The 144,179-nt window shown below is 43.2% G+C and overlaps 3 protein-coding genes across 5 annotated transcripts in view; 2 read left to right on the top strand and 1 right to left on the bottom strand.

Annotated features, from left to right (window-relative positions):
* The first annotated feature begins 14,577 nt into the window (after positions 1-14,577).
* Positions 14,578-83,590, top strand: BNC1 (basonuclin zinc finger protein 1). Of its 2 annotated transcripts, none has more exons than XM_081964729.1 (5): positions 14,578-14,924; positions 72,089-72,191; positions 73,432-73,667; positions 78,864-80,719; positions 81,815-83,590. In XM_081964729.1, the coding sequence occupies exons 1-5, from the start codon at positions 14,688-14,690 to the stop codon at positions 82,494-82,496; spliced, it is 3,114 nt and encodes a 1,037-aa protein (XP_081820855.1). In that variant the 5' UTR covers positions 14,578-14,687; the 3' UTR covers positions 82,497-83,590. The 2 variants fall into 2 exon arrangements, with proteins under 2 accessions (XP_081820855.1, XP_081820856.1); XM_081964730.1 differs by lacking the exon at positions 14,578-14,924 and adding an exon at positions 56,505-56,643.
* An 11,274-nt stretch (positions 83,591-94,864) lies between these two features.
* Positions 94,865-134,216, top strand: HDGFL3 (HDGF like 3). Of its 2 annotated transcripts, none has more exons than XM_081964753.1 (6): positions 94,865-96,027; positions 121,441-121,517; positions 127,954-128,092; positions 129,385-129,543; positions 130,164-130,310; positions 131,746-132,416. In XM_081964753.1, the coding sequence occupies exons 1-6, from the start codon at positions 95,944-95,946 to the stop codon at positions 131,785-131,787; spliced, it is 648 nt and encodes a 215-aa protein (XP_081820879.1). In that variant the 5' UTR covers positions 94,865-95,943; the 3' UTR covers positions 131,788-132,416. The 2 variants fall into 2 exon arrangements, with proteins under 2 accessions (XP_081820879.1, XP_081820880.1); XM_081964754.1 differs by lacking the exon at positions 131,746-132,416 and adding an exon at positions 132,424-134,216 and having other exon boundaries at positions 94,871-96,027.
* Positions 134,217-136,161: 1,945 nt separating this feature from the next.
* Positions 136,162-144,179, bottom strand: part of TM6SF1 (transmembrane 6 superfamily member 1) — a 23,774-nt gene continuing 15,756 nt past the window's right edge. Inside the window, exons 7-10 of the mRNA XM_081964741.1 lie at positions 142,770-142,874; positions 141,795-141,887; positions 140,125-140,244; positions 136,162-136,448 (exon numbers count right to left, since the gene is read on the bottom strand). Of these exons, the coding sequence (XP_081820867.1) occupies positions 136,257-136,448; positions 140,125-140,244; positions 141,795-141,887; positions 142,770-142,874 (510 nt within the window). The 3' untranslated portion in view covers positions 136,162-136,256. The remainder of the gene's footprint in view (positions 136,449-140,124; positions 140,245-141,794; positions 141,888-142,769; positions 142,875-144,179) is intronic.

A 144,179-nucleotide genomic window follows, 5' to 3' on the forward strand; every position in this document is an offset into this window, starting at 1 on the left:
TTCTTGGATGAGAAGCGAAATGTTTTCAAAGAAAAAGAAGGAAGTGTTAAATTGCCTCTTGGAGAAAAAGCACCTTTGGGATTGTTGCTTGAACTGTTAGGGTTTCTCCTGCTTTTAATCCTTCCATTGAATTAGTTCTAATCTACAATGCTCATCTCCATTTCAAGCAGCCCCCATTAAATTACTTAAAAGCCTTCAGGTGGTAAATAAAAAGCAGTAAGCCACAGTAGCTATGACTCTTAGTAATAAGCATCCACGGGATGGCATGTTAATTCGTGTAACAGCTGAAACAACAAACTGCCATTTTTGCCAGCAGAGGGAAATAACCTCTCTATCACAATTTCTGCAGCCAAATCTTATGTACTATGCCTCTAGGTCAGGAGAAGGCTACCGTAAATTAAATAAACATGTTCTTGGAGTATGCATAAGTTTTCAACTGCAAAACCCGCTAGTAACCATCAAGTGAAATGCTCCCACCATGTGCATTTGGCTGCATAAATCTAGTCTTCTTTGCAAGGAAGTGATGCTGATGCTGTTTCACTTAACAATGGAAATTTGGGGCTCAGTGGCGGTTGTAAGTCAAGGACTACCTGTATCTTCCTTGGGCCAATGAAAATTTAGAGAATAAAGTTTTTTTTTTCAGTTTCCAAGATTGGTTGTGCATTGGGTAAAGGTAAAGTTTCCCCTCGCACATATGTGCCAGTCGTTCCCGACTCTAGGGGGCAGTGCTCATGTCTGTTTCAAAGCCAAAGAGCCAGCGCTGTCCAAAGACGTCTCCGTGGTCCTGTGGCCAGCATGACTAAATGCCGAAGGTGCACGGAACACTGTTACCTTCCCGCCAAAGGTGGTCCCTATTTTTCTACTTGCATTTTTACATCCTTTCGAACTGCTAGGTTGGCAGAAGCTGGGACAAGTCACGGGAGCTCACTCTGTTATGCGACGCTAGGGATTCGAACCGCCGAACTGCTGATCTTTCTGATTTGACAAGCTCAGCGTCTTAGCCATTGAGCCACCGCGTTCCTTGTGCATTTGGTAGCTGTAGCTAAAAATTCAGGAGGGGAACAGAGAGAAAGTAAACACCACCATTGTTTGAGTTGTGTTTGCACCAGTCTCTGTTTTAAATGAGTTATGGAAGAAACAGTGTAGAATACAGACATTAAGATCTATCATATTTCATCTTGATCATATGATGATTATGATCATGATTTATCACTTATATCTCTTATGTACACTGAGAGCTTATGCACCCAAGACAAATTCCTTGTGTGTCCAATCACACTTGGCCAATAAAGAATTCTATTCTATTCTATTCCATCCCATCCTATTCTATTCTATTCTACACTGGAGACAAATTCCTTTTGTGTCCAATCACACTTGCCCAATAAAGAATTATGTTCTATTCTATTCTATTATTCTATTCTATTATTCTATTCTATTCTATTCTATTATTCTATTCTATTCACCTATAATTCTCTACTCTCATCTAGGGAGCTCAACCAATTGCAGAACTCACAAATCAGCCCCGTTTATCAAACATAAGATTGTATTAAGGGAATGATTCGTTTAATTGGATTCAGAAACACAGCAATAGGAAAGCTACTGACTTTGGCTTATGCCACAAAATGCCTGGGATCACAGGTCCTTCAGCCAGTCGCAACAAGTGCCTTAAAACCAGAATACGACGCTTGTCCAAATGGTGGAATTTGCCGACATGTTTCACACTTGAGAGTTTATGTAATTTGTTGTGTGGTGGAGGCAAACATTTCTCAGTGGCTGACCGCATTCGTCAGTGATATATTTCAGGAATTCAAGAAAGAGTTTCAAAGCTTCTAAATACTTTCCACGAATTGTCACAACAGTGTTCTTACAGCCAGCATCTGAATATTTTAACCAACGAAAGGAGCATGAAATAAGTCGGAGTGTAAATTCTGCAGCTGGGCAAACTGGTTTCTCTTTACATGACACACTAAAGAAGAAACCTTTGAGAAGCGAGCACCGCTGTGCCGTTTATAATCCAGCCACCCACCCGCTCCGTTTTGCTTTAATTTATCCCCTTATATGGAAAATGTATGTTCCCAAAAGTACGAAGCCGACTCCTCGTCCCGATAAAACCTCTTTTCTTTAGGTTAAAGGGAATTCCTCTCCAGCAAAGTCCCCGCCAACAGTCTTTCAAGAGATTTCACATCTACAGACCTTAATCAGGCTTGGAGAGCTGCCAGGCTAATATCTTCCAATGCCACTCTGTAGCAGACAATACTTGGCAAGAAGTCAGGAACAGATCTTCACCCTAATGAATTGAATTAATTGTCTCCTGCAAACTCCACTCCCCTTTTGCTCCTCTTTATTCCCTATGGGAGGAGCCATTTTCACCGTCCACCTGTGGCTTTATTCCCAAATCAACCCTTGTTCCTTAGCTGTTACCTTCTCCTGGCAGCTCTGTACATGCGCACACTGGGAACATGTTCCAGCTGTTCTTCTGTCCCGTTGATCTCCGACTTTGAAGTAACGGGAATTCACTCCATTACGTGGCACTAGGAATTTGAACCACCGAACTGCTGACCTTTCTGATTAACAAGCTCGGTGTCTTAACAATCAACCATGTAAAATGTTTATGCCTCTGTTTTTATTTGCAATTGTTATTTCTAGGAGTAGTAATTTCAGTCTCAAGCATCAAGCCAGCATGGATTTTTATTTATTTTTTTGCAATAATCTTTGCCAATGTTGTAAGTATTTGACTAAGAAGGGCCAAGATACTACTTGCTTTCAGAGAAACTTGGAAGGGACTTTCAGGAATGGCATAAATCCTGCACCTGGGAACCATCAGATATATCTGTTGATGAGGCAAGAGGAAAGTTTTGATGACTCATAGATGTTAAATATGGAGCTGAGCTCCCAAAAAAGTTTGGTTAACAGAGGTCCATAAAAAGAATTTTGAAAGAAGCAAAGCAAACACTGAGGCAGAATAGGATGATCAGTCAAAATTATGTAGAGCTAACTTTCTTTAAATATGCCCATAATTAATCTTTGGTGTTTATGCACAAATTCACCCAGCTTCTGAACAAGACACACTGCTTAAAAGAAATTTTAAGGTGGTAAGATTCAGCAAAACCAAGAATGAAATAGAAATTGAGGGAAATGCTTGGAAAATCTGAAAGGAAAGTTTATAGAGTTTCTTTCAATATACCAGAACAGATTTTTAGGGCAATGAGTTTATATACCACCAATTAGAGTAAAAAGAATGAGTAACCGGTGTTTGGCTACTTGCTTTTGACATTAATAGTGTTATCATGACATTTAATGGACATAGTCTTTGACATAAAAATGGAGTCATTGACAGACCTTGTAGCTGGTTCATCAAATGTAAATTCCTTAATTTTAATGAAATCACGTTCTGCAGCCTAATCTTAGTCACCTTATGCCTCGTTAACCATTTTGAATTCTGTATTTTTGTACATTTGTATCCTGACTTTCCTCTAGAGATGCTGAAGACAGTAAAGATGGTTCCTTCATCCTGTCTTTCCCCTTATAACAACTTTTTCAAGCAGAACAAGTTAACTGCTACGTAGCACTCATATGTCACTTTCAGCTGCGACTTAAAAGTGCTGATTGAGTTTGCAAAACTCCCTCTGACTTAGTGGGTTGTAAAGACCCTTACCATATTTCAGTTCACGGATATCTTTGATTTCTACCATGTACTCCTCAGTCCTAGCCCAGTACTTTTACTGCTACATTATACTAAATTCATGCCACAAAACACAATTGATTTGCTTATGGCTTAGCATATGGTGTGACCCAAGCAGACAGCCAGTTTTATCTAGTGCAGTGATGGATAACTTTTTCCAGACCAAGTGCCCAAAGCGTGTATGTACATGTGTGAATGCACGCATGCCCGAACCCCCAAATGCAATGCGCGCGCAGCTCCTGCACATGTGCCGCACCTCCTGCACATGCATGGCAGAGACCTGAAGACAAGCTGGCTGATGGGAGGTGCGCGCACATGCACGGCGGAGATGAACCGGGGCAACGGCTCGCGTGCCATAGGTTGTCCATCACGGATCTAGTGGTTTAGGCACCAGGCTAGAAACTGGGAGACGGTGAGTTCTAGTCCCAGTTTAGAAGTGAAAGCCAATAGTTTGTCTTTGAGCCAAACTTTCTTATTCCAACATGTTTCACAAAGTGGTTGTTGTGGGGGAGAAATAGGAGGAGGGTGAAATTGTAGGTGTGTTAGACACCTTATTTATCAAAAAAAAGGCAGGAAATAAGGGGAAAAAAACAAAGGAAAAATATAGTTTGTAATCCATTGTTTATAGCCTATTATAATGCGGGAATCAGATTCTGTTTTAGTGTGATATGTGCCCTTAGCTGTATTAAATACACCAGGGTCCTAGGTCATATTCAGAATTTTTTAAAAAATGAACAGGACTGTTTCTAAGCAACTACATATACATTGGGTTACAAGCTTCATCCTTTCTTTACACTATTTTATTCTTTTCTTTTCGTTGTGATTCTGGTTGTAGACTCCAGGTGGCAGTGACTTTCTATAATTATTTAGAGGCAGATTCTCAACTTTTTGGATCCTCAAGAGGATATTGAATGAAACACTAGTTCTGTGGTACACACCAAAAAGTATTAATACACATTTTTAAATGTGTCAGACGTGGTTTCATGGGATGTTATACAATTTTATTAAGTTATACACTTAGAATTTCATGAATAAGACAAAAATCCTCATGGCACACTAAGCACAAGCGCTCTGGTTGAAAACCACTGCTTTGAAGGCAAATACAGTAAATACTTCAGAATTACTATAAAAGTCATGAAGGAGACTCACTCTTACAACAGCAGACAGCTGCCGCTCACCGAATCTTATGTCTTTTAATAAAAAGTATTAGTCAGAAAAGCTCTTATCAGATGCTTGATTTCGTGGCCCAGTAGACTAGCATGGTTTTCCTCCTACAGTGTCTACAACAAGCATAAAAGTCACTGTGGTTTATTTAAAAAAAAGATTCCAGTTTCAGAAGTGTAGGATTGAGAATGAAGCAGAATGTTGTTACATACTCATTAACTAATATCGTCATTCTCTCTTTGTTGTTTTTTAAAGAACAGGACACACCTTAACAGTTGCTCAAGGGAGCAGCAGTTGCAACCTTGAGCCATCTTTAAGCAGTTGTATGTTGTGTGTTATCTTGGTCATTGATCAAAATAAACATGATCATCCTGGAAAACACCATATGGCTGGGTTCACACATTGCAACTAAATTTTAAGCTGATCAACTTGCCTTGATATGTTGAACCCAGCATATCTCTGTTCTCATTTTGTAAACTGTGGTTAAGCACAATAAGGCTTAGCATAATGGGTTGCCCCAATCTCTTTGAATAATTGTTCTGGCATGATTTAAAGAAGAACTTTTTTTGCAATATAACTTAAGTTTAAGGTGTCGTTGTCTTTTACGTAACCTGGATTCAAGATTTGCTTTTTAGTCCTGCTGTCCTTATCATTAAATTCAGATGCCTTCAGAGCCAATATTATTTTAAAAATAATAATCCACAATTGGCTACATTCTCATAACATGTTAAACCCATAAACCATGCTTTAAAAACGGCAGTGGTTGAGCTGAAGTCATCCAATACCCTAAGCTAAGGAGTAGCTAATCACATAATTGTTGAGCATCAATGTAAGATAAAGGTAAAGGTTCCCCTCACACATATTTGCTAGTTGTTCCCGACTCTAGGGGGTAGTGCTCATCTCCTTTTCAAAGCCGAAGAGCCAGCACTGTCCGAAGACTTCTCCGTGGTCATGTGGATGGTATGATTAAACACCGAAGAGGTACGGAACGCTGTTACCTTCCCACCAAAGGTGGTCCCTATTTTTCTACTTGCATTTTTACGTGCTTTCGAACTGCTAGGTTGGCAGAAGCTGGGACAAGTAACAGGAGCTCACTCTGTTACGTGGCACTAGGAATTCGAACCGCCGAACTGCCAACCTTTCTGATCGACAAGCTCAGCATCTTAGCCACTGAGCCACCACATCCCTAATTGAGCATCAATGTATAAACCTAAAATAAATCGTACTGAATACCAATTGTATAAACTTGCAATACTGCTTCAAACACAGAATGTAGGGCAATACATGAAGGCTGACCTAGTGTAGAAACTGAGCCAGCTCAAGTTAAATTCAGGTTGAGTGATGTTTAGGAGCATATTTATAGAGATTAGGAATAGTGCTGAACAGCCAGAAATGCAGATTTCACTCCTTCATTGAAGTCAAGTTGAATGTTTCTTGAAATATGACTCAGATCCATAAATCAAACGGCAGCTAACTTTGATGGCAAAACAGTTTGTTAGCCAATAAACAGATGTTTTTCTGAGCATTATGAAGACGATAAGAGCAGCTTGTGATCGTTGGACTGCTGCTTGCAAACGTTCTGAAAAATGGGCACCAATTGGTCCTTTCAAGATATTTGAGATTTTCTGCCTTGTTCAACAAGGCAAAATGGGATGTGTGTAAGGAGTTTCAACCATTGGTTGAAAGGGCATTTGGAATCATGGAGCTGTTTTGGGGACACAATGGAAAAGACAACATAGAGGTTTTGTGCGTATTTTACCTCCAAATTGGCCAACCCCACATTATAAGATTGCAGCGCCTTTAAGCAGACCCACAAAAATTCCCTCTTGTCTAGCACAGCCTTCCTTCACTTACTGCACAGAGGAGACAAGGGAGTCCAGCTCCCATAATCCTCAGCAAGACCGGCTGGTCTGGCCGAGAACGATGGGAATTGAGATCCCATACTTTTGACAAGGTTGACCGAAACCACCTCCTTCCCCCTGTAACCTGATGTAATGCGAGGTGACTCGTAATTTAGCTCCCTTTACGGCTGGAGAAAAGGCAAGCTCGCTTCAGATATTCTAGACGTAACCAGTTTGATCTTGCAGATGCTCGACCGGCTCCCCACGGCTAAGCCGATGCCTGGCTCAGCACCCCGAGAATAATCCGATCCTATCACTTTTGAAAACGCCACACTGGGAACACTCGGCTTGACAGTTACGGAAGACTGCCAGTAATCTGCCCTTGCGTTAAAGCCCGATGCTCCTGCTTCACGCTCTCTTCACATGCTCACCAGAGCTCTGTGCTTGGCATTTGCTCCCGGCCTGGCGTGTCAGAGTCTATCAGAGTTTCCTGAAACCATTCAACATCAGGATGACATTCGAAAACTAGCCAGTTTAACTACAACACTTTACACTTCACATGCTTCCACGGTACGAAGACTTGGAGTTGCAGGGCTCAGGGGGGAGAGAAGGCGAAGGACGCAGAGGGAATATATAGAGAGAGAACGTGGAAGTGTTTGGGAACGACAGCAACTCAGCCACAAAGTGGTAGACCACGTAAACCGATCCAACATCATTGTGTGACCTCACAAATGCGCTTCTGGAAGAATGGTCAAAAATTCCCATAAACACACTCCTGAATCTTGTGGACAGCCTTCCCAGAAGAGTTGAAGCTGTTATAGCTGCAAAGGGTGAACCGACTTCAGAGGTGTCCCCAATTCCTCATAAAAAGCGGTGGTAGCGAGTGGTTCTCTTCCTAAAAAGACAAGGGTACGTTCAGGGCCGGATTTAGATGAAAAGAGGCCCTAGGCTATTCCACTTATGGGGCCCTTTCACCTCCCATTTTTAAGTTTGTAAATTACATGAGAGTTAATAAAATACATCATTACTGTGATATATATCAATATATTAAATGAAACATGTTGTAATTGGTACTAACCTTTATAAAAAAATGTGGCATGGATAATAAATAAAAATAAAAGGCCCCTCTTGATCTTGAGGCCCTAGGCTGAAGCCTAGTTAGCCTATAGGAAAATCCGGCCCTGGGTACGTTGCATTTATATTTACACTGAGACTTTATCAGTAGTAGGGGTTCCTCAGCAGGAGGAAAGGATATATTGCACTGATGTAAAATATTTGACATTTTTCAACATTTAACATAGAGCTTTCAAACGGAAACAATAAGAAAAACAGCTTGAAAACAGGGAAGCGTAGAACAAACGAGATCGTCCCGACGATGCTTCCCCCCCCCCAAAAAAATACAACAACAACTGGGTTTTCTTGGGGTGTTTTTTCGCAGTTCAGAACTGAAGAAGCTTCTTGGATGAGAAGCGAAATGTTTTCAAAGAAAAAACCCAAGAAAGGCCCATTTCCTTTTGGAAAAAGCACCTTTGGGACAACCATGACCTGGATGATTGAGATTCTCCAGAGACAACAAATGAGAAAAAAAATCAGAGATGGCAATCATGTCAGTTAAAATAGTAGCCAAATACAGGTAGTTAAAGGTCAACTTAAGACCCTTTGTTTAGCAACTGTTTGAAGCTACAGTGGAAGCTGAAAAATTAACTTATGACCAAGTTAGGCAGGGGGTTGGACTAGAAGACCTCCAAGGTCCCTTCCAACTCTACTATTGTATTGTAACTCCAGTTAGAACAACGGGCGTATTTCACACATAATGTTAGACCATTAACCGTCCTTTCCAAACCAAATGGATGGAGCTAATGAATCACCTTAAGCCAAAACCAAAATCAATCGACATTCCAATGGAGCATGAACTCAACTTATGCCCTTGGAGGAAATATATATATATATATATATATATATATATATAATTTAATTATTACGGGAATCTCAAGGCTGACTTCTAAAGTCAGAGTTAAAAACATCCACGTGGACCCAGGCTGAGTGTCTTAAATCCATTCCTTCCACCTGACCTGCAGGAGCACACAGCTGCTGTTTGTTAGCCTTCCTCTGGCTTTTGATAGCGAGCCATACTTAGCGTCCTCATCATTTTGATTAAAGCTAAAAGATTTGGTCCGAGTGTCATGTACAGTATATCAGAGGAGATCAGTAACCGGTCAGAAAGTCAGATGACAAAGAAAATAACCAGAACATGCCCAGTTAAGCAGTGTTCCAGAATGAGACAAGGCTCATGTAATGAGATATAATTTTGAAGAAAATATCCATGAGGCCGCTTGAACCACGCGGCTTACATCTGAAAAGGTTTTAGAATTAATTAAAGCTTGGCAGGCCAATTTCTAATCACAAGAGAACTGTTCGTCTTAGACCAGGGTCCTAATTAAAGTACAAATTGGGGGATCTCGGGTAATCGACCAATATAACTTACAGATTTGAAGCTTTGGAAGGGGTAAAATCAGAACATTTGGCAACAATGGTTTGCTCAACGGTGCCTTAATAATCTAAGATTAGGAAGCCATGTTCTTAATTCCTTTAATCACTGTCTCCATGAAAGGATACACATCTTCAACTTGTATAGTTAAACAATGCCCGTATTTGGATGGTTGCATGAAAAACGCACTGTTTCGACAGTTATAATAACGTCAGCAATTATGGAATTATGCCTTTGCTACTGATCAGATTTCTTTCAGTGATTATAGCTTTAGAGCTGTAGTTTTTTTAGGGGGAAAAGCAACCTTAATTGCTGTCATATCCACAAAGGAGAACATATTTTAAAAGAAAGGATCTTCCAGAGTTGGTGAACTAATCAAATTTTAATGTTTTGTTGTTAGTTGTGAAGTCGTGTCGACCCATCGCAACCCCATGGACAACGTTCCACGAGCCTTCCTGTCTACCATCCCCTGGAGTCCATTTAAGCTCATACCAACTGCTTCGGTGACTCCATCCAGCCACCCCATTCTCCCATTCTTCTTTTGCCCTCAATATTTCCCAGCATGAGGCTCTTCTCCAGGGAGTCCTTCCTTTTCATTAGGTGGCCAAAGTATATGAGTTTCCTTTTCAGGATCTGGCCTTCTAAAGAGCAATCAGGGTTGATCTACTCTTGGACTGACTGGTTGGATCCCCTTGCAGTCCGAGGGACTCGCAGGAGTCTTCTCCAGCACCAGAGTTCAAAGGCCTCCATTCTTTGGCTCTCAGCCATTCTTATGGTCCAACTTTCACAGCCCTCCATTGCAACTGGAAAAACCATCGCCTTGACTATACACACTTTTGTTGGCAGGGTGGTGTTTCTGCTTTTTAGTATGCTTATCTAGATTTGCCATAGCTTTCCTCCCCAGGAACAAGCTACAAGCTTCATTTTGTCTTTTACCTTGAAACAGTTCATGGACTTCCCAAAGTAAATCATTATTCATTTAAATTATGGCTTTGCGTGTTGTACCCCAAATCCCTAGCCAAGTTGGAAAAGGATGGGGGTTTGTTTTTGCTTTAAAATGGCAGGGCTTCTATCCTTGTATTTGCAGTTTGCTCAAAGTCACTGTTTCTTTTTTTTACTAAGGTTCAGACAGAACTGCTCAAGCATTGTTAGTAATGCCCCCGTTCTGTATCTAAGGCTGTGATGCAGCTCTCAGAGCTGATGTGATCCGAAAGAGATCCTTTGCTCAAGGAAATACAATTTCCCTTGCCCGGAAGTCACTTCCATTTGCATTTTATCAGTTGCCTTTACCCAAGGCAGATATTAGTCTACCTGATGGGAAATGTGTGGCCCATATGTTTCAGTCATTGAAGGATAGGCCAAGGAGGTTCCAAAGGGGTGATAAAACCACGTAGAATCAAGAACAAAAGCGTTCCAGCTGTTGAAATTAAAAACCACTGTAAACAACATGCAGCAACATGATGTTTGTCCATCCCAGTGGTGAATTTCAAATGTTTTTACTACCGGTTCTGTGGGCGTGGCTTGGTGGGCATGGTGTGGCTTGGTGGGCATGGCTAGGATACTGCAAAATCTCCCCTACCCCACTCTGGGGCCAGCCAGAGGGAGCATTTGCCACTTCTCTGAACTACTCAAAATTTCTGCTACCAGTTCTCCAGAACCTGCTGGATTTCACCCCTGGCCCATCCTGTTCAAAGAGAACCTTGACATCTAATTGAGGGGACATCAAGATTTGCACATAAATTAGATTAGAGTGAGGGAGAGGTGCGCAGAGTCAGCCTCACTCTCTCTTCCCAGATTCCATCTTGCTCCAGTAGCAGGATAATTGGAGATGGGCTGGGCGCAGGGGTTGACCAGGGCATCTTCCGTGTCTTGCCGTGCTCTTAGCGTCCCACATCATTTGCAGAGACCGCCTTCATGACCGCCGTCCTATTCTAGTAGGTTTTATCCGCTCGATCCCCTGGAATCTGTCTTCACATGCTCGGGATAGACAAGTCCCTATCTCACCGAAGGTCAATGACAGAACGGCTACTCTCAACCTGGTTTGGCCAACTGGTCGAAGCTGTTACCCGAGGTGTGGCTGCTGCGCGTGCTACAGCTACTAGGAGCCACAGGTGAGAGCTGGGTGACAGGTGGGGACCAAAGGTGGACGACCTGCCCTAAAAGATGCCATAAATGAGCTGCCCTCAAAGGACACGACATGCCCCTACACCAGAGGTGCTACCCCTCCCTGAACACCCCAGACACCCCAACAACAATAGCAGTGAAGTCTTTTTCATTAGTAGGGTTTTAGCCATTTAATCCTGTTGTGCAGTATCTGCAGCGCTATAGGGAAAATGTTGTAGCAACCGACTTGGTTAAATTTTGCCCAGGATGCTACTTCACGGTGACCTTAGAAGCTGGGAGATTTCCACAATCTAGGTTTGTACATTGCAGGAAGACATGGTTTATTTTAATCATTCATGCTTTATTAAATAAGCCCACAGCCTCACATATGCTAAACCAAGAATAGGCCACCTTTTGAGCTTTGAAGGCACACTCACAAAATGGTCACCATCGTCATTGAGAAAATGTCTTCCAAATATTGGCTGCATCATAAAATAGCAGTTTCTCAGAAGGTCTCTGCTGTGCCATGGAAAACTTTGCTGAGTCCAAGATATTGTTTGGTTTTTTGGGGGTTAAAGTTTTTATTTTTAGATAAACACAAACAAAGATAATGTCCAAGATATTGTTGTTGTTAGTTGCAAAGTCGTGTCCCACCCATCATGATCCCATGGACAATGTTCCTCCAGGCCTTCCTGTCCTCTACCATCCTCTGGAGTCCATCTAAGTTCACACCGACTGCTTCCGTGACTCCATCCAGCCACCTCGTTCTCTGTTGTCCGTTTCTTCTTTTGCCCTCAATCGTTCCCAGCGTGAGGCTCTTCTCCAGTGAGTCCTTCCTTCTCATTAGGTGGCCATTAAGTACTTGAGTTTCCTCTTCAGAATCTGGCCTCCTAAAGAGCAGTCAGGGTTGATCTCCTCTAGGACTGACCGGTTGAATCGCCTTGCAGTCCAAGGGACTCGCAGGAGTCTTCCAAGATATTACTGCCAACAAATATGGTATTAAAGACTGCTAACAACTTGTAACAACCTGCAATTGTAACAACTTCCTCTTTAATTATCTTTGTTGAAAAAAGGCCAGAACATAAAAAGGGATGGGACCCAGTAAAAAGCCCGCAGGTCCTGTATTGTCCACCTCTGTCCTAAGCCATGATGTATATAATCACATGTTTAAGTATAAATAAATCAAACAAAGTCAATGGTAAAATTGGGTTGGGGGACCTTGGCTCCAGATAAAGTCTAGGTAATGTTGAACGGATAACATACATTGGAGGTCCCTGGATCAGCAATGGAAAAGCCAGAGTCTAGTTCAGATAAATCATTGGAGAGGATGAGTTCGGAGTCATTCATTTGATTAGTGTCAGTCAAAGGAGCATTAATCTGATTCTGGGCAATTAATAAATTGAGTATGAGATGGGGAAAGCAGGTTTTAATTACTGGGTGGGAAAGTTTCAGCAGCAAGTCAAAGGGAATGTAAATTAATTTATTTATTCTCTTCCAAGTAAAACCAGGAAGCATTTACCGCTGTAGTAGGGAGCAGGCATAGCTATGAAAGGTCGAGAAAACATGATTGATGACTTTTATGTTAGCATAGAGGAAGTCAGCATGGAAAAGGTTGGGGAAAATGGCTTTTGTGAGTGAGTTCACTCATAAACGAAGCCTGATATGCATCGCTTTGATTAACTGTCATTGATTTTATTCAATAAAATAAGCTACAATTAGGAAGGACAGGTTACAGAAGCTCAAATACTTTGGCCACCAAATGAGAAGAGAGGACTTGTTGGAACAGAGTCCGGTATTGGGATTCAAAAGTTTTTACTACCGGTTCTGTGGGCGTGGCTTTGTGGGCGTGGCTTTGTGGGTATGGCAGGGGAAGGATACTGCAAAATCCTCATTCCCTCCCCACCCCACTAACCTACTTTCCAGCTCCATTCTCCTGTTCAGGGCAACAAAAGAAGATCATGCTTGGCTTTTTTTTTTGTAATGCAGAGGGTGGGACTGAAAATCACTTTGCCTTATATAATGCCAGTATCGTGCATCATCCAGAAATGGGGCAGGGAATACTCAGGTACATCAAAGGCCCAACGCATTTGTCAACAAATCCCTCCAAGCTATTTTACATATTGTGTTAGCAAGAAAGCTCTCAGGTGTAATAAAGTTCTACCATGAAAAGTTGCACAAACAGCTGGCTGGAGCAATCGTAGGAAAAGAACAAGGCTGGACTAGACTTGTCCCTGAAGAGAGGGACACGAATGATCTTAAGAGCAAAAGAGCAAAAGGATCGAACAGTGGCTGGACAAAACAGAATTCAGTCCTACTTTTTGACAAGGTGGAGGACACATACAAACCAAAGATGAATTTGTATCACTAGTGCCCAGTTCTACAAGGAGAAATTTCAAAGATGAAAAGAGAAGGGACCTAGCTTAAATTAAGCCTGTTTTCCCGCATTGCCAAATATATTTCTCAAATTAACAATAAATTGAGGATTTGGGAAACGGGAGAAAAAGGATTTTATTTAGCCCTATGCAGAGTTGTCCATTTTTTTTCTAGTTCCTTGGTGTGGGGAAATTGCAAATCGCTTTTAGTCTTTCTTACAACGACATCTAAATTTCTGGGGATGTCTGGAGGGAAAAGGCACAATTGCACATCTTTAAAGCTTTAAGTGTTTGTTTATAGATAAGAGAGAGGGTGTGGGAAGAAGATATCATTTCTTGTGCTTTAAGACAAAGGTGATAAGTTACTAACATTGTTTATACTTGTAATGAAGTGGGAAATCATTTTATCTATTTTTCTCTTTTTTCTTAGGTTTTTTATTCTATTTTTGTGCACATTCTCTTTTCTCTTTTCATTCTTTTTAGTTTGCACTAGTTCTCTTAAAAATTCCAATTGGAAGATTAAAAACTAACAGAAGAGATGTGTCATGGGAGCAATTCAAAAAAACAGGCATTGTACAGTTAAGATTTTAAAATATTGGAAAACAACTGGGGACGTACATTTGAGGTTGCTGTTAGCCTTTCCCAACAGAAGAATGACTCTGATAGTAAGAAGGACTCTGATATGAGCCAGCCGTGTGCTGCAGCTGCCAAAAAAGCCAACACAGTTCTAGGCTGCATAAACAGAGGGATAGAATCAAGATTACATGAAGTGTTAATAGTTGCCATCATTGTTTCTCAGTCTCCTAAAGTTCCAACTAGCTAGGAATTTGGAAGCCATAGTCCCAAAGTGGATTGATCTTTGGTCTTTCCAACAGAAGCTGGCCCGGGAACCAAAGAGAGAGGGATGGGGGGGGGGAGGGAAGGAAGGAGAGGTATTCCAGCTGAAGCCAAAACATTTTAACAGTTGTTTCTTTTACATCCAAGGTGTGGGTCTGGAGTTGTTTGGTTTCCCACTCTCTCCCTCCCTCCTGGAAGGCATGTGCTCCAAAAAGAGCACAGGTGAGATAAGAGGGGACTGCCTTTTTCACACCTGCCTGGGGGAAGTGACAAGCATACAGGTGACAACCAAGATGTCCTCCTTACTCCTGAGAAGGCCCCAAACAGAAGTGTTAACACCGCGAGCTCCTGCATGCTATTCTCTGCCCGGCGTTGGTGCTTTTTGCCAAAACAGAAACCCAGATCTCTTCTGGATGGCTTTTCCAGCAAAATATGTTGTAAGTATTCTCTGATTTAGCTGATTCCAGCTGCAAGACTCAGAGCACATGACTGGGGTCTCCCCTGGCACTAAGCCACAAATGTAGGTTTTGTTTGTTGGTGGGTTACAGGCTGTGCTCCTTGGCTCCTGGTGAAACCAAGTTATCCAAACTTATTGCAGCTTCACAAATTGTGCCACGGGTCCCTCTGTGGTTAGTATTTGAGAGGGAGTATTGGGTGGAGGCTAGGAAAATGAAGCTAATTGAATAAACTGTCATGGACTTAATCCAGGGTATACGCACCACGTGAATGTAAAACCCAGCTTGGATTTGGCAAGCATGGTTCACCCTTCAGTTTGTTCAAGTTGTGTGAAGTTTTGTTGCCTTGCAAAGGGAAGTTGGGAGATTGGTTTGGGGAAGGATTTGCATTGCCGTTGGAGAGAGGAGGATGAAAAAATGTCTAGTACTCTTAGCGGCTTTACTCATTTCAGTCTTGTTGGGAAAAGCAATCCAGTGTCTTTGCACAGAATGTCAGTCTGGGGGTGTGGGGGGGTCTGCATTAGTTGGGAATGCCTTGCAGGTGTTACCCAAATCCAGGCTGTTGTGCTAATTTAATCAAGAATGACTCATGTTAAGAAGGGGTGATGCGCTGTGTTAAGAGTCATTGTTTTCTTGCTTTCTTCACTGATTCTAGGGGGGAAAAGAGATAAGACAAATATTTGGTTGGCTTTCCTGTTCCTCCCACCCCGTTAAAAACATTACGTCTGATCTCAAGGGAGAGAAGCAAAAATTCAAAGGATTTTTTTTAACCTCCAAATATATATATTGGGTGTGAATCTCGATTTGTATGTAGGCTCGATTCCTTTACCTATTGATTTTCCCTGTCGATAAAAAAAATAGTGAGGTGCACACAAAGATGGCATAATAAGGAATATTTCAGTCAAAAGCACCTTGAGTTGTGCAGAGACTGTTTGATCCTTCTTCTTGTGCTCTTCACTGGAGCTGTTTCAAAGCCAACGACGGAACATGCTTTCCAACGATTGCGCTACCTTCATTGCTGTGGGCTGCAATCGGTGACTTTCCTATTTGCTTCCAAAAGTAGACTTCAATTAGAACATGTTTGGAAATGTTTGGATCTTGGGTGGGGCATCTTTTTTTCCTTCTTCTGAGCTTTGTTGTCTCCTTCCTCCTGTTATTGTCTTGGAAAACAGGGATCCTTTTCATAACATAGTTGGATACATGATATTATGTATAACTGTAGGGTATAGACTTTTTCCCCAGTCTATCAATCTTCTGCCAGACCTCTTTTGGGAAAGGGTTCTGATTCCCTTGCAGTCAATGCCTTGACAGTATTTTAGGGGACACCTCTGGTTTTATAGTCATAGCACTTAGACTTACCGTATTTTTATGGCACCTTCGCAAAGCTTGCTTCTTAGTTGTTGGTTTCTAAATCGCAAACCATAGTGTATGAACCTTTAATGGTTATGCTAAAACCAAATAGCTGCATTTTGTCTTAGTGCTGTTGAACCAAACCATTAATATTGAAGTCTGCTTGTTTGCCTAATTTAGCCCAACATGTGGTTTCACCCAGTAGTGGGATTCAGGTTCTTTTACTACTGGTTTTGTGGGCATGACTTGGTGGGCGTGGCTTGGCAGCCATGGTGTGACTTGGTGGGCAATGTGTGACATGGTTTGTTGGGCATGGCGTGGTTTGTTGGGCATGGCGTGGCAGGGGAAGGTTACTGCAAAATCCCTATTCCCTCCGCACCCCACTAACCTGCTTTCCAGCTCCGTTTCCCTGTTCAGGGCAACAAAAGAAGATCAGCTGGGATTCGGGAGGCAGAGAATAGATGGGGACAGGACCAGTCAGAGGTGGTATTTACCGGTTCTCTAAACTACTCAAAATTTCCGCTATCGGTTCTCCGGAACTGACCCGAACCTGTTGAATAACACCTCTGATTACCCCCAGTAAGAGCATAAAACTTGACCTTTTATTTATTTACGCTTCTGAACATGCTTATAAATCAATAGTGCCCAACCAATTCAGTTTACTTTAAAGTTGCATCCAGAAGATTCTCTCTCACACACACACACACTCGCCCGCAAAAGACCACTGGACTTTGTTTTTCCTTTGAAGACATTTAGCTTCTTATCCAAGAAGTTTTTTTTTTCAGTTCAGCTTCTTTGGGACAACCACAACCTGGATGACTGAGAATCCCCATAGACGTTCAAAATCCTACCATTGTAGGGGGCTTTTTAAAAAAAATCTGGATAGTGTATTCTTAGTGCAGTTAGTACTTCCAAGAAAGCATGCTTAGGATTTCAACCTGTAATTGTTTTGATTTATAAGTGTTTTCCAAAGAAAGGAGCTAGTACTGCCATTACCCATGTCAAGCAGATAACAGGCTTCTGAGTGTTTACTTAGCAAAAACCTTGGCCCTAAGCAGAATTTCCCTGTTTGAGAAGGGGTTAACCTTGCACAGACCTCTTGCAAACATCTGGCAAAGCTGTGGGTGTTGGTTGTGGCAGTATCCCAGATCTCTACCAGTCTCTACAAGGGAGTTGTCGTGGCTCTGATTTATACCCTTTCCTTCCTCCCATCCTCATGTCACGAAGTACAGGATGTTGAAACCGCCGCTGCTCCGAGAAGAAATTACAGAAGAAATTTACCGAAAACACAACCATTATAATTTAGTGTCGAGGGAGGCCAAGAATGTTGGCTTTTAGTTAGGAACTGTTGAAGGTAGAGTTGCTGTTTTTTTTTAAAAAAAATTATATGATAATCATCCGGATATTGATGAGGGGGGAGGAGGTGTGGTTGGCAACCTTGAGAGTTTCATAAATATTCTCAAGCGATGACTGATTAAGTCAAAGGCATGTTCTGAGCTTTAAATACATTTTGGAGACGGCGGCAGTAGGGGGAAAAACGTTCATGGATTTGCATCGTTTCCGAATGCCAGACACTAGTTTTCAACTTGGGGAGGGAGGGGGGGAGTTTTTTAAAATAACTGAAACCACACATGATATTTTGGCCTTCAGGACAGAAATGTCAATGGATGGATGTCAACTGGTGCCATTGCGGACATGATGGTTTAGATAACAAATCATGGCTGAAGAAACCATAGGTCAGCAACATTTCCAGGAGCCACAAATGGGGGGGGGATGAATGAAAGGAAATACACATATCTTTAATAGATTAACAGAGTTGGAAGAGACCTTGTAGGTCATCTAGTCCAACCCCCCCCCCTCAAGCAGGAGACCCTACACCATTTCTGACAAATGGCAGTCCAATATCTTCATGAAAGTCTCAAGTGATAAAGCTCCCACAACTTCTGAAGGCAACTTCTGTTCCATGGGTTGATTAACTGTCAGGAAGTTCCTCCTTGTTTCTAGGTTGAATCTCTCCTTGCTCAGTTTCCATCCATTATTCCTTGTCTGGCCTTCAGGTGCTTTGGAAAATAGCTTGACCCCTTCCTCTCTGTGGCAGCCCCTCAAATATTGGAAGACTACTAGCATGTCTTCCCTGGTCCTTCTCTTCACTAGATTAGCCATGCCCAGTTCCTGTAACCGTTCTTCATATGATTTAGACTCCAGTCCCCTAATCACCCTGGTTGCTCTTCTCTTCACTTTTTCTAGAGTCTCAACATCTTGTTTATGGTGTGGTGGACAAAACTGGATGCAGTACTTTAGGTGTGGTCAACAGGATAATGTTGCAGGATCCAACCTGGGTCGGTTGCCAGAGGTTTTGTCATTTGAGTTTTCGGACTTGTGCTGGAGCCCACTCTCAGGAAACCTCCCCCCCTACCAGAATATGAGGATGGGCTCCAGCATGAGTCTGAAAACTCAGGAGGCTAAATGTCTGGTCTCGGTGATCAACCCAGACTATATCCTGCATTATTGAAATTACTGAAATTTCACAAAATTGCTGGATTCTTACCCCAGGAGTTTTAAAAGATTTTCATATTCAAACCAGAAAAATCATGACTTTTTTAAATTAAAAAAAACTGTTTTGTGTGTTTTATTGAATGATGGGCACCATCTTTGAGGTTTGTGTTGTTACTAGCATGCTTGGTTATTCTGGAGCTAAGCCTCTGATTTAGCCAATATCCAAACACTCTTTGATCCAGCAACTTGTTTGCAAGAAGCTCTCCAAGGTACTGCAAGTGACATTAGCGTGCAAGTTATTGGAACAAGTCACCCCTCGTGGCCATCATGAAGTTCTAAAGAGCTTTTGAAAGATCCTTGGTGCTTTCTGTGTTTGGTCGTTTTCTTGCAGATGTTTCATTACCCAAATTAGGTAACATCATCGGTGCTAGAAGGGAGTGGGGTTTAAGGAGTGGGGGCGGAGGACTGTGGGGTCCTTAGTGCTTTCTGAGCCTGGTAGTTTTCTTGCAGACATTTCATTACCCAAATTAGGTAACATCATCAGTGCTAGCACTAGTAATGAAATATTTGCAAAAAAACAACTAAGCTCAGAGAGCATCAAGGCTCTTTCTTTCAACCCTGAGCTTCAAATATTCTTTATTGACCAACAGCTTTTGAATAAATGTCGATTTACAAGCTGAAAAACGTGTAGAACCAAAATTTGGACCTCAAGTTGATACTGAAAATTCCACCACTCCAAAATTGCTGATGACAAGCGTTTGAAGATGTCCTCAGCTGTACCAGTCACGTCTCCGTTATTAAAAGAACAAGTGTGTCTTTTTAGCTGAACATCTGATCATAAAAGTTTCTTTTATGAAGTTGTTTTGGAACGACTCAGGTTGTGTGGTTTGCTTCCAGTGTAACTGAAAGAGAAAGGTAGATAGTTATGGATTCAAGTGCACAGCTGCATCCTAATATTTCAAGCCTTCTGAATCCGAGAGAACAAAAGCAACAAAAATTCTCAAGACTGTTGAAACTTTAATGCAAACAGCCAGAGTAATGGTTTATATGCTGCTGCTATATAAGTCCGAGCTGGAGTCTTATTGATTTTCCTTTCCGCTGTTTTCAAAAGGCTTCTGTAACATCGCGGCTGTGGCAATGCCTGCTTTTGGGGGGGGGCAGGGGTGTTGAAAAGAAGAGAAGGAATGCATGTGAGAAGGTTTCATACAAGTTCCAGCTGGATCATATGGTTGCAGTTTAGTGTCTGGCTTGTCACATCTCTCTAAGCTATACTGTGGTTTGCTTGGTTTGGACGCTCAGCATATTATGTGATTCCCAGCCCTTGCAGTTTGCAAATGGTGTGGTGTCGTCTGCTGTTTAAATGCACCCTGTGGTTATTTAGCAAGCCATGAGCAAGCAAATTATAATTGGCATTTTGTGATCAAGTCCCAGATTTCTGGCCAGTATGGCTACATCTGGTTAATACTTGCCTTTTGAGTTTATATCACATGCTTACCCATATTTAATTGAAGCGAGTCCTGGGAAGATCTTGAGGATATGATATGTTTTCAGCCTGGTCCTTTTAAGAAAATGTTATGCCTATTTTATCCTGTCATTACTTAGGATAGGGTTTACAGATTAACAGAACTGGAAGGGATCTTGTAGGTCATCTAATGACCTACAAGAAGGTCATTCAATGAGCTACAAATAGGAGGTCCCAAGTAGGAGACCATACACCATTTCTGACAAATGGCAGTCCAATCTCTTCTTGAAAGCCTCCAGTGATGAAGCTTCCACAACTTCCGAAGGCAACTTCTGTTCCATGGGTTGATTGCTCTCACTGTCAGAAAATTTCTCCTTATTTCCAGGTTGAATCTCTCCTTGTTCAGCTTCCATCCATTGTTCCTTGTCTGGCCTTCAGGTGCTTTGGAATATAGCTTGACCCCCTCCTCTCTGTGGCAGCTCCTCAGATATTGGAAGACTGCTATCATAACTCCCCTGCTAAGTATATTTGGGGTTGCGAGTCTAAAAGTAATACCTGTCTAAAGGTGGCAGCACAGTCATAATTTTTTTAGTCTCTGTGGCTGTGTTCACACAATACGCTTAGCCAAACAACAAGCCTTGTGGCTGCATTTCCACACTGTAGGAAGTTTTTTAAAAAAAACTCATTTTGGAAGGCAGGAGTTTTAAGTGAGTGGCATGGACTCAGCTCATGGGGTGAGTTCATGGCTTACAATAAGTGGGGCATTCATAAACCAGGTTAAAAGTAGAGTGTGAATCCAAAAGTTATTGTGTAAATACAAGCTACCCTGTTTCCCTGAAAATAAGACCCCCATGGATAATAAGCCCAATTGGGCTTTTGAGCGTATGCAGTAAAATAAACACTCCCCTGAAAATAAAATAAACCCTCTCCCAAAATATTGCAACACAGCAGCAGCCATGAGGTGACCACGCTCGCCGCCTCCTGCACCTCAAAAATAATAAGACCTCCTCAAAAATAAGGCCAAGGGCTTATTTCAGGGGGGGGGTCAAAAGAAAATAAGACCCTGTCTTATTTTCAGGAAAACACAGTATATGGAACTTTGCCAATGCAGTGTAGAGGTTTAAATCCCACATTACCGTAGGGTTTGGAAGATTTAGAATTGATTCATAATGTATCCCCGAAACTCAGATGGTGATTCTCCAGCAGCTGTCTTTTGGTTATTGATAAAAACAGCAGTATTGTCTAAGTACAATACTGCTGTGTTGTATAGGGACACGGTGGCTCAGTGGCTAAGATGCTGAGCTTGTCGATCAGGAAGGTTGGCAGTTTGGCGGTTCAAATCCCTAGCACCACGTAACGGAATGAGCTCCCGTTACTTGTCCCAGCTTCTGCCAACCTAGCAGTTCGAAAGCAACTAAAAATACAAATAGAAAAATAGGAACCACCTTTGGTGGGGAGGTAACAGCGTTCCGTGCGCCTTCAGCTTTTAGTCATGCCCGCCACATGACCACGGAGATGACTACAGACAGTGCTGCCTCTTCGGTTTTGAAACGGAGATGAGCACCGCCCCCTAGAGTCAGGAACAACTAGCCTATATATACGAGGAGAACCTTTACCGTATTGTCTAGGTGAATTTCTTCTTTTTCTTTCTTTCTTACACAATCCACCCATAAACTTTGTGCAAGTAAAAGTCTGTCCTATCAAGGGTCAAGGTTACAGGTCAGCACTTTCCCTTTTGGACTAGCTTATCCTTGGAAGAAAACTTCATTGTTTATTCAGTCTGGTGGCCATTAAATCATAGGGCTCTTTCTCCCTCTTCTACAGATGATTTTTTTTTTCCAGGACAAAGTTAACCATGTGGCTTTAATCAACATATATCCCCTCTCTGGTAGATGAGAATATCAGACTTCAACTTTGGGTATCCAGGACTAGCAAACTTCAGTCCAGTTTTTCCTTATTTTAGGCCACTTTGCAAAATTGTTCTGAGAGTAAAAACGGAGACGGGAGAGAGAGAACGACTTACAGGTAATCCTCAACTTGCAACTATTCATTTAGTGACTGTTCAAAGTTGCAATGGCACTGAAAAGAGCGAACGTATGACTGTTGATCACAAATGGGGTTACCACAAAGAAGAGGAGCTCCAAAGCACCCGAGAGCAGGACAAGAAGCAATGGATGGAAACTAATCAAGGAGAGAAGCAACCTAGAACCATGATGGCACTCTCACCGGATGTGGCATGCAGAGCCATCTCTCCGGGCATGCCAGCCGTCACCCATTGCTCTTCCGGCATGCACATGCGTGCCGGCCAGTTGGTCTTTGCGTGCACATGTGTGCCAGAAACTGGAAGACCAGGTGACCGGCCTGCATGTGCATGCCGGAAACTGGAATCTCAGCTTCCCAGTGTGCAAATGCGCACCAGGGAACTATTCTTCCAGTTTCCATGCACACAGGGAAGCTGCTCTTCCAGTTTCCCCCACGCACCTGTGCACATGGTGCCAAAAATGTTCGCCAACACTGACCTAAAACTAAGGAGAAATTTCCTGGCAGTGAGAACAATTCATCAGTGGAACAACTTGCCTCTAGAAGTTGTGAATGCTCCAACACTGGATGTTTTTAAGAAGAGGTTGGATAACCATTTGTCTGAAGTGGTGTAGGGTTTCCTAAGCAGGGGGTTAGACTAGAAGACCTCAAAGGTCCCTTCCAACTCTGTTATTCTGCATTCTGTTGTTTATGACCATTGTAGCATTCCCCCATGGTCACATGATCAAAATTCAGATGCTGGGCAACTGACCTGTCTTTATGACTGTTATAACGAATGGTTGTATGTTGAGGATTAAATCATACTTATTAGTTCTGCGGTCACTGCTTAGTGCAGTCTTACAACCAAGCTAATCACTTAGGGAATAAACCTTGTTAAGCCTGGTTAAACTGTATATAAGAAAACAAATAATACCAGCGTGTTTTCTAAGACTATTTCTAAGGCCTTCTGAGCTTTGTTAGCTGGTAGCATGGCAGGGAAATTGGATCCAGAATTGCTTTTTTTCCTGGCTCCCATTTCTGGGTGTTTCACCCTTTTGGTGTTCAGATCATGTCGGATGTTTTGTAACTCCATTGGTAAGTTCCAACGGCATTTTCATTACAGCAACACCCAAATATTACTATGGGCATTTTCTTACGAAAGTCCATGTGAGCTGAAACAAGTCAGGGCATTTAAATATATCCTGGGGACAAGGTACAGGCTTGGCTTAGTGTGTGTGTGTGTGTGTTTGTGTGTGTGTGTGTGCACGCATGTGTGTGTTTTTAAAGAAAGAACTACACGGTTTTAGTATAAGCTCACAAAACAGGAAATTAATAAAGTGATAAAGAACGTAGACTGGCACGTCGGCATGCCAAAAAACGAAACAAAAAACCTTAAAGGTAAAGGTTCCCCTCGCACATCTGTGCTAGTTGTTCCCGACTCTAGGGGGCGGTGCTCATCTCTGTCTCAAAGCAAAGAGCCAGCACTGTCCGAAGACGTCTCCGTGGTCATATGGCCGGCATGACTAAATGCTGAAGGCGCACGGAAAGCTGTTACCTTCCCACCAAAGGTGGTCCCTATTTTTCTACTTGCATTTTTACTTGCTTTCGAACTGCTATGTTGGCAGAAGCCGGGACAAATAACGGGAGCTCCCTCTGTTATGCAGTGCTAGGGATTCAGGCTGCTGCAAAGATTATAACTGAAAATGGCTCATATTTTTCAGTGCCGTTGTAACCTTGAACGGTCACTAAAGGAACTGTTGTAAGTCGGGGACTACCGGTACTTTCTTAGCGTGTTTCAGCAGCCCCAAAGCACTTCAGGTAGTCCTCCACTTAACAACAGTTAACGTGATCAAAATTCAGATGCTTGACATTTGGTTCCTACGGATGACCGCTGCAGTATCCCAGGGTCCCTTTTTGCGACCTTCTGATACGCAAACTCAATGTGGAATCCAGATTCACTTAACAGCCGGCTTCATAACGTATCGACTGCAGTGGTTCACTTAACAACTGTGGCAAGCCTGGTGGGAAAATGGGGCAAAACTCATTGGACAAATGTCTCACTTAACAACCTAAATTTTGGGCTCAACTGTGGGCATAAGTAGAGGACTACCATACCTGTACTGTATCTACCTTAACTGTTAATCATCAGTCAACATGGGAGCAACGGGGCAGAAAAATGATGGGGCTGTATTATCTTCTCTCAATTCAACTACTCTTTATCTGGTTCTTCTCTCTCTCTCTCTCTCTCTCTCTCTCTCTCTCTCTCTCTCTCTCTCTCTCTCTCTCTCTCTGTGTGTGTGTGTGTGTGTGTGGATGGATGGATAGATGGATGGATGGATGGATGGATGGATGGACATCCATAGCAGCAGGATCTGGATTTCTACTGTGGAATAACTGTCCAAATTGTTCAGTTGGTTTATAAATACAATTTTGATGATGCAATTTTCTCTCTCTTTTTCAACTCCGACTAATGCCAGGTGGCTTTGTGGTTTTTAAGAAGATCTTGTCTATGGGAAAATAACACCAGGGAACATATATTGTACTCCTCAAGTCTTGACAAGCTTGCTTAACACCCATGCAATTAAAAATACTAAGATCATAGAGATCAGAATCTGTTTTATCCCTTCGATGCTGCTTTGTGATCTATCTTCCCCTCTCTTTCTCTTCTCAGCAGGCCACAAAAGATTAAAAGACTATAAAGATAAATATCAAGACACCAAATATGACTAGTTTTATAGGATCGCATAACACTCCTAAACTGTAAGCGCAAAACGATTGCGTAGTAACGCGGGCATCATTTACACATCGTTGCCCATCAAATGAAATCAATAAGGTGACTAAGATAGCAAATTGCTTTATACTTGCCGGTCATTAGGCAATTGGAAACTTGTGAATTGATTAGTTAGGAAAGGTGTAACCCATTCCATGTGTGGGCTTGAAGTTATGATTAATTGATTCATTTATGTATTGTCCATTTCCCAAGACTTTTATTTGTTTCACTATAACAAACGTCGTAGTGAAACGAACAAAAATAAGAATATCCCTATAGAAGAAAATGTGTAGCTGTAACATCTTTACAGATTATCAGAGTTGGAAGGGACCTTGTAGGTCATCTAGTTCAACTCCCGCCCAAGCAGGAGACCCTATACCATTTCTGACAAATGTCAGTCCAGTCTCTTCTTGAAAGCCTCCAGGGATGAAGCTCCCACAACTTCCAAAGGCAACTTCTGTTCCACTGGTTGATTGTTCTCACTGTCAGAAAATGTCTCCTTATTTCCAGGTTGAATCTCTCCTTTTTTCAGTTTTCATCCACTATTCCTTGTCTGGCCTTCAGTTGCTTTGGAAAATAGCTTAACCCCTTCCTCTCTGTGGCAGCCCCTCAAATATTGGAACACTGCAACCATGTCTCCCCTGGTCCTTCTCTTCACTAGTCTAGCCAAATCTAAAAGGCGTAGAGAACTTGATTATCATATGGCTTTTCAGATGCTGTCTTGGACACCTGATTCAGCCATCTGGATCAACTCACCTTGGTCTTCTAGCACCATATTCCTATACAGGTTGTCCTCAAACTTACAACGGTTTGTGTAGTGACCTCCATGTGTCCCATCAGTGGTGGGTTTCTACCAGTTCAAACCAGTTCGGCCAAACCGGTAGTGGTTCGGTGGCCTGGGTCGCTGGAACTGGCAGCAACCCAGTCCCAGTTCCCTGAGTGGTGCCATAGGTGCCGCCATCTTTTTTTTTCCAGTTCTTCACATGTGCAGAACAATTTTAATTGCGCTTCACATGCGCGCACCTCATTCGATTCGATTTCGATTTATTTCGATTTTTATACCGCCCCCTCTCCCCAAAGGGACTCGGGGCGGTGTACAGTCAAATAAAAAATTAAATTGAAAATACAAACATAAAAACATAAAAACATAGAAACATAGAAGAGGAGGCAATACGACACTGTACAAAGTAAAGTAGATAAAAACAATATTTCAACAATCCTAAAAATACCCAATTAAAATTACCCAGTTAAAATATATCTGCCAGGAGGTATAATAAGGTTATGAATGGTCCAGGCCGGCTAAACGGAACAGGTGAGTCTTCAGTTTTCGTCGAAAGGAGGGGAAGTCGGTGGTGGTTCTGATATCGGGGGGGGGGGGAGGTCATTCCAGAGGGTTGGGCCCATCACAGAGAAGGCTCTACTCCTCGGTGCCGCCCGTTGGCATTGCTTAGTGGACGGCACCCGGAGGAGTCCTTCCCTGTGAGAGCGAATCGGTCGCAGGGAAGTGTGTGGTAGGATGCGATCCCGCAAGTACCTAGGTCCTGAGCCATGGAGCGCTTTAAAGATGGTAATTAACATCATGTATCAAGCACAGCGCACACATGAGCAAACTGGCAGCCCGGCTCCACATGCCCTGTTTTTTGTTTCTGCACATTCCTTTTTTGGCCCGTTCCAGACAGTGGTGAAAACAGGGCACTCAAAGACCAAAATCAGGAGGGAAATAGGATTAGAATTAACACAGCGTAGGAGGCTGAAGCCTTCATTAAAAAGCATCTCTCCCTCCTAGAGGACAAACACAGCGAAGGTAGTAAAAAGGACAGCAAGGTATACAAGACAAGAAGGAGAGGGGGGGCTGAGGCTCCCTCTGGGGACAGGGAGGAAGGAGCAATATCGAAAAGGCTCAGGTCACAAAAATAAAAGTTTATTTTATTTATTTATTTATTTATTTATTTCAATTTATCAGTCGCCCCCTCTCCGCAAAGGGACTCGGGGCGACGTACAATTAAATCAAAATACAAATGTGGCATGGAGGAGGTAACACCAATATTTAACAGTCAAGTTCAAATAAATAACAATAAATTAAAACAATTAAAACAGTTAAAAACCCCAAAATTTACGTATAAAATATTAAAATATTAAAATTGCCAGGGAGGTTAGAAAGTTCTAGTTAAGCCAGGCCGGCTAGTTGGAACAGGTGGGTCTTGAGTTTCGTGCGGAAGGAGCGGAGATCGGTCGTTGTCCTGATATCTGGGGGGAGGTCATTCCAAAGGGCTGGGCCCATCACAGAGAAGGCCCTATTCCTGTTATTTGAAATAACAGTCATTGTTGACATTCTAGAAAGTGACAAAGGAAAATGAACGAACACATGGTTGACAATATAGAATAAGACTTTGTTTTCTGCTTATCTTTTATCTTTTGTTTTTAAGATTGTAAAAATTGTGAGTTTTGGATGGATTTCTATCACTAGTGTGGGAGCTGCCAAAAAATTTTATATATCCCCCTACCTTTCCCCATAAATGTATAAAAACCAATACAATTTTTTGGGGGGAAAAAGACCAAAATCAGGGCACAAGGAGGCCGAAAATGGCTGAAGGGTGGGGCTGGCAGGGCTTTGGCGACATTTGCTCTATAAGACACACAGACATTTTCACTCACTTTTTGTGTGGGAGGGGGGGAGTGCATCTTATAGTGCGAAAAACACAGTAAATATGAATAATGTCAACCCTGAGATGATGGCTTTATTTTATGCATTATTTTTATGCATTGCTTATTAGTCAGTAAGCCACAGTTAAGCAAATTATGGTTTAGTATGATGTGGTGAAGCGCAATGCCAAAAATAACATTGCTGCTGAGTTCGGAATTCTTCGGCGTGATTCATGACACATGTTTGTTCCACACCCACCAATGCCATCAAATGATGCAGAGAGGATGGCCTAGAAACGTACATCTTAATAATATCTTGTCACATACCTGAGAGGCAAAGATGTAAGGGCCTGTTGCTTAGGGGAGGGCAATAGCTTTCTCCTTTCCCAGAACACAGGATTAAGGTTTACAAGCATTGAAGGATCTGCTCGAACTTGAGAAGGAACTTCTTGATGGATCCAATCAGCACGCTTCTTTCAAATAAACTGGACAATCATTTATCAGGAATGCTGCGGCTTTGCAAAATTTATATCCATCTGGAGGACTGAATTAAGCAGGACTGGCCCAAGAAATATGGATGTCGGATGGGAAGGGCAAAAATCGCTTATTCAAGTTCTGTATATAAAGAGGCAAATTGGATGTGGGTTGAATTCAGGACCATCAATAGAATTGTCAATTGGGGTTAGAGTACTGCAGGAGAAAAGCAGGCAGAACTGGGGGAGGTGGGGTCAAATGTGTCATCAGGTTGGCGTTATTGCGTTCCCACGAGCAATCCAAGTCCAACGCCTCCTGAATTACGTTGACTCCTACCTGAGCCAATTTAGTGTTGAACTTGGCCAAATTCTTGTGTAGAGGCTGGAATAAATCTTCCTCCTCCTCCTCCTCCTCCTCCTCCTCCTCCTCCTCCTCCTCCTCCTCCTCCTCCTCCTCCTCCTCCTCCTCCTCTTCCTCTTCTTCCTCCTCCTCCTCCTCCTCCTCCTCCTCCTCCTCTTCTTCTTCTTCTTCTTCTTCTTCTTCTTCTTCTTCTTCCATATCCATCATCGAACGTCGGCAATCATGTTGGCTCCTTCTATGCTGCAACCTAGCCAGTAGACCTGATTCTTTGCACCTGATAAATAGTTGATTGAGGAAAGCTGCTATTGGTAGAGTTGATTTCCGCTGGGACTGGCCGGGCTGATGAAGCAGAGGCCATCTAGGTTACTGTAAATGGAGTTTTTCAAATTTAAAAGGCATCTCCCATGTATCACCTCTGATACCATAAGTAAAGATGGCTTGAAATCAAGCTCAGGTCCTAGTGATGCCATGCAGTTTTCTTGGCCACCAAATGAAATTGATTTACCATAACCTTTTGGGAGATGTTTTTCAGCTTCTTAGTTTAGCTGTGTATCCACTGATTTTCCCATCCTAAATCTTAACCAGTCCTAAGGTTTATTTAGTTTTTGAATTCAGACATACACAACGTGTTGTTATTACCTGTTTAGATGTTGGCCACAAAAGGCAACCATGAAACATGTATAATTGTACTTGTAAAGTTGAGGGCATATACCTATCCAGTCTCTGTGTTCCATTGGTTAGATGACTTAGACATTGGTATCTGAACATAGATCTTTTTAACATTCATATTTTAGGGGGGGGTGGGAGGAAGGAGAGGAACAAAACTGAGAACGTGTAGAATTCAGTAGTCAAAAGTCCCAGTTCTGCGATGGGTGAGTTGCTTTTTGTAGCTTATTACTTAGTTATGCAGACAACCAGACAATCAATTATTCTCACAATCTTTCTACTGTGAATTGTCTATTAATTATAGCAGCTTCCCACATTGCCCTTACCCTGTTCCAAAAATCACCTCCGGTTGCTCAGCAGAGACAGTTTGTGTGTTTCCGTTCTTTTGACAAGCATAAGGGCTGGAAACTTTTTTTTTTAAAAAAAAAAGTCTACAGCTGGGAATTTGGAATGAGGCGGATTATAAATTCAACACAAGGCCCCTACACTTCTTTTTTCCTTTCAAAAATGAATTCTGCTATTTTCAGCATGCTGGCTTTTGCTCTCCGTGTTCAGTGGTGGGTTTCAAAACTTTTCAGAACCTCTTCTGTAGGTGTGGCCTGCTTTGTGGGAGTGGCTTGCCAGCCATGTGACTGAGTGGGAGTGGCTTGCCAGCCATGTGACCGAATGGGAATGGCTTGGCGGTCATGTGACTGGGTGGGCGTGGCCAACTTGTAAAATGTGGTGAAACTCACTTAACAACGCTCTTGCTTAGCAACCAAAATGTTGGCTCAGAAACTCTGGCATTTGAAGCACGCAAGTCTTAAAGCTGTCAAGTTACAAGACCCTTGCACCCCTAACTCTGGCATTTGAAGCACGCAAGTCTTAAAGCTGTCAAGTTACAAGACCCTTGCACCCCTAACCCTGGCATTTGAAGCACGCAAGTCTTAAAGCTGTCAAGTTACAAGACCCTCGCACCCCTAACCCTTTAGAAAAAAAACCCAGGGGTGTTCAAACTTGACAGCTTTAAGACTTGTGGACTTCAACTCCCAGAATTCCTCCTCTCGCTCTTCATCTTGATGATGTGAGGATGGGCGGGGGGAGGGAGCTGGAGCCAGTTCTAAATGGCACTATAGATTTGTGGAACCTCTTCTATAGAAGAGGTTAAAACTGGCAGGAGCCCACCCCTGCCCGTGTTCCTATTTTGGGTGTGAAATTGAGTTGGGCACACAATTTGTCCAGGGCTACCATTTCCATGTCTTTGCCTCTCAAATCTCTACAAAAAGCATATTTTATCTAGGCGAGGGGAAACATCTGAAAACATCTCAATCCCTAAATCCCCAGGTTTCTTGTGCGTTATCCACTAGGTCATTTTGGCTCATGGCTATTATCTTGGTTTGACTAGCGGTAACCTTCAGGGGTACAATGCTGTTATTAACACATTGTCCATCACTAAATGTTTACTCCCCAAGTGACAGCTTGCACATCTGGACATTATGCAGTGTTTGATCTGAGATGCCAGATGCAGCCTTCTGGGAACAGTGGCAACCCCAGGATCTGGCTGGACAGTTCAAAGGATGGGTTTTTAAAGGCTCTTCTGATATCTTAATTAAAGATCTTTCTTTCTCTCTCTCTTTCTTTCATTTCTTTCTTTCCTTCCTTTTACTTTCTTTCCTTCCTTCCACTATCTTTCTTTTTCTTCTTTCTTTTCCTTCTTCCTTCCCTTCCTTCCTTCCCTTCCTGTCTCTCCTCTCCACTCCTCTCTTCCTTTCTCTCCCTTTTCTCCTCTGTGTGTTTCCTTTCTTTTCTCATTTCTTTTCCTTTCCTTCTCTTTGCTTTGCTTCCCTTCCTTTCTTCCTTCCCTTCCTTTTCTTTTTTTCCTCCTTTCCTTTCTGTCCTTCCTTTACTTTCTTCCTTTACTTCCCTTCTTCCCTTCCCTTCCCTTCCCTCTTGAAAAAGAAATGCCCTAGCAAAATCTCCCTCAGGTCACTGTCACAGTTATTCATAGAAAAAAAGAGTATATACTTTGACAGTATACACTTTGATCTGGATAAATGAGAGATTCTGTTGATTTCAGTCTGGTTGGCTCCCCTTTTCTCTAGTGTTTATATTTTCATGTACATTTGGAGGAAGGTGGTCCCTCAATCAAGAATAACAACCAACTAATAACAATAAGAACAACAACAGCCAGGATACCAGTTGGATAAGCAGCAACTGAGAATGGGCAAGGAATGTGGGGGTGGCAAACATCTCAGAAGGAACCCTCTCCACTTTCTTAGGCTGTAAAGTGGGGGGCGGGGGAAATGTAGTTTCATGCTTGCAAGGTCCTGTTAATCATGTCACGTGACATGATTCTACTTCATGGCAAGCAAGGTTACATTAACACAGTGTGATTTGTGACATGGGGTGACATGACAGCAGGGTTCCAATATTTGAAGGGCCTGCCATGAAGAAGAAGAGGGGGTTAACCTATTTTCCAAAGCACCCGAAGGCAGGACAAGAAGCAATGGGTGGAAACTAACTAACCAAGGAGAGAAGAAACCTGGAACTAAGGAGAAACTTCCTAACAGTGAGAACAGTTAACTAGTGGGACTGCTTTACCTTCAGATATTGTGGGTGATCCAACACTCGAGGTGTTTAAGAAGACAGCCACTTGTCTGGAATGATGCAGGGGGTTGGACCTCCAAGGTCCCTTCCCTCTCTGTTATTCTGTTAGAATTAAGTGGGCATGTTTCCCGACTGGCCTACTTTGCAAAGCTGACAAAGCTCTATCGTCACTCCGTTGCTGAATATTTTCTCCATTCATTTTTCTCCCTTTACTGTCAAAGACGGTGAGCTTTAAATATTGTGCCATTGGTTTTAGAGGGAGAGGACAGGAAGTCGCTCTTGGCTGCAAAAAATGCCTCCACCCACCCACCCCAATCCCCTAACTATGACAAGGACAAAGATTTCAGATGATAAGTGTGAAGGAAAATAAACCTGCCTTTTATCGCTCTCAAAGATAGAATATCACTTTCTAAATAGAAGAAGTGATGCATTTGCTAAGGGCCAGAGCTGCAAAAGGCTGTTTTGGTGCATAAGAGAGACTCATCTCTGCCATCAATATTCTTTTCCAGACCATGGTGCTTTTAACAGATGAGGACTCTTAGAGCAACAGTAGACTTGCCCTGAATGGATTTCAGATTTAATGGAGAGGAGGGGGTTTCCTTTTATAGCGATGCATTTGCCCCAGGAATGCTGCTTGTGACATCTTTATCAATTAGACCCAAGCATTTCAAAAGGCATGGTGGTAGAGTGAACAGGCACCGTTTGTTCTTGAGTGCTAAAAAGCTTAGGTATTCTATTCTATTTTATTTTAAAAAAGAAGTTGTATGACATCTATGGCAAATTTGCTATGGCAAATTATAAGCATACTAAGAAGCAGAGACATCACCCTGCCAACAAAAGTGTGCATAGTCAAGGCGATGGCTTTCCCAGTTGCAATGGATGGCTGTGAAGGTTGGACCATAAGGAAGGCTGAGCTCCAAAGAATGGAGGCCTTTGAACTCTGGTGCTGGAGAAGACTCCTGCGAGTCCTTTGGACTGCAAGGGGATCCAATCGGTCAGTCCCAGAGGAGATCAACCCTGACTGCTCTTTAGAAGGCCAGATCCTGAAGAGGAAACTCAAATACTTTGGCCACCTAATGAGAAGGAAGGACTCCCTGGAGAAGAGCCTCATGCTGGGAACGATGGAGGGCAAAAGAAGAAGAAGGGGACAACAGAGAATGAAGTGGCTGAATGGAGTCACCGAAGCAGTAGGCGTGAGCTTAAATGGACTCCAGAGGATGGTAGAGGACAGGAAGGCCTGGAAGAACGTTGTGCATGGGGTCGTGATGGGTCAGACGCAACTTCGCAACTACAACAAATTAAATCTATTTTTCTGAATTTGCCAGAAAGGAGATGTGTCAGTTTCCAGGACAGCCCAGAAAAGAGGTAAATGCGTGCAGGTGTGTAAGTGAGAGTGTGCACTGCATCCCTCCATCCCTCCCTCCATCTATAGTTTGGACAACACATGATCAATTAAATGATAAATGGAAATCTAAGTGGGAACTCCCAGAGAAACTATAATTGGCTCATATTTTCCACCTGACGACTCCCACAGGGGAGTCATACCAAGCACCTGATGGTACCATGCTCATAAATATTCGGTACAGGCTATTTTGGGGGACGCTACTCTTCGCTTCCAAAATCAAGTGGATAAAACACACCCACGCACTGGAGACTCTGAAATGATAAACAATTATCTTTGCACATGAAGCATTCAAAGCGGTGCAAAAATTCAGAGATTGGATTCAAAGGCAGTTCTGCCAAATCACCATGCTGAATGTCCCTTTTTGCACAGAATCAGTTTATAGAACATAAAAATAACAGAGTTGGAAGGGACCTTGGAGATCTTCCAGACCAACCTCCTGCTCGAGCAGGAGACACCTATAACCATTTCAGACAAGTGTCTCTTCTTCAAAAGCCTCCAGTGATGAAGCACCCACAACAAGGGACGGCAAGCTGTTCCATCGGTTAATTGTTTCTATCGTTAGGAAATTTCTCCTTAGTTCTACGTTGGTTCCTTCCTTGTTTAGTTTCCATCCGTGGTTTCTTGCCTTGCCTTTTGGTACTTTGGAAAATACCCTGCTTCCCTAAAAATAAGACCCCCCCGGATAATAAGCCCAATCGGGCTTTTGAGAACAGGCGTTAAAATAAGCCCTCGCTCGAAAATAAGCCCTACCTGAAAATATTGCAACGCAGCAGCAGCCATGAGGTGACCACGCTCGCCGCCTCCTGCACCTCGAAAATAATAAGACCTCCCTGAAAATATTGCAACACAGCAGCAGCCATGAGGTGACCACGCTCGCCGCCTCTTGCACCTCAAAAATAATAAGACCTCCCTGAAAATAAGGCCAAGTGCTTATTTCGGAGCTCAAAAGAAAGTAAGACCCTGTCTTATTTTCGGGGAAATACGGTAGTTGAGCCCCTGTTCTTTGTGATATCCCCTCATATATTGGAACACTGCTATCATGTCTCCCCTAGTCCTTTTTTTTCACTAGATTAGACATACCCAATTCCTCCATATTTATAGTTCAGTATTTCAATTCCCGAATCTCTATTCTTGTCTTCTATTACCCTTCTCTCCTTAGGAAGTTCGATCAATAAACGATGCTTTTGTGTAGAAGTCGTTCTTTGATTTAATGGATGTCCTGGACCAAACCTCCCCTACAGGCACAGGTAGCTAGGGAGAGGGGTTATGGGAGATGTAGTTCCAGAGGGCATCAGTTTGGAGAAAGGCTGGTTTCTATTAATTGCAGATGACTTAATCTTGTTAAATGCCAAATGAAACCTGGCCTCGGGGTGGCATGGGAGGAAGAAATGAATTACGGGCTGTAAGTCTGAAGCGTTTCTTAGTAAGGAGCCTACACAACTGTGTTTTGGGTTTGTGAAAAAAATAAAAGCTATTTAATTTGGGTTTGTTTTTCTTTTAACTAGTTGTGCCTTAGTTATGAAAGCCAGCTGGGTGACTTTGGGCCAATCACTGGGAGATAGTGAATTCTAGTTGCACTATAGCCACGAAAGCCAGCTAAGTGACGTTGGGCCATACACTGGGAGACAGTGAGTTCTAGTTGCACCATAGCTGTGAAAGCCAGCTGGGTGACTTTGGGCCAATCACTGGGACATAGTGAGTTCTAGTTGCACCATAGCTGTGAAAGCCAGCTGGGTGACTTTGGGCCAATCACTGGGCGATAGTGAGTTCTAGTCCTGCCTTAGGCATGAAAGCCAGCTGGGCAACCTACAACCAGTCCCTCTTTCTCAGCCCAACTCACCTCAACTATTGTCTTGTTGTGGGGACAATAGGAGGAGGAAGGTGTTCGCCACCTTGACTTACCTGTAAAAATAATAAAGGTGGGATTACAAACAGACAAAACAAAATAAATATGTGATTGAAGACCTTTCCTTCTACCCCAATCAACCTCTCCCAGCATTGCAACTGCACCCCCCCCCAAAAAAAAAACCCATCGTCCTTGTTCCGTTCTTGCCGTGTCTGCTTTAGGTCACTGGAGTTTTCTCCCTCCTTCCCTTTTAAATGGTTTCCCAACCAGCCCTGACTTGTGTAGCAGTGACACACACACATCTGCTGACTGGATGGATCGACGATGCATTAAGCTCCGGGCAGACTGGTGGTCTATGGCGGAAAGCTTTCTGGCATCTGCCAGTGCCTGCATTTTTCACCCGTGACTGAAAGCAGATGCTGGAGGTACAATCGAGACTCTGTGAGCGTGTGTGGGTCCCAGGCAGCTTGGTGGAACATCTGGCATGGGCTGGTCCCCCTCCTTCCCCCTCCCCCTCCCAGGTGACTCATCTCTCCCCTAGGAGGGTGGCTCGAGCCCTTTGGCATCTGCAAAGGGGCAGGAAGTGTCTGCCTTCATCGGAGACCGATCTTTATCTCTGCGTGCTTTCCCAATTTCATCACGGCCCTCCATGCAATGTGTGTGCCTGGGTGACAGGATAAAACCTGTCAAAGGAGAAAAAGAGAGAGGGACTGGTATATCCGAGTCTCTCTCTGTCTCTCCTGCTCCTCTCTGACGATTTAGAAGAAGCAACCGAACGACTCAAACACCTTCCTTAGGAGAGCAGAAGGCTTCGTTTGGGGTGAGGAAGGAAGGGCAAGCCACAGATCAGACACAATCACGAGCTGCCACAAAGAGGAGTGGGGTCAACCTATTCTCCAACCAAAGCACCTGAGGGAAGGACAAGAAGCAGTGGATGGAAACTAATCAAGGAGGGGAGCAACCTAGAAATAAGGATAAATTTCCTAACATTGAGAACAATGCACCGGTAGACCAGCTTGTGAGTCCTCCATCACTGCAGGGTTTTTAAAGAAAGGATTGGACAACTGTCTGAAAGGCTTTAGGGCTTCCTGCTTGAGTAGCAGGTTGGGCTGGAAGGCCTCCAAGGTCCCTTCCAACTCTGTTTTTCTGTGATGGTTAAAAACCAGGTATGGCATGGCGAAAGTGATTAAAACCACAACTGTGATCAATTGGAAGGAGGTTTAGGGCAGGTAAAAGAATATACCTGTTCACACAGCACTTAATTAACCTATGGAATGTACTATTGTACTGTTTTGCTGTGATGCTAGCCGCCATTTCAGGTGGCTTTTAAAAAGCCTTGGGTAAATTCATGATAGGAACTTGATGGCTCAGGGGCTAAGACGCTGAGCTTGTCGATCAGAAAGGTCGGCATTTCGGCGGTTCGAATCCCTAGCGCCGCGTAATGGAGTGAGCTCTCGTTACTGGTCCCAGCTTCTGCCAACCTAGCAGTTCAAAAGCATGAAAAAAAAATGCAAGTAGAAAAATAGGGACCACCTTCGGTGGGAAGGGAACAGCATTCTGTGCGCCTTCGGCATTTAGTCATGCTGGCCACATGACCACGGAGACGTCTTCAGACAGTGCTGGCTCTTCAGCTTTGAAACGGAGGTGAGCACCGCCCCTTAGAGTCGGGAACGACTAGCACATATGTGCGAGGGGAACCTTTACCTAAATTCATGATTGGACAAAAACTGCCCTATATCATTACACTGAATTGCCCGTGGTATCTAATCAGAATGATTCCATATAGAAATGTGACTTTTTGTTCTATAGAAATGTACATATAAAGTATAAGATGTGATCTTAGAGAAAGTTATGCACAACACATGCAGATTCTATTGTCAGGGTTCCAAGTAATACACCCACAGAGAACAAAAGTCCAAGGGGTTTTTATTGCTCTGGGGTTTTCAATTTAACTCGTGGGGGAAAATAAAAAAGGAGACCGAGGGGACTACTGTAATATTTGAATGCCATGTTGACACAGATGTCATTTTATATCGATCTGGGCATATCTTGTGAAGGGCTATCTAACATCTGGCTGGCCACTCTTGGAGGGCAGAATCCTTGGTTAGATAAACTGCAGTGAAAGGGAATCCTGGTTTCTGGATCTGCTGACAACATACAAGAACCTTTGCCAGACATTTCGAAATAGGAGCTACTGTGTGCTGGGGTGTGTGAGGAGAGAAACATGTTTCGTAGCCGTTTGTTTACGGTAACCCCCATTGTTCAGGGGTTGCTGATAGGAGTTGTTATTTCAGCAGCTGTGAAGCCCCCAGCTTGGAGGCCCACCACCTGGGAAGACCTGGGTTCAAGGACTTAGAGAAAGAGTTGGGAGAGGGGGGTTGGAAATCAAGAGGAGACAAGAAGAGAAAGTTGTAGCATCTGACCTGGTACAACTGTTTGCATTTTGTCAAGATGAAACAGCATGGTTGGGCAGGCTAATTATACAGTGTGATGAGCTGGAAGAGAAGATGGTGTGACATGTTCTCTTTGCCCAAACGTGCCCCATCCCCACCCAGATTAATACGTGTGTGTATGTGTGTGTGTGTGTGTGTTTAAATAACTCTAAACTGCATTCCTGGGCAACATGTATAAGTGGCCTTAAGCACATGAAGTGATTGTCAACACTGGCTCTCTTTCGCTAGCCTGACTCACAAATCACTTGATGGCGCTTCCCCCAGATTTTATCATGTCGCACTGCGATGGAACAGTGGTGCTGGATTAGTCAGATCCCCCCGAATGGAGCGTTTGAGATCTTCCAAAGGACAGAAGAGCCCAATCCGACTTCCCACCACTAACTGAAGCCCTTAGTAACTGGAGAATAGATGTAGGAGATGACCAGGCTGAACCTGAGGATGGGGTCAAACATGACAACAGTTTGGAGTTGCTATGCTCCCATGAGAGTCTTCACTCCCATCTACCCTGTGAATTCCACAGCAATGATTCTCAACCTTGGCATCTTTTAAGATGCGTAGACTTCAACCCCCAGGATTCTGAGTATGGGGAAATACGAGGAGTTGAACTCCACATGTCTTAAAGTTGCCAAGATTGAGAAACACCGAACTACTAGAGACACGAGGGAATATATTTTGCCCTTGACACTTGGGTAGGATCTCTATCTTGGATTGTGTCCACCTGATAGGATATATAGAGGTTGGGTTTTGTTTATCTACCAGCCTACCTTATTCAACGGTTCAACCAGATTACTCATTAAAAGGGCTCCACTGGGAGATGGAGCGATCTTGACTCTTGTCTACACTCATAGATGGAGAAAAAGGATCAATTTTCCAAATTGTTTCAGATGTCCAGATGAGTTTTAGACACATCATTTGAACTGGACCTGATTCAAGTCAGGCACAGAAAATGTCCAGGTTGACCTGCATCAGTGTGGAAGGCTGAACATTGGGAGTAAGACATCAAACGCCATTGTAAAAGTATGGGGTATCTATAGAGAATTAATGGCGTTAGATAAATTATTAGTGGGGACTGATGACAAATTGATAAGGTTAATATATAAATATTTACAGGACTACAAAATGGAGGAAGAACAAGTTAAGAAAACAATGGTCATATGAGCTAAAAACTTTTGATACAACATTGATTTGGGCAATAGGCAAAAATTTTGGGAAAGAAATTGGAAATTGACATTAGCCGCATCATATAAAGAGAATTTTTATAAAATATTCTACAGATGGCATTCCCCCCCCCCCCCCCCCGGCAAGATTGGCTAAAGTGTTTAGCAACACATCCCCAAAATGTTCGATATACTTATATGTTAATAATAAAAATATTTTTTTTAAAAAAAAGAGATGGTGGGGAATAGCAATCCACCACCGATAAGCATCCATTTTTTTCTTTCTCTTTTGATGGCAAAGCTGGCTGGCTGGTTGTCTTGTCTCTGTGCTCCTGGCTTGCTCGTCTGCCAAAGAAGATGCTTCCTTGCAGCTGACATAATTTAGAGTGGAACAGTCTGAGTTGGGACATGTTAAAGACTGTAGTTGGCATTTTTTTTTTGCCCGGCTCTGAACAGCCGTTGCTGTAAAATGGAGGGGGGGGGTGGCAGCCCAAGAGAGAGCAGAGCTCTGGGGCCAAGAGACAGCCTGAGCAGTGAAACAGGGATGGGGCTGCAAAGTTGCTTTTCTGAACAAAGTAAGGAGTATATCAAAGTTGGAAGAGACCTTGGAGGTCTTCTAGTCCAACCCCCCCCCCACTCAGGCAGGAAAGCCTATACCCATAATGGCAAACCTATGGCATCCGTGCCAGAGGTGGCATGCAGCAACCTCTCTGATGGCACGCGAGCTGTCACCCCAGTTCAGCTCTCCCGTGCATGTGCGCACACACCACACACCGGCCAGCTGGTCTTTTGGTCTCTGCCGCATATGCGTGGGGGTGGGGCGTATGCAGGAAGTGTCATCCAGCCATGTGGAGGGGCGGGGCCTGAGTGGGGTCACGCACGCATGTGTGGGGGACAGGGCACATGCACGTGTGTTTGTGTGCGTGCACCAGTGGTGGGTTTCAAAACTTTTTAGAACCTCTTCTGTAGGTGTGGCCTGCTTTGTGGTAGAGGCTTGCCGGCCATGTGACTGGGTGGGAGTGGCTTGCCAGCCATGTGACTGGGTGAGCGTTGCCAACTTGTGAAATGTGGTGAAACTCACTTAACAACGCTGTTGCTTAGCAACCAAAATGTTGGCTCAGAAACTCTGGCATTTGAAGCACGGAAGTCTTAAAGCTGTCAAGTTACAAGACCCTTGCACCCCTAACCCTTTAGAAAAACAACAACCCAGGGGTGTTCAAACTTGACAGCTTTAAGACTTGTGGACTTCAACTCCCAGAATTCCTCCTCTCACTCTTCATCTTAATGATGTGTGGACAGGAAGGGGACGGGAGCTGGAACCGGTTCTAAACGGCACTGTAGATTTGTGGAACCTCTTCTATAGAAGAGATTAGAACTGGCAGGAATCCACCCCTGTGGTGTGCACATTGCATTTTGGAGGTTCGGGCACGCACTTGCACACGCACCCACACACTTTGGGCACTCGGACCGAAAAAGGTTAGCCATCATTGCCCTACACCAGTTCAGACAGATAGTTGCCCAATCTCTTCTTAAGAATTGCCAGTGTTGGAGCATTCACAACTTCTGGAGGCAAGTCGTTCCCCTGATGAATTGTTCTCACCGTCAGGAAATTCCGCCTTGGGGAAATTTCCTATGTTGCTTCTCTCCTTGATGAGTTTCCATCCATTGCTTCTTGTCCTTTAAAACAAAACAACAGTACAGATGACTGGTCACTTGCAATCTAGATTCTTGTAGGGACGTGCCTTTTATTTTTTTGTCATGGCCAACAAATTAGCATGGGATTATTGTAGTTACTGAAAGGAAGGCTAAAGGTTGTTTCCCCCGACTTGCTTATTTTGAAAATGGGTGAATCATTGTAGATTAGCCCAAAATATGGCAGTGGAGACTGCTGAGTTTTCTTTTTTTTTTTGTATGGGAAAGGTGTGGTGTGGAGAGACTTGTCTTCAATTAAAGAGTCATCTTCCTTTCGGGTAAATTGGTAGCCATCTAGCCATGATTTGATACTAGGAGTCGAGGTTAGAATGATGACTTGGGATGACTTGAACAGAAAGGGTAATTGTGCGTCTCTGTCTATGGGCCTGTGTAATTCAAGTGAAGACAGGAGATCACACTTCTTGCTATAATTCACTTCTGGGTCGAGACAAAATATGGTGGCAGGAACAAGGAGCAGAGATGGGGAAGAATCCAAAATGCCAAGATTCTTCTCCCCAAGATTATTTGCATTTATTAGTTTGTCCAACACGTACAAGATATCAGGTATAAATGCGTATAAACATGGACACGAATGAAATAAATGAATAGAAATAGATGGGGACAGTAGGACAGGGGCAGTAGGCACGCTAGTGCGCTTATGCATGCCCCCTTTACGGACCTCTTAGGAATGGGGTGAGGTCCACGGTAAACAATTTGAGGTTAAAGTTCTGGATGGAGCCTCCCGCCACTGCCACTACCAGTTTGGCCAAACTGGGCTGAACTGGGAGCAACCCACATCTGGGTTTGTGGAGATGAAGGGAGGAGGAGGAGGAGGACTGAGGCAGAGGACTAAGGCATCTTTGGTGCTCTCTGAGCTTGGTGGTTTTCATGCAGACATTTCATTGCCCAACTAGGTAACACAATCAGTTAACCTAATTTGGCCAGAAAACTACAGGCTCTGAGAGCACCAAGTCCCCCATAAGTGTACCCTACTATTGCTGGGCTACAACAGAAGCAGAGCTGAGTGAGGGTCAGTGGGTTAAGATGAATGGAGCCCTTTCAGAGATTCCTTGTACCCTTGTGGACTTCCAGATTGCAAAATCCGCTGCTCTTGCACAGGGGAAGAGAAAGGCGATGAAATCAGCTCAGTGACCACCTCATTCTCCGTGCCCGTGTGCAATGTCTTAGGCATGCCTCCTCCAGCCTCATGGGCGAATAAACACGGGCACTTGAAAGGAGGAGAGTGTTTGGACAATTGCTCTCGAGTTGAACACTTGGAATCCGGATCGAGTCGACTGCTGAAGCCGGCAGCGTGAGGGGCTTTGCTTGTTTATGATTTGTTTCTTTTATTTCTAAAAGCGATTCGGAGTGGGCATCCAGCAAACAAATAAAAAGCACACACACAAGCATCGTTCTTATGAAAATAAGGGCGGGGTGGGGGTTATCATTTAAAAGAAAATATGATTAGAAATGATCACAACTTGGTTTATTTCAAAGAGGTTTTCTTTGAAGGACCGATATTTCCATCGTTTTGCATGCCAGGGTAATGAGGCAAAAACCTACACTGGTATCAGCCAACGCAGGACATCGCAACCCCTCCTAGAATCTCGGCCCCGAAAGGCATTCTTGCTTTAAAACCCCGTGCTTGTCTCTGCTCTGGTGTGACACATTCCAGAACCCAAGTATTTCTAGAGGCAAATTGGGCCCTCGTTTTGGTTTGGGTGACCCTTCTTAACCTGTACCAGCCAGCAGGCTAGCACAAATGTCAGCCTTGTTTACTTGGACAAGACTGATAGCATCCAGGTGGAATTTCCAGGCTCTTCTTGGACTCTTCTTTCTTTCTTTCTTTCTCCCCCCCCCCACCCCACCCCTTTCCTTTTCTCTACTAAGATGATGGGGTTTGCAAAGCCAGCAGAAAATCTTCGGCAGTAAAAAAAAAAAGGTCTGTTGCTTTGAGCTTTGTCATCATTCCAGTTTCTGAAGGTTAGTAAATGTCCCACTGGATCAGACCAGGGATGTGCACACTATTGCTGCCATTACTCCTCCTCCTCCTCCTCCTCCTACTACTACTACTACTACTACTACTACTACTACTATTACTACTACTACCACCTCACCTCTTCTTCTCCTCCTCCTTTCCTTCTCCCCTTCTTCTTTTCCTTCTTCTCCTTCTTTTTCTTCTTTTCTTCCACCTCCACCTCCCCTCTTCTTCTTCTTCTTCTTCTTCATCATCATCTTCTTCAACATCATCATCTCCTCCTCTTCCTCTTCTTTTTACTCCTCCCCCTCCTCCTCCTCTTCTTCTTCTCTTTCTTCTCCTCTTCTTCCTCTTCTTTTTCCTCCTCCTCCCCTCCTCTATTCTCCTCCTCCTCCTCTTCTTCTTCTTCTTCTTCCTCCCCCTCCTCTTCTCCTCCTCCTCTTCGTCTTCCTCTTCTTCCTTCTTTCTCCTCCTCCTCTTCATCTTCCTCTTCTTCTTCCTCCTCCTCCCCCTCCTTCCACAAAAAGCCCACCATTTCGAAGGACCCCAAATCAAAATCAACCCAAAAATATAAAAAACTTCACACCCCTCTAAAATCAGCAGCCACGAAGGAATGTAAAAAGGTGAAGGTGAAAATATATGTCCATTTTTAATACTCAAAGAGGAGGAAGCTTGAAAGTCTCCCTTGCCATATCTGAAACTTTTTCAAAAGTTGCTGCTCCCCAGCTGTGATGTCTATTCTGGCCCAAAGGGGGGAAACGATAAGATGCCTAACGAATCATCCTGATAATGTAAAAGTAAAGATTTATTGCTCTTAAGCTAATGGGAGTTCGAAGACAGATAGGAGAGGTCTAGATAGTCTTACAGGCTCTCCATACATGCTGTTAAGGTGGGTTTATTGGAAGGGGAGCTCTCATCTGAACTCCCTAATCTGTCCTCGATTCACTATTTCTGGTCCACTGCTTCCAAAGACAATCAAAATAGAGAGATAACATTTATTTTTGAAGATGCGATCTGGCAGCTCTGGTCTAACTTCATTCCTGACATTCCACAGCTTCAGCTTAAGAGGATAGTTCTTTTTTTTTAAAAAAAAAAAAAGGAGTATCAATGCCAGAGGCTCTTGCTGGATCAGTTTTGAAGAAACAAAGAACACTGATGGGATGTCCTGTATGATTTCTAGGCCTGCATCCTGATAATGGGACACCGTCCTGGCTCACCTCTTCCTTGGCCATGCCAAGTCAGGCAGCAGATAGATAGATAAATAGATAGATAGATGATAGATAGATAGATAGATAGATAGATAGATAGATAGATAGATAGATAGATATGTAGATAGATAGATATATAGATGTAGATAGAGATATACATATAGATATACAATTTTGTGACCAAAAGTGGATACAGTCTTCTAAATGTGGTCTTACAAAGGCTTTAGAAAGCGGTACTAGTATTTCATGTGATCTTGATTCCTTCCCTCTGTTAATACAAGCTAGGGTTGCATTGGCTTCTGTACAAATAAAAATAAAAATGGGAAAGGTATACACCATTGGGGATCCAAACTTGGTCAATATCCTTTTGCAAACAAATTCCTTTAAAAAAAATTGTGCAGAGCACCAGTTTTTAAAGTAAGAGAGAGGAGGTGACTTTTGCAAACTTTTCACATGAACCTTATTACTGCTGAATGCTGCAGAGAAGGTGATGTTTGCACATAGGTGTGTGTGTGTGTGTGTGTGTGAGAGAGAGAGAGAGAGAGAGAGAGACAGAGACAGAGACAGAGACAGAGACAGAGACAGAGAGACAGAGAGAGAGACAGAGACAGAGCTAAATAAGCAACTGCACAACCCCACTGGAGGAAAATGTTATCATTTAACACTGTTTTAATCTAATTAGCAAGTACCATACACGGAGGCTCTGTTTGCAGAGGAATGGGTAGGTAGTTCTTACGTAGCAATTAAGGAGTTACATCACGACTAGCCAGTCACAATTAGGAAAACAGGCACAGCCGACAGCAATTTCTACATGACATCAGTAGCAAATCAGCAGAGTTGAAATTTGTGTTTATCATGGAATTCTGCACCTCCCAAGTTACTAATGACTACACGCAGGACTCTCAAATTACATGTGGCCTCCGTGTTGTGTATTACAGGTTCAGAATGCTCTAAAATGTGATGAGACAATTAAAAAAAACAGTTTTAGACATAGGAGAGTAGCAGTTTTCAAAAAGAAAAACGAAAAAAAGAAATAGCCCTTTCAACTAACCCAGTGGTGTCAAACTCGTAGCGTCACGGCGGTGTCACGTGACGTATTGGACCGTTTTCCCCCTTTGCTAAACCGGGCGTGGCCATGTCCAGCATGTGACACATCCAGCCCGCAAGCTGAGAGTTTGACAGCCCGGCTCTAACACACACACCCCAGTTGGTTCTCCTTAAGTAATCTAAAGTGACCATCTGTGGTGACAGAAGGTTGAGCGTATCCATAAAGGGGAATATTTGTAGGTCAGGGTTGAAATGAGGGGTCCACGGTGCTCTCTGAGCTGGGCTGTTGTCTTGCAGACGTTTCACTACCCAACTAGGGAACATCATCAATGCTAGAAGGGAATTGGGGTTTTGTGGAGTGGCGAAGGAGGACAGTTGGGTGCTTTGGTGCTCCCTGAAGTTGCTTGTTTTCTTGCAGATGTTTCTTTACCTTAACTAGCTAACATCATCAGTGCTAGAAGGAAGTGGGGTTTGTGGAGAGGAGGAGAAGGAGGACCATGGGTCTTGCTGACGTTTCATTACCCAACTAGGGAACACGATCAGTGCTGAGCATGTGGAGGCCCTTTTGCTGATGGTTTCCTCTTGTGACATCATAGAAGCTTAACCAATCCCTGCCAGAAGATGTATTCCCCTTGTTACCAGTATTGCAAAAACTCGGATCTCTTGATGTCCTAAGAACAGGGGTGAAATCCTCCCGGTTCGGCCCGGTTCAGTTGAACCGGTAGGGACAATTGTCCCTGGTTCTGTGAACGGTAGTAAAAAACAACGCTTCCAAGGATTGCACGGCTCAGCTGTGAGCCATGCGATCGTGGGAAGCTTCCCCCCCCCCCCGCTTTTTAAAGCACTTTTTTACTGTTGGTTCAGGCGAATAGACAGGAAAAAAAAATGCTTTCAAAAGTGAAAAAAAGTTGGCCACGCCTATCCAGTCACATGACAATCCCCCCCCCAAGCCATGCCCACAGAACCGGTGGGCAAAAAAAATTAGATTTCACCACTGCCTAAGAATTTACTCAAAGTTCATGGGGAGAGGGTTTGGAGGCTGAGAGGATTTTGAGGCTACCCAGAGAGATAGCTTTTCAAAACAACATTTTAAAAATAGTGGACATTTTAATAACACAAGAGAGTGACTCGAAAGGTTGGGAGGAAGGGAGAGAGAGAGAGAGAGAGGCAGAGAGAGAGAGAGAAAGGCTGTTCCAGGCACGGAGAATGTCAGTTCTTGGAGTCCAAAGGCCAAGAATGGGAGTGAACGTCAGGATAAAACTTAATCTTCAGGCAGCTTTCCAATCCAGTCCTTGGGAAAGACATTATTCTGAATGACATTCATTGCCCGGTCAGCTTGTAGCAAAAGGCAGAAAAGTGGGGAAGGGGATGGCCTGCCCAGAGTAGAGGAAGAACAGCTGTGCTCATACCTGGCTTCCTCCATTTTAGTTCCAAGAAGACTTCAAGGTACAGGTAGCCCTTGATTTATGAAAACAACTGAGACCAGAATTTCTAAACATGGCAGTTGTTAAGTGAGTTGGGTTCAATTTTATTGTTGTTGTTGTTAGTTGTGTCTGACCCAACGTGACCCCCATGGACAACGTTCTTCCAGGCCTTCCTGTCCCCTACCATCCTCTGGAGTCTATTTAAGCTCAGGCCTACTGCTTCAGTGACTCCATCCAGCCACCTCATGCTCTGTCTTCCCCTTCTTCTTTTGCCCTCCATCGTTCCCAGCATGAGGCTCTTCTCCAGGGAGTCTTTCTTCCTTCTCATTAGGTGGCCAAAGGATTTGAGTTTCCTCTTCAGGATCTGGCCTTCTAAAGAGCAGTCAGGGTTGATCTCCTCTAGGACTGACCGGTTGGATCGCAAGGGACTCAATGCAGGAGTCTTCTCCAGCACCATAGTTCAAAGGCCTCCATTCTTTGGCGCTCAGCCTTCCTTATGGTCCAACTTTCACAGCCATCCATTGCAACTGGGAAAATCATAGCCTTGACCATGCTCACTTTTGTTGACAGCGTGATGTCTTGCATTTTACAAATGGCATTATTTTCCTAACAAAGGACACTCCTTCGTTTAATCCTTTACTCGGGTCAATTCTGTCTGAGCACGTCTACAAGAAAATAAAACAAGAGTTCACTTTCCTGGCCATCTACAAAGAGCACCAGAGCTGCTTAGCTAGGTAAAAACTATGATTGTCTGAGATGGCAAAGAGGGTATTTGTCTGAAACGGTATAGGGTTTCCTGCCTAGGCAGGGGGTTGGACTAGAAGACCTCCAAGGTCCCTTCCAACTCTACTATTGTATTGTATTGTATTGTATTGTATCTGCAAAATGTACTTTTGAGGGTGTAAACGAGTTACACTACAGCCTCTGTCATGCATCACAGGCAAAGCACCACAGTTGGCTTTTAATACAATTTTTTTTTAAATAAATTGAATAGCTACAGTATGGTTACAGTTCCCATTATAAGAAGGATGAGTCAGAAACTAAATTTGATCTATTTTTAATTTCAGCCTTAAAGGTAAAAGTTCCCCTCGCACATATGTGCTAGTCGTTCCCGACTCTAGGGGGCAATGATCATCTCCGTTCCAAAGCTGAAGCACCGGCGCTGTCTGAAGATGTCTCCGTGGTCATGTGGCCGGCATGACTAAATGCCAAAGGCGCACAGAACACTGTTACCTTCCCACCAAAAGTGGTTCTATTTTTCTACTTGCATTTTTATGTGCTTTTGAACTGCTAGGTTGACAGGAGCTGGGACAAGTAACGGGAGCTCACTCCGTTAAGCGGCGCTAGGGATTTGAACTATACTTTATAATGTGTGGTTAATAAACAGAATTCATTGTCATTAGCTATGGTGATTAACATGAATTGTTTTCAGAATTTATTAGACAAATTCATGGAGAAAAAACAATGGCTATGGTTGATAAGCTTCCTAGCATCAGTATACTAAGCTACAATTTGGTTGTTTTGACATGGGCGAGCAAATTCAGCTAACCATGGTTTGTTGCTATAAGTTAGTTCTTACTAATTACTTACTAATGAATGAATACTGCATTTGTGTTCTACTCCTGGGCTTTCTATCGGTACTTAAGATAAGGGTTGAAAGTACAAGAGAGTGGAATCTAGCTATTTAAGATAATGCCTGTTACATTTATTTATTTATTTATTTATTTATTTATTTACTAGCGGATAACCCGGCATTGCCCAGGTATTTATTTATAGGGGGGAAATGTCTGGACCAAATGTAATTTCTAATGTTGGATTTTCCCCCTTACCAAAGGGAGCCCCCTTATGGAGTACTGTGAAGCCATTACCATGGAAACTCCACTGCACTGTACAGTAGAAGCCATTTTACGACAGTATGGTAGAAGCCATTTGAAGGCACAACAGGCTGTATCTTAACAGAACACACACACACAAACTGAGTGGTGTTAGGGGAGTCTTACCCCCCACAGTATTTGTTTCCAGAGAGTAAGTCATCTGTGTACCAAGTTTGGTTGAAATTGCTCAAGGCATTCCAGAGTTAGGCTGGAAAACACACACACACACACAGAGCCATATATGTATGTATGTATTTAGTATACTGTCTTACTCTGAAGTGACTCCTCTCAAGAAAGTGACTTGAGATCTGTCTGATCTAGAATCCCATTTTCCATTGTGACCATCCAAGGAACTTGAAAATAACAAGCTGGACAGAAGTGTCGGTCAAGAGACATTTGTCTGTGTCCAAGCTTAATATTTGCTCTTTACTGATGAGAAGGTATATATACATTTAAACTATGCAAACTTCAGGAAGACATCTGATTTGCAGACTTTAAAAAGAAAGAAAATGGGAAGGAGGGAATTGTAGAATGTATTGTTCTTTATAAATTGCACCTAGAATATTGCACCCAGAAGAGAACAGATTGGAGAGGGGGATCAGCCAACAACATAAATAAAATAGAAAACACCAGGTCTATGGTGGGTAGGTGTGTCTAAGAGCTGGTACCATTCTGGTCCAACCAGTTTAATGTACATTGCTTTGAAGGCTGATTGAGCCAGAGAATGTTGTTGAAATAATTAATCACACTTCTAAAGGAGAAACACAAGGGGATAGCCGTCGGCTCGCTTTTAGCAGCTGTCCTGGTAAAGGTGCATTCAGTCTCGTTTAATCCGACATCTTCAGCATAGGTGCTGTTTATAGAGAAGACAGATCTTTACAGATACCAAAATTTATCAGTGTGTATTTCCACTCTAAGGAAAATGAAGAAAAAAAAGAAAGGCAGTCTCTTCTGACGTCAGGTGAAAGTTGCTCTCACTCTTAGCAATCAAGGCAGAATTCTTTGCAAAATAATTTTTTAAGTGTACCATTTTGAATCCAGGCAGACTCTCTGTTTTCTGTGTCTCTTCTTCCATTTATTTGATGTGGAGACTCTAGAAAGAGTGCAGAGAAGAGCAACAAAGATAATTTAGGGATGGGAGGCTAAACCATATGAAGAACGGTTGCTGGAATTGGATATGTCTAGTTTAATGAAAAGATGACCAGGGGAGACATGATAGCAGTCTTCCAATATCTCAGGGGTTGCCACAAAGAAGAGGGAGTTAAGCTATTCTCCAAAGCACCTGAGGATGGGACAAGAAGCAATGGGTGGAAACTAATCAAGGAGAGAAGCAAGTTAGAACTGAGGAGAAATTTCCTGACAGTTAGAACAATTAATGAATGGAACAAGTATTCCTAATGGCAATGCCTATTTATCAGTAAATCCATAAATATTTCTTTATTATGTCACCTCTCTGAAATCAGCCTAATTAAAACAAGACTTTCTACAAGGTTGCATAACTGAATTTGGGTTTCTCCAAACTAAATAGCAATTAGAGACAATATATATATATATATATATATATATATATATATATATAAACCCTTCCATTGTGAATTCCTCTTAATTTACCAGCCTGAACTGAGTTACTTTGGGTCAAAGTGATTGAAGTATCATAAAATCTTTTCAATGTATACATTACATACAGAGATAACATGCATTTAAAGTTAAAGGTTTCTCTCGCACAGATCTGCTAGTCGTTCCTGACTCTAGAGGGCAATGCTCATCTCCGTTTCAAAGCCAAAGAGCCAGCGCTGTCTGAAGACGTCTCCATGGTCATGTGGCCGGCATGACTAAACACCAAAAGCGCACAGAATGCTGTTACCTTCCCACCAAAGATGGTTCTTATTTTTCTACTTGCATTTTTATGTGCTTTTGAACTGCTATGTTGGCAGAAGCTGGGACAAGTAACAGGAGCTCACTCCGTTACACGGTACTAGGGATTTGAACCGCCAAATTGCCAACCTTTCTGATCAACAAGCTCAGTGTCTTAACCACTGAGCCACCACATCCCTCTAACATACATAGGCAGCATAAATAACATTGTGGAACGAATTGAGATAAGTTTTTGAGAATATATATTTAAATCCCTTCTTTGTGTTTCCATATTTTCTCTCCTACATTTTATGTGCAAGGAGGCACCGGATTTTTTTGCTTTTTTAATAACAGTGATTCGTTTTATGATGTGCCAAAGGATTCCACAAACACACCCTGCTCTTTGTGTCAGCTTGCCAATGTCACTGATACACCTTTAGTCACTGGGGCAATCGTCTTAAAAACGGATCCGGAAGACAAAAGAGAAATTGTCACTTCATGCTGATAAATGATTACTCATTGAAATTGTTATGGCACCAGGGTGAATTAACTTCCGAACTGCAAACTTTGCCATAAAAAGCATGAAACCCCCAGGAAATGCCACGGAAAGTGAACAACTGAAAAAACCCCAAACCAAGTTACTCCTGGTGATACATCTTGCTGCTCTAATATTGCAACTGGATCTGTGCCACTTTGTTTGACTCTTGCTAAATTTCTCGGCATGTCTCATATCAAATTCATGCAGCCAGTCAATCCATATTGGCTTATCCAAATGGTCAAGCTCTCCCAAGTATTAAGCATCGGAGACTGAACTGTCTTTTAGTTGGATTAGTTTCTTTCTATTTAAATAAGAAAAAGTTCAGAACCCAAATATATTGTAATTTCTACACATTACCTGTGTCCAGTTATCTCCTTTGGTTCACAGCGATAGATATCTACAGAACTGATAAGGTGAACAAATACATTTCCTTAGGCCAGGGTTTTGTTCTGTTTTTTAATATTAGCAACTTTAAGTTGGGTGGACTTCAATGACCAGATTTCCTCAGCCAGCCTTCTGTAAACTTTGTGGAATTCCTGGAGTTGAAGTCCACCCAGCTTAGGGCAGAGGAGAATACAATGGAAGCCTCCAGCCCACAGAAGAGTGGTTGAGTCTCGTTTCAGCACTATCTATTGGACAGCACCTTTCTAAGGTCAGTAGGTTATCTTCTGCAATAAAGGCCATCCCTTGAGTTTGCAGACTAGACTCTTCATCCAACATTTTGCCACTGATCTCCATTGGCCATCGCCTTTGATCTCCAGAGGCGGCTGCATTCCACTTACTTCAGGAGCATGGCCATCTTCTGCAGTAGAAGCTGTATGTGAAATCAGATTTTATTTTATAAGGTCATTCCATGTCAAATGGTTTGGGGCTCCCTGTTCAACCTTCACGGATTTCGATGAAATTTTATGTGTACATGCACAACAGGTCTCCAATGAACATTGGTAAAGTGTTACAGGTGCCGATGCAATACTTGCCGAGATATAGTCATTGGTTTGACCCTATATTGCAGCTTTCTACAGTATGACCCTGAGGCTTCACCAACTTTGAGACATAATACTATTCTATTCGCAGGCAAATATTCAGTGAAGCTTCCCCACTGAGTTCTATAACATCTAGCATTTTCCATATAGGAAGAATTCAATATAATATATTTACCCAAATCACAGGATTTTATAATTCTGACTATTGGATAAACAGAAGGGAAAACAGAGAGTGCTCCTTTCGTAAACAAGCTTCCTTAAATGCAGTTGATGTTGCCCAATAACTGGGCAAATGTCATTTAATTTTAAGCCTATTTATTTCACATACATTTCATATAAAATGTATCTAAAATAAATACGATTAAAACTGAATGACATTCAAGCTTCATTGACAGCATTTAAGGAAGGTTGTTTGGCCCTTTTGTTGTGGCCCGCCAGCAGCCAGTGGAGCTGGTAGCAGACTCAGACAGTGAGGAAATTGGGGAGGAACATGGGCCATTCCTGGAGTCTGGGGAAAGCTCTGACGAATGCTCTGTGTTGGAGGCAGAGATGGGGCCAGGGCCGTCCGACAGTTATCAGCTGCCTTCAGAGTTGAAGATCAGTGGAGCAGAAGAACAGCTGTAGCCTGTTCCCAATGTCTGCATGTGCAGAGCTGCAAGGGAACAGCTAAGGAACAAGGGTCAACTCAGGAGTAAAGGCACAGGCGGACGGTGAACGGCCCCTTCCATAGGGAATGAAGAGGAGCAAAAGGGGAGGGGAGTTTGCAGGAGACAATTGGTTCAATTCATTAGGATGAAGATCTGTTCCTGACTTCTTGCCAAGTAATTTCTGCTACAGCGTGGCGTTTGGAAGATATCGGCCTGGCAACTCTCCAAGCCTGTTAAAGGTCTGTAGTTGTCAAATCCCATGAAAGACTGTTTGCTGGGACTTTGCTGGAGAGGAGTTCCCTTTAACCTAAATAAAAGAGGTTTTATCGGGACGAGGAGTTGGTTTCATGATTTTGGGAAGCTTAGATCAGAACACCTTTACAAAATGAGCCTTCTCTGTTTTTCCTTCCATTTATCTCATAGTCAGAATTTTAAAATCATGGGATTCGGGTAACCGCATTACGTTGAATTCTTCCTACATGGAAAATGCCAGATATTTTTGAATTCAGTGGGGAAGCTTCCCTGATTTCAGGGGCAGACACTATATATATATATAATGTAGGCGTAGGATCACTGGCATCCCCAGAGTGGGTCAATAAAGGCAAAATGGCCGCCTCATCAAAGCTCTGCCTCATTTGTACATACATCAAAGTTGCATCACACCCAAAGGGCAAGGCTTTGATCATGCTGCCACAATCATTGCGTTGCCATTTACTCCTTTTCCAACAGACGCCGGTGGGTATAGTATAGATTTCTTCCTCTTTTTTTTTTGCAAAGTGAATCATCGGGACGGGCAAAGAGAGAAATATTCAGAAGCAACGATGACCTATTGAGAGATGATAAGCAGTTCCTGATACTTTCTGATGCAGTTTCCCACCCACCCACCCTTCTCCCTTAAAATTCACTTAAAATTTTATCTCAGGGTGAAAATATGCTCTGAGACATACAGTGGAAGATTTCCCTCTACTCAGCTAGAATTTTAGATGAACACCTAAAGGTATATGACTTGAAGCTAGAAAATAGCACTAAGTTACATTTCCAAAGGGAAGAACAAAAGATCATTTTTTGGAGAACAATACACCCCATAACGTAGAAATAAACATAGACACATCCCTATCTTGTAATCTCTATAATTATTCACAATTGTTAAAGATGATTGCGCTATAGATACATTGAAAATTATTTGTAGACTGATTTGATGTTGTTTTACGTACTCTAAACCACTGATGGCTAACCTTTTTCTTGTTGGATGCCAAAAATGTGAGAGCCCATAATGCACCCATAATGCAAAGTGTGCCCCCACATGCACATGCATTCAGGAACCTCCCCCCCCCCATGTGCACACCGCACTGCCGGTGCACTTCTCACAGCCAAGATGAGCTTGGTATTTCCCCTGGGGGGCTGGGGGAGGCCGTTTTTGCCCTCCCTATACTCCAGGAAAGCCTACAAAGCCTTGGGAGGGCAAAAAACCAGGCCTACCGGAAGTTTGGAAATGGACCATTTCCAGATTCCGGAGGGCCTCTGGAGGGCCAGGGGAGGGCCTTTTCACCCTGCCCCAGCCTCCCGGAGACCCTCCGGAAGCTGGAAACAGTTCTTTTATGAACTTCCGGTGTTTTTTGCCCTCCCCAGGCTCCATAGGCTTTCCTGGAGTCTCAGGAGGGTGAAAATGGCCTTCCCTGGCCCCCCTGAGGGCCTCCGGAAGCCATAAATGGTCCGTTTCTGAACTTCCGGTGATCGCAGTAGGCCCATTTTTCGCCCTCCCCAGGCTCCGGAGGCTTTCCTGGAGCCTGGGGAGGGCAAAAACAGCCTCCTCCGGAGAGGCCAAAAATCAGTTGGCCGGCCTGGGCATACGTGTTGGAGCTGACATAGGGCAACAGCTCGTGCCTGCAGAAGTGGCTCCGCGTGCCATAGGTTCCCCATCATGGTCCTAAACTATGTGCGTGCTGGATTTACTATTAGAGCCCATTGAGGTGTTGTGGTGAAGCTGTCAGACTAGAATGGGGGGGGGGATGCAGGTGCACATCCAACCTTGGAAAATGAGCAAGTAGCTTTGGGTAGGTCACTCTCTTTCAAACTTAACAAGAGCATAAGGTTGTTGAAGATGGCCGGGCAGAATGAGAAGCTGGAGGGATAAGCTCATTGCCTTGAAAACACGCATGAAAATTGGGATGCACATCTAACAAAATTAAGTACCCGTATTTTTCGTCCTATAAGACGCTCCGGAATATAAGACGCACCCAATTTCAAAGGAGGAAAATCTAGAAAAAAAGATTCTGAACCAAATACTGTAGTAAAATATTTTATACCAACTGTATAAAGTTAACAGCAGTTTAAGAACAATTTTATGTCAACCATGTAACATATTAAGAACTATCTTTACTCTCATTAACAGTCAGTAAAGTCAGTAAACAGTGAAAGTAACAAAAATAAGGCTGTAATGTTTTTATTCGAACCCCAAGAATTCCTCTTCTTCGCTGCTATCAGAAATGAGGAAGGACAGATCCACGCAGTCATTGTCATCACTTTCTTCCTCACTGGTGTTTATTTATTTATTTGGTGTTTGCCTGCCCCATTTTTAGATGACCCAGGTGGCTACATTTGGCGTATAAGACGCACCCAGATTTTCACCCTCTTTTTTGGAGTAAAAAAGTGCGTCTTATAGGGCAAAAAATACGGTAATTGTGATAGACAAGCTTGGGAACATAGGAATTTGTGAAACTCTGTATTGGGCCACTAGTGCATATGTCTCTGCCTAGAGTAGACTCTTTTGGAAATCCAGTATTTATTGATTTGATTTGATTTGCTTTGCTTTGATTTGAGCTGAACTGAGCTTATTTCTATAGTTGCCCATCTCAACAAGTGACTCGGGAGGTGTACATCATAAAAGTACTCTATAGTGTGGCCTAGTGGTTAAGGTACTAGGCTTGAAGCTGGTGGACATTGTTGTGATGGGCCACAACAAATAGACCACCAAGCCTGGGATTTATCACGGAGCGACATCCTTCTTTCTATCGCTAAAATATTTTGAGTCTCAAGGCAGGAAAACAGAATCGATGCTTTTAATGCAGAAACACCCTCGCAGGTCATATAGAAACTTTCATTGGCAAATCATTTTTTAATCCTGTATGTGGTAGAGATTTGTGTCTGGGACACCATAGTTGTGTTTACTGAATCGTATTTTTTTTTCCTCCCTTGTAACTGATGCATACTTTAACCTGCCCGCAGTACACCATCATCCCAAAATTGGGTCGGTTCTGATTCAGATGCTTCCCTTGCCTTCCTTCCCTCCTTTTTCTTTTAAATCGTCTTGCTGAACTTTAAAAAAACAACAACAATAAAGCAGATTGTGTGTGAGCTCTTTGAGTATTGATATTCTCCATTTGATTTCACTTTTCCATTTGGGGCTCTTTAGAAACGACTGAGCTGGATGTACTTCAGCAAAAGCTCGCCTCCTTGCTCAGAAAAATACCGAATGGTCTTCGTCGTCATCATTTTATCCTCCTCCTCCTCCTCCTCCTCCTCCTCCTCCTCCTCCTCCTCCTCCTCCTCCTCCTCCTCCTCCTCCTCCTCCTCCTCCTCCTCCTGCAGAACTTTGAAGAGAGAGCTATGGATTCTTGCAAAGCCCCCAACCCTTGCCCCAAAAGAGGCGGGGAAGGTAGCTTGGGCCTTAGGTTAACTTCATTGACCGAATGGCTTCGTGGTCTGGAGGAACGGCAGGGTTTGTCTCTCCACACGCAGCAGCATTTGGAGCTTGGGGGGGGGGGTGCTCGGGTCTCCTTTTGATCCGACCTGTGTGAAAGATGAGTGCCATACCCTTTTTCTAGCCAGCTGTGAGGGGGGTCTGGCTTCTGGCTGCAGGGGCTGCAACTGAGGTGGGAGCATCCTGGAGAGAAGAGAGAGAGAGAGAAAGGGAGGGAGAGAGGGAAAGAGAGAAAAGAGAGCTAGAGGAAGGGAGAAAGAGAAAGAGAGGGGAAGAGAGAATAAAGAGAGACATAGAGATACAGAGAGGAGAGAAAGGGAGAGAGGGAGAGAGGGAGGGAGGGAGAAAAAGAAAGAGAAGAGACACAGAAAGAGAGAGAGGAGAGAGAAAGGGAAGGAGGGAGGGACAGAAAGAGAGAAAAGAGCGCTAGAGGAAGGGAGAAAGAGGAAGAGGGGGAAGAGAAAATATATATAGAGAGACAGAGAAACAGAGAGAGGAGAGAAAGGGAGGGAGGGAGAGCTAGAGGGAGGGAGAAAGAAAGGGAAGAGAAAGAGAGAGAAGACAGAAAGGGAGAGAGAAGAGAGTTGGAGGGAGAACGTGAAAGGGGAGAGGAGAGAAAGGAAGAGGGAGGGGGAGAGAAAAAAGCTAGAGGAAGGGAGAAAGAGGAAGGGAGAAAAAGAGAAAGGAAGAGGGAGAGGGAGAGAAGAGAGAGAGGAAGGGAGAGAGGGAGAAGAGAAGAAGGAAGGAAGGAAGGAAGGAAGGAAGGAAGGAAGGGAGCAGTCCCAGACTGTGGGCTCCCTCGAAGCAGAGCCAGGAGTAGTGGGGGGGGGGGAGGCGGAGTGCCGTTGGAAGAGAGATCTGATTTCACTCCCCTGTGTTGAGAGCCTACACAGGCGTGGAGGTGCACCGCTTCAGACGAGGGCGAGAGACCAAAGGCTAAGGATGACTCTGCCTCTTTTGCTTGTACAGACAAGAATGTTTCCTGGTGGCTCTTTGTATAACTCACAGCGGAGGGGATGGGAAATACTTGTATAGCTCTCCAAACACATGCCGTGTAAGAATGTCGGAGGTAAGGAAAGTTTCTTCTTCTTTTTTAAAAAAAAATCACCGCCCGTCCATGGATTCGGAGGGGACGCTTTCCCCACACCTCTTCCAGATTCTCTCTCGCTCGCTCCCCTTCTTCGCCTACCTTGCAATAGCTCGAGTCCCGGACTAGCAAGCAAATAGATTTCCAGCAGATTCCTGTCCTGCATTGCAACGGTCGGCGGAACTGCGGGACCAGGTTCTGCAGAATAATTTCTCGAGAGTCGCAGCCTTTTCATTCTTGCTGATGGTGTGTGTGTGTGTGTGTGTGTGTGTGTGTGTGTGTCCAATTTGTTTCAACGGCACGGGTGGCCAAGAAAATGGCTTTTGATTTGATTTGATTTTTTTATTTTTTTTTTGCAAACGAAAAAGAGGCGCGTCTTCGGGGTTGTCTTTTTTTTTTTTTTTTTTGCTTCCAGGTGGTTGAAAACCCCGTTTCGCTCAAGTTTTTCCCTTGGTCCCTGTTGCCGGCGAAGCAGAGGCACCTGTAAATTGCGACGAGCTGGCAGCGTTTTAATCCCGACCAATTTTTGCACGAGCAGTTTAAGTACCTCCGAAATGCACGGTTTGTGTCTCCCGAGCCGACTGCTCTAAGACGGTTGCGGTTGTACAGTTGTGTGGTATTGTGGTGATGCTGAGACCAGACGAAAGTGATTTGGCAACATTACTGCGAGGATGGGATGGGGAATTCTGCCCTTTATTCTCCCCCACACACACAAAATACGATTCTGATGTGATTTTGTTGACCCAGTTTTGAAAAAAAAAAGTTAAGACATAGTTTTAAACAAAGTTTTATTTACCATGCTTCGGATAACAGATCTAAGGATCCAAGCGTGTTCTCTGTTTCCTCATGATACGTGGGTGCATGTACATATGTACATGCATGTTTTCGTCTGCACTGTTTTGATAAGTCCTAAAGGTAGCAGATTGGGGGGAAAGGTGTCTAAAGAAGTAAACTTCTTCCGTTTTTTGAGATATTAAAAATGCAGAGGGGAGGGAAACTGAGATTAGTCCATATGGCATAAGAGGGGCTACAAAGGATATTTTAACAGTGGGGGAGAAAATGAAAATAAAATAGCTTTAAAAGCATCCAACATTATGCTCTAAAAACTTTTACAAAGAGAGAGAGAGAGAAAGAGAGAGAGAGGGAGAGGAGGAGGAAGAGGAGGAGGAGGAGGAGGAGGAGGAGGAGGAGGAGGAGGAAGAAAAAGAAGAAACAACCCAAGAGGGAGATAGATTTTTGAACAATTCTGCTATTTCTTTTCCCTTTTCATTTTAATTGTGCATGCTGGGATGCTGTTTTGGTTCAGGTTATCCCCATAAGCAGTTTAGAAAGCTTTTTTTTTTTTAAAGATCATGCAATAGCTTAGCAGCGTGAATTTTGGGAGGTGGATCGTTGGTCTTATCTTCTTGGCGAGCTGTTGCCCTGTTGCAAAACCTTGAGGCATGTTGCGTTGCCTTTATTTATTTTATTTTTTAAAAAGAAACTTTCCGGGAGCCTGGAAGCAAAAGTCAACTTCATTAGTTTCAGCGGATGGCACATCACCGCTCGGCTGGTCTTGTCACTTCCTTCCAGCAACTTCCCCCCCTCCCCTCCGAGCATGACGGGGCTGCCCTGCTTTGGAAAAGCTTGTAAGGATTTGTCAGCCAGATGTGACAAGATCAAGGAGCCAGTCAAGGAAGAGATCTGATATTAATCAGTGCATAGCTCGGAGCCAAACTTTCTCAAATGCAGTGTAGAAACATGTTCTCCACATCGAGCGCGCTCCTTTTGTGGCTACAGATATGCCACTGTGCACTTCCAACAGTTGGGGAGGGTGCCAGGGAATTGTTCCCATCAATCGTTACCTTCCCACCAGAGGTGTTTCCTATTTTTCTACTTGCATTTTTTACATGCTTTCGAACTGCTAGGTTGGCAGAAGCTGGGACAAGAAACAGGAGCTCACTCCGTTACGCCGAACTGCTGACCTTTCTGATCGACAAGCTCAGCGTCTTAGCCATTGAGCCACCTTGTCCCGCTAGAGATAAATAAGAGAAGGTGACCAATTGCTTCCCATCTACCTCCAGAGTCAATTAGTTCATTCAGTTAGTTTAGTCTGGCCCTTAGCTCTCCCAACCTTCAAATTTACAGCATTCGGTGGAGGGGCTCTGATTTAGAGACATCTGGGAAGGCACAAACTTCTCCATAGTCCAGTTAAGTTCAATGTTAACAAGTTAACATTAACAGGGTGTTCACAGTTAGGATAAGGTTATAACAAACCTTAACAACAAACAATCCAAACCAGTCCTTATTTCAATTCCTCTTTATGAAGGATGCCAACTAGTCCCTCCCCTCCCCTTCTGTAACTTCCAGATGCTTTTTTTTCTAGCCAGCGTGGAGGGCAAATCCCATTGACCCTGAACCAACAGAACCATTGACGAAAACTAGTTGCAGTTTGATGGGCTATGTAACCTAACACACCTGGAGGTTGCCAGATAAAGGAAGCATCTGTAGATGCTCCTTTCAGCAACAAACCTGGGGTTTTATTGCGGTCACAATTGATCTGATTAGAAAAATGACTCTGACCGAAGCATTTTACCCATTAGCATCCTATCCCTTGACAGATCCCTGATTTCTCAAATGATCCCTGAAATGCTTTTTCTTTCTTGTTAACATTGAACTTAACTGGACTATGGAGACGTTTGTGCCTTCTCAGACATCTCTAAATCAGAGCCCCTCTCTGAATGCTGTAAATGTGAAGGTTGGGAGAATTGAAGTATTAAACTGATGGCTCCCTGCTTGGAAACCCTTTAGCATTAAAACATTTCCACCTTGTCATGTTAGAAGTAGTTTGGGAATCTTCTTTTAGGGGTTTGTAGAGAGTTTTCAAACCCCTAAAAGAAGATTCCCAAACTATTTCTAACATGACAAGGTGGAAATGTTTTCAGGGATGCGGTGGCTCAGTGGCTAAGTCAGCGGTTCGAATCCCTAGCGCCACATAATGGAGTGAGCTCCCATTACTTGTCCCAGCTTCTGCCAACCTAGTAGTTCGAAAGCAGGTCAAAATGCAAGTAGAAAAATAGGGACTACCCTGGTGAGAAGGTAACCTTTGTTGTTAGTCAGTCATGCCGGCCACATAACTATGGAGAAATCTTTGGACAGTGCAAGGGGAACCTTTACATTTTACCTTTAGAGAGTTTTCGTGACATTTCAGAGCGGGACATCCCAAAGGTGCTTTTTTCAAGAGGCAACTGGACTGTCTGGTTTTTCTTTCAAAACATTTAGCTTCTCATCCAAGAAGCTTCTTTAGCTCTGAGAGACCAGTTGTCTCTTGAAAATGCATCTTTGGGACCATCATGACCTGGATGAATCTCCAGACATTCATAGCTGGATCTTGAAGGTTCCCAAATTCATTTTTCCACTTGACTCTGAAACTTCCTACTTCGGTGACTTTTTAAGAAGATGTTGGATAGCCATTTGTCTGAAGTGGTGTAGGGTTTCTTGCCTAAGCAGGGGGTTGGACTAGAAGACCTCCAAGGTCCCTTCCAACTCTGTTATTCTATTCTATTCATTCTTATTCTATTCTCTATTCCATTCACTCTTATTCTATTCTATTCATTTTTATTCTATTCTATTCATTCTTATTCTATTCTATTCTATTCATTCTTATTCTATTCTATCCATTCTTATTCTATTCTATTCCTTACCCAGGATGCTAATATTTGATGAGCAAATTTTCCAGATTCCCAGCAGTTTCCCCTTCTTCTGACTTCTTATTTTTAACTCTATCTATGGTGCGGACAGTTCTTGAAATAGAAGGCTTTTCTCGTTCATTTAGCTAGCCTTCATACCTTGTCCCTCCAGATGCGCCCACAATCTTTTGAACAGCTGTCTTAGAAGGACAGCGAGATATTTCCATCTCAAACCCTTCTGTGCAAGCATGCTGTCCTTTGGCTGTCACCATGAAGGCAAGATCCGGACTAGGGATAAAAGGTTCAAAGGATTCTAATTGTACTGAGGTTCTCTCATTCTTGGTGCATCCATGAAGGTCAAAGGACATCCCAGTGAAATATAAATTCACTGGGAATTTATTGGAATTAAGGTGCTTTTCCTCAACTTCCTCCCAAATCTGCAATTGATTTGGAACATCTTGAGAAGAAACCTGTAGGCCCACTTGACAAGTTGGACAAATTGTGGAATTTCTTTCCCTGAATTATGATGGCTAACATTTCACCATCAATATATTCCAACTGCTCATGGATTGGTAGGGTCACCAGGTGACCAGAAATGAATTTCATGAATGTAGATCAAAGAGTAAGTTTCGTTCTAGTTTTTTGTCTCCTAAATCTATTTTTTCTACCTGTTCATATTATTAACTCCAAATTAATTCATCTGGCCTCAAACGTTTCTTGGACAAATAATCTTACTTGTAAATATATAATTCTGTATGCCTAAAAATGTTTAGTAAAGACCTTGCAATTGAAATTACTTCTAATTCTACTTTGAACAATCCTTCCAGTAGTTATTGTATTTAAAAATCCTTAAAGGAAGTAATAGAATAACAGAGTTGGAAAGGACCTTGGAGGTCTTCTAGTCCAACCCCCTGCTTAGACAGGAAACCCTACACCACTTCAGACAAATGGATATCCAACATCTTCTTAAAAACCTATAGTGTTGGAGCATTCAAAACCTCTGGAGGCAAGTTGTTCCACTGATTAATTGTTCTAACTCTCAGGAAATTTTTCCTCAGTTCTAAGTTGCTTCTCTCCTTGATTAGTTTCCACCCATTGCTTCTTGTTCTACCCTCAGGTGCCTTGGAGAATAGTTTGACTCCCTCTTCTTTGGGGCAGCCCCTGAGATATTGGAACACTGCTATCATGTCTCCTCTAGTCCTCCTTTTCATTAAACTAGACATACCCAGTTCCTGCAACTTGTTCTTCATATGTTTTAGCCTCCAGTTCCCTATGATTAAAAATTGTCTTGTTTGATCGCAGGAATTTATGATCCAGCTAGAATTAGGCTTTCTTTCCATTTTCTACTTTTTTAATGTTTTATATTTTGAGAAAGTTTGTGCTTCAGCACTATTTGTATAGATATTATCAGAGGTTTAAACTATGGTATCCATAGGAGAATTGTTTAGAATGTGTGAATTTTGAACAGCGATCAGAGGTATGGGCCAAATAGAAAAAAGAAAGAAATGTTCTTTTTTAAAATAAGAAATATTGGCAATCAGTTGCAGGGAGAAACAGGAAAGGTTCATACAAATTTAAGAGAAAATATGAGGAAAACTTAGAGGAAGTATTTTTCTCCTTGAAAATTTATTCCATTTTCTCCAAACCTAAACTTGGTTACAAAACTATTCCTATTCCTGGAAATATGAACATATACTGGAAAAATGTCTTCATGTTTGATTTTTTTAGTCTTTAGAAGAATGATTAAACAAGCTGTGAGAGTTTGTTTTGATGATGTTTCAGAATAGCTTGAAGTCTTAAAAGCAACTCTGATATAAAGTTCATTTCTAATTAGAAATTGTTCCTGAACTCTTAATTGAATGCATGGATTTGTTCTATATTTCAAATTTGGAATTTTCTTTGTATAGTCTATATTTCAACTTCATGGGAAATACTAGATTTTGAGTATTTTTTTAAAATTTTTGATTGAAGTCGTTTTTCAACAGAATTAAAAACAGTATTAAGTTTGAATGAAAGAGTAAGGAAAACTAACAAAGTGAAACATCAGAAAAGGAAAAGGGAGAAGAAAACGGGGAAAGGGAAAGAAAGAAAGGAAAGGAAGAGAAAAACAAGGAAAGGAAAGGAAAGAAGAAAGGAAAGGAAGAGAGAAAAAGAAAAGGAAGAGAGAAACAAGGAAAGGAAAGGAAGACAGAAACAAGGAAAGGAAAGAAGGAAGGAAAGGAAAAGGAAAGGAAAGTTCTAAAGAAGAGATTTATTGTCATTTATATTTTACTCTCTCTTTAAGGTTATTTAATAATTTCAGACAGAGAGTGAGACACAGAGAGAGAGAGAGAGAGAGAGAGAGAGAGAGAGAGAGAGAGAGAGAGAGAGAGAGAGAGAGATTCCACTGACATTCCATTCCTTACATACAGAAATAAAGAATTTTCACATTTAGTTATTCTAATGATCTTAATTGCACGTAGTGAAGAACTGAAGAAAATGTCCGTCTTAATCCAGAACCTGGTTGGATTTTTATACAAATCTATTTCCCACTGCATGTCCTCCTAATCTGCCAATTGTACGATTGGAATATTTACCTCTTTTTGAGTGTGGAATTGAAGAGCATCCCCTCTTTTCAATTTCAATCAGGTGTGAAGCAAACCTGTTATTAAGATTGTTTTCAGGAAAGCAGAATTGTTTCAACATTTCTCAGAGATTTACTGAGACCTAGACCAGGGTACCTTCATGGGAAAACGAATGAAAAAAATAGGAATTAGATAAGGTGCATGCAATGGTTAGGTCGTTGTTTTTTTCTACTTCTCATCTCTGTCATTGGAAGAACATCGATCAAAAAAAACCTATAGGAAATAAAGAGCACTTAGAAAATGCATTATTAAAATAGGACTGACATGCCAGTAACAAACTGCTCATCAACTTCTATTCATACTCTGAAAGGCTTAGGGGGCTGAATCTTCATTGGACGGTTCCTTCCATTTTTCCCCACACGCCTGATGGGGAATTGGGGATGTTGAGACTCTAGAAAGATGTTGAGACTCTAGAAAGAGTGCAGAGAAGACCAGCAAAGATGATTAGGGGACTGAAGGTTAAAACATACGATGAACGGTTGCAAGAACTGGGTATGTCTAGTTTAATGAAAATAAGGACTATATACACTATATAGCAGTGTTCCGATATCTATGGGGCTGCCCCAAAGAAGAGGGAGTCAAGCTATTCTCCAAAGCACCTGAAGGCAGAACAAGAAGCAATGGGTGGAAACTAATCAAGGAGAGAAGCAACTTAGAACTAAGGAAAATTTTCCTGACAGTTAGAACAATTAATCAGTGGAACAGAAGTTGCCTCCAAAAGTTGTGAATGCTCCAACACTGGAAGTTTTTAAGAAGAGATTGAATAACCGTTGGTCTGAAGTGGTGTAGGGTTTCCTGCCTAAGCAGGGAGTTGGACTAGAAGACCTCCAATGTCCCTTCCAGCTCTGTTATACTATTCTATTGCAGTTAGAAGCAAGACATTTTCAAGGGGGAAAAAAACCCTAAGAAAGTCCAATTGCCTTTTGGAAAAGCACATTTGGGACAACCATGATGTGAGAATCTCCATAGACATTTTGGATGAGTCTTCTGAAGTCTGAACCTCAAAGTGATGGAAGATAAATCTAACAAATGAACCAACAAGGAAGAGGTTGGGTTAATGACTTCCCCATGGGCTATGTAGAATGGTTATACCAAGCCAATGGGAAGACTTTCCTGATTTTTCATTACTAATGGCAGGAAGAAACTAGTGTTTCTTATTGTTCAGAGGACTAAACTGTTTTACTAGCCAGTGAGAAATACGGGCAAAGCTGCTTATTACTTCAGGTGCTTCACTTTTGTGTATAACGTCTGAACGATTGAGCAATTGGCAACTCCAAATCTCAACTAATAAATGCTCTGCCCTATAATTGGCAAAAAAAAAAAAATCAGAACACCAAATACAAGTTGGACAGATAGCATTGCTGAATTGGAGAGGTTCTCTTAGATCAGTATTGACAACTTGAGGCCATCCTTTCAGATTGCTGCTGGACTGTCACTTCCACAATTTATTTATATTGAGCTACCTTGATGAACTTTGCTTCCAAAGCCCTAGGCTGCTTGTAGAGTGTCCAACAGCTGCCATATTGGTATAAAATACCTGGGGCTTCCAGTGTGAGTCATGGCTGACTGAAGACATCTCCATGAATAAGTGAGATAATGACCCACTGTGAAAAATGAAAGACTGGCTTTGGAGAGGAGGTCCTTCATATCTCTCAGAGAAGGAGGAGATTGGGAGATCATCCATGACTGCTCCGAATCATAGCTTCTCAGGAGGAGGCTGTAAAACAGCAACTAGGAGCTGGGGAAAATAGGAACACATATCTTTGTTCTTAGCAGCACTGGAGCCTTTCCTAAAGATACTAAGCCAGCCAAACTGACTGCTCCATTTAATCACTTTATGGATATTAGAGACTTTCAAAACAGTGAGTTTAATTTGATACCTGGTAAGTTTTACCTTCTTTAGAGTTAAGAAATTTTAAGCAGAGACTAAAGAATCTAAAATAATATACAGCTGATAAAAACAAAAACAAAATGATTTAAGCACGTTTGAAATAGATTTGGAAAGCAAGAGGTTTGGGGATATTGATTATTTTTGCTCTATAACAAGTATATAATCTTGAGAAATTACTGAAATGGAATCCAACACAATCAAGAACTGAGGTTTAATAAAGGTTGAAAATGGACACTAGAGGAAACTAAAGGACCAGACAGAAGAGAATTAAAATGGCTAAGCCAGATATAATTTTTTCTTGTGCTTAATTATACTTTGAAAAATAGACTGAGCTATAGATAATTTATATCTTATAGAAAGGATATTGATTTCAATGGATAAACTATGAAAAGCTGATGAGAATTTTTTTTTAAAAAAACTTTTACCTGACATGGACATTATAGTTTGATGGCATGAAAGACAGCAAATGTGAGATTACCAAAATGGGAATACAAAAGTTAAGAAAAAGATCTTGACATGGAATAACTGTGAGAAGAAATCCTTGACAATGCTTTTCTGTGGGATTTATAAAATAGGCTGATGAAAGCTTTGAAGGCTCCTTTTAAATACCAAAGAGTGATGAAATATTAAATCCTGTGAGGTTACAGGAATGATTTAAAAGTCAAGATTGTGCAAAGCAAAATGAAGGAATGTAAAGTTGGATGATTTGACCAGAGATAAAGTATTTGTTTTGATATTTCTGGTAACACCTACTGGACTTTTTGCTGAACTAGTTTGCATTAATTTTACTATACAGGTAATCCTCGACTTACAACAGTTTGTTTAATGAATGTTCAAAGTTACAACCGTACTGAAAAAAGTGATTTGTGGCTATTTTTCACACTTACGAACGTGGCTTAACAGTTGCAGTGATTCACTTAACAACTTTGTCAGGAAAGTTTGTAAAATGGGGCAAAACTCACTTAACAACTGTCTGGTTTAGCAACATGAATTTTGGGGTCAGTTGTTGTCATACGTCAACAGCTTCCTGTATTTATTGAAAACTTAAATTATTAACCCAAAGAAAAATAATTGGATGGAGGTTGTCTAGATTCTAGGAAATCCTGGGATTGTAGAATGGGTTAGAAAGTAAATCCCTGGAGAAGGCATTTGCAAACCAGAATGTTGTGTCCATGCCCTTACTAGGAGTTGAAATCAACTTGACAGAATCTTTCATTATGGTTGGGAGAAACTGCAGACTGGTTGGTAATGAGGCAAATATAACTGGGATGAAAAATCCCCAAATGTTGTGTGGTTCTTGACTTGATTAGAACATTCTTTCTTGCTTTCTATTGTGACTCTCTGTTGTCAACTACAGACGCATTTCATGTTCTTTTTCGGTATGTGACATTAGCAAACTCTGTCTAGTTAAATAAACACATCAAAACAATTAAGATAAATATTATTTGTTGTTGTTAGTCCCAAAGTTGTGTCCGACCCATCACAACCCCATGGACAACGTTCCTCCAGGCCTTTCTGTCCTCTACCATCCTCTGGAATCCATTTAAGCTCACGCCTAATGCTTCAGTGACTCCATTCAGCCACCTCCTTCGCTGTCATCCCCTTCTTCTTTTGCCCTCAATCTTTCCCAGCACGAGGCTCTTCTCCAATGAATCCTTCCTTCTCATTAGGTGGCCAAAGTATTTGAGTTTCATCTTCAGGATCTGGCCTTCTAAAGAGCAGTCAAGGTTGATCTCCTCTAGGACTGACTGGTTTGATCGCCTTACAGTCCAAGGGACTCGTCTTCTCCAGAACAGAGTTCAAAGGCCTCAATTCTTTGGTGCTCAGCCTTCCTTATGGTCCAGCTTTCACAGCCATCCATTGCAACTGGGAAAACCATATACTTGACTAGACACACTTTTGTTGTCAGGATGATGTCTCTGCTTTTTAATATGCTGTCTAGATTTGCCAGTTTTCCTCCCCAGGAGCAAGCGTCTTTTAGTTTCTTGGTTGCAATCCCCATCTGCGGTGGTCTTGGAGCCCAGGAAAATAAAATTTGTCAGTACCTCCATTTCTTCCCCATCTATTGCCAGGAATTGAGAAACTAAATCTCAGAATCAGCCAGCTGAAATTAAAAAAAAAATGTAGCAAGAGTAACCCAAATAATTACTATATACTCTGCATTTGGAGTGCTGAGTGCTTCCTCCAACATATCATAAAGTCGGGAGTTAATGAAATAAAACAAACATACCAATCAATATACTCAGTAGCAAAAGTACAAAATAATAAAGCAGCAGCCAGACACTATAAAAATGAAAAGGAATAATTAAGCAAGAGTTTTCTGCGCAGATAATAAAATCTCTAGGCACAATGTTTACAATGTTGAAAACGGCACCAGCTGAAGATCATATAAATCTGGCCCTAAAACAACCAAAGAAACTACAACTGGTTTAGCCTGCTGAAGTGGTAGAGATTTATTATTACAAGGGGGGAAAATACAGTATAACCCAAATCGAAATCCATTTCTGAAAGTCGAAAGCTTAACTGACCTTCAGCTCTTAAAGTTTTCCTTTAGATTATTCTTCCTTTGTTTATAGAAACATATTAAAAGAGATGTAGGCCAATAAATCCTTACAATTTATATTGATATTGATTGTTTCCTGATTTCTTATTTGTACCCTATGACTATCATTAAGTGTTGTACCTTATGATTCTTGACGAATGTATCTTGTCTTTTTATGTACACTGAGAGTCTATGCACCAAAGACAAATTCCTTGTGTGTCCAATCACACTTGACCAATAAAGATTTCTATTCTCTTCTTGTTCCTGTTCCTGTTCCTTTCCTATCCTATCCTATCCTATCCTATCCTATGAAAAAACAGTATTTAAACCAGGAATACGCTACTTCTTATAGAGGCAGTCTAGCTTGCTGGAAATTTCTTGCTTTAACACTAAAGTGAAGGAGCAAGGAAATATAATTTCTTGAGATGCTTTGTGCTTTGTTTATTTCTGTCATCTCTGGAATAGTTGATGGACAAGTCAGAGAGCAATAGCAACAGCTCTTAGACTTATATACCGCTTCACAGTGCTTCACAGCCACCTTTAAGAGGTTTACAAAGTCAGCACATTGTTACCAATAATTTGGGTCCTCATTTTATCCACCTCGGAAGGATGGAAGGCTGAGTCAACTTTGAGCCTTGTGTGATTTCAACTGCCAAATTGGAGACAGCCGGCAGTCAGCAGAAGTAGCCTGCAGTACTGCACTCTAACCACTGCGCCACCATGGCTCATGATCAATAATATTCACCAAGCCAGTTTTCCTTTCTATAATTCATCTCCCCCACCGCCACCACTTAATTCCTCTTTAAATCCTTGGTGTACGATATTAGATGGGTATAGGACGTCTGAACAAGTTGGATTATTCCTCATTGCAATATTTAAGAAGAGAAATATTCTGAAATTCACAACTGAAGAAAAATAATGTGTGTTATAATTCTAATCTGATTACAATATAAAGGAAATCAGTCATGAATGAAATCCCGTTTTTGCCCTGGCTGCATCCACCTACTATTTCATGGAAATATACCCTTAGAATACCACTTAGAGGCCTTTGAATCTCTTGGCTTGGGAACAAATGTGTAAGTTTTTGGCACAGTAGGATAAATCAAGCCCCTGTATGGATTTAACATTCTGATGCAAAGTAAGCCACTTAATGGCTTGTTCAATAAATCATAAGTTTTTTTTAAAAAAAAATTCCTGGCTTAGCATTCTGTGAAAATTCGCCCAATGAATAAACCAACCGTGCTAATCCTATCTTGCAACTTTTGATGCAATCTATTTTACAACATTTGTACTCGATTACTCTCCTACTGAGATATTTCATGTCTTAGGGCCCTCTGAAATGCGGTTGCAGATGGTGAAATTTGCTTGCCTTTTTCTAAGGGTGTCTTGTTCCTTGAAAGTGGGTGGGCCAGCGTTACGAAAGAAGGCATGTATTTTATCCACAAAAAAAAGAAGAGAGCCACCTGTGCATAAAATCTCATGTTGTTACAAGCACATGTGGAGCTGAATGTCAGGCTCCAAAAACCAAGAGAGGCTCGTTGTGCTTCTTCCCACCAAATATCTTTATTGTTCCTCACCTATAGACCGAATCTTGCCAAACTAAAGTAAGCTAATGTCCCCATAAAGCATATACTCTGGGAACTATTAGGGAGGAGACATCTTCACCCTCTTTCTCTCACACAAACTATCTGAACTGAGTGGTCTCTTGCTCCTCTGGAATGCATCCCCTCCCTCCTGGAAGTTGAGAGTACATAGGAAGGGAGGGAGGGAGGGAGGCTCCCAAAAGCAAGAAAGATACATTGTGATTTTTCCTAGCAGATTTCTTTATTGCTCCTTGCCCATAGACAGAATCTTACCAAAATACAGCATGCTAACATTGCCATAAACATATATTAAGGGAACTGCTAAGAAGAACCATCTTCACTCTCTTTCTCATACACAAACTATCAGAATTGAGTTGTCTCTTGCTTTTCTATAACGCACATCCACCCTCTTGGGAATACTGACAATATTCCATCACACACAAGTGAGAATCTCATTTGGAAAGGTCAAAAGGGAGAAATATATGATGTTAGACTCAGTGGTGGGATTCAAATTTTTTTACTACCGGTTCTGTGGGTGTGGCTTGGTGAGCGTGGAAGGGAAAGGATGCTGCAAAATCCCCATTCCCTCCCCACTCCAGGGGAAGGATACTGCAAAATACCCATTCCCTCCCCACTCCAGAAAAGGATGCTGCAAAATCTCCATTCCCTCCCCACTCCAGGGGGAGGATACTGCAAAATACCCATTCCCTCCCCACTCCAGAAAAGGATTCTGCAAAATCTCCATTCCCTCCCCACTCCTGGGGGAAGGATACTGTAAAATCCCCATACCCTCCCCACCCCACTAACCTGCTTTCCAGCTCCGTTCTCCTGTGCAGGGAAACAAAAGGAGACCCAGCCAATCAGCTGAGACTCAGGAGGCAATGAATAGATGGGGGCGGGGCCAGCCAGAGGTGGTATTTGCCGGTTCTCTGAACTACTCAAAATTTCTGCTACCGGTTTGCCAGAACCGGTCAGAACTGGCTGAATACCACCTCTGAGTTAGTGCTGCTATGTAGTCAGTTGCTGGCATGCTGCAGACCAGTACCATCTGGGGTTGGGGAACCCTGCCTTAGAGGATAAGTTAACCCCCTCTTCTTTGTGACAGACCCTCAAGTAGTGGAAGGCAGCTATCTGTAGCAACTTGGCAAATTTGTCATGATGAATATAGGAAGCCCGAAGGCTTCATTGAATCTCTTGGAATTAAAATATACAATACAGGAAGAAGAAGAAGAATTAGAATAATTGTTATGAGAAGGGGTGGGCCAACTTGAGAAATATTGCTGCCTCGAGCAAAGTTACAAAGGGTGATTCCTACTTCCTCCCCACGTCAAAGATGGAGTTTTAAGGCTGGATTTGTTTTTTTGGGGGGGCACCTGAATGCAGAAAAGCACAGCAGATCCCTTTGTGACAGTTAAAAAATGTAATTATGATATATTAAGGCACTAATGATTTGTTTTCATTATGTACAGTAGTGACTAACGATGTATCTTGTTTCATGCCATAGAAAATCTGCTAAGCTAGATATCCAATTCATGCTGTTTTACAAGATGGGATAGAAAGATGGGGGGTCTTATTTGGGTGGAAATCCAACACATTTGGGAGGGCTTCCGGTTGGGGACTGGATCTTCAACGACTGAAGCTTGCAAGGCAAGAATCATTATCAAAACATGTTGAGATGCCTTCTGCATTAAGAAGTAAGACATCCTAAAGATCGGATAAAATTGTGTAAATCCTGGCCTTGTTAATATGCTAGATTCCTGAATTTTGAAGTAGCTTTGAAGGGACTTGTTTAAATAATCATAGGGCCAGAAGAGAACTTGGAGGTCTTCTAGTCCAACCTCATGCTCAAGGCAGGAGACCTTAGTTCATCCTGGTCAAATGGTTGTCCAATCTAGTTTTGAAAATTGAAAATCAACTGCTATTGATAGCAGTCTTTATTTGCTTCAGATGTATGTATATGTCTGAATCTTGTCTTCAACTCTTCTGTTGACCCTCAGGTATTGGTTGAGTTTATTTCATTTCATATTCTTTTTACATTTCCCCATTAATTCTATTAATTCTAAGATAAATCTATCTCAGCATCTACTTCTGTCCTATTATCGCAGCACTATTGAGAGTGTCCTGACATACAGCATTCTTGCATGGTATGGGAGCAGCTCTGCAGCGAACAAAATCTCTACAGAGAATCATTAAAACTGCCCAGAATATCACCAGGCTCCGGCTACCAACCCTGGATGACATCTTTGCATCTCGCTGTTTGAGGAAGTTGCATAACATTCTCAGAGACTCTTCCCATCCTGCTTACAATCTTTTTAGACTGCTGCCTTCTGGCAGAAGATACAGAACAATTAAAAGTAGGACCACGCGTCTTCTGAATGGCTTTTATCCCAATGCTATAATTGCACTCAACAATGAACTAAAGGGCCACCATCAGTGAGCTATTGGACAGCACTATTTGGTCTGTTGTGTGGATGCTTGAGTGGTTTAGGCGTGGGGAATTTTTGGGTGGGTGGGAGTGTGTTTGGGGATTGTTATGTGTGTTGGGCTTGGTCTCTGGGTGTCATGTGAATTTCGTTGTATGTATATACTGTGTACATACATACAGTGACAATAAAGCAAAGTAAAGTAATTCATTTAAGCATAAATAATATTTCTTTGTGCCCTTTATTTGTTATCCCTTACTAGATATTGTCCTTCAATATTGTGAAAATCACTCATTATTCCACCATAGCTTCAATGTTCCAAATGTGTGGGATTACCAATAACACCGATTATCAACAATATTCAATCCATCACGGGAATACAATATATTTTAACACTCTATTAATATTAATAATACAGTTACCTTCCCTAATCTTAGATAAGACAAATATTGCTGAAGTTGAAAGATAAGAATCTCACATACAATTTGTATTCTTGTTGTTAATGTTGACCCCGTCAATGCAATGTCCACAAATTATGTATGTTTATTACTGGGAAATAAAAATAAAAACTATTTGAAAGAAAAAAAAAGTATTGGTTGAGTTTCCAGAGGGAGATTTACTGCTATCACTGGATGAAGTTCTGATAAGATCTTTACTAAACTCTTGATTTTTGCATCTGTTTTCTTCACTTTGCAGGCCATCCGATGCACTCTGGTAAACTGTAGCTGCCAGTGTTTTAAGACTGGAAAAATAAACCAACGACAGTGTGACCAGTGTCGGCATGGATGGGTAGCTCATGGTAGGTAGTATAGTATTTGATGTCCTAAAATTCTTCGTAATGGGGCTGTTGATGTATCTGTGTGAGAAAGCTTCGTCTGGAGTTTTAATTCAAAGTCAACTCAATTAAATCTAGAATTCTGTTGTCTGAAGCAAATTGGCCAGTCTGTTTGAATAATTGATCCTTCTGAATGAGTTTTGTCTCTAAGTATGTACAGATTTCCCCCCCCCCCTAAACTTATTTAAAAATCTGAATTGAATAAGTTCAATTTGAAGACTAGGTTAAGATGACTGAATGAAATCAGATCTAGTTTCCAAATTAAATCAGATTTTGCTGATTTGTACACCTCTGTTGTCTAGTTGTCATCTAGTCGTACAGTTAGATAAATATATAAATCCAATCCTCATTTTGGGTGGCAAAGCTGATCATAAGAATAAGAAATAAAAACCTAGAACATTTCTCATACGTAATTTGATTTGGTGTTGTTTCCTTTTAGAGGGAGATGCTATGCAGTGTATTTTATCCTTACCGGCCAATTTGCTTTGTTGTCTGCTTTGCAATTCAACATGTGCTGAATTAACTATTGCAAGGGAAACTATGGGTTTAGATTGGAAAAGAGAAAGACAGGTGAAGAAAAAATTGGTCTAAGACTTCTGTCTCCCAAGCATTCCAAATTATCACTTCTGATTGATTTTAAAAAAAAGTTATCAGAAACTTTGTTACATGCAAATCTACCTGACTTAAATCACATAGGTTTCTACATATTTCTTTGTATATTTCCAGCCAGGTCCATTCAAGTCAGTAAGACGAGGACCCAGATTGTTTGGGGGGAGGGGGGTGCAATATGCTGACTCTTTAAATCACTTCAAGACAGCTGTAAAGCACTGTGAAGTGATATATAAATCCAAATGCTGTTGCAAAGTTCTATAGATTGCGGCACCTGATTTATTGCAAGAGTGAGCAATCTATGGGCCCAGATTGTTACAGTACTACATGTCCCAGTTTCCCTTGTCATTAGCCATTTCCTAGGGTTGCTGGGAGTTGTAGTTTAGCCATAGAAGGGAGACCAAATCCCGTGCCTATTGACCAGATGTTTCTAATTGATCAGACTGTAAAGAATGATGTTGGAATGGCTGTTAAAGCATTAATTACGGAACTATCAGATGGATAACAATGCCTAGTTGCTGAGCCGCCATTGCTAGTGTGGTTATTTTGTACTCGGTTATTCACAGGTGGCTGCATTTTCTTTTCATTGTTTCAGCTTTAAGTAAACTAAGGACCCCAAACTTATACCCAACCAGCCAAGTGGAAATAGTCCAGTCCAATGTGGTATTTGATATAAGCAGCCTCATGCTGTATGGAACTCAAGCCGTTCCTGTCCGTCTCAAAATCCTCCTAGATCGTCTTTTCAGTGTCTTGAAGCAAGAAGAGGTCATACACATCCTCCATGCTCTTGACTGGACACTTCAGGACTACATACGGGGTTATGTTTTACAGGTAAGCATCAGATTCGTGGTTCTTCCTTACAGACAAAGGTGGGAGAGGAAAGAAGCCAGCATGGAGTCACCGGAATCCAAAATATTAGAACATGTAGGAGACATTTTGCCATAGAGTTCTTGAAGAACAGAGTGTTGTGGCTCATCAGATTCGGACAGTGAGGAGGTTGGGGAGGAACTTGGGCCAGTCCTGAGGTCTGGGGAAGGCTCTCTTGAGGGTTCGGTGTCGGAGGCAGAGGGGGGGGCGGAGCCGTCTGACAGTTATCAGCTGCCTTCAGAGTCAGACGTCAGTGAGGGAGATGAACAGCTGGAGCCTGTTCCCAGTGTGCACATGCACAGAGTTGCCAGACGAAGGGAACAGCTAAAGAACGGGTCGACTTAGGAGTAAGGCCACAGGTGGATGATGAATGGCCCCTCCCAGAGGAAATAAAAGAGGAGCAAAAGGGGAGTGGAGTTTGCAGGAGACAATTAGTTCGCTTCATTGGTTCATGACTCTCCGAGATTCCTTGCCAAGTTTTGCAGATATCGTCCTGGCAGCTCTCCAAGCCAGATAAGGTCTGTGACTGGAAATCCTCCCTTGAAAGACTTTGCTGGATGTGAATGAGCCGAATTCACAGTCAATTAATCAAAGGGGTTTTTGTCGGGACCAGGAGTTTGCTTCATGCTCTTAGGAAGCCTCGGTCACAACACAGGAATGAAACTAGACATTACCTCCATCAAAACACAATTTTTATTATGCTACGGAGATATACAAAGCAGCCTAAAAGAAGTGAGATTGCAAGGCCTTTAGCTAGACAAATTACACAAATTAAAATGTACGGATGATTGACCAATAGGCCTGGAATATACATATATATAGTCTGTAGAGATTCTCCGTCATCCAGGTCATAGTTGTCCCACAAGTTTTTTTTTTCTCCAGGAAGCAACTGGACTTTCTTGTTTTTCTTTGAAGTTGTTACGCTTCTTATCCAAGAAACTTCTTCAGCTCTGGCTGGATGGTGAGGGAATGGAAGGATTTATACTCCTTGCAGACAGCTGGTCATTTGCATCCTTTTAGAGGGTTGTTGAAGCACTTGGAGGTTTATTTGTGCCTTCAGAGTCACCTGAGTTAGTGCTCCTGGATCCTGTAGTCTGCAATTTTTTTCTGGAAATCCTTTCCTACTCCCACGGCATTCAAAGGGTGTTCCTCCCAAATTACATAGCTAAAACATCTGTAGAGATTCTCAGTCCTCCAGGGCCTGGTGATCCCAAAGGTGCTTTTTTTTTTCAGAAGGCAACTGGACTTTCTTCTTTTTCTTTGAAGATGTTTCACTTCAATTTTTCTCTGGAAATCCTTTCATACTCCCATGAACACCCTTTGAATGGTGTTGGAGTAGGAATGGATTTCCAAAGGGATTGCTGACTGCAGGAACCATTAGCAGTATTCAGGTGACCCTGAAGATACAGATAAGTGGCCTCAGTGACTCTCTAAAAGGATGCAAATGACTAACTCCCTGCAAGGAATATAAATCCTTCCATTCCCTCACCATCCAGTTAGAGCTGAAGAACCTTCTTGGATGAGAAGCAAAACAACTTCAAAGAAAAGCAAGAAAGTCCAATTGTTTCCTGAAAAAAGCACCTTTGGGATTCACATATATCAGTGTTTCTCAAACTTGGCGACTTTAAGTCCTGTGGACTTCAACTCCCAGAATCCCCCAGCCAGCATAGCTGGCTGGGGAATTCTGGGAGTTGAAGTCCACAGGACTTAAAGTCGCCAAGTTTGAGAAACACTGACATATATGATTGGTTCAAGGAGTTAATGGAGCTAGAGATGATGTGTATTATGTCAGGTAATAGGGTGAAAATGATGTTTCCAATTTATTCCAATTTTTTCGTTGAAAGCCAGTGTCTACTTCTGATTTTTGGCAAAAACACCCCATAGCGAATAATGGCTTCACTTAACGACTGCCAGAAAAAAAATCATAAAATTGGATTGGTCACATGGGTGACTGTTTTGTGACCGTCTTGATTTACAACTGCAATGGGGAGGCTCCGCTGCAGTCGTAAGTCGAGGATTACTTGCGTTGGTGATTTTTCTCTTCCAGAACAGATGTTCTGTTGCAAAGTTTTAGCACTTTGCTGAACTGGAGCAGAGTCCATGAATATTCTTGATGGCATCAGAACCACAGTAACCAAATGTAATTCACTGTGGAGGTCTTTAAGAAAAGACTGGTCTGAAATGAAATAGGGTCTCCTGCTTGAGCAGGGGTTGGACTAGAAGACCTCCAAGGTCCCTTCCAGCTCTATTCTGATTGATTGATTGATTCATTCATTCATTGATTCATTCATTCATTCATTCATTCATTGCATAATTATTGACACAAGTGACATCCTTTTAGATTTGACCTGCCTCAATGATACACGTCCACTCTACACAGCACCCATGGCCCACCTCTCTGCTCGTTTTGCTTCCTTCCTTTAATGTAAAGCATGATTTACATTATGCCCCCAATAAATATTTAATGCCACTTCATAATCTTGCTTTTTAGTGTTAAGATGAAGAGGGGGGGGGAAACGGTCTCAATTACCTTGAACTTCTTTCGCATGAAAAATTGATGATGATACGTTCCTCTTAGAAAACCTCTTGCATGCCCTGTGAAATTTCTCCGTGGGCCATCAAATACATGTTCTGTAATAAAATATTTATTGTAGTTATTGGGGAAAGTTTGGGGGAGGTTGGAGTTTGAAAGAACTCCAACACTCTTGTATAATTACAGCTGTGCTCTGTGAACCAGAGAAGGATCGATCGGAGTTCGTTTGCTCTCTGATCTTAGCGCAGAATATGATTAAAGTTGCAGAGAAAGAATACTCAACTTAGAAGTGAGGCTAAACCTGCTTTTGATTGCTCTACTCTGTTGCCTTTTACTTGGGTTTTGTTCCATTTGCACATATCCTAACATTATTGGGATGATCACAAAACACTTTCCACTCATTGGTTAAGATGATTGCAGAAAGAACTTGGGGCAAGGTGATTGAAAACCAAGAATAACATATAAGTAGGTATAAAGATAGAAATCAGAAATGGGGAAAAGATTACGTTTTCAGTCTGGAAACTATTCTATTAATGGGTATAAAATAGCAGCAGAAGTTAGAAATCTACATATGTAAACAAGAAGTAATTTGTGTAATTGAATAATGAACATTGAATAATTAAGTAAACCATGTAATTATTTGGAAATTAATAGTTATAAATGTGATGTTTACTTGATGTTTATAATGTTTGATATTCTTAATAGATTATAGATAAAATTGAACAGAGGGCTTCATCAAATAGCGCAACATTTTCAACAAGGATAAGTGAAGATGAAGATGAATAGCTATTGGGAATAATAGTTACAACTATTGTGTGTATAAGATTTACTATCTATATTCAATAGAGATTGTACCCGGACCATACAGTGTTATCGTGAACATAGACATTTTATACATAACCAAGAAAATTGTGCAACAATTGCAAAATTGAAATTGTGATGTAGAATTAATGGAAAATGTACAATAAAAATATTTATATATTAAAAGAAAAAGAAAAGCAAGAATAACATGCTGCAAAGGTGTCCTGGCAACCTGTCCGCAGGTATATCAATGATGTGGATTTTGCTAGACAGAAGCCCTGATCGCTCAGACAGCTGACTGAGGTCAGCAACTAGCAGAGGTTAAACTGGCTCATAAGATAAGGGTGGCTTTTGGATGGCATCCAGATGGTAGACTTTTCTTCCTTTCCTGCTGGATTTTTTGAAATACCTTGGTGGAACAAATCTACAGTATATGTGAAGGAAGATTTCCAAAGCAGTTTGCAACTTGATTTTTTAAAAAGTCACAATTGAAAAGAAAAAAGAATAGAATAGAATAGAATAGAATAGAATAGAATAGAATTCTCTATTGGCCAAGTGTGATTGGACACACAAGGAATTTGTCTTTGGTGCAGATGCTCTCAGTGTACATAAAAAGAAAAAATACCTTCATCACGAATCATAAGGTGCAACACTTAATGATAGTCACAGGGGACAAATAAGCAATCAAATCAAATGAGGACCCAGATTGTTGGGGGCAAGAGGCTGGCACTGTAAACCGCTTAGAGAGGGCTGTAAAAGGACTATGAAGCGGTATATAAGTCTATGTGCTATTGCTATTTAAGTTTCCCATTGAAGGAAGAGAGAAGGCCTCCCAATACTTGAACTCCGTAGAGATTCTCCGTCATCCAGGACATGGTTGTCCCACAGGTGCTTTTTCAGGAGGCAACTGTACTTTCTTGTTTTTTTATTTAAAGTCATTTCCCTTCTTATCCAAGAAGCTTCTCCAGCTCTGATTGGAGGGTGGGGAATGGGAGGATTTACATTCTTTGCAGACAGTTGGTCATTTGCATCCTTTTAGAGGATCACTGAAGCACTTGGAGGGGATCCCAATTCTTCTTTCACATGATCTCCCCAGTTGTCTTCACTTCTCGTTTTGCTGTTCTATGACAACCAGGTATGTCAGAGCGAGAGTATGGACAGCAAGTCGACCAGATAAATGAAGAAGAGTAGACAGCTTGGGTATAAGACCAACATCTAGTCTCCCTCCTCTTTTTACAGGACAATTGAGAGTGCTCTACTTGTTAGATACTAAACAGAACATTTCTCCCTTTGGTCACCCTGGAGAAGTCAACCCAATTCAATGAACTAATTGTCAGGTCTGCAGCCATCTTTTCTTTTGGATCTTTGGCCTGCCACACTTTCTATTATTCTCCTATGCATTTTTCTATTGTGGGAAAATGGGAGGGGGGATTATACAGAGTTAGATGATATGTAGCCATAACAAAATTCTTTCTAGAAAGCCAAGGTCATCCTTTGTCTCTGCACCTCTGTGCCAGAACTGGATGGGTGGAAGCTGCCAATCATGGCAGTGGAAGATTGGACCATGTGATGGGCTTGTTGGTGTGGGGGCAAGATCTTGAACTTTCAACTGGGTGGGGGAAACCAGGAAGCTTCCAGATTCGGGTTTTCCCAGACGTGCCAATATGGCTCTCTTAATAAATTGGAACTTTGAGCAATACTTTGCCTTGGACTCAGATTTAATTTTGGACAATATTTGGAACCCTGGCATTAATCTACTTTTCTTTTGAGGCTAGGATGTTGTCCTTTCAAGTCTATTGTTACTGTTGTTATTTGTCTTTTTGAAGGATGCTTCAGGAAAGGTCCTGGATCACTGGAGTATCATGACCAGCGAAGAAGAGCTGGCTACCTTGCAGCAATTTCTGCGTTTTGGGGAAACCAAGTCCATTGTGGAGCTGATGGCCATTCAGGAGAAAGAAGGGCAATCCATTCCTGTCCCCACGACGACAGCCAGTATGGATATTAGGGCCTTCATCGAAAGCTGCAATCAGAGAAACTCCAACCTTTCTGCTTCTTTGGACAAAATGCACCCCATCCACGTCCACCACTTCGAAAACGTGGTCAACAACATGGCGTTTATGCTGCCCTTTCAGTTTTACAGCCCCGTTCCACCACCTCTGATCGGTTCGCTCCCGGAGAGGCTCTTGATGGAGTCCTCTGAAGATCACAGCCCTGACTTAAAACAAGATGACTACATGCCGTTTGCCGAAAACAGTTTCTTAACTTCCAATCCATCATTTCAATCAGAAAAGGAGAGGGGGCCCATCAGCCCGGACCTAACTTTGAAACTGAAAGAGGACGTGTCACCGAGTGGTTTGAAAACTCAGACCTCCAAGCTGGAAGCAAGCCAGGTATCTCCAGAAACTAAGATGAAGTCAGTTGACAAAAACGGCACCGGACTAAGGAAAGGGCGCGTTTTCTGTACAGCCTGTGAGAAGACCTTCTATGATAAGGGCACTCTGAAGATCCACTACAATGCGGTCCATCTGAAAATCAAGCATAAATGCACCATCCAAGGCTGCAACATGGTGTTCAGCTCGCTGAGGAGCCGAAACCGTCACAGCGCCAACCCCAACCCAAGACTTCACATGCCCATGAACCGAAACAACCGGGACAAAGATCTCCGCAACGGCTTGTCCCTCCGAGGTCTGGAGGAGAACAAAAGGACCGATTTTACCCTTTTGCCTCCCGATCACAGATCGGCTCCGATCTATGGGAGTTCTGGGAGCGATGCCAAAACCCAGCCGGGTTTTCACCACAGCGGGCACAACGGTGTCCTCTTCCCCAATTTGAAGACGGTACAACCCGTGCTCCCCTTCTACCGCAGCCCGGTCACCCCTGCCGAAATAGCAAACACCCCAGGTACGCTTCCTTCTCTACCTCTGGTTTCCTCGTCCGTACCTGAACCGCAGGGGTCCAGTGAGTTGCCCTTCGACCCCTTGCCTAAAAAAAAATCCCGTAAGTCTAGCATGCCCATCAAGATAGAGGCAGAAGCTGTTGACACCACTAGCCCAGCTAATGAAGTGGCCAGTTCAGAAGACGATGGGACTCCCAAGGCGGTAAGTGAAGGGTCGGTGGAGATGGGGGTGTCTAGGATAGAAAAAAATGCCAATCATCACATCGAAGAGCAACCTCACTCCGAGGCGTCCGTTTCCAAGGCCGGAGGGCTCAAAACTTTGCAGGCTGAAATGGACAAATTGCAGACCCAGCCAGACCAAGACAAATCGCAAAGAAGACCCTCTTGCGAACATGCGTGCGAAGCCTTCAACCCACACCACGACGTGACCAAAGCAGCATCTGAGCCCTACAGCTTCCTTAGAGAACCGCTGAATTACCGGATCCCAATCAACAGCTGGCCCGAACTGCATTACCACTTGTTGAGTGGAAGCAGTTTCGACACGCTCTCCAACCGGAGTACGGCTGTCCCTGAGTTTGAAGGGTGTAAAGAGAGGGATCACGGCCACCCCCAGGCCCTCGGCCTTCCGCAGGAAGACGCCCGTTTTCGTTGCGACATCTGCCTGAAGACTTTTAAAAACCCTTACAGTGTCAAAATGCATTTTAAAAACGTGCATCTAAAAGAAATGCACACTTGCGTCGTGGAGGGTTGCAATGCTGCATTTCCCTCGCGTAGAAGCCGAGACAGGTAAGGATGGGTGGGGCAAAATCGTGGTGTGCCCCCTTGCGTATAAAATAGAGGGCTCCTTTTATGTTTTTGGGGAGGGGGTGCAACAATCGATTTCATGCCTGCTTTTATTGACCCATTACGCTCTTTCGTCAGAACAGTATTAAAATGAAAACCCATTGTCAAAAGGTTCTCTTAGGATAACAGAGTTGGAAGGGACCTTGGAGGTCTTCTAGTCCAACCCCCTGCTTAGGCAGGAAACCCTACACCACTTCAGACAAATGGATATCCAACATCTTCTTAAAAACCTATAGTGTTGGAGCATTCACAACTTCTGGAGGCAAGTTGTTCCACTGATTAATTATTCTCACTGTCAGGAAATTTCTCCTCAGTTCTAAGTTGCTTCTCTCCTTGATTAGTTTCCACCCATCGCTTCTTGTTCTGCCCTCAGGGGCTTTGGAGAATAGTTTGACTCCCTCTTCTTTGTGGCAACCCCTGAGATATTGGAAGACTCCCCTAGTCCTTCTTTTCATTAAACTAGACATACCCAGTTCCTGCAACCGTTCTTCGTATGTTTTAGCCTGCAGTCCCCTAATCATCTCTGTTGCTCTTCTCTTTCTAAACATCTCAACATTGAATTAAAACCTTTTGCGACCTTCTGACAAGCAAAATCAGTGGGGAAGCCAGATTCGCTTAAGAACCACGTTACAAACTTAACAGCGGCAATGATTCACTTAAGAAAAGTCGCAAAATGGGGCAAAACCCTCCCACTATCATAAATGCATGAGATTACCAAGGGTGCCAATTTTAGTCATGAGGATGCTGCAACAATTGTGTGAAAAGTGGTCATAAGTGACTATTTTCAGTGCTGTCGTAGCTTCAAACAGTCACCAAAAACATGAGTGACATTGAGTTGACCACACCTACCCGGTCACATGACCACCGAGCCACGTCTACCCAGCTGGTCATTAGGGCAGAGAACTGGTTGTTAAAGTATCCCACCACTGCTCCAGTCTGTTTTAACATTTAACAATGTTTATTTTTATTTCCTAAACAGGAAGCTTCCCTGCTCCTCTTTGTTTACTCTAGATGTTTCTTTTTGTTTTCTTCCTCCAGGCACAGCTCCAATTTAAACCTTCACCATAAACTTTTAACGAAGGATCCTTTGGACCTCAACAAGAACCATTTCAACGCCATCAGTCTCTTGAAGGACATGGCCAAAGATGTTTGCCCGGAAGCCTGTTTGAAAGGGCATCTGGAGCAGCACACCTCGGTTATTTTCAAAAGCACAAACAGGACCGGCAGCTTGGTTTTCCCCATGAGCAAGATCGCACAAGCCTGTCCCGAGAGCTGCGGGCACGACCCCAACGAGGGGGCCATTCTGGATTTAAGCACCACGTCTAGTGTTAAGTCGGAGAGCGGCACTCACTCCTCCTGGGATTCGGACGGAGGGAACGAAGAAAGCCCTTTAGAGGACAGCAACGAAAGCTGTGAAAGTATCTGCTTGAGGCCCAATGAAGAGCTTTACCAAGACTGTTGTCCGGTGGAGACCCCTAACCCGAATTTCCCAACCGCACCTTCCTGCTTGCCCATCACCTGTCACCTCTGCCAAAAAAGCTACAGCAACAAAGGGACGTTCCGAGCCCATTACAAAACCGTGCACCTCCGTCAGTTGCACAAGTGCAAAATCCCCGGCTGCAGCACCATGTTTTCTTCCGTTCGTAGCAGGAATCGACACAGCCAAAATCCCAATTTACACAAGAGCTTGAGCAGGTCATCCCACAGCCCCCTGCAATAGCTCAGTATTTTCAAGAGTATTGAAAAGTCGCATTTGTGTTCTATTTATCATTTCAGCTTCTTCTTTTTCCGTTGTTGTTAAGCATAAGGAAGAGGCACGGTTTCACTGGCTTTTCCGTAGACCCTGTCCCCAAATATACGAGCTGCAATCCCGTTCTCGTTTCCGATGCACTCACCCAATGGGTAACTTTTATTTTCCCAGCCTGTAGACGTGGATGCCAATATAAGAACGAGATACAAAGCTAGCCCACAATCAGTCCGATTTTTTTCCCCTCTTCACCCTTTATCTTCTGTTATGAAACAAAGACCAGCTTGTGACACCATCGTTTTGCATTTGACGCCCAGGTGCAATTTCCGGCACCAGTCGTGTCTTCGTTTTAACATGTAGCTCAGAGAGGTGTTGCCAATTTTTTTTTTACTACCAGTTCGGGTGTGTTCCCGTTCACACTCATGCTCCCACGTGACCCTTCTGCAGATGCGCAGAAGCATCCTGGCGGGTGGGCGCAGCCTCCCGCCGCCGCTACTACCAGTTCGGCTGATCCGAGCCAATCCGGCAGCAACCCGCCTCTGGTGTAGCTCCTCCCGCCAGCTGACTTGACAGTATTAAATGAATGTGGCGATTTCCCCATAATTTATTATTCCGTGCCTGGGAACAGAAAGGTGGCAGATTTAAGAAAAACAGTAGCTTTTGATTCTGGAGTTCTTGGTGGCAGTAGACATTCTGTTTGAAGACCCGTTATTCTGTTCTGGCTCAGTGGCTTGTACAGAGACTGTTCTCGCCACATTTGAAAACAGGACAATTCCACGGGTTTTCTTGTCTTTCTTTGAAGAAGAGAGTTGGTTTCAAGATGGACCTATGAACTGCCAGATGCTAGATCCACTCCGCCGTTCTTGGGTGTCTCTTGAAACTTATTTCTAAGCAACCCCATATCTTTTTTTCTTTTTCTTTTTGGCAAAGGAAACAAACCCTGGAAACAATGCAAGTTCTAATTTTCTTTTTGTTACTTTTTGGAAAGATTCTCCATTGACTTTTGAGAGCATTGGCATGACTTCTATACAGGGCCAGCGAAACCTGAGATGCATTCAAACACTTTGAACCACATGTCGGACATTTTGAAATGCAATGTATAGTTTTACTGCACTTTTTTATTGCTACGTTGAGAAAAATTAAATCCTGGGCGGGGGGCGGAGGGAATTGAATTCGACATTTTCCAGAATTTGGCAGGAAGCGACGCGACAGAGAGAAGATCTATGAATATGAATAGATACCTATCTATTGTGTTGATGTACAATGCCAGGCTGGGGCAGACGACCGATATTTTATTACGACTTTAATAAGAATCGTCCACTGACTTCGATGATGCTCTGTTTTGTATTAGCACGTTATTTCGTATAAATGAATAATATTCCTCATCCTGGTCACTATGCATATCACTTTGGTATTATGTCTTATGCATTTAACAGCATTGGAATTGGTCTTACATTTTATTGAAAGAACACTTTTGTTCTATTTCATTTTCAATCAAGCGATAGCATTCCCATGGTTGGGTATGCCATGTGCAAATATATTTGGTGAAATAACTATGAGCAGTGAAAGCAATTCAAAGCTATATTTTTTATCACTAAACCTTTGAATGATATATATCCTGTTTCCTCGAAAATAGGACCTAACCGAAAAATAAGTCCTAGCATGATTTTTATGGTGCTCGTAATATAAGCCCTATCCCCAAAATAAGCCCCAGTTAAGATTGTCAGCCAGATGGATGCATTTAGTACCGTATTTCCCCCAAAATAAGACCTAACCAAAAAATAAACTCTAATGCAGTGGTTCTCAACCTGTGGGTCAGAACCCCTTTGGGGATCGAATGACCCTTTCACAGGAGTCGCCTAAGACCATTGGAAAATACATATTTTCAAAAAAAATACAGAAAACATAAAATAATTTTATGGTTGGGGGTCACCACAACATGAGGAACTGTATTAAAGGGTCACGGCATTAGGAAGGTTGAGACCCACTGCTCTAATGCATCTTTTGGAGCAAAAATCAATATAAGACCTAGTCTTATTTGGGGGGAAACTCAGTGTTTATATCATGGGTTGATCCATTGTATTCAGTAAGCATGATGCTAAGGGCACATTAGGTACATATGATACCAAAATGATACAAATTCTTTATTTCTTTGACGTGGGATCTCTCTCTCCGCCTGAGATTTTTGCAATTGGCTACATTTGAAAACCTGTTATTTGTTGTTGCTGTTGTGTAATGTCTGAATAATATTAAGTTAAACAAAAATAGTTTTTTTACATTGCAGATAAGATAAACAGGGCAAGATATATATCTTGGATACTCAGTGATTAATTTATTGTAAGCCAGAGAGTACATATTATCCAGTTCCACTCAGTTGCATGAGGTGTAAAGGTTGCAGACTCAGTTTATTCTTGCTAGAGTCTAAGCTTTATTTTTTTTAAAAAAAGACTAACCAACAGTTAGATTGGGTGGGGGCTCCAGATTCATAAGGGAGGGGACCGTTTATATTGGCAGCTGAGCAATTTCCAAGAAATCGACAGTTATAAACTGACTTCTTAAACCAAATTGGATTTGTGCACTGATTCCAAAATGGGATTTTGAAGACTGGATAAGAGAGAACAATGGCTTAGAGCAGGGATGTTCAACCTTGGCAACTTTAAAATCTCTTCTCTTCTCTTCTCTTCTCTTCTCTTCTCTTCTCTTCTCTTCTCTTCTCTTCTCTTCTCTTCCCTTCCCTTCCCTTCCCTATTCTATTCTACCCTACCTTACCTTGCCCTACCCTACCCTACCCTACCCTACTCTACTCTACTCTACTCTACTCTACTCTACTCAAGACTTGTGGACTTCAACTCCCAGAATTCCTCGGGCTGGCTGGGGAATTCTGGGAGTTGAAGTCCATAAGTCTTAAAGTGACCATGGTTGGACACCCCTACTTAATCGTGTGGATCCAATATGCTTAAATCCAAAGACTGTTTTGTGTGTTTTGGATGGAAATTCATCCAAGACTTGAAGCTCATAATGTTGCAGCAGCATTGATATTGATATGAAGGTTGAACAGAATGAGTGAGTAAGACAGGTTTCGCAGAAGATAAGAGGGGAAGTCTTGCGACTTGCAACTGGGTTAATAAAGTTGGCAAGTCTCTTCCCCATTCCTGCAGTTTTTGTTATAAAGAAGAACATCTTTTAAAAAGGAACAGAAGCTAAATACTGTGGATTGTGTACCTACTCTCCTGCAAGAGAGCATAAAGAGATCTCAGAAGTTACTCAGGAAAGCTCAAGTGATGAGAGTCCTCTTCATAAACTTTGACAGCATTACCAGAAAGTGGTGTGAAGATATAGTAAAACCAGTCTGAATAGAACGGGCAATGGCTAGGTTGAGGCCATTCCTATGTTTAAATATGCCAAGCTATGCACAGATGTTTCATCAGTGCTCACAAACTAAATAAAGCAAAACCAGTTAACACTTGTGTTGTAAACAGGGTGTAGCTGTACCATGTACCAAAGGTACCGGGAAAAAAACCTCAGGGAAACAAAGCTCATTGTCAAGAGGAAGATAAACCACACACACACACACACACACACAAACAAACAATTTGGCAATTCTCAACCTGTGAAAAGGGGATTTGGGGTGACTGGTGGAGAACTGTTGCTTTAGCAAATACTCAACACAACAGCCCTAGTGAACAGATCTAAGGAAACAGTGTACGTTGAGTGTAGCTACATACTCAAAGCCTAGTTTTGAGGTTGTCCGTAGCACTGAAAAGACGTTGGACAGGTTCAACCTGCACTGTTCTCCTGGGTTGATGGTTGGACAGATGGGATCACAAAGAAATCACCCAGAGGAAAAGGTAGAAACAGGAGAAATCTGAATAATTAAACATTTTGTTTTGCTGCATGCAAACATAAGGTATTCATTTCAAGGTTGGATTCCTTTTTTCGGGGTATGACTTTCGGTTGAAAGACAGTTTGGGCAATCTAATCTCAAGTTGCTTTGTGATTAAAAGTAAAACTTTCTCCTTATTCCAGCCTTACTGAATCACATACTCTAAAGACGATAGGGACCTCCAACTCCCATGCTGCAACTTCTAATGGCCATATTCTACTGATATGTGCAATAGCATCCAACGGAGGTCAAGATAGCTAGACATAGAATTCAAGCCCACTGTATCTTTTTTCCATTGATTTCAACTCTCCTTTTTAATTTCCCTTGTTGATGATGATGTTGTTGTAAACGTGCTTACTTACATTTTTAAGATTTTTTTTTCAATGCAGTGAAAAGAAGTGGGTGTTGTAAGTGAAAGTTGTATTGCTCCCGTCTGATGTTTTCTTACTAATTCTGCCAAAGTAATGCTGTTTTGTATTTCTCCAGAATTTTTATGTGTTAATAAAAAATGTGTAACATGTTCTCTCAGTTGATCCTAACTAAATCCACATTGCAAATGGAAGTGAGGGACATGGATGGATGCTGTTTGCAGAGTGGACAAGTGCAGCTTGTCGATCAGAAGGTCGGCAGTTCAGCGGTTCGAATCCCTAGCACCGCGTAACAGAGTGAGCTCCCGTTACTTGTCCCAGCTTCTGCCAACCTAGCAGTTCGAAACCATGTAAAATGCAAGTAGAGAAATAGGGACCACCTTTGGTGGGAAAGTAACAGCATTCCGTGCGCTTTTGGCATTTAGTCATGCCGGCCACATGACAACGGAGATGTCTTCGTTAATTTAAAAAGACCATCCAGTGTTGCTTCCCAAATTCAAGGGGAAAAACGTAACTGGTTCAATAATGAGAAAAGGTGCCCTGCTTTCTGCATTCAGATCAAAGAAAAATCCTAAGGCATAGAGATAAAAAAAAATGTTGTGTTGGAGAGCTGAAAAATATATCCCAGTGAAGTCCTGCCAAAAAGAGATAACTACCCTATAATTCTTAATATTTACTTTGGCAATAAAACAAGGGGACCAGGGTGTGATATAACATCACCTGTCTGGTGTCTTGTCTTGCCTACTCCATTAAAACGGAAGATTGGTTGTCAAAGACAGAACATATTGGTTAATCTGTTTAAATTATAGAAAAGACTTGTAGATTGGCTTTTATATTTTGATTGACTCGCCGAGCTTGTTTCAATTTAGTTTCTGAACATTTCGTTACCAGACTAAGTAACATCATCAGTGGGGGTTTCTTGTCCTATTCCTCTTTAGCTTATACTCCTAATACTATGCTCCTTTAGCTATACTCCAAGACACTCCCAATTCATTGCAACATGTGTTGGCTGCTTGGATTTACATGGGAATGTTTGCCATCCAGATTCACCAGGTGACTATTCACTTAAGTAATGGTGTGCAGAATTATACCTGCTGTCATGCTCATCCTTGAGGTGAGCTTGCGTCATTAAATAGGAACGCCCTTTCTTCTCCAGCCTCCCAGCTCCACCTTATCTGGGGTCAGTTTCATTTCCCTGGGACACTTGCTGGATGGGAATTTAGGAGGAGGGTAGGAAAAATGGGAGAAGGGGGTGCTATGCAGTAAAGAAAGAGTTGCTTAAATTCTTTAGATTCCAAAGCAGAGTTGGCTGCTGCGTTGCGGACAGAAATTGTGTTTTATTTTTCTGCCATACGAAGTTAGGATTGAATGAAAGGTCACGCAGAAGAAAAGAATTTCTAGTTGAACGTAGAGCGTCTGAGAAAAGCAAGGCAAAGAGAATGTGGACTGAACGCAGGTGCTTGGCTTATATGTCATTGCCTGATTTGTGTGGGTGGAGGCAGACAGACAGGCAAGATACCAGAATCGGGTGAAATGCTACCGGCTTGGGCTGGTTCGTCCGAATCGGTAATTTAAAAAAAGGCTTTTAAAAAAGTTTTTTTAAAAAAAGTTCCGATGATCAGCTGTGCGACAATCAGATCCTGCTTCCTAGAGAATCTAAATCGCGTGCCACAGCTGTCGCCCACCCCCTGGCTGTTCTACTTATCACATTTTGGGAGTATAAGACGCACCTTTTTTCCTCAAAAAAGGGTGAAAATCTGAGTCTTATACACCAAATACAGCATTTTTGGCCTTCCAAACCCCGTCCCCTTTGCAAAAATGGCCATGCAGAGACTTTAGAAGGCTTCCAGAGTGCTCCTGAGGGCTGGGGAAGGCAAAAATGAGCAAAAAATGGGCCTTTTTTTGCTCATTCCCCCTCCAGCCCCCAGGAGCACTCTACAAGCTTCCTAAAGGCTATTCATGCCCTTTTTTTGACAAAAAACAGGCCCATTTTTGTGAAAAACGGGCCATTTTTGGGAGGTCTGCAGAGTGCAAAAACTTTTTTTTTTAATTTGCCTCGTCGAAATCTTGGTGCGCCTTATATTCTGGTGCGTCTTATACTCTGAAAAATACTGTACCTTTGCAGACTTTTAAAAAGGCTTCTTAGCGCCTGCGGCACAGGCTTCAAAGGATTTCACCCTTGACCAGAATATAAACTGACAGCAAACCACACTCCTTACTAGCACTGATGACGTTTCCTCGTTTGGGTCATGAAACGTCTGCAAGAAAACAAGCTCAGGACCCCCTCATTTCAATCCTGAGCTATAAATATTCTCCTTTATTAGTCACTAAACGAACTATTGTAAGTCAAGGATGACCTGTATTCTAACCTTCCTCCTGTTTTGGATGGCAGTGCCCAAAAGGAATGCTCAAAAGAAAATCTATTTGGTCAGCTCAGGTCTGAGCAGGGAAACCCTAAAGATCCCTGAGCATTTCTTCCATCTTTCTGAAGCAGAAGTGGGATTCAGCTGGTTCAGCTCTGACAATCAGCTGGGGAGTGAACCAGTTCGCTCTGACGATCGGGTGGACTTGCCTGTCCACCCCTGTGCTATACTCACCTATATCCTCTCAGCTGATTCGCATTGCAGAGCCTCAGCTGTGTTACTCCCCAGAAGTAACGTGGAAGGTAAGCTTTGTTAAAACTGCACATGCGCGCAGAGTAACCATGAAGCACGCAATCGCCGAACCGGTTGTTAAACCGGCAGGATCCCACCATTGTTCTGAAGCTCTTGTCTTACACATGTTCAGCTATGTTCAAGCTCCACTCCTCCTGGTTTTACAATTGCTTCCTTGGTGGCTGGTTGCTCCTGAGCCTGGAAACATTTTTCTTTCTTTCTCCTCCTGACAAAATCAAACATTCTTGTTTGGCATCCACAAGGAGTTCATCTTTATAGCTTCTTTCCCCCCCACCCCACCCCTCAGCAAATAAAAAAGAAAATTCACAGGAGTCATCAGAGTTCTCGGGCATTGTATACTGGTAAATACAACGGTTGGAAATAGATTTCATCCTTTCTTTTCCTACCCAGCTACCGTCTGAATAGTTGCAGGAACTGGATATGGATATGGATAGTTTCCACACGAAACTCAAGACCCACCTGTTCCAACTAGCCGGCCTGGCTTAATCAGAACCTTCTAATCTCCCTGGCAATTTTAATTTTTGTAAATGTAAATTTTGGGGTTTTTAAAATTGTTTTAACGGTTTTAACTTATTGCTATTTATTTTAACCTAGTGGCTATTCATTTGTATCTGATTTGTTAAACATTGATGTTACCTCCTCCATGCCACACCTGTATATTTGATTTGGTTGTACATTGCCCCGAGTCCCTTTGCGGAGAGGGGGCGACTGATAAATCGAATAAACAAAACAAACAATAGTCTAAGGAAAAGAAGAACTAGGGGGTGACATAATAGCAGTATTCCACTATTTGAGCAGCTGCCAGGAAGAAGCGGGAGCCAGCTTATTCTCCAAAGAAGGCAAAGCAATTAGTTTCCATCTAATCAAGGAGAGAAGCAACCTGGAATTAAAGAGAAACTTTCTAACAGTGAGGAGAGGGAGGTGGGCTTGGTTGAGCCTTGTTGGCTGATGTAATCTTCCCAGGTGCCATGTGGTAAAATGGGTAGAGGGCTAATCCTATCGTGTTCTGAGGGCCATGTCTTAATCCCATCACCCTGGAGCTGAAGGTGGGGGGAAGGGAGCTGCATGGAGCTGCTTTGTCTTTAAAACACGTTTCTCCTTTTCTCATCCAGGGAAACATAATATTCAGCCTTTTAAATATTTCCTAAATATTAGGGGCTTGGACTAGAAGGCCTCCAAGGTCCCTTCCAATTTAGTTATTCTATTCTATTCTATTCTATTCTATTCTATTCTATAGTTCCTCTTCTTCCTTTCTTGTTCCTATTCTAACATGTTTTTGCTCTCCTCCAAATTATCTGGGGATGGTAGAGGACCCAAACAATTCATCCCTTGCTAACATCCCTTGCCGGGAAATTGCTTAAGCCAGGGGTGTCCAAACTTGGGAACTTTAAGACTTGTGGACTTCAACTCCCAGAATTCCCCAGCCTGGCTGGGGAATTCTGGGAGTTGAAGTCCACAAGTCTTAAAGTTCCCAAGTTTGGACACCCCTGCCTTAAGCCAACGTCATAAGCCAGTAAAGAATTGGAAACACATTGCACCTTTTCAGCTGCTCAACAGAATACACTTGCTGCTGAAGAGAGACCTCTGCTGGAATCCATTCACCACTACCTGAAAACAAAATATAACTCTGGGTTCCATTCAATTCTTAAAAGGAAATTAGGACGACGTTTCCAGATTCCATTAATGCTTAAAGAGAATTTTGAAAAAAAAAAAATCATCTGGAGCACTGATTGAGAGGAAGAATGGGAAGGGGGGATCGATCCATTTTGCAAAGATCCAGAAGGCAAGACAAAAGAAACAGCGGATGTAAATTAATGAAGGAGTGAAGAATCAAGGAGAGATTTCCTGACCGTGAGAACAATTAATCGGTGCCTTCAGAAGTTGTGGGTGATCCATCACTGGAGGCTTTTAAGAAGAAGACTGGACGGTCACTTGTCTGGAACGGTATACGGCCGTGATGGTGAACTCTGGCATGCAGACCTCTCTGTCAGCACATATGCAGTCGCCAGTGGCTCTTCTAGTTTTCTGGTGCCCACATGCGAGCTGGCCAGCTGGTCTTTGCGGACACCAGAGCACTGGAAAATGGCCTGAAAATGGCCCCCAAAACGCCCAAATAACAGCCCCCCAAACAGCCGAAAAACAGCCCCGAAAACAGGCATGCGCACACCAGCCAGCTGGTTTTGGGTTTCTGGTGCTGCGGCGCACACATGTATGTGTATGCATGTGGATTCCACTCAGTGCCAAAAAGGTTCGCCATCATTGGTATAAAGTCTCCTGCATGGGCAGAGGGTTGGACCAGTGGTGGGATTCAAATAATTGAACAACCGGTTCTCTGCCCTTCCAACAACCAGTTCACCAAACTGCCCAGAAAGTTAACAACTGGTTCTCTTGAAGTGGTGCGAACTGGATTGAATCCCACCATTGGTTGGAGGACTAGAAGACCTCCAAGTCTTCTTGGACTGTTGGAGGAAATGTCCTTCTGGGTTGGGCTCCATGTGGGGAAAAAGACACTGGAGACATGGAGGCTGCTTGGAAAGATGGTTTTAATGGTGGACAGGACCACATGGCTTGAGTCCTGGACAGAAAAGGTGATCACATGCTTCAATGTTGGGGAGAAGAGAAGGGCCGATGGAGGGGCTTGCTAGGCTTTTATAACCTGTTCAGTCCCACCTCTCTGTTTCCTGTTCCTGTGTAAGAAATGTATTCTGATTGGTTGTCAGACTCCCATGGGCCCATGCAGGGGCAACTCTCTACGCTGAGTCCAGGCTTGGTTGAATTCTCAAGAGTTCTCAGATGCCATGTAGTCAGTTGAGTAAAGGCTTATATTATCATGCTTTCATTCCCATCCCCCTGGAGCTGAAGGGGAGAACTCTTTATTATGTAAAGGGACTGGCTTGGCCACCTTAACAGCCCATTGACAAAGTGGTTGGAGGCAGGAAGCTACAGGGAGCTATTCTCAATTTAAAACATGTTTCTTCCTTTTCACATCCAGGGAAATATAATATTCTGCCGCTTCAATATTTCCTAGGATATTTCATTTTTCTGGGAGAGGGCTGGGTGATAACTTCCTACAGGACCTAGAAGACCTCGAAGACTTCCAGGACTGGAAGATCCCTTCCAAGTCTGTTACGCTGTTCTGTTCTTCATGTAAACTAGCCTTCCCTAAATCTAGACCTACAATGCATCGGATTGCATATCCCTTCACTCCCAGTCAACGTGTGACACAATTGGAACCAGAACTTCTGTCCCTGAAACGAGGTAGTTTTTCACTGAATTGTGCCCAATTTTGCAATCAGTTTTGCCGTGGTCATTAAGCCAATCTGGCTTTGAGTTTCCTTGTAAGAAACCAGCTTGGAACCTTGCAAATGGTGATTGTGTCGCCCAGGGATGCTGCAACCATTGTATATACAGTACATGTTGGTTCCCAGGCACCCTAAGTTGATCACGTGAGCACCAGATGCTCACTTCTGGTGCGCAGACGACTCATAAGTCACTTTTATTCAACACTGTCATAACTTCGAATAGTCACTAAATGAATGGTCGTACATTGAGGAATGCCTGTATCTCTGGAGTTGTCCAGGTATCTAAAATGCTCTAAGTGGAGGAAGACTGATGAAAAAAGGCTTCTGGTATTCTTAACTTCAAGCCAAGGTGGCGCACTGGTTAGAGTACAGTACTGCAGGCTACTTCTGCTGACTGCCGGCTGCCTGCAATTTGGCAGTTCCAATCTCACCAGGCTCAATGCTAAATCAGCCTTCCATCCTTCCGAGGTGGGTAAAATGAGGACCCAGATTGTTGGGGGCAATAGGCTGACTCTCTAAACCGCTTAGAGAGGGCTGTAAAGCACTGTGAAGCGGTATATAAGTCTACGTGCTATTGCTATCTTGTCATATGTTCAAACATACACACTCTTCTTTCCGGCTTTATTCATTTGTTGGTTAATTTCTTTTAGAAATTAACATTTCATCTTTTCTTTTTCAGGCCAACGAAGCTTAAATTAGACCCAAACCAGGCGACTGTGAGTTTTAGTCCCAGTTTAGGCATGAAAAGAGACTGGGTAACTTTTGTCCAATCCTTCTCTCTCTCAGCCCGATCCATCTCAGGTGGTTGTTATGGGGAAAATAGGAAGAGGAAGGCTTTGAGTTGCCGATATAATAGTTGGAAGGGACCTTGGAGGCCTTCTAGTCCAACCCCCTGCTTAGGCAGGAAACCCTACACCACTTGAGACAAATGGTTATCCAACATCTTCTTAAAAACCTCCACTGTTGGAGCATTCAGATTCTGGAGGCAAGCTGCTCCATTGATTAATTGTTCTAACTGTCAGGAAATTTCTCCTTAGTTCTAAGTTGCTTCTCTTTGGTTATTTTCCACCCATTGCTTCTTGTTCTACCCTCAGGGAGAATAGCTTGACTCCCTCTTCTTTGTAGCCGCCCCTGAGATATTGAACCACTGCTATCATGTCTCCCCTAGTCCTTCTTTTCATAAGACTAGACTTAACAGTTCCTGCAACTGTTCTTTATGTTTTGGCCTCCAGTCCTCGAATCGTCTTTGCTGCTCTTCTCTGCACTCTTTCTAGAGTCTCCACATCTTTTTTTATATCGTGATGACCCCAAAACTGGATGCAGTATTCCAAGCGTGGCCTTACCAAGGCCTTATAAAGTGCTATTAGTGAACACTTCACCTAATCTTGATTCTATCCCTCTCTTTGGGCAGCCTAGAACTGTGGTGTCAAATCTCACTTGTTTGTTGATACAATAGGCTGCTGAAGACAGTTACATGGTTGCATTGAGGAAATACTGAAAAATACCCACATTGTTGTTGTTTTTTTAAATAAACCCGTGCAACTAACAAACAAGGCTTTTGTGTTCTTTTCTTTCCTCTCCTTCTTCAACCCACCGCGCACCAGCGGTGGAAAAACTCTATCCAAGACTTGGCCCCTTTCTTGATCAAGCAATTACAAATCTAGCTTTAAGCTTTGGATCAATTCAGCTTCATCAACCCAACTTCTAAACGGATGGCCTTTTTTTGTTTGTTTCTTCCCCCTGGATTTTTGCACACTCCCTTTGCACACTCAGCTCACAAGCGCCCCCCACCCCACCCCCAATTTCTATAGTTCCTCGGAAGGGACACCTGCCCCCTCCCCACCCCCCGGCCGTCCAGCGCGCTCTTTAAGGCTCTTCTGCTTTGCGCAGCCAGGAATTCAGCGGCCTTTCGGCCCGCAGAGAAAAGGCACCGAATACAAAAGGGCGTCGGGACAACGGATTCTTCCCCCTTTCTCTTCCCGCTCGCCCGGTCCTTCCACCCCTCCCCAGGAGCGAAGAAAGGGCCTTTCCTCCCGCCCCCGTTCGCCTTCCGCGCTCGGCGGGGGCGCGCCGAGGTGTCCGTCCCCGCGCGCCGCGCAGTGGAGAGGAGAAGGACGACCTTCTGGCCGGCGGGGGTTGCGGATGCGCCTTTCCGTGTCCGTGGAAACCCAGCCACTCACCCACCCCCACCTCGCGTCCCCGGGAAAGAGCGGGAAGGGAAAGGAACCGTCGATTTCTCCCCCTCTCCACCAAGAAAAAGAAAAGAGGAAAGGAGGAAGGAAGGAAGGAGCGGGGGAAGGGGGCGCATCCAAGGTTCCTGTAGTGCCCGAGAACGCGTCGGGAAGTGAAGGGATTTCCCCCCTTCTTTGCAGCGGCGTCGGCGTTGGCGAGATCCAGGATGGGCGAAGCCTCGTAGGCGGCAGAGCGCAGCGCAGGCGGAGACACTCTTCGGGCAGCCTTGTTCTCAAGAGCCAAGGGCTGGGGGAGGGGATCCCCGCCTGGAAACCCCCCCTCCCCGCTCCCTTTGCATCCGCCCCCTCCCACTCCCTCGCCTTGCCCGGGACCCCCCGTAAGGCGGCTTAATCGTTGGGGGGGGGAGCAGACTGCTAGTGCCCAGCCGGGGCCCTCGCTTTCCCTCCTTTTGTACGCGCGCACACACACACGTATACACACACATACACACACGGACGGACGTAAGCACCATTGCTATCTCACACACACGCACACACACGGACATAGACTCCATCTCTCTCCTTTGCATCTCTTTCTCTTTCTTTCCATTTCTCTCTCCCTCCTCCTCTCCATCTCTCCTTCTTTCCATCTCCCTCTCTTCCTTTCTCAGCTCCCCTCTTCTTCCCCTGCTCCTCCTCCTCCTCCTCTTCTTCTTCCATCACCGCCGCCGCCTCTTCCTCCTCCTCCTGCCGCCGCCGCTCCGCCCGAGGCCTTTCCTTCCCTCCGGAACCGATTCGCCTTCCTCCCCCGGTGGCGGGAGGGAGGGAGGGACAGCGCTCGCTCGCATTTTCCACCCTCTCCCCCCCCAACCCGGCCTCTCTCTCTCTCTTCCACCACCACCCTTCTCCACCCACCCACCCCTAGCTCGGCGGATCAGGGGGGGGGGGGCAAGGCCTGGGAGCGGTGCTGGGGGTGGCCTCGGACGCAGAGACGGGGCGGGCAAAGCTGGACTCGGACCCGATGGCTCGTCCCAGGCCCCGCGAATACAAAGCCGGGGATCTGGTATTCGCCAAAATGAAAGGATACCCGCACTGGCCGGCTCGGGTGAGTACCAAGCGGGAAAGTTGGGGGGGGGGAGAGAATGGGGCGCCTTGCACCGGGGGGGGGGAGAGAAGGGGGGGGCGAAGGCCTGGGGAAGAACTGAACGTGGTCCCTTCCCTCCCCCCGCCTTCAAGCCAGGCCCATCCCTTCCCCACCCCCTCCTCGTTGCCGCAAAGGGTTGGCTGCCGCTTCGTCTCTTGATGATGGAGCCTTTGTGTTGGCAATGCGGGGATGGAAGGCGAGAAACACACACACACACGCACAAAAAAGAGAGACAAGCCCGCTTCCAACCCTTCCATTCTTCTCTCTGAATTTAAGGCAACGCGCCGTTAAAATGGGATCCTTCGGCAACTGTGGGTGGGTGGGTTTCCCGGCTCTTTCTCCGATGGGATCCCCCCTCCCCCGCGCACTCTCTCACACACACACACACACCCCTTTCTTCCTCTGGATCGTTCCCAGGGCCTTTTCAAAGCAGCTACAAAAGCCCATGGGTGGTTGGAATTGGGGCTGGTGGCGGGCATGGGGGTGAAAAGGGGCTGGAGAGGAGAAAAGATGGGCTGGGGAGGGGGACGCCCGTGGCTGTAATTTAATAAAGGCTGTAGTTGTAGTTTTAAAAAGGCTGCAGAAGAGAGAAAAGCCCAGGCAGCTGCTGGTCAGCCTGATTGCAATGCCAGGTTTATTGTCCTTCCATCATCTCTGTCACCAATGACACACACCCCTTAAATTCCCTGCCACCTCGCCCCCCTTCCTGGTTGGGAGAGCGGGAGAGATGGAGGAAGGGAAGAAAAAAAAAACCCTGCATTTCACCCCCTTCCCCAGGCCAGAATTTCTGAGCCTCTTCTAAAAGGCCTATCTGGTTGAAGAGAGGCTGCCCTTTAGATCCACCTAGGTCTCCTGAAGAAGATAGAGAGGTAGATAGATCCCTTGGAGGGCCAGAAGCTTTCTGGGCCTGTTCTTTAGCTCCAAGTGGCCTAAATCCTGGACATTTGAGGTTGGAAATGGATGCCCTGCCTACAAAATGGGCAGATCAGGAGCACTGTGCATGGTTTATGGGGCTTGGCAAGGCTTTAGGCCTAGTTGATGCTTCAAGATTTGGTGGTGGTTCCCTTTACACAGGTGGCCCTCGACCAGAATGGAGCTGGAGATTTTGTGTTGCTAAATCAGACGTTGGTGAATTTCATTTTCTTAGATAGGGCCCAGGGTTCAAGTCTAGAATAGAATAGAATGGAATTCTTTATTGGCCATGTGTGATTGGACACACAAGGAATTTGTCTTTGGTGCGTATGCTCTCAATGTAAAAAATGTAAAATGTAAAAAAAATGTAAAAAAAAATAGAATAGAATGCATTCATCAAGAATCATAAGATACAACACTTAGTGAGAGTCAAGGTTACTAATAAGCAATCAAATTATACTAGGAAACAAATAAAACAATATAACATTTAAAGATATAAGCAACATGGTTATAGTCATAAGTGGACAGAGATAGGTACTAGGAAAGAGATAGGTACTAGGAAGGAAGAGAAGAATAATAGTAATGCAGCCTTAGTAGATAATTTGACAATGTTGTGGGGATTATTTGTTTAGCAGAGTGATGGCATTCAGGGGGAAAAACTGTCCTTGTGTCTAGTTATCTTGGTGTGCAGTCCTCTTTAGTGTCGTTTTTGAGGGTAGGAGTTGAAACTGTTTATGTCCAGGATGCGAGGGGTCTGTAGATATTTTCACAGCCCCCTTTTTGACTCGTGCAGTGTACAGGTCCTCAATGGAAGGCAGGTTGGTAGCTGTTGTTTTTTCTGCAGTTCTAACTATCCGTTGAAGTCTGTGTCTGTCTTGTTGGGTTGCAGAGCCAAATCAGACAGTTATGGAGGTGCAGATGACAGACTCAATAGAAGAGGAAGACATTGTTTGTATTTGTTTTGGGTAACTAAAACAAGTCAGAAGGCAAATGGAAGTATTACTGTTCTTCAGAAGTAAGGCTCACAAAGAGAAGTACAGATAATCCTTGACTTATGACCACAATGGTGCCCAGAATGTATGTTGCCAAGTGAGACATTTGCTAAGTGAGTTTTGCCCCGTTTTACTACTTTGCTTGCCACAGCTCTTAAGTGAATCGCTGCCATTGTTCAGTCAGTGACTTGGTTGTTAAAGTGAATCTGGCTTCACTATGGATTTCGTTGGTCAGAAGGTCACAAACAGGAATCACAGGACTCTCAGACCATCATAAATAGGAGTCAGAATGTCTGAATGTTGATCGCGTGGACATAGAGTGTGCCGCAATGGTCGTAAGTGTGAAAAATGGGCCAGGTTGCTTTTTTCTTCTTCTTTCAGTGCTGTTGTAACTTCGGGCCACTCAATGAACTGTTGTGACTGCCTGTAGTGAATGTAGAACAGGGGTGTCCAAACTTGGGAACTTTAAGACTTGTGGACTTCAACTCCCAGAATTCCCCAGCCAGCCATGCTGGCTGGGGAATTCTGGGAGTTGAAGTCCACAAGTCTTAAAGTTCCCAAGTTTGGACACCCCTGATGTAGAAGATCTGAGAAAGTAGGGTAATAAAATGCATTCGATTGGAGCCAACCAGGTGTTGAGAAGGTTGCATTAAATTCCCCCTCCTGGCTTCAGACATGCAGGGATTTTTGAAGATACTTTGAACCCCAGACCTTGAGCGTGTGTGCATCTTGCCTTCTGTATCTGCAGTGCCAGTACCGGTAGTTCCTGACTTACAATCATTCATTTAGTGTCCGTTACAACAGTACCGAAAAAAAAGTGACTTATGACTGTTCCTTCCACATGCAACCGTCACAGTCAAATGCTTAACATGTGCGTGTTTGGCAAGCAGCATTTATTTATTTTTTAAAGTTGCTGGGTCACCTGATGACCATTTGTGGTCTTCTGACAAGACAAGTCAATGAGGAGAGCCAGGTGTGTATGATTCACTAAACTGTGGTGATTCACTTAACAAACATGTTTTTTTTTTAAAAAGGTCATGGGATGGACTATAACTCACACATAACTCACATAATGACTCCCCCCCCCCAACTTTGCTTAGCAATGGAAATTCTGATCCCAATTGCGGTTGGTCATACGTCAAGGAAGGACTACCTGTATTTATTTATTTTTGCTTGCCACTGAAACCAGGTGGAACTTATCAATTACCCTTCTGCTGCAGAGGCCCCCTCGGCTGGTCATGTTTGGAAGGCTTTGGGGTAGAGCATCCTTGGTGGTTGTAGGCACAAGAGACGGTCCCTCTTCTCTAAGAGTGTGGCTTTGTGGTAGAGGATCCTTGGTGGATGTAGGTACAAGAGAAGGTTCTTCCTCTCTAAGAGTGTGACTTTGTGATAGAGCATCCTTGGTGGTTGTAGGCACAAGAGACAATCCCTCTTCTCTGAGACTGTGGCTTTGTGATAGAGCATCCTTGGTGGATGTAGGTACAAGAGACAATCCCTCTTCTCTGAGACTGTGGCTTTGTGATAGAGCATCCTTGGTGGATGTAGGTACAAGAGAAGGTTCTCTTCTCTAAGTGTGTGGCTTTGTGGTAGAGCATCCTTGGTGGTTGTAGGCAAAAGAGACAGTCCCTCTTCTCTAAGAGTGTGACTTTGTGATAGAGCATCCTTGGTGATTGTAGGCACAAGAGACAATCCCTCTTCTCTGAGACTGTGGCTTTGTGATAGAGCATCCTTGGTGGATGTAGGTACAAGAGAAGGTTCTCTTCTCTAAGAGTGTGGCTTTGTGGTAGAGGATCCTTGGTGGATGTAGGTACAAGAGAAGGTTCTTCCTCTCTAAGAGTGTGACTTTGTGGTAGAGCATCCTTGGTGGTTGTAGGCACAAGAGACAATCCCTCTTCTCTGAGACTGTGGCTTTGTGATAGAGCATCCTTGGTGGATGTAGGTACAAGAGAAGGTTCTCTTCTCTAAGAGTGTGGCTTTGTGGTAGAGGATCCTTGGTGGATGTAGGTACAAGAGAAGGTTCTTCCTCTCTAAGAGTGTGACTTTGTGATAGAGCATCCTTGGTGGATGTAGGTACAAGAGAAGGTTCTCTTCTCTAAGAGTGTGGCTTTGTGGTAGAGGATCCTTGGTGGATGTAGGTACAAGAGAAGGTTCTTCCTCTCTAAGAGTGTGACTTTGTGGTAGAGCATCCTTGGTGGTTGTAGGCACAAGAGACAATCCCTCTTCTCTGAGACTGTGGCTTTGTGATAGAGCATCCTTGGTGGATGTAGGTACAAGAGAAGGTTCTCTTCTCTAAGAGTGTGGCTTTGTGGTAGAGGATCCTTGGTGGATGTAGGTACAAGAGAAGGTTCTTCCTCTCTAAGAGTGTGACTTTGTGGTAGAGCATCCTTGGTGATTGTAGGCACAAGAGACAATCCCTCTTCTCTGAGACTGTGGCTTTGTGATAGAGCATCCTTGGTGGATGTAGGTACAAGAGAAGGTTCTCTTCTCTAAGAGTGTGGCTTTGTGGTAGAGGATCCTTGGTGGATGTAGGTACAAGAGAAGGTTCTTCCTCTCTAAGAGTGTGACTTTGTGGTAGAGCATCCTTGGTGGTTGTAGGCACAAGAGACAATCCCTCTTCTCTGAGACTGTGGCTTTGTGATAGAGCATCCTTGGTGGATGTAGGTACAAGAGACAATCCCTCTTCTCTGAGACTGTGGCTTTGTGATAGAGCATCCTTGGTGGATGTAGGTACAAGAGAAGGTTCTCTTCTCTAAGTGTGTGGCTTTGTGGTAGAGCATCCTTGGTGGTTGTAGGCAAAAGAGACAGTCCCTCTTCTCTAAGAGTATGGCTTTGGGGTAGAGCATCCTTGGTGGTTGTAGGCACAAGAGACAATCCCTCTTCTCTGAGACTGTGGCTTTGTGGTAGAGGATCCTTGGTGGATGTAGGTACAAGAGAAGGTTCTTCCTCTCTAAGAGTGTGGCTTTGTGATAGAGCATCCTTGGTGGATGTAGGTACAAGAGACAATCCCTCTTCTCTGAGACTGTGGCTTTGTGATAGAGCATCCTTGGTGGATGTAGGTACAAGAGAAGGTTCTCTTCTCTAAGAGTGTGACTTTGTGATAGAGCATCCTTGATGGATGTAGGTACAAGAGACAATCCCTCTTCTCTGAGACTGTGGCTTTGTGATAGAGCATCCTTGGTGGATGTAGGTACAAGAGAAGGTTCTCTTCTCTAAGTGTGTGGCTTTCTGGTAGAGCGTCCTTGGTGGTTGTAGGCAAAAGAGACAGTCCCTCTTCTCTAAGAGTATGGCTTTGTGGTAGAGCCTCCTTGGCGGATATAGGCACAAGAGAAGGGCCCTCTTTACTAAGAGTGTGGATTTTTGGTAGAGCTTGGTGGTTGTAAGCACCAGAGAACATCCCTTATCTCTTAAGAGTGTGGCCAATTCGAAGAGGCAACTGAAGAATAGCAAATGTGCTTATGTGGCCTTTAGTTGTGGAAGAAAGCAATGGGTCATTGCACATTTAGATATACGTATATAGTTGATCTTCATAGGCCCACAACCTACAAGATTTGCAGATTTGTCTTTTGTTACTATATACTAATCTAGAGTAATCTCTGCCTATATTGGAGACCAGTTTTGTTTTTACCAAAGTTCTGTAACACCTAATTATTGATGTTGTGCTGGATCACATAATGTAAGAAATAAATGTTAACAATAACATGTCTTCCCCTCCCCTCCATCTCTTGGAGGGGAGGGGAAGATGTGAATAGAGTATGCATCCACCTAACGTGGCTTTATTGAAGTGGCAAAGTTCCTGTGTGTTGGAGGCAGGGCAGGTTTTTTTGACTTTGGAGGAGAATGTAGGCCACATCCAGAAAATATCTAGATCCCTAGTGAAGGTCTTCAACTTATATGTTGAACAGTGAAAAACGTACATAAGGTATAGCACAACAACAGATGCTCACTAAGACACATGGTTGCTTTGAGGAAGGATTATAAACATACTCAAAGGGCCATCTTCAACTCCAAGCCTTCTCTGTTGAAAGGATCCAACTTGGACTAGATTCTGTAGGAGAGATCTCACTCTACCTGAAATATAGGAGTGATGTTGCTAGAGAGAGCAGTATAGCCCAAACATTTTGACATCATACAAGATAGTGTCCTGTATTCTATTGGACCTCTTAGTTACTTTCAGCTGCATGCAGCTAGGGATGGATGGATCGAAGTTGGGTTCAACATCAGATCTTGTAGCATCCTCAGCCTAACATACAGCCTTTGGTTCTCTTTACTTGAACAGAATTCCAAATGCAATTATTTATAACTGCCTTCTCCAGTCTGAAGCATCCATGGAAATTTACATAGCAACTAAAAGTCCCGCCAGGGTTTACTGTTGTCTCTCCACACCTCAAAAAAAGAAAGAAAGAAACAGGTTGGAAAGTTGACATCACAAGCCTGTACTTCATGGTTCTGGAAGACTTTTGAGATCCTAGTAAGGTGTGGCTTTGGAATCAGTTGGAGCTATCACAGGTTGGATTTTAAAAGATTCCCTCCTCCAAAAAATGACAGTCACTCAATTCCAGGACTGTCCTTAATATAAAAGGCACTGCCATCCATCAGACATCCTTGGATAAGTATCTGGTCCAGTTTTTTCCCAACTTGGTCCCTTTCAGATGTTTCATTTGCACTTCCAAAAACAGCCAGACAGCTCCCATACATCTGCTTTTTTTTTTCTCCTTGCATTACCTGGTTACTATATCTGGTGTCAGGAAAAGTACTGAAACCTTGATTCCATTCTCTCCCATAATAAAGAATACACATATGTTTTAAACCTTTCTGTCTTTATGCTATTCCTGTGTTGAATCGATCAAGGAATGGGGAGGGGATATTAGAATAGCACGCAACATATGTTATGGGGGCAGGGCTTCAATTTTGTGGGTGTAGCTATCATGCAAAGACCTTTGTGGCACAGAGCAAGGCAACTTTAAGACTTGTGGACTTATTTAAATTTAGAATACTTTGCATAAAATGAAGTCATAATAGTTATAGTCAAATAAACAATTAACACTGAGAATAATGTCTACGTATATACTAGATTGATAATATGAGATTTTATATAATTTGTAAGTGAGGGCTATGGAGAGGATGCACAAAAGTTTTGTAACCAAAGATAAACAATTTTATAAAATATGGGACTTATTTTATCAAGGGACTTATCTTATCAAAAACAAAATATGGAAGTGAAATACGCTAGAGAATTTTATAAAGATGCATTACTACTGGATGGATTTAGGATGATGTGATGAAATGCCATTATGTAAATGTATTCAAAATTTGGAATATCTCACATAAAATGAAGTAATAATGGTTATAGTCAAACAAATGCTTAACCATGATCATAATTGTATATGTACTGTATATATCAGATTGATAATACGAGATTCTATATAAATTGTAAGTGAAGACTATGGTGAGGATGCGTAAAAGTTTTGTAACCAATCGACACACTGTACGAAACTGGAAGATGGTTTTATGTTTTATGTTTGTCTGTGCTTGTTTGTTTAAAAATAAAAAAAATTATATATATATAATTTTATATATATAAAAGACTTGTGGACTTCAACTCCCAGAATTGCCCAGCCAGCCATGTTCACTAGGGAATTTTGGGAGTTGAAGTCCACAAGTCTTAAAAGTTTTCAAGTTTGGAGACCCTTGTATGGAGTCTGGTTATTTGAGCGACCACCTTTCTCCTACAGTGTCTGGTTTAGACTTGGTCCAGTAGGGTTGGCCTACCAGACCATGTTGGGTTCCTTCAATGGGAAGGATATCTATTGAGACCCTGGAACGATACTTTTTTCTGTAGCAATGCCTGCCCTATAGACCTCTGAGACCTCTGCCCTATGGGGTTTCAAACGTCCTGGAAGATCTGACTATTCTCCTGAGCTTTTAACAAGAGTGAGTAAAGCCCACTGGGATTCTTTTATTCTCCCCATTCCACTCCAGGTTTTTTTTTTATCATCTTGCTATTTTTATTCTTTATTTTGGATCTGATTTTAAAACATGGTTTACTTGGGAGCTACCCAGAGTTGTTGGAAGTTGGACGAACCTACTAATTTAATAATAAATACGTCTTGATTGTGTGTGTGTGTGTGTGTGTTTATATATTCATACACCTCTCCACCCTGTGCTCTTGCCAGAGTAAATGATTTGATATGCTTTAAAGATGCCTCTTGCCTCTGTATTCTAGTTGCTAAGGAGGCTTGTTGCATTTGTTTATCCCTGTTTGTAACCTCTCTAGAAATGTAGTAATAAATCTCTTTTGGGCTCCTCTGTAAATTCTCAGTGTGATAAAGTCCATGAAGTTAAATTTTCAAGTCTTAGCTCAGCTCTGCTGGAAATTTGTCCTTGTGCTTTAGATCAGCCCCTCTCTTCAAGTATTGGCTTCCCAATTTATACGTGGATTTCTTTCATTTTATTTTCGTTGGCTGCCAAAGGAGGACTGAGTTAAGAGTTAAGGACTGTTTTAAAAATCTCTTTGGTCTAAAAGATGCAATTGTAAGGGAGGGGAAGGAGAAAGAAGGGGGGGAAAACCCTATGCGTTTGGCAACGGTTGTTACAGTCACAACATTCTTCTAACGATGAATCTGGAAGAAACCATTCAGAAGGGGAAGAAGATGACAGAGGTAGACTTCAAGCCAAACCGAAGTTGCCAGAAATCAAACCACAATAGAGAGAGACCCGGATTGACCTTCCAGCCTCAGCCCTACCCAGGTCCAAGGACGGTAGCTGGAATAAATGGAAAGCAAATCCTTTTGTAAGCCACTTTGTGCCCCTGGAGAAAAGATGTGATATAAATCTATTCCCGCCTTTGGCTGTCATATGAGGGAAGAACCTTGGCCGATGGTAGTCATTGTGTTCAACTAGGGAAGGCTATTACAAAGATATCGCAGCTGATTCTTTGAATGATGAGAAAAATTCTATGAGCATTTCTTTTGAAACTGCTGGCCATCGTGGTTGAGAATGCGGACAGTTTCATGCCGTCTGGAGGGCCAAGATTGACAAAGCCTTCTTTAAAGTTCATCCTTGACTTACAACCATTCGTTTAGTGACAGATCAAAGCTACACTGGCACTGAAAAGAATGACGTGACTATTTTTTACACTTACTGTTCAGACCGAGGCTTCCCAAGAGCATGAAGCAAACTCCTGGTCCCGACAAAAACCCCTTTGATGAATTGACTGTGAATTCTTCTCATTCACATCCAGCAAAGTCTTTCAAAGGAGGATTTACAGTCACAGACCTTATCTGGCTTGGAGAGCTGCCAGGCCGATATCTGAAAAACTTGGCAAGGAGTCTCGGAGAGTCACAATGAAGTGAACTAATTGTCTCCTGCAAACTCCACTCCCCTTTCGCTCCTCTTTTATTTCCTCTGGGAGGGGCCATTCATCGCCCACATGTGGCCTTACTCCCAAGTCGACCCCTGTTCTTTAGCTGTTCCCTTCGTCTGGCAACTCTGTGCATGCGCACACTGGAAACAGGCTCCAGCTGTTCGTCTGCCCCACTGATGTCTGACTCCGAAGGCAGCTGATAACTGGCATACGGTTCTGTCCCCCTCTCTGCCTCTGACACAGAGCCCTCCCTAGACACTAGGACTGGCCCATGTTCCTCCCCAACCTCTTCACTGTCCTAATCCACTGATGGGCCACAACGCTTACGACTATCCCCATGATCATGTGATCAAAATCCAGACGCTTAGCAACTGGTTCCTATTTATGACAGTTGCAGTTTCCCAGGGTCATGTTTTGCACCCTTTTGCAACCTTCTAACAAGCAAAGTCAAGAGGGAAGCCAGGTTAGCTTAACAACTGCAGCAGTTCACTTAACAATGGTGACATGTAAGGTCGTAAAATGGAGCAAAACTCACTTAATAAATGCCTCACTTTGCAATGGAAATTTTGGGATCAATTGGTGGTCCTAAATCAAGGACTACCTCTATGTGTTGAAAGAGGGACCATTACATTATGGTGGAAATATTTTTTTTTCCTACCAGAAGTTCCGTCTCAGCTACTCCAGGTAGCGGGACAATGAAACCCTGAAAATCAGCTTCCAGTGTCAACAGTCCATCGTTGATGGATCGAGAGTTAGAAAGCTCATTTTTGTCCCCTTAATGGCTGTTATATATAATTATATCCCTTTGAACTATTCACTACAATTCAGTCTAATTCTGCAGTTGAGTGGACTTTGATCTATAAGCTTGATCATAATTCGGATGGCAGTGATGGAGCAAAACTAAATGCAGACGGAAGCGTTTCGATACTTCTTTTTTTTTTTAAATTGCAGTTGAATGGACAAAGCTACGGACCAACGTATCTGTCAAGCCAAATGATCGTCTGTAATAACAGCTTTTGTTTTAGGTGTTTGCCTGTGCCTTTCCTGTCCAAACCTTTCAAACAAACCTACAGCAACTACAATGTTCTCCCTTCGCTGAGTTTCAAGTATGAGAATTGCTACTTTTTTTTTGGTGTCAAGAATTGCTGTGTGGCAATCTGGTGCCCTTGTCGTATGGGATAAGAGCTTCCACAAATCTTGACCGCAAACCGTCTTGAGTTGGATGTGAAGTCTAGAACATCTAGAGCAGTGGTTCTCAACCTTTCCAATGCCGCGACCCTTTAATACAGTTCCTCATGTTGTGGTGACCCCCAACCATAAAATTGGTGTCTCGGTTCCTAAGACCATAGAAAATATGTGCTTTCCTATGGTCTTAGGTGACCCCTGTGAAAGGGTCGTTCAACCCCCCCCCCCAAGGGGTCCCGACCCACAGGTTGAGAACCACTGATCTAGAACAATCATGAGCTTAGATTTCAGAACAACAAGATTCCAGATGCTATCCAATACGTTGACTCTTAAGAACACACTGAGATGTTTGTTTTTAAGAATCAGCGTATTGGATAGGATTGTGAATGCTGGTGTGAACTCACCATCGTTTTTGAAAGGCTCTCTGGCAAGCAAATAAAAATCCATTCATCTTATACAGCTCAGCCATCACCCAGCAGAAGAGAGTCTAGTGTTATCAGCTGTAACAAATTGTGATTTTATGCAAACATATTCCCCTTAATCTTGATGTATACCAAATTGGAACATCAGTCCTTTGTTTATACAATGCCACCAATAGAAGCAATATTAAAAACATGGTTGTTCTGATATTCATGTTAGGCCCTTTTCCCTAAGATATTTATTGTCAGGGGTGAGACGGGGAAATTTTAGATTGCTTTTTCTGAAGCATTAGGATTACAGTTTGGTGTCCTACCATCAGGAGTGATAGAGTTGTATCTTCTTCCATGCCACGTCTTTAGATATTTGAAGCTTCCGATCATAAGAGTCTTAGTTTCTCAAGATTAAACATATTGATTTCTTTTGATCACTCCCAGTTAATTTTCAGTCCTGTGGTCCTTTCTAAACTCTAACTCGGTAGGATGATGTTGTGGACCGCCAGTGGCCAGTAGAGCTGGTAGCAGACTCAGACAGTGAGGAAATTGGGGAGGAACATGGGCCGGTCCTGGAGTCTGGGGAAGGCTCGGATGAGGGCTCTGCATCGGAGGCAGAGAGGGGGCCAGAGCCGTATGCCGGTTATCAGCTTCCTTTAGAGTCAGACATCACTGAGGCAAAAGAACAGCTGGAGCCTGTCCTTGATGTGCGCATGCGCAGAGTTGCCAGGAGAAGGGAACAGCTAAGGAGCAAGGGTTGACTCAGGAGTAAAGCCACAGGTGGATGGTGAATGGCCCCTTCCATAGGGAATGAAGAGGAGTAAAAGGGGAGGGGAGTTTGCCGGAGACAATTCATTAGGATGAAGATCTGTTCCTGACTTCTTGCCAAGTAATTGCTGCTACAGCGTGGCATTTGGAAGATATTGACCTGGCAACTCTCCAACCTGATAATGGTTTGTAGTTGTGAAATCTCATGAAAGATTGTTGGCCAGGACTTTTCTGGAGAGGAGTTCCCTTTAACCTAAATAAAAGAGGTTTTATCTGGATGAGGAGTCAGCTTCATGATCTTGGGAAGACTAGCTCAGAACAGATCAGTAGGAAAGAAAAGGAGAACGTTAGGTTTGGTGTAACTTGGAAATCTTCAGGGTTAATTGTATCTTCCAAGAGAGGCAGGTTGTAACTGGGGCATGGAGTTGTGACTCTTCGCTGGACTGTCTCAGTGACAAATTGGAGGGGTAGCCAGTCCAAGGTGCATGTTTCTGATTATTTTTCCTATCCTTTCCCTCCAGAGTTTCAGAACTCAACTAGTAACTTTGATCTCACGGAAAAGGCAAGCTTTTTTTGCTACCATCGGGATTTTCGCAAAAAACAAGTTGCTAATTTCACCCCTCCTTGTCTTGGTATGTCATCATGAACCCACAGCACCCGTGTATTTTACAGAAGGGTGCATGGGTGGTCGTCGTAAGCACGTGAAATGGACTATAACGCCTTCTGAAGCTGCCTTCATTGGTGCGACATCACTGTTACGGGTGGCCAAATCTTGTCTTCTTCAATAGCATGAAATGTTTGGTGTTGTTTGTATTTTCTCCATAGTGAGGGGGAAGGAGTATCCAGGATGGGTTGACCTTATCCTCCAGCTGATTGGACTGAGTCAGATAAGCTCTTGGGACATGCCCTTGGTCCACCGGGCACCGCCCAGTTATCGACTCAGTCCTCAACTGGACGGTTTGCCATCCTGGATCTCCGACAACTCGAAGATATTAAAGAAAAGAAGAGGAAATTCAGTGTCTCCCTCCTGCAGCATCCAGAGCGAGCTGGAAGCTCCCTGAGCTGTAAGGATCGGTCAAAAGTTGATTGCAGCCATGAGGCTGAAACCAATTTCATTGTATACATGATGTAACATGACATTAAAGGCTATACTATATTTTTGTCTGAAAATGCCAGTGATAAAACCTGGGATTTTCTGCATTGAAAGCATGACCTTCAGCCAGGAACCTTGGACCAATTCCCGTCTTAAAGCTTTTGATCATGTTTGTCCCTACGGGCAGTTTTGCCAGGATCTGCCTGCATTTCATATCATGACAAAACTTCCCACTGTCTGAGTTTATGTTTTCCCCTAAGCCCGTGATGGCAAACCTTTGGCACGCCTGCCACAGGTGGCACACGGAGCCATTTCTGAGGGCATGCAAGGTGTTGCCCTATCAGCTCCAGTGCACATGTGGGTGCTGATTTTTGGGCGTTTTTCACCCTCCAGAGGCTTCCATGAACAGACTTCCGGTTTGCTTGTTGGGCTGTGTTTTGCTCTCCCCAGGCTCCTAGAAAACCTCTGGAGCCTGGGGAGGGCAAAAAATGGACCTACCAGACTCACCGGAATTCGGAAAACAGACTATTTCTGGCCTCCAGGGGGGTGGGGGAGGCCATTTTCGCCCTCCCTAGTCTCCTAGAAAATCATGCATGCATGCACGGGGCAGCGGGAGGGAGATGGTGTGTGGATGCGTAGGGGCACGGAGTGGGAGGGGGCATTAAATTATGGGGGTGGGCATGCGAGCATGCACGTGCTTTTGGCACCCAAGGCGAAAATGTTTCGCCATCACTGCCCTACGCCATAACTTTTTTTCTTTGCCATAGCAATATTGCAAGAAGTCAGCCATGATAGTCCATAACTGCAGTTGATTCAGTAAGTCGTGCTTTAACCAAAGGGCAAACCAAAGATTTGAGTCCTTGATTCAGAGCACAGCTGTAATAGCTTAGGTATGATTTCTGTTCCCGTTTTGGTCTGTGCTGTTTAATGGTTTTTTTTTTTTTGGCATTTTAATAGTAGGAATATGCCGCCTTCTCTTTTCTAAAGTTAAAGCGGTTCCTTAATTTTGCTCCAATTTGTAGGGCAGAAGTTCAGAGCAACTGCTTAAACACACAAATGGAAGAGCAATCGTGAAAAGCCTTTTCTGGACCATAGCCCAGAAAACAACGGGTTAGAAATCTTGGAAATTGTTCTCTCCTGATCTTAGAGGTACTTCTAAAGGAGCCTGATGACTTCCACATATTTTGGACATTGGTCTCTTGCTATAGGCCAAGCTATTTTGGGGGCTGATGGGAAATTGGATTCCAAACCATCAGATTGCCCAAAATGCATCCACTTTCCCCCAAAGACAGAAGGACTAGTCTAAACTAATTGAGGAGAGAAGCAAACTAGAACTAAGGAGAAATTTCCTGGCAGTTAGAACAACTAATCAGTGGAACAGCTTGCCTCCAGAAGTTGTGGGTGCTCTGTTAGGGATGTAATCCTAGGCTTGGCTTGGCAATGTATATAAGCTATGATTACTTTACTGTTACTTTAAATGCTTAAGAGATGTAATTGGTTTGTTACCTCAAGCAGCCATAAGAGGGAGCCAGAATGACTGTTAGCTCTCTGTTTGTTAGATGCTGATCGTAGATATTGTATCGTGAGTTACTGAATCTTGCTACTGTTAGCTACTTTGTGTGCTAGATTGACTATTTGATAACTGAATTACTGAACCGTGTATGACTTGGACTGTTAACCGGACTCTGAATACCTCTATATTTCTACATAGTAAACGACTATATTTTTATACTATTCAGTGTCTCTGTATGCTGGTTTGTGCATGTTATTCCATATCACTCTCATTACGCTTCTCTGCATAATCACTCTCCTAACGGGGAGCTTAATTACTTAACATGCTCCATCACTGTAGGTTTTCAAGAAGAGATTGGACAACTGTTTCTCTGGAATGGTCTAGGGCTGCGATGGCGAACCCTCTCTGTGGGCACATGCGCCATCACCAGATACTCTTCGGGTTTCTGGTGTGCACATGCGCACATCGCCAGCTGGTCTTCACAGGTGCCAGGGAGCGGGAAAACAGCCAAAGAACAGACCATTTGTTCAGTCCATTTTCTGGTCCATGAGGCCGGTTTTTGGGCCACTTTCAGGCTGGTTTTTGACCGTTTTCAGGCCGGTTTTGGGACCAACCTGAACAATGGACTGAAATGACCTGAAAAACAGCCTAAAAACAGCCTGGAAAATGTCCAAAAAACCAGGCCATTTTTCAGATAATTTTCAGGCCATTTTTCAACAACTGATTTCCGCCTGTTTTGGAGGCATTTTCAGGCCGTTTTTGGGCTGTTTTTCAGGCTGAAAACAGCCTGAAAACAATCCAAAAAACAGACTGAAAACAGCCCCAAAATGGCTAAAAAACTGCAAAAAAACCAGGCATGTGTGCACTGGTCAGCTGGTCTTTGGATTTCCAGTGGTGCAGCACGCATGCATGGGTATTCTGGTTTGGGCACCTGGTGCGGAAAAGGTTCACCATCTTTAGTATAGGGTTTCCTGCTTAAAGGGGGTTGAACTAGAACAGTGGCCCCCAGCCAGGGACTGATTCCATGGAGAAAGGTTTCTCTCCAGACTGGAGGGGGTATGGTTTTGTGTGCCGCCTGCACCCTGGGAATGGAACTTCACTTGTTTGCAACCTAGTGAATTCGGCTCCTGATACGACACTTCTTGATCTAATGGCCTTTTCTCTTGGTCTCGTGAAAGCCAAGGGCAACAAGGCTTGGGTTATACGTATGCCTCGAAATAAAAAAAATGTTGCCAAGGCATCTAATCGTTAGCCACTTAGCAGTAAAGATTGGAATACACGTAAAAGTCTCCAGAAACTAGGGCAGCTGAGGAGTTTCAAGGATAAACATTAGACTGTAAAGCATTCAGAGTCAAATCTAACAAAAAGAGAGTCCTGTAAAACGTAGAACGGACGTGAGATAGAATTTTATTTGGTGTTTTTTTTTAAAGCCGCCTGTGCCCATATTACTGGGTTTTGTAACGTTTTGAAGGAGTCAGATTTAAGGCAAATAAAAAAAACCTTGAGATGCTGGAAAGACCAACTTCAAAGTTCATTTTCATTCTTGTGAATTGTCAAGGACAACCTACCAAATCTGTGTCAAAGCTCTTCCAATTTGGGGGCTCTACATTTGCAGGGAATAAAATTTTGAATATTCATATATAGATAGCTATGGGACGCGGTGGCTGAGCGGCTAAGAGGTTGAGCTTGTCAATCAGAAAGGTGGGCAGTTTCGCAGTTCGAATCCCGAGCGCTGCATAATGGAGTGAGCTCCCATTACTTGTCCCAGCTTCTGCCAACCTAGCAGTTCAAAAGCACATAAAAATGCAAGTAGAAAAATAGGAACCACCTTTGGTGGGAAGGTCACAGTGTTCCGTGCGCCTTCAGCATTTAGTCACGCCGGCCACATGACGACGGAGACGTCTTCGGACAGCGCTGGCTCTTTGGCTTTGAAACAGAGATGAGCACTGCCCCCTAGAGTCAGGAACAACTAGTACATATGTGCAAACCTTTACCTTTATAGAGATAGCATTGGCTTTGCTGGCTTGACAAGACAGGCTATGGTAGGTTTCCAGAAATTAAAATTCCAGTGCTGTAAACTCTGGTGTTCTGTTTGTTCTTTTTAAAGGTCTTTTAAAGCTTCTTAAAAACTTGTTCAGAGAATATGTGCCCAGCATTGCTGTCAGAATAAATAAACCCCCATCTGAAGTGGCAAAGTTAAGTAGAGGCAAAGGTAGCTGGTTCTAATAAAGAAGATTATTCGATGCACCTGCGTCTGGCACAAAGAATCGGGACCACACAATACCTTCTAATTAAACTGATGTATTGTTCATGCCTAGATGCAAGAATATGATCAACTAATATTCAGTCCTAAATGGACTCTAGAGACAGAATTCAAGAGAGGTTGGATTTTTGGGGAACATAACGATTCCAGGCTAATGCGTCTCTTGAATGCTCCTCCCCACCTCGGTTTTGCTTGTCCTTCTACTACATTCTGTGTGTATATCTATGTCCATGTTGACCGTACATTCACAGAAGTTGTGTTTCAAGGTGAATCTTTGCCATGCACATCAAAGAAGAGACCAAAGAGGAAATAGCAATAGCACTTAGACTTATATACCGCTTCCACGGTGCTTTCTTTACATCACTCTCTGAGTGGTTTACAATGTCAGCATGTTTTTCCCCGACAATCTGGGTCCTCGTTTTACCCATCTTGGAAGAATGGAAGGCTGAGTCGACCTTGAGCCCCATTAGGATCGAACTCCAAACTGTGGACAGAGTCAGCCTGCAATACTACATTCTAACCACTGTGCCTCCACAGCTCCTTTCATAGAGTTAAGTGAACCTCCTCACTGAGGAAGAGGTTAGAATATAAGTTGACTTGAGTCAACTCCAATGTACCAGTGGTTGATTAGGGGACTAGAGGCTAAAGCATATGAAGAACGGTTGCAGGAACTGGGTATGTCTAGTTTAATGAAAAGAAGGACTAGGGGAGAGATGATAGGAGTCTTCCAATATCTCAGGGGCTGCCACAAAGAAGAGGGAGTCAAACTATTCTCCAAGGCACCTGAGTGTAGAACAAGAAGCAATAGGTGGAAACTAATCAAGGAGAGAAGCTACCTAGGATTAAGGAGAAATTTCCTGACAGTTAGAACAATTAATCAGTGGGACAACTTGCCCGCAGAAGTTGTGAATGCTCCAACACTGGACATTTTTAAGATGTTGGATAACCATTTGTCTGAAGCGGTGTTGGGTTTCCTGCCTAAGCAGGGGGTTGGACTAGAAGACCTCCAAGTCCCCTTCCAACTCTTTTATTCTACCATCGCCCTTTATTGCTGTTCTCTCGGGATTAGTCTGAGGCTTTCAGACCCACACCTGAAGGAGAATATATACTGTTAGCTACTCATCGCTCTTTTAAATCAGCTAATTAATTGTTCTGTTAGATCCATGTAAATAACCGTATTGCTCCCCAGCTACACTCAGGAAAGGTGACTGGTGCTGCGGACGTCAACCAAAGAGGCTGTTTGTTGTTAGAAGAAAAGATTGTGTTAACCAACTCTGAAGTTGCAGTAACACAACAGAATGCATATTCTCTACCCTGTTTTTAATGATTCAGCCTCACTGATTAATTGGTTCTAACTAATCACAGTACTTTATCTGATTAATCTAGCGGGCCTAATGTTTCCTTTCATAGAGAAATATAACAGGAAATTGTGTGAGTAAATGATAAAGTTACATCAATAAATCTGAGGCCATTTAAGAAATAAGTGATAGTAAGGGGTTGCTGGGAATTAGTAATCTTATATATTTAGTGATTGATTTTTTTAAAAAAAAACCTACATTTTTTTTCTGTTTCAAAATTAAGGACAATGAATCAAAAGCAAGAAACACCTAAACATTTCTGTAGAATTTTAGGAAGAAAAACATCGGTTACACATAAATTATTATTACTAATAATCATTAGATAAATTTATTGGCCGCCCAAGTCCGGCAATATTAATAACTGTCACTTAATCATCACTATGAATAATTGCAGCAATAATAAACAGTAAGTGGCCAAACTCTTAGAATTGGAAATCCCAAAAGGTACACCCTAAGGGGCTATAATTCCACTTCTGTCCTTTCATTATAAACTGGAATCTTTTTTGCCTTTGTAAACAACTTCACATTAAAAGAGATCGTCTGTATGAAATATTCAGAAAAGGAGAAAAGCCAACCAGGATATAATTGTGCCAAAGAGCTGAAAGTTATGTTTTTGCCCCAAAGCAAAGATTCCTGCTGCAGTGTTTACCAACTGCTCACCCTCAAATGTTGAACTGTTCATAATCGGTCCAGCCTTTAACGATTTTGTGGGGGAAAAGACACTGAAAAATGACTTCTCTTTCGGAGTAATGGATGTCACTGTTAGAACTCTGGCCCATGGGTTCTTAAATTGTAAACTATGTGGGTTGTGTTTTTTTTTTTTTAGAGGATTTGGACATTTTCAAAGTTGGGCTCAGGATAATACATTGGTGGCTGGAGAGAGAACTCTGGCGTGAAGCACCCTCAAAGGATCAAAATTCACGCAGGCTTGAATAAGTTTTGAAGCTGAGAATTGGAGCTTAGAGCACAAATTCTAACTGTACAGACAGTGGTGGGATTCAACATTTTTTTACTACCGGTACTATGGGTATGGCTTTGTGGGGTTGGCAGGAGACAGATACTGCAAAATCCCTATTCCCTCCCCACTCCTGGGGGAAAGTTACTGCAAAATCCTTATTCCCTCCCCACTCCTGGGGGAAGGTTACTGCAAAATCCCCATTCTCTCCCTGCTCCACTAACCTGCTTTCCAGCTCCATTCTCCTGTGCACGGCAACAAAAGAAGATCAGCTGGGAGGCAGCAGGGGCGGGGCCAGCCTATTTGCCAGTTCTCCGAACTACTCAAAATTTCCACTACCGGTTCTCCAGAACCTGTCAGAACAGGCTGAATACCACCTCGGTGTACAGCCTATATTACAAGAACCTTGAAAACCTTACAGCAAATCTTCTTGTTTCCCTGTATAAAAGGGAAGCAAGGAGAAAGGCTTCCCCCCCTTCCTTCCCCCTATACAAAAGAGAATCAAGGAAGGGAAATCTTCAGTTACTTTCTGACCCTTTCCTGTTCATGCTGTTGCTGCTTAGTCTATCTAAGGCAGGGGTCGGCAAACGTAAACACTCAAAGAGCCATTTGGACCCATTTCCCACAGAAAAGAAAACGCCGGGAGCCACAAAGGTCCTAACCGGAATCCCCCTGTTCAGTTCTGGAGCTGACCGGAAGTTCAGTTCCCCCACCATAGAGTCTCCTCCTAGCACGGCGTACTTTTTCCTGGAGACAACTTGAAAACCCTCCCCTTACCATAGAGTCTTCTCCTGGTGCACTGTGCTTCTCTCTCTCCCTTTCCCCTCCCCCGGAAGCTCCTCTCAAAATTGTGGCGCCGACCGGTGATGGAGCCGCAGCAGAGGGAGGAAAGAGCCACATGCGGCTCCAAAGCCGCAGTTTGCTGACCCCTGCTCTAAGGTCATCCCCGTTTCCTCTACACATGTCTACCATGTGGTTGTCTGCCTTAAAGTCAGTGTTGACTCCTGGAAATTGCCTGGACTGGTCCCTGTAGTTTCCTTGGCAAGATTTCTGGAAGAGTTTTAACATTATCTTCTTCCTATCACATTTCCCCGAAAATAAGACAGGGTCTTATTTTCTTTTGATCCACGAAATAAGCACTTGGCCTTATTGTCGGGAAGGTCTTATTATTTTTGAGGTGCAGGAGGCAGCGAGCATCATCACCTTATGGCTGCTGCTGTGTTGCAATATTTTCAGGGAGGGATTTTTTTTGTGGGAGGGATTATTTTAGCGCATGTGCTCAAAAGCCCAATTGGGCTTATTATCCGGGGAGGTCTTATTTTTGGGGAAACCGGGTGGGACTGAAGAAAAACGACTGGTTTAAGGTCACCCTGCTGGCTTTGTGTCTAACATGGGACTAGAACTCCCAGTCTCTAGCCAGATGCCTTCACCACTGCACCAAACAGGTTACCATATAGTCTTTATGTGCCACTTCTATCATACGTGTAGAAAAGCCAGGATAACCCTGAAGACCACTTCCCATTCCATTCCATTCTTATGTTCTACGTTATATACCTTTGCATTCTATGTTGCTTTATTACCAGGTGATGCTCATCCCCCCAAAAATGCAGTTGCCCACCAGATGGCAGCAAAGGGTTGCAGACACCTTAACTCTCTGCCGCCATCTGGTGGCCATCTGGAAAGTTTTCAGCCAGGTAGGGCAGAGGTGTCTCTTGCATATTGCTGCCCACACTGTCTCTTACTGGCAGGGGTCCCCAATCCCTGGTCCATGGACAAGCACCAGTCCACGGCATGCCAGCAGCCAGGCCACACAAACAAGGAAAGCCCCATCCACAAGATGCTGGCACCATGCAAAACCACACCCCCTCTGGTCCACGGAAAAACCTCTCTCTATTTACAGACCCCTCACATCCTGGACATAAATTGTTTCAACTCCTACCCTTAAAAAGACGCTATAGGGCACTGCACACCAAGACAACTAGACACAAGGACAGTTTTTTTCCTGAACGCCATCACTCTGCTAAACAAATAATTCCCTCCCCACTGTCAAACTATTCATTAAGTCTGCACTACTATTACTATCAGTCTTCCCATCGTTCCTCTCCCCCATCTCCTCCCACTTATGACTGCAGTACTGTAACTTTGTTGCTTGCATCCTTATGATTTATATTGATATTGATTGTTTCCTGATTACTTATTTGTACCTTGTGACTATCATTAAGTGTTGCACCTTATGATTCTTGGCGAATGTATCTTTTGTTTTTATGTACACTGAGAGCACCGGCACCAAAGACAAATTCCTTGTGTGTCCAATCACACTTGGCCAATAGAGAATTCTATTCTATTCAATTCAATCCTACGCAGCAGAGTAAGATCTATTTCCACCAAAGTCTTCAGTGTCTGGCTAGTTAGATAAAGGCTATTCCCTTCCTCAACCGTGGGAGGGTTGATGTAGAAGGGGAGGAGAACCAACAAAGAGATTTTTGCTGCTCAGCGCCAATTCTAGCCTGCTGGTGGGGTTGTGTTACAGCCGGCACTTTGGCAGGAGTTTGTTTTCTTTCTCAAAGCAGCCAGCAGCGTGGGGGTTGTCGTGCGGCAGGGGTGAACACAAATGCTCGCCTGTCCCTCCTTTGTTCCTGCATCTCAGTGCCGGAGGGGGCTGAATGGGCTCCCTCTTTCTTTCCCCTTTGGGTCCTGCAGCCAGTGAGAAGGATTGCCAGGAAAGCAACGGCCATGGGTAACATAACTTGTAGAGGGGGATGCTGGCCAAGGCTGCGTGTGCCCTAATTATTCATTTTTCTTCCCCCTAGCTGGTTCCAAGTGGAATTCATAACCAGAGTGGAATTCCTCTTTGTGTTGAAAGGATACAGCCAGCCGCAGAGGGCACAGAGCCAGAGGTGTCCCTGCTTGAATAAAAGAGCCACATTTCATTTTCCATTTTACAAGGAATCAATGCTCGTGTCGGCCAGGTTCCTTTTCTGCCATGATTGGGCGGGGGAAATGTCCATCCCGTGGTGACAATGCAGAGGTCCCTCCTCCCAATGTTATATTCCAAAAAGAGGAGGAGTCTTGCGTGGCCCTGCGTGGATTGCCAGTTCCACCGCCCTCCGTCACACGCTCCCCTCCCCTCCTCCAGTTTCCAGTGTTGCTGATACAAAGGGACGTCAGCTGCCTTTGCCTTTTTTTTCCTGCACACACCATTTAAACACAACAGGAAGGGTGGGAAGAAACGCTATTCTCCAGCATGGCCCCGAATAGAGTGAGACTGGAATTCCCGAAACAAGATTGAACTGGGAATCCTGAACCTGGAAATTCTAGGCCTCCGCAAAGAGGTGGTGAAGGCACAAATTGCGTGACATTGATGCAGACATGATACTGTCTTGTCTTCTATTGCACAATATGGCGAGGCCAGGGTCCTTTCTGATATCGGGAACGGCGTAATTTAAAAGAAGCAGATGCTTCATCCTTCAGGGTTGTTCAAATTGCTACAACCCCACCCTCCAAATGAACCAGAGCAAACGGTGCTTCTGATGGAGATTTACTTAAATGTTAATCCCAATGAGATTGGTGTAGTTTTCCCACCCCCAAAAAGCTCTGCCCTTTGCAACACTCTTGCAGAAAAAACAATGGCTACCAACCTGCCTTCTATTGAGGACCTGTATACAGCACGAGTCAAAAAGAGGGCTGTGAAAATATCTACAGACCCCTCACATCCTGGGCATAAATGGTTTCAACTTCTGCCCTCAAAACGACGTTATAGGGCACTGCACACCAGAATAACTAGACACAAGGACAGTTTTCCCCCCAAACGCTATCGCTCTGCTAAATAACTAATTCTCACAACACTGTCAAACTATTTACTAAGTCTGCATTACTATTACTATTAATTTTCCCATCGTTCCTATCACCCATCTCCTCCCACTTACGATTGTATGACTGTAACTTAGTTGCTTGTATCCTTACGATTTATATTGATATTTATTGTTTCCTGATTGCTTATTTATATGTTATGACTATCATTAAGTGTTGCACCTTATGATTCTTGACGAATGTATCTTTTCTTTTATGTACACTGAGAGCATCTGCACCAAAGACAAATTCCTTGCGTGTCCAATCACATTTGGCCAATAAAGAATTCTATTCTATTCTATTCTATTCTACACCGAGAGCTTATGCACTGGAGACAAAGTCCTCGTGTGTCTAATTGCACTTGGCTAAAAAGTCTAATTCTATTATTCTAAATTACATTTATAAAGCAGATCCAGATTTTCATTGTTTGTATAATCCCACCTGGCCAATAAAGAATTCTATTCTATACTATTCTTTCCCCTGAGTTTGTGCAGGCCCCTGTTCTCCTCCTTCCAAAAAGCTTTAAACACCTAGTTTTTTCCTACAAATCATGGGTCAGTATAAGGCTGGAAGCTCTGCAGTTTGCAGAGTTCTTGGTGCTCTCTAAATTTGGCTGTTTTCGGCTGATAATGCTTCATTATCCATAGGTAGCACTTTTGTCTTTATAAACAAAGAGCAAAATCTACCGGCTTCTAACACTAGTGACGTTACCTAATTGGATAGTGAAATGTTTGCAAGAAAGCAGCCAAACTCAGAGAGCACCAAGGACCTCACAGTTCAACCCTGAACTTCAAATATTCGTTTCTGTTGATGCTGTGCAATTTGTTGGGCATGCAGAGATGTGTTGTGTTTGGGAACCAGGACGGGTTTATTTGCTTTTTTGTTTTTTAGTTCATTTGGGAAGGGTTTGTGTTGGTTTTTATGCTTTTTACGGTCTTTATTGTTTTGTGCTTATGAGCCACTCTGGCCTAAACAAATCTTTTAAATAAATAAACAATGAGCCAATTTAGTAAGCATGGACCTGCTTATTAAAAACATTCTTTTTGAAGGGAATTTCTTTAAGTGGATCGGCCAAGTGGGGGGGGGGGGGGGGAAGAGGAGCTAGCCACTGTACAAATGGAATAAAGATTCCAATTTTGCAAAAGGCATTTTAGTTGCATCTTTGGGTTCTGGGCTGGGTTTTGTTGTTGTTTGTTTGTTTGTTTTTAAGAGTGAGATTCTAGCCTTTGCTTGAGAGACTTCCCACTTACTTCTTAAGTGTAGTGGTGGTCGCAGTAACTGCTGCAGTTGTGTTGTTAAGCAATCATATCACATTATTGTTGTGCCATACTAAGTGAGCAAATGGCCGCTTGCTGTTTGTAAGGAAACACCTTTTTTAAAAAAAAACGCAGAGCCATGGAAAATTTCCTCTCCTTTTTTTTAAAACCCTTTGATGCTTAAGCAATTTCTTTTCATCTTTGAGGAGTCAGCAACATGCCGCAAATGTGTTGCTAGTCCTTAATCATTTTCCTGGCAATTTTATATTTTATTTATTAAGCTTTTTCCACAAGAGTTTAGAAAGGTCTGCCGATCTCTGCCCACCCACTCACCCCCTGAGCTTCAACCTAACATGGTGTATGAGTTCAAAAGGTAGTAGGTTTGTTCAAAGTTTCAAAGTTTCATGGGATGTGTGAACTAGGTCTTCCTAGTCTCACCTAAAACTTTAGGTCTTGAGGCAGGAGGTTTGTTCTCCGAGCTTGTGGGTTGTTTGCAGAATGTTTCGCTACCAGGCTAGTTAACATCTTCAGCAGGATTTAAGGCCGTGATGGCAAAGCTATGGCAAGCATGCCAGAGAGTGGCACACAGAGCCATCTCTCTGGGCACACAAGTCATCGCCCGTTGCTCTTTCAGGTTTTGCCGTGCCGGCCAGCTGGCCTTCACCCGCATGGGAGCATAGCAAACTGGAATGCTGACTCTGTAAACTGCTTAGAGAGAGCTGTACAGCACTACGAAGCGGTATATAAGTCTGAGTTCTATTGTTCTTGCTATTCATAACCTGATGTGCCCACTTCCTGCTTTCCCACAACAACCACCTTGTGATATACGCTGGACTGAGAGAGAGGGACTGATCCAAAGTCATCCCGCAGACTTTTGTCCCTCCGGACATGCTAGAGCCAAGATGGAGAACCTATGGCACGGGTGGCAGAGGTGGCACGCAAAGCCCTCTCTGTGGGCAAATGCGCCATCGCCAGCTTCTGGCACACACATACATGCCAGCCAGCTGATCTTTGAGGGCACCAGAGCACTAGAAAATGGCCCAAAAAATAGACCATTTGGGGGGGGGCGTTTTTCTAGTGTTTTCAGGCCATTTTTCAGGCTGTTTTCAGGCAATTTTTATGCCATTTGTGACCTGGAAAACAGCCAAAAAAACAGGCATGCATGCACAGGCCAGCTGGTCTTTGGGCTTCTGGGTTTCTGGCACACACTCATGCACAGTTTGGGCACTCGGTGTCGAAAGGATTCACCATCCCTGGCCTAGAATTTACAGTCACCCAGTTTTAGCCTAACGCCTTTGCTGCTACACACAACCGGCTCTCGGTCTTAGAGTCTCCTACTCCACTGAACCTGCATTTGAAGACCTCTTCCCATTGTCCATTGCGATGGGCTCTTTGAGTCGTGTGATTCCTTTTATTGGACATTTATTGATGAATCCTTCTTTCTCTTTGACTGACAGATCGATGAACTCCCCGAGGGAGCTGTGAAGCCTCCAGCAAATAAATATCCCATCTTCTTTTTTGGGACTCATGAAACGTAAGTGAGAACATTCTGTAGTAGACCTTTTAAGAGGCTCGGGGAGTTTAAGCATCTCCTTGTTTATTTATTAGATGTATTTGCCGCCCATCTCATTTCGAAGCACTGTAGGATGTGCGAAACATTTTGAATATAAAGTAGTCCTCAATTTATAACTGGTTGCTTCTAGACCGTTCGAACCTCCTCAGTGATATTAACCACCGAGTTCCAAAGTTCCGACAGCACTGACTTGTAATTATGACCATTTTCTGCATCCTACAATTACATGGCTGCTTAATTGATGTTTTGTTGAAAACCAGCATTTATAAGCCATGGTGGCGCAGTGGTCAGAGTGCAGTACTGCAGGCTACTTCTGGCAACTGCCGGCTGCTTGCAATTGGGCAGTTCAAATCTCACCAGGCTCAAGGTTGTCTCAGCCTTTCATCCTCCCAAGGTGGGTAAAATGAGGACCCAAAATTGTTGGGGCAATAGGCTGACCCTGTAAATCACTTAGAGAGGGATGTAAAACTACTGTTAAGCGTTATATAAGTCTAAGCGCTATTGCTATTTATTTCTGGTTTTCAGCAAATTCCCAGCCCAATTGGATAATTGATTTTGCTTAACTATCATGGCATTCACTTAACCACCACTGCAGAAATGGTTATGAAAGCAAGGTCACATGGGCAACTGTCATGATTTATGACCATAATGGACAGGCTCCTTTACAATCATAAGCCAAGAAGTACATTTTGCACCTCCTGAAAGGAGCTTTTCTGCTATTGTAGGAAATGTTCTCTGGTCATCAGCCTTAGAAGGGCCGATGACTCCAAGGGCCTTACAGAGCTCAGAATTCTTCCAGTCTCCTTGGGAAACCATCTGGGTTGCATTGAACACAAATCAGCTGGAAAGATTTCACATTCAAAAATAATTTGCAGATCTGCATGCTTACGAAAGTCTCTTTTCTTTTCTTTTTGCTGTGATCTCAGACTGGATCGCAGCTGCATCAAGAGTTCCATGCTTTTTTTTTGCCATTTTCTAAGTGTTGGGAGGAAGGATTATGATTATTAGCTGCCTAATTGCCCCTTTGAATAATCTTTCCTTAATTGTGATGGGGCACTTCCCTTCCCAAAAGGGAGGGCGGGAGGTTTTAATGACTTGTTTCCTGCAACTGCAGTATTTTTCAGTTTGCCATTTTTTAATGGCAATGTATGAAAAGCAAACAAAATTAAAAAAAATGCAAGGAAACCCATAATGACAGCCCTTTGATTCCCCCTTCCCCATCTGAAGAGACAGAGCAGATTAAAAGGGCATGCATTCATTCAGCGGGTCAGACCTTCAGATTCAGGAAATTTAATTCATTGGGGGTGGGGTTTAAAGAGTCGAATGAGACTTTAAAAAAACAGTGTAGAAAGATAAAGCAACAAAGATGATTAGGGGACTGGAGACTAAAACATGAAGAACGGTTGCAGGAACTGGGTATGTCTAGTCTGATGAAAAGAAGGACTAGGGAAGACATGATAGAAGTGTTCCAATATCTCAGGGGTTGCCACATAGAAGAGGGAGTCAAACTATTCTCCAAGGCACCTGAGGATAGAACAAGAAGCAATGGGTGGAAACTAATCAAGGAGAGAAGCAATTTAGAACTAAGCAGAAATTTTTGACAGTGAGAACAATTAATCAGTGGAACAACTTGCCTCCAGAAGTTGTAAATGCTCCAACACTGGAAGTTTTCTAAGAAGATGTTGGATAACCATTTGTCTGAAGTGGCGTATGGTTTCCTGCCTGAGCAGGGGGTTGGACTAGAAGACCTCCAAGGTCCCTTCCAACTCTGTTATTCTATTTCTATATTGGTCATCCCCATCACTTAAGGGAAAAACATGTCTTTGCAACCCTTTGATTGCATCTGAAGAAGTAAATTGACAGTCACCTTTTCGTAAGAGGGGTTAGTCAGAAAAGATGCTATCAGGTTCTTGATTTTTGCCACCGCAGAAGACTCACTCTCTTCCTCCTAAAAGTACAGCCGCTCAGAAGTAAACAAGTGTGAAAGCAGCCCTCGCTGTAGCCTGTCATAAAAATATCTCGCAGCTAAAGGAAAAGGTCAGAGACGGGATAGTCCCTGAGCCAAGCATCAACCACAGTTCTGCTTTCTGCAGCCTCGATGGCTTTGCTGCGGTTCTCTGCCTGTGGAGTCACGACTGTTTCCTTGGCAGTGGTTTAGGAGACACTGTCGTGGAGGACTTGATTGGCAAGAGTGGACTGTGTCTGATGAGTCACCGGATAAACACGGCTCACAAATCACGATGCCATCCAGATTAAACATTGTAAATTTGATTGAGCCGTCATAGGTTTCCTTAGCCTGAACAGACTTCAGAGCCCTGCCAAGATTCTCAGCGACAGTTACAAAAGCTGGAGGATTCTGACTGTTGAAAGTCCTCACAACTGGACGTTGCCTAGCTTGATCTCAACAGTGAGGTCTTTTTCGACTGTTCTGACCTAGGCTTCCCCAAAAAGCACGAGGCAGAGTCCTGGTCCCGACAAAACCCCTTTTATTAAACGAATGTGAATTCCTCCTATTCATATTCAGCAAAGGCCTGGCAAACAGTCTTTCAAAGGAGTATTTATGACCACAGACCCTATCTATCTTGGAAAGCTGCCATGTAAATATTGCTTGGCTACTTGGAACAGCTACTGCCTTCTCTTACCCCTTCCCTGCTTTGTCTGCTTTAGTCACTGGAGCTCCCTCCAAGGATCAGCTGTGTTTTTGAAGCTGTTTTTCAGCCCAAACACAAGTTCAGCGATCTTCCCTGCTTTGCCTGCTTGTCTAATTGCTGCTCCCTCCAAGGATCAGCTGTGCTTTTGAAGCTGTTTTTCAGCCCAAACACAAGTTCAGCGATCTTCCCTGCTTTGCCTGCTTGTTTAATTGCTGCTCCCTCCAAGGATCAGCTGTGCTTTTGAAGCTGTTTTTCAGCCCAAACACAAGTTCAGCGATCTTCCCTGCTTTGCCTGCTTGTTTAATTGCTGCTCCCTCCAAGGATCAGCTGTGCTTTTGAAGCTGTTTTTCAGCCCAAACACGAGCTCAGCGATCTTCCCTGCTTTGCCTGCTTGTCTAATTGCTGCTCCCTCCGACAATCAGCCGTGCTTTAGAAACATAGCCCCCATCATCCCCAACCTCAAAACCAGAGAGCAAATTAATGTGCTGAAGCTGACCAAGCTAAGGACTAGCCAGATGAGTACCTGGTAGGCAGAATCCCCCCCCCCCATTTTCCTCCCCAAAAACTAAAGTGCGTCTTATACTCCAGTGCGTCTTCTACTCCGAAAAATATGGTATGCAACCAAGCCCTTTTTCTGTCTTCTAAAAATGTATGAAGAAAAGAGGTGTCTGAATACATACAGATGGTGTTCTCTTCACTGGTGAATAACCGCAAAAGAAGGGCAGGGAAGATCAAGGCAATCGTCAGTGTCTTCTTTAGCCAAAGTGGTGACATGAACACAATGCTATGTGATGGACAAGAGTGTTGCAATGAGTTGGCAAGTGTTTTTTATGTGTCTTCGCCACAGGAGGGCAGATCTCCCTAAACTTTTAACCTTAAGAGAACTGCAGTTGTTTACAGGAAAAGAAACACCATAATTCCTTTCTATTTAGGAAGCGCATTTCTCTCCGTTCAGTTGATGAGAACACAATTGGACAATTAGAGCATTTGTTCTTCCTTTGCAGCACTCCTGATTCATAGCTAAGATGTCAGCCGTTCGGTAACATTGTCCGATAGTGCTAGCAGAGAAATGAACTAACCACAGAGAAGAGTGTGGCCAAATGATGCCGTGGGAGCTAATGTACCAAATGGCACAGTAACCCAAGATGTAGGATCAATTTGTGTCCCCCAAGACATGATGTGCGAAATTTGGGGATAAACGAATGTCCTACAGAAAAGATCTTTGCAAATCAAATCTCAGCTTCAAGAAATCAGGAATGAAGGCTGTTTAAATGAGTATAAGTTTATTTCATGCAGCTCTCTTCAAGAATCTGAACTGCCCAAGATCAAGGTAAATTGACAGATAAGGTAAAGGTAAAGGTTCCCCTTGCACATATGTACTAGTCGTTCCTGACTCTAGAGGGTGGTGCTCATCTCCGTTTTAAAGCCGAAGAGCCAGCGCTGTCCGAAGACGTCTCCGTGGTCAGGTGGCCGACATGACTAAATGCTCAAGGCGCACTGAACACTGTTACCTTCCCACCAAAGGTGGTTCTTATTTTTCTACTTGCATTTTTTACGTGCTTTCAAACTGCTAGGTTGGCAGAAGCTGGGACAAGTAACAAGAGCTCACTCCATTACGCGGCGCTAGGCTTCGAACCGCCAAACTAACCTTTCTGATCAACAAGCTCAGTGTCTTAGCCACTGAGCCGCCACATCCCTCTGACAGTAGATAGGGGTCAACAAATTCAAGGTGGCCCAGAGTTATATCTCTTGTGGGTGTGAAAGGATTTCAAACTGATGACATGCTTGACCCTTCCCTCAGCTTGGTCCTCTCCTACATCAGGGGTGTCAAACTCAAATTTCATTGAGGGCCGCATCAGAACTGTGGTTGACCTCAGGGGGCTGGGTGGGTGTGGTCAACTGGGTGGATGTGGCCAGCTTGATGCCAGTCCCCAAACTGCTGGCATGTTTCCTCTTTGCATTGGGCAGACCGGGCTGAAATGACGTGGCTCGGCCCCTCACATTTTCCAGGGTGGTCTCACGGTCTACATCGTAGGCCAGATCCAGCCCGCAGTTCTTGTGTTTGACACCATTGTCCTACATCAACAGCATTTACAGTAACAAGGGCTAAACGAGTCATTCGCCATCCTGTGTTAATGTGATATGAGTAACTCGGTGTCAGGGCCATATTAAATTGTGTTAGCAATTATGTAAATTATTTTTTAAAAAAACATTTAAGCAGGGAGCCCCAGGGCTTTGAAATGCTGCTGTATGGAACTGGGCTCTCTTTCTAGGCCTGGTGTAGTTTGGAGAGCTACGATGGTTATGTAGATAAGCTTTACCCTCAATGAAGATTGCAGCCATGTCCAAACCGGGATCGCAGAATGTTGGCTAATCTCAAAGCTATGGCTGGTTAGTGCCTGAATCTCAAGCCTGCAATTGTGGAAGGGAACAGTGACAAATCACTTTCATGTAATTTCCCCGAAACCTACAAGAATGTGTTCCTGTAACCATCAAGAATCAAGCTCAGGTTTGTCTTCTCCATCCCACTGATGTTCTAAATATGGTCTTTGATCTTCTCCACTGGATTATCCTTACACGCTAATATTATAAATCTCCCGGAATTCCCCAGTCAACATAGCCATGTTAGATGAGTTTGTGTGTCACAGAATACGTCTGGAGTGTGCAAAATGGGAAAAAGCTGGTTAACTCTGATTTCTGAATGGGGGGGGGGAATCAGTGACAGATGTTATATTTCACACAGAGAGGGACTCCTCCGGGTGCCATCCACTAGGCTGTGCCAGCGGGCGACGCCTAGGGGAAGGGCCTGCTCTGTGATGGGCCCGACTCTCTGGAATGACCTTCCCCCCGACATTAGAGTGACTACGGATCTCCGCTCCTTCCGTCAGAAACTTAAAACCCACCTATGCCAGCTAGCCGGCTTGGCCTAATTCCACCTATCCCACCTCAGTTCTATTTCTAAATTTTTAAAATTGGTTTTAAGGTTTGTTTTTAATTTTTATAAATTGTACAGGGGTTGTTTAATGTGATTTTTATCTATGTGTTTGATTGTTATATGTTTTAAATTTATTCCTGTACACCGCCCCGAGTCCCTCCGGGGAGAGGGGGCGGTCTAGAAATTCGATAAAATAATAATAATAATAATTTTTCCTCCGAAGGCTGCCAAGTGGCTCATCTTTCAAAGGGGTCGGCAAACTTAAACACTCAAACAGCCATTTGGACTCATTTCCCACAGAAAAGAAAACACCGGAAGCCCCCTGTTCAATTCTAGAGCTGACCGGAAGTTCAGTTTCCCCCACCATAGAGTCTCCTCCTAGCGCGGCATACTTTTTCCTCTACCTGTCCTAACCGAAAGCCCTATCAATTGTGCAGACAACTGGGAAACCCTCCCTTTGCCATAGAGTCTTCTCCTGGTGCACTCTGCTCCTCTCCTTCCCCCCCTCCTGGAAGCTCTTCTCAAAATTGTGGTGCCAACCGGTGACGGAGCCGCAACAGAGGGAGGAAAGAGCCACATGCAGCTCCAGAGCCGCAGTTTGCTGACCCCTGGTCTAGCCATTGATTAAGTGATGAGGTGGTGTTCACACACCATGGGTTTGATGTGGTATCTGAACTGAACCACCATTGGCCTATCCAGCGAAAGGGGATTGCCGTGCTGTTGTCCTCCAGTTAATGAATAACACATGTCTGTAAAGAATACGGATTATAATTTGAGCTATCATTCAATCCTTTCCTTTCTTCAATCACAGGGCATTTCTGGGGCCTAAAGACCTCTTCCCTTACAAAGAATATAAAGACAAGTTTGGAAAATCAAACAAACGAAAAGGGTTTAACGAAGGCCTGTGGGAAATCGAGAACAACCCGGGTGTCAAGTTTAGTGGATACCAGGTAAAAAAAAAAAAAGGATTTCCTTTTCTATCTTTTAACGCCCAATTCCCCCACTCCTTCCTTTTGTCAATATGTCATCATGCGGACTGAAGGCAAAACTTGGGTAGCCAAAACGTTTGCTTCTCTTGTAAGATTTTTGTCTAAGCAAAGTCACAAAGATGTATTTTTCAGAGTATAAGGTGCACTTTGCTTAATGACTGTTGAAATTGATACGGTGGTGAAAAAAGTGATTTATGACTGCATTCAGTTCTGGTTGCCACGATGTAGAAAAGATGTGGAGACTCTAGAAAGAGTGCAGAGAAGAGCAACAAAGACGATTAGGGGACTGGAGGCTAAAACATACGAAGAACGGTTGCAGGAACTGGGTAGGTCTAGTTTAATGAAAAGAAGGACTAGGGGAGACATGATAGCAGCCTTCCAATATCTCAGGAGCTGCCACAAAAAAGAGGGAATCAAACTATTCTCCAAGGCACCTGAAGGCAGGATAAGAAGCAATAGGTGGAAACTAATTAAGGAGAGAAGCAACTTAGAACTGAGGAGAAATTTCCTGACAGTTAAAACAATTAATCAGTGGAACAGCTTGCCTCCAGAAGTTGTGAATGCCCCAACACTGGAAGTCTTTAAGAAGATGTTGGATAGCCATTTGTCTGAAACGGTATAGGGTTTCCTGCCTAGGCAGGGGGTTGGACTAGAAGACCTCCAAGGTCCCTTCCAACTCTGCTATTGTATTGTATTGTATGACCATTTTTCCAAACTTAAAACTATTGCAACCACCCCATGGTCATGTGATCAACATTCAGACACTTGGCAACTGACATGACTTTGGGATGGTTGCAGGGTCATCTGATCAAGTAACATACCTGTAGCAAACAAAACTCAGAGGCAGGTAAATTCCTCAAAGAATATGTTTATTGGATATGTCATTGGCTGGTGAAAATCATCTCTGGGTATTCCCACGGTTTTCACCTAATTTAAAGTAAAAGTTTTTCATTTTCTCAAAACAATCAGTCACATGGTGCAATCAGGGTACTTTCCAGTTGCTAGGTGACTCCAGTCCCCTCCTTCTAAGCACCTGCAGGAATGTCCTTGGTTCTCAAGAGAAAGTATTTTGTTTTGACTACAAACTCCAACCATCTTTATTCCCCCCTCCCTATCCTTCTGCTTCAGTGTATCAGTGCTGAAGTCTCAAAATGGCCCCAGTCAGGCCAGCTTCAAGGCTGACATCTACTTTTGCCCTGGACTGTTACCAAATAAACCTAGTTGAGGTCTAATTATTTTGCTTTATTCCCAAGGCTATTCAGCAACAGAGCTCTTCAGAAACCGAAGGTGAAGGAGGAAACACGGCAGATGCTAGCAGCGAGGAAGAAGGGGATCGAGTAGAAGAAGATGGAAAAGGCAAAAGGAAGAATGAAAAAGCGGGCTCAAAACGGAAAAAATCTTACACTTCAAAGGTAATTCATGAAGCTCTCACTTACAACCTGGAGGTGTTTTGATTCATAGCAGGAATCGCCAACCCTGGCAACTTTACGACTTAACAGACTTCAACTCCCAGAATTCCTCAGCCATTATGGAGAATTCTGGGAGTTGAAGTCCACAAATCTTAAAGGTGCCACTGTGAAGCGGTATATAAGTCTAAGGAAGAGCCAAGGTGGCATGGTGGTTAGATTGCAATATTGCAGGCTAACTCTGCCTACCACCAGCAGTTTGATCCTGATCAGCTCAAGGTTGACTCACCCTTCCTTCCATCCAAGGTCGGTAAAATGAGAATCCAGATTGTTGGGGGCAAGAAGCTGACTCTGTAAACCGCTTAGAGAGGGCTGCAGAGGCACTCTGATGCGGTATATAAGTCTAAATGCCATTGTTATTTGGGAAGGGAAAGGATGGAACAATTAAGAATAAAACGTCTTTCCTACCCCAGGAAACAAGCCAATGCATTTGTAATTAAACCCAAGAATAAGTCGTCTTGATACCCTTAACCAGAACTTAACCATTTCTGAATGCTAAGCTTGGGAAAATAGCTTTGGTTTCACTTTTGTGGTTTTTGTTTTTTTTCTTTATGGACGCCCCCTAGAAATCTTCCAAGCAATCAAGGAAATCTCCCGAAGACGAAGATGATAAGGATTGCAAAGAGGAAGAAAATAAGAGTAGCTCTGATGCCGGTGAAGCAGGCAACGACACACGAAATACTTCTTCAGACTTGCAGAAAACTAGTGAAGGGGTAAGGCCTTATGATTCCTTCAGAAGCTGATTGGTGGTTTTAAATAGAGACACGGAGGGCGGGGGGCGTCTTTTTCAACCCAGTACAATCGACAGCAGGCTGTAATCCCCAAACGTCACAGCTAGCCTGACTGTTCAAGTTTACTTTATTGTCATTGCACCTCGTACAACGAAATTAAATGCCATCTTCATTGTACATTATAACTATAAAAATAAAACACAAAACACACGTCCTTCACATTCTATATACGATTGAATTGCAAGCCCCAGATATTGCATTAATATTGCAAGGTACAGTACAGTTCAATCTAGTTACTGCTCTGGGATAGAAACTGTTTTTCAGCCTATTTGTCCTGTTGGACACCTCACCTGGGCCATCTAAAAGGGCAACGTATCTTAGAAACCCTGAGATAGGGAAGATAGAAAGGCAGCCAGAGTTCTGGCCTCAGTGGCAGAGGAGGGTGACATCTAGTTCAACAGTGATATGTCCAAAACAGAGGCGGGTTGCTCCCGGTTCAGCCCAGATCGGGCAAACCGATAGTGTGGGTGGCAGGAGGCTCCGCCCACCCACCTGGATGCTTCTGCACATGCGCAGAAGCATCGCGAGCATGAGCGAACCAGTAGCGCTGGTCCAAAAGCAAGATTTTCCCCATAGTTTTCTTTAACGAGATTTATTAAAATCAGGGGTGGGATTCAGCCGGTTTGGGCGAACCGGTTGCTCTGACGATCAGGTGGGGAGTGAACCGGTTTGCTCCGATGATCAGGTTGGCCCGTCTCCCCCCCCCCCAGCACTTTACTTACCTATATCCTCAGTTGATTTGCGTGGCAGAGTGGATTGCCGCACCTCAGCTGTGTTACCTCCCAGAAGTAACGTGGAAGGTACGTTTTGTTAAAACTGCTGATGCAAGCAAAGCATGCAATCACCGAACCAGTTGTTAAACCCGCAGGATCCCACCACTGATTAAAATGGATTAGATTTCAGAAACTTCACTTTATCGGCTAGGGTTTTTTTTAATCTTCCAGAAGCCGTCTCCCAGGCTAAAGAATATTTTCAGCCTCTCAACCATGATGTCTGGGTGAACTGGTCAGGAGGTCCTTTATTTTAACCCCTTAAGAGGAATGTCCAGGAGTCCAGAGTAGTTTCTGAACATGCCCTTGTACCCAGTTGCATCGGCTGTTCTTGAAACTCTGTATACGGACAGTTGAGTGTCCTGTCTCAGGAGCTTCTCCCTACTTCTTAAAAATTGAATTCTAGATATTTCCCTGGTACGCTTGGTGTTTTTCTTAGTTGCTCACTTTAATTAATCTACTTAAACCTGGCTAGCTGTTGTTGGGTTGTTGTTGTTTTTTACAAATCATGGCTTGTATTAACCGTGGCTTTTTATATTTGAACGGGCTTAGACTGGATTGTTTTATATTCTCCCCATCTCTGCTAGGTGCCGTCAGAAGGAAAAGGGAAAAACAAGCCTGGATTTTGAGTCAGACAAGCCATAGTTAGTTTGCTGTCCACAATATGGGTTCCGGCTTGTTCCTAAATGTCTACGGAGATTCTCAAGTCATCCAGATCATGGTTCTCCCAAAGGGGCTTTTTCAAGAGGCAACTGGACTTTCTTTCTTTTTTCCTTGAAGACCTTCCGTTTCTCCTCCAAGAAGCTTCTTCGGTTCTAATGTTAAAATTGAACAGCCCTGTCTCAACAGAGGGGGAGGGATACGACACCACCCGTCTCCTGTTTACAACGCAATCCTTTCAGCAGTTCCAAAGAGATTTCATGCCCATTTGCATTATTCAGATGACTCCCAAGGGCACAGATAAAACTCCAAGTGGCCTCAAGGATTCTCAGAGAGAATGCTAACGACCAGATGACTGCAAGGAATCCATTTTCCCCATCATTCAGTCAGAACTGAAGAAAGCTTCTTAGATGAGCAGCAAAACGTCTTCCAGGAAGAACAAAGAAAGTCCAGTTACCTCTTGGGGGAAAAACTACCTTTGGGACGGCTGGTTCCTAACTCGTTCAACAAGTTCAATTTTCTTTTGTCTGAATGCCTTCCAGTGTTTGATGGAATCATTTCAATCTGAAAAGGTGATCCCTCTTTGTCTTCTTATCTCTCCCTAGACTTAACCAACATATTGACTGCTGCATATTAAGGGAAGACACAAGAAAGTGACATGTTTGGTTGTTTAATATTCTTGGATTTGATTGAAGTCAGCACATCTCTCCATCAGCAACATATATGTTTGTATGCACATTTAGCCACATTCCTACCCATTATGTTCTCAGCAGCAACTTTCAACATCATTCCCCCCCCCATCGACACCCCACCAAGTCTTTTTCTAAATGTTCTTTGATTTAACTGCACAAAAAAAGGCTCTTTTTCAAGCAAGACCCACAACCGACAACGGCCATTAGATAACTTCTTCTCTCTCTCTCTCTCTCTCTTTTTTTTTTTTACAGAAAAAGAAGGGCGACATGTCTAAAAAATTTAAACCGAACCTTTCAAAACTCTCTTTTAGAGAGTACAAATTAAACGCCTAGAAATAAACGCCCTCTCCTAACAGGTCACAAGGATCTCTATTCTGTTTAACAAATCATGAAATTTTAAATTAACCTCTTATCCCATTTGTTGTTCTGCATTTTATTTTAATTTTTTGAAAGGGGGTTTAAAAACAAACATGGCCAACTCTCAACTTAAGAACGCTTGGTTGAAAGTAATTTTCTCCTTGCTAACATCCGGCTGTTTTTTAGCAGATTTGCTTGCGTTTTCATTTTTTTAGGGAAAGGGGAAGAGGAAAAAAAAACATGTATTTTCAGCTTGTAAGAAAAAGACCCGGCATTTCTCCTTGGATTTTGTATGCGTTATGTAAATGTACATATTTTGTATGTAAAGCAATGTGAAACTCCAAATTTTGAACTCCTGAATCAAGGATTCCATCACATTTATAGACCATCGAATTCACCACGGCAAAAATATTCCCAGGGCCCACTTTTTAACCTTCTGTCCGGAAATTCCATCGTTTCCCACCCCCCGGAAGTACATAAGTTGGCCATCTCTGTTTTTAAAACCTCACAAAATGTACTTGATTTATTATCATTATAAAAAAAAAGTCAATAATTGTAAGAAAGTACCTTTCCTTATTAGAACGCTCTAGCTTAGCTATCCTCTTAATCCTTTTCAAGATCATGACGTAACGTAAATTTCTCTAACTTAGTTCCTATATGTGGAGTTAGTAAAAAGTCTTTTGTGTTTCTCTAGATGAATAACAAGGAACTGTTTTTTCGGGCCCCAACACAAATCGGAGCTTACTGTGTTTTGGGGACGCTTTCTATTTTTAAGCTTAATTGTGATACTGAAAGGCCAATGGGAAACAAAGCCAAAACATCCAATTAAAATATAAGAATAACAGTTATACCGAGAAGCTTAAAAAACAACAAAAAGGGGGGAAAATAAACCCTGTCACTTTTCTGTTGTTGTTTTTGTTTGTTTTTGTTTTCTACTCTCAAAACTAGATCTAGACTAGTAGGTAAGCATTCCAGAATCCATTATTCTGTGTACATTATTGTCGCTGTTGTGAGAATAGAGAATTTTATTTATTTTTTAAGTCCAGCTTTTATTGTGAAGACATATGGGTTTAGTCCGGTTTTTTATCAACCCTTGTTATGCTTGTTATCCTTGAACCATTTCTGCGTACTCGAGGTTTGTAGTTGAAAAGTTTACTGTACAAAAAAAAAAAAAAAGGAAAAAAAAACAAAAAAAAAACTATTGTTTTTACAGAATAAATTTATTGGGTTGTGTATCCGGGAGTAAGGTTTGAGGTTGTAAGCAGCTGAGTTAGCGTCATATTTGGCTTCATAACGTGTAATGTGAGGTATTCATGTAACTCGAGTATTAAAGCAACGCATTCTGTTAACACCTGAGTTGGCTATAATAGAACCACCAATGCAGGGGGAAGCTCTCTTGTGTCTCTCTCACGGTTTTGATTTGTGGCGGTTGGGCTGAATCTGAAATTTCAAGGACCAGACCAATCCATGGCTGCCTGCAAATGGCCCACAAACCGTGGTGGCGCAGTGGTTAGAACGCGGTACTGCAGGCTCACGTTGCCAGGAGTTCAATTCCCTCAATCCTGGCTGGGCTCAAGGTTGACTCGGCCTTCCATTCTTCTTCCATGGTTGGTAAAATGAGGACCCAGATTGTTGGGGGACAATACGCTGACTCTGTAAACCGCTTAGAGAGGATTGTAAAGCACCGCAAAGCGGTATTCTAACTGCTGTTGCTATGCTAAACCTTCACATCACATGAGCACCGATAGGAACCCTTGACCGCTGCCCACTAGGTGGAGCCTGGCCTCCATTGGCTAAGCAGGGTCAGGCATGGTTAATATTTGGATGAGAGACTTCTAGGAAATGACAAGAGTGGGAAGTTAAAAAACAAAATCCTGGGGGGAAAAAAGCAAAAGAAAATCATGACTTATTTGTGCCCCAAAACTAAATAGTCTTTACAGCTACCGTGTTTCCCCGAAAATAACACAGGGTCTTATTTTCTTTGACTTGACCTTATTTTCGGGGAGGTCTTATTATTTTTGCGGTGCAGGAGGCTCCTTAACCTCGGCCCGTGTGCTCGTGGATCAGTTGATCCAGAGAGGGTCGGAAATTCTGTGTCTGTTTCTGGCACACTTGCCAGTCCTTTTTGCGGATGCCACTAAGAGAAGGGGCGCTGTAGCTAGGGCTTGTGGGAGTGGCCTCCACGAGGCCATTCCGCGTGGATGGCAGGTGCATGTTGGGCATATTTCCCCCCCTTCCACCCTCAGGAAATGGAGGGGACCGGCTATGCATGTGTTTAAATATTTTAGGGAAAGCTTATTTTGGGGGGAGGGCTTATTTTAGTGCATGCGCTCAAAAGCCCAATTGGGCTTATTATCCGGGGAGGTCTTATTTTCAGGGAAACAAGGGAGTATATGATTGCAGCCAACGTTGCCTCAATTTAGAACCACAAGGGGGGGGTGGAATTTCCATTGATAAAGCAGTGGGGGGGTTGTTAAGTAAGCCTTGCCCAATTTTATGATTTTTGGGGCTATGCTTGTTAAGCAAATGACTGCAATTGTTTGCCAAAGCAAATGCAGCTTCCGTCCATTGATTTTGCTTGTAGGAAGCACCGAGAAAGTACCGAGCTGAAGAAGACAAATCCTCAAGAACATCGTTGCTGCTCCATTCGTTAGCGTGTTGGGTTGAACCTCACTGGGCTTACTTGTGACTCAGTATTATACAAGCCCAGGTGATGGGATTCAGTCAATAAACATAGGTTAAGAAACCACAGTCAGCGTTCTGTGCAGACGTCGCTTCCCAGTAGCTCTCAATAATAACAAAACAGCATATTCCCTTGTCAGCAAGATGTGGCAAAATTTCTAGGATGGTTGCATTGGTCTTTGATCATCCTTTTCCAGCCAAGATTGAAAGCTGCTGCTTTTCTCGTGTTTTGTCTTTAATTCATCCCCTCGGAAAATTTAAAGATAAAAATTCAGTGGTTTGGTCAAGACTGACCCCACTTGAGGAAAAAAATGACCCAGTCCACCACTATTCCTGAAACCATTCAATGAATTCACCGGCGTGGTTGAAAATGAAATTGGCATGGAGGAAGATTAATTAGAGAGACACCATGGATGAGGGAGTTTATTAAAAGAGTTTGGACAACACGAGAAGTGTTAGTTGCCTGGGGGAGTGAAAGAGCTGCCTTCTTGAATGATTTAAATCTCACCCCCCATCACTACCCCACAAATACTCTTGGGATGAGTCCCCAACAGACTTATTCTATTTGGAGAAAGAGATTCCCACAGAATCTGGAAGCAAGCTCTTGAGAAATACTATGAAAGACAGAAGTTTTTTATTTTCAATAATTTTGCCCCAACTGTGGACCTCCTCCTTTGCAATGCCCCACAGTTTTGAAGCCATCTTCTTTAGTCCACCTTCTCTTCCAGCTGGGCTTTCATGAAAAACTCAGGGTTGCGGAGACAGCGAAACACAAAGAGCTGCGGGAGGACTCCATGGATTACGTTGAGAACAAGAAACCACACCTTCCCTTCATCGGGGACTCTGTAGATGTAGGGAGTTCTGGCATGTATGGAAGCACCAATGTGTGAGAACTGAGCCTGGAAAGCAGAAGGAATGGAATTCGAGTTGTCATTTGTGTAGGAATCTGTGTTAACTGTCCCCATAATCACTAGATGCATCAAGATGTTTCCTTCAATCAAAGAACCATGACCCATCGCTCTTGAAGGTTCCAGAGCCCTCATGCTATGGGTTTTAAATGGGTGTTTTAAAAGAGATTCCACCACCCACTTCTTTGTCCTGGACCAGGGGTGAAATCCAGCAGGTTCTGACAGGTTCTGCAGAACCGGTAGTGGGAATTTTGAGTAGTTCAGAGAACTGGTAAATGCCACCTCTGGCTGGCCCTGCCCCCATCTATTCGCTGCCTCCCGAGTCCCAGCTGATCGGGAGGAAATGGGGATTTTGCAGTATCCTTCCCCTGCCACACCCACCAAGCCACACCTCACCCACCAAGCCACACCCACAGAACCAGTAGTAAAAAAAATGAATTTCACCACTGTCCTGGACCCATGCATTTGGGGGGAACTGGGGTGTATGGCAACCCCCCAACAAACCCTCCCAAATTCAAGTGCATCCCCTTATCTCAAAATTATTATGAGTTCCATCTCCAAGATACAATCCCCTTCCTTGGTTTGTAGTTTTGCCTCTTGGGCAAACCCAGCTCGTAAAACATTTATTTATTATAGGGTCCGTTCACACCACATTTCGATAAAAAACACTACAAGAGATAAAAACCATATAAAACATGAAATATAAAATTAAAATATTATAAACGTATGTCTAGATTACAGATATATATATATATATATATATATATATATATATATATATATATATATATATATATATATATATATATATATATATATATGTATATATATATATATATATATATATATATATATATATATATATATGCTTTTATTTGGCACCGCAGGGAAATCAGCAACATCTCCATTCAAAAAACAATGATTGGATTTGGAGGAAAGACTGAAGTTAACCAGCAATGGCTTCATCTAGGGCAGAGGTAGTATTCAGCAGGTTCTGACCAGTTCTGGAGAACCGGTAGCGGAAATTTTGAGTAGTTCAGAAAACTGGTAAATACCACCTCTGACTGGCCCTGCCCCCATCTACTATCTGCCCCCGAGTCCTAGCTGATCGGGAGGGAATGGGGATTTTGCAGTATCCTTGCCCTGGAGTGGGAAGGGAATGGAGATTTTACAGTATCCTTCCCCTGCCATGCCCACCAAGCCACGCCCACAGAACCAATAATAAAAAATTTTTGAATCCCACCACTGGTCCAAGATTCTCCAACCTCGGCAACTTTAAGATTGGTGGACTTCAACTCCCAGAATTCCTCAGCCAGCAAAGCTTCTGGGAGTTGAAGTCCACAAGTCTTAAAGCTGCCAAGGTTGGAGACTCCTGGCTTAGCAAACCAGCGAAGCAGATTAACCAAACCATTTAAGTTTGAACCAAAGCTGATTGGGCTTCACCACCAGACCTAAATCAGAAGAAAGCCACCCATTATTATGGCTAATTAAGTATGCATCCCCTTTCCATTAACTTGCTTGTTATTTTAAGCACGGCATCAATCAAAAGTTGGCACGTAATCGAGTATCCTGTTATTCTGCTTTGAGAAACCAGAATGTTCTGGAGAGGATCCACGTCTCTCCGTCAGCTCTTGGCATAGAATCGGGACAGCCACTCGACTTTTCCTGCTTTGAACTTTGACACAATGGCATGTAGCCTTTCCCAAGCACTCAGGACCTGATCTGCTGCTCGATAAAAGGTTTAAGGTGGAAAAAAAATAGAGCAGTTTGCTGTTTCCTTTGCTAAAAGCAAGGCTTTTCGTTCCGTTTCCATTCGTTTCGCCTTCAGAAGAAGGCGTTGCTGATTGGGGTTTTCTGGAACATACCATAAACTTACATCTAAAGTTATGGGCAAGAGCAGAAGTTATGCCGAGCCGAAGAATATTTTTAGCATAAACAAACACGTAAAGATAGAAGCAGCTAGGGCCGCTCAGGATTGTGTTTGTCCTTTGTCTTTCATCCGTTATCCTCTGCTTCATACAGTGTTTTATTTGTGTATTAGCAATGTTGATGATTGACCTGAATTCGTGATCTCTGACTCTGGCCTGCAGAGGAAGAGCTGATCAGGTCATGCTCGAGACACATGATGGTGAACCTATGGCACGGGTGCCAGAGGTGGCACACACAGCCCTTCTACGGGCATGCACAGCATTGCCAGCTGCCTTTCTGGTTTCTGGCTGCCTGAGTGCCTGAAAACAGCCAAAAATGCCCCCAAAACAGGCCGTTATTTGGGCCGTTTTCAGGGAGGCCTTATTTTCGGGGGAGGGCTTATTTTAGCGCATGCACTCAAAAGTCCAATTGGGCTTATTATCCGGGGAGGTCTTATTTTTGGGAAAGCAGGATAGCTTCCATTACTGATTCATCTATCTGCTTTCTTTAATCTGGCTGTCTTTAGCCTCTTGGCAAGCTTTTCATCCACGCTGAATGCATACTGGGTGGGGCTCTACGCAGGATCATATCTCCAGTAGCAACAATACTTCTGCCTGGCTAGTAACAACATTCAGATTTCCCCATGCACAAACAAACAGCAAAAGAAATTGAACGGGTAGCTTTTATCCCTTCTGAGCAGTGAATGAACCGTTGAGTTGATTACGCTAAGCTTTGAGGCCTGTGCCCGTACAGCATGCTAACTGAGCCATCTTTATTTGATTAACACGGTCGCCTGAGTTTATCCAACACATTTAAACAGAAATGAAGAACATTGGATGAGTCTGAACATGTCTGTGAGCCACAAATTTGCTAACCATTCATTTTAGGTTAGTAGGTTGATCAAATCCAGCCTGTGTGGTTGACTTAGTTTTGGCTTAAGCGCATGAAGCTAGCTGTTGGAGTTGGCAAATGATTTTTAATGGCTTGAATGGTATGCAAACACCAATGATGTTGATGATTTTATTCCACTTCTTATATATTTTGGCCAACGCAAAGCAGCCAACATGCCAAACGCTCCTTCCTCTTCCTCCTCCTTTCCCCACAAAACCTTTGAGGTGGGTTGGCTGAAAGAGAGGAAGTCCAAAGTCATCCAAGTTGGCTTTTATGGCTAAGGGGACCTAGAACTCTTTGTCTCCAGTTTCTAGGCCGGTACCTTCTCCCGGACACCAAACTCTATTCGGTAAATTATAGCGTAGGATGAACGGTTATGAAGAATGGTTGCAGGAATTGTGTATGCCTAGTCTAGTGAAAAGAAGGACTGGGGGAAATATGGTAGCACTGTTCCAATATTTGAGGGGCTGCCGTGAAGAAGAGGGGGTCAGCCTTGTATCAAAGCACTTGAAGGCAGGACAAGAAGCAACGGGTGGGAACTAATGAAGGATAGAAGCAACCTAGAACTAAGGAGACATTTCCTGACAGTGAGAACCAACTTGCCTCCAGAAGTAGTGGGTGCCCCGTAACTGGAAGTTTTTAAGAAAAAAAACTGGATAGCCACTTGTCTGAAATGGCATCAGGTTTCCTGCTTGAGTAGGGGGTTGGACTAGAAGTCCTCCAAGGTCCCTTCCAACTCTATTATTCTGTAGTCTGTAGACCATCTAATGTTCTGGTTCATAGCTGCCCATCCCCTTTTGAATGTGGAAGTGGTACAGAGGAAAACTATGCCTTCTATATCACATCATTAAAAATCTTCTGGTCTTACCTGAGCTAATCCTCCAGCATGAATGAGAGTTAAATCGGGCATCCAGGTGCACCCAGGTACAAGCAGACCATAGAGTGAAAGAATGTAGTATGGCACCGAGTAGAACATGTAGACCAACATCTGTAATGTTAGAAGAGAAGAGAATTGGTCTGTGCAGCTTCAAAACAGGAGCCACTCCTTTATGTGTGAAGTCTCCCTGTATGATTTTGTAAATGATGCAGGAAGGGTAGACTGCTGTAATCTGAGCCATAAATCGTGGTTTATGAACCATAATAGTTTGGTCAAGCCATCTCTCGTCAAGCCATAGTTGATTTTTTTTTAACTCAGGCAGAATATGAACCCTGCTACTCTATTAAGGTTTGAAAATTGTGACCTTTGTTTGTACAAAGCCAACCAATAAGGTCTTAGTCTAAAAATGTTGATCATTAGCATGATTTGTCCAATAACACATCCAGTGGTGAAATTCATTTTTTTTTACTACCGGTTCTGTGGGTGTGGCTTGGTGGGCGTTGTGTGGCTTGGTGGGCATTGTGTGGCTTAGTGGGTGTGGCTTGGTGGCAGAGGAAGGATACTGCAAAATCTCCATTCCCTCCCCACTCCAGGGGAAGGATACTGCAAATCTCCATTCCCTCCCCACTCCAGGGGAAGGATACTGCAAATCTCCATTCCCTCCCCACTCCAGGGGAGGGATACTGCAAATCTCCATTCCCTCCCCACTCCAGGGGAAGGATACTGCAAATCTCCATACCCTCCCCACTCCAGGGGAGGGATACTGCAAATCTCCATTCCCTCCCCACTCCAGGGGAAGGATACTGCAAAATCTCCATTCCCTCCCCACTCCAGGGGAAGGATACTGCAAAATCTCCATTCCCTCCCCACTCCAGGGGAAGGATACTGCAAAATCTCCATTCCCTCCCCACTCCAGGGGAGGGATACTACAAATCTCCATTCCCTCCCCACTCCAGGGGAAGGACACTATAAAATCCCCATTCCCTCCCCACTCCAGGGGAAGGATACTGCAAAATCCCCATTCCCACTCCAGCAGAAGGATACTGCAAAATCCCCATTCCCTCCCCACTCCAGGGGAAGGTTACTGTAAAATCCCCATTCCCTCCCCACTCTGGGGCCAGCCAGAGGTGCCATTTGCCGGTTCTCTGAACTACTCAAAATTTCCATTACTGGGTCTCCAGAACCTGTCAGAACCTGCTGGATTTCAACCCTGCATGCATAACACCTCAGGCTAAACCACGATTGCTGAAGAAACTCTTTGCTGGATTCAATTGCCAGTTTCCCATCCCAATATTTAGATTCACACAGAATTCTAAACAAGGGGTTGCCAACCTGGGGACCATGGGAGATGTGCAACTGACCCAGGAAATGGCTGGTGAGCCCATTCGCATGCGCTCCATTTAAGTCAATGGCAGGAAGGCATGCACGCACTCATGCAATTGGAGCTGTGTGTGTATGTGTGTGCACTTGCATTTCCCCCCACCCCGCCCCGCTGCTCCACAAAGCTGGAAACATTGGGGAACTAAATCATAAGCATATCCGTTCAATTCTGGCTTAACCTCATAAATTAGAGCAATCATTCTGCCTCCTTGTAAAGCATTGTAACCAAACGTTATGTGTGAATCACAATGCAAATTTTGTGCAAAACTCATTTGGGGCACCTGAAGCTTTGGATAGGCAGCAGGATCCTTGAGGTATGGCTCATGAAGTTGGCTGTAAAGTCGACACAGTTCGCCTGGACAGTCCAAAACAATCTGAAGAAAAAAATGGAACATAATATTTCGGTGCAATAAAATACAGGTTAGGAAATCCCTAGTGTAAATCTTGTTCCAACTACTGTACCATCTCCCTAGATATGTAAGGGAGAGAGAGAAAAACAATTTGTAAGCATCTATTCATAACCACATTGATGCGATGACAAAAGCATGTGTCAAGCACCGGGGACCTCAGGAGATTCAGGCAGTTCAAATGAGTATAAAGATTTATTGCAAGCTTAAGCTCTCTACAAGAATCTGGCCAACTAGTAGTCAAGGGAAATGAGTGGGAGATAAGAGAGGCATTCAAGGTGGGCTGGAGATAGATAGATGGATGGATGGATAGATGGACGGATGGATGGATGGATGGATGGATGTCAAATGCCAGGGAAATCATCAGATTCAGGCAGTTCAAATGAGTACAAAGATTTATTGCAAGCTTAAGCTCTCTACAAAAATCTGAGCTACTAACGGTCAAGGCAAACGAGAAGGAACAAGACAGCATTCACAGAGGGCTGGCCTTAGATCTCTTCCAGGTGCGCAGGAATTCATGACTTATGCATTTGACCCCTCCCTCAGGTTTAGCCTGGTCATCTCTCAGCATACAAAGTCACAAAACATGCATTGTGACATTATGTGATACACCGCACCCTTCTGGTTTTGCAATGCCATGTTGCACACCAATTCATAAACCTTATCACACCTGCCTACCCATGGATCTCTATGCCTGGACCTTCACCTTTCCTGTCCCATGTTGAAGTATAAACATAGCAGCAAACTTAAATGCATTAAAATTAAAATGTAATACTTTCCACAAAGTGTGCATGGCACACATCTTTTGTTGTAAGATTCCTGTCCCTATTCTTCGAAAAGACCACCTACCATGCCCCTGAAGAGACAAAATCCTGTTGCAAAAATGAAATACGAAGCCAAGAGAAAGTCAGTCGGTCTTCTCAGGAGATTCTGCTTCTGAACTTCTTTGATAACCTGCAAGGGGGATGGAAGCCCTGTTAGAAGTTTGGGCCAAAAGCAGCAAAGGATTTTGTAGCATCTCTGCAAAACAATATACTTTGTACCATGTGCCAGATGTTTTTAAGGAGGGGCCCTGGCCTCTGCAATTTAGCAAGAACTTTTCAAGCAGGCCCAAAGTGTCAAAACAGTTTGGAAAACAATGCACAGACTTCATTCATGCCGCCTGCCAAAATCATGTGGTCGGTTGAGTATGGGCCGAGTGTCCTAGGAGGCCTCAGCCCTTTGCTTTCCAATCCATGACTTACGGCTTATCAACCCAGCCAAAGTTATAATTTAACAATTGTGCTAACTTCTCCAATTATGCTTAATTCCATAATTCAAAGTGAAACAAACCATAGCTTGGCATGTTACAAAGTAAAAGACACCCAAAAGTCTTTTTCTCCTCCTCCCCCCCACCCACACCAAAACAAAACAAAACAAACACTCCTCCAACACTAGAAGTTTAAAAGAAGATATTGGATATCCATTTGTCTGAAGTGGTATAGGGTTTCCTGCCTAAGCAGGGGGTTGGATTGGAAGACCTCCAAGGTCCCTTCCAACTCTTATCCTATCCTATTCTATTCTATTCTATTCTATTCCTTCTATTCTATTTTCTATCCTAGTCTAGTCTAGTCTAGTGTATTCCTTATCCTATGCTATCCTATCCTATCCTTTTCTATCTTCTAGTCTGGTCTATTCCTTCTCCTATTCTATTCTATTCTATTCTATTCTATTTTCTAATCTAGTCTATTCCTTCTTTTATTCTATTGTCTATTCTATTCTATTCTTTTCTATTTTCTAGTCTAGTCTATTTCTTCTCCTATTCTATTCTATTTTCTAGTCTAGTCTATTCTCATATTCTATTTTCTAGTCTATTCTATTCTATTTTCTATTCTAGTCTAGTCTATTCCTTCTCCAATTCTATTCTATTTTCTGTTCTATTCCTTCTCCTATTTTCTTTTCTGTTCTAGTCTATATTCTATATTCTATTCTATTCTTATTCTAAAATCCTAGAAGAAAACGTTTCTCAAGAAACAGAAAACCGTTTCCTGACTGCGCCTGGAGTACAGACTCTTTGAAGTCGAGCCAACTTAAGTCATTGCATTGCCCTTCACTGCAGCTCTTTTAACAAGAAGACACAACAACAGAAGGAAAACCACAAGTCGAAACAGGCATCTTTTTTTCTGTTGAAAAGATTTAGCCGCATGAGGTTCTTTGAAGGATGCTCTTTCAACCAAGGCAGCAGAGGTGGAAATCAAATTACGTTTAATCACAGACTCC

Source organism: Natrix helvetica, assembly GCF_964273705.1.
Source record: "Natrix helvetica genome assembly, chromosome: 12".
NCBI lineage: Eukaryota > Metazoa > Chordata > Lepidosauria > Squamata > Natricidae > Natrix > Natrix helvetica.

What these genes read in the sequence shown, in the direction of transcription:
- BNC1 (XM_081964729.1), top strand. Translation starts at nt 14,688, where the DNA reads ATGTGCTCCAAAAAGAGCACAGGTGAGATAAGAGGGGACTGCCTTTTT. An exon ending in CTTTTCCAGCAAAATATGTT is followed by an intron (nt 14,925 to 72,088) that starts GTAAGTATTCTC and finishes TTCACTTTGCAG; the next exon opens with GCCATCCGATGCACTCTGGT. An exon ending in GCATGGATGGGTAGCTCATG is followed by an intron (nt 72,192 to 73,431) that starts GTAGGTAGTATA and finishes TCATTGTTTCAG; the next exon opens with CTTTAAGTAAACTAAGGACC.
- HDGFL3 (XM_081964753.1), top strand. Translation starts at nt 95,944, where the DNA reads ATGGCTCGTCCCAGGCCCCGCGAATACAAAGCCGGGGATCTGGTATTC. An exon ending in ACCCGCACTGGCCGGCTCGG is followed by an intron (nt 96,028 to 121,440) that starts GTGAGTACCAAG and finishes TTTGACTGACAG; the next exon opens with ATCGATGAACTCCCCGAGGG. An exon ending in TCAAGTTTAGTGGATACCAG is followed by an intron (nt 128,093 to 129,384) that starts GTAAAAAAAAAA and finishes TTTATTCCCAAG; the next exon opens with GCTATTCAGCAACAGAGCTC.